The sequence below is a fragment of the Drosophila miranda genome, chromosome 3, assembly GCF_003369915.1.
Source record: "Drosophila miranda strain MSH22 chromosome 3, D.miranda_PacBio2.1, whole genome shotgun sequence".
Taxonomy (NCBI): Eukaryota; Metazoa; Arthropoda; class Insecta; order Diptera; family Drosophilidae; genus Drosophila; species Drosophila miranda.
The window spans coordinates 1626419-1770597 of NC_046676.1; the positions used below are offsets into that span (position 1 = coordinate 1626419).

The following is a 144179-nucleotide window of genomic DNA, read 5'->3' on the forward strand; positions in this document are numbered from 1 at the left end:
TGAGCGTGACGTCGGGCGCTGCGTAGCCACTGCAAATTGATTTGTTCCTATTGGCTATAAAAATGATCTGATCTGATCCAGATTCAGCAATCTGATAGATATGGTCATTATCTATGATTCTGCGTTTTTAGTTTTCTCGAATGTGCAATATTGTGGATGCAACAGATTTTCGTCCTTTGTGTGGGCGGAAGGGGGTGGGGCGAAATTTTGAGATACACGTTTTATAGTAAGATCTAACAGAAGTGCGGATACCAAATTTGGTTACTCTAGCCTTAATAGTCTCTGAGATTTTTGAATATCCCCAGATTTTCGTCCTTTGCGGGGGCGGAAGGGGGTGTGGCGAAATTTTGAAACAAACTCGTCTCGGTCCGATATATTAGGAGTGTGGATACCAAATTTGGTTGCTCTAGCTTTTATAGTCTCTGAGATCTAGGCGCTAATGTTTTACTCTATGCAAAGCCACCTATGCTACGTGTGTGTTAGAGAGAGACAGGGCGAGAAAAAATGTAATTGTTTTCTTGATGCTAGCTATAATAACAATACGATCCAATTCAGATTCCGCAGTCTTAAAGATATGGTCATTCTCTACAATTCTACGTTTTTGGTTTTCTCATATCTTTAAAATTGTGAATGCCACAGATTTTCGTCCTTTGTGGGGGCGGAAGTGGGCGGGGCGAAGTTTTGAAATATTTTTGTAGCAGTGACATATCACAGAAGTCTGGATCCAAAACATCGTTGCTCTAGCTCTTATAGTCTTTGAGCACTAGGCGCTGAAGGGGACGGACAGACGGACGGACGGACAGACGGACAGACGGACAGACAGACAGGGCCCAATCGACTCGGCTATTGATGCTGATCAAGAATATATATACTTTATGGGGTCGGAAACGATTCCTTCTGGACGTTACACACATCCACTTTTACCACAAATCTAATATACCCCAATACTCATTTTGAGTATCGGGTATAATAAATAAAAAATCTGTTCTTTAACGCGAGTGTATGCCTATTATTTGCATAAAAACTTAGGTTAGGTTAGGTTAGGTTGACCCGGACGGCCCTCAGATGGGCCCCACATAGGACAGTATGGCCCTTAGTTGTCCGGATAGGGGGGTATGAACCGTCGCGGCAGTGTTTAGGGGATTTTGAAGTCCTCGAGAATCGAGGTATTTTTCGCATAGGCCAGTAGTTGCTGTGGCGTCCTCTTGGAGGCAACTTCCAGTGATGCCAGCACTGGCGCGCCCAGGTACTTCTTCCTTGCCCTTAAGAGAGCAGGACAGTTGCAGATAAGATGTTCTAGGGTTTCGGTTGCCCCAGGTTCGTCACATTTCCTACAACTGTCTCTGTTTGTGATTCCTAGCTTTGTTGCATGCGCCGCAGCCAGGCAGTGGCCCGTTAATATTCCCACTAATAATCTGCAGTCCTTCCGTGGTAAGTGCAGCAGGTAGTGGCTGAGTTTGTCATTGCGGTCCTTGCACATGATTTTCGAGGCTCTGCAGGCGGTGGTACTCCTCCACCTACTTTCGGTTTGTGATCCGGCCTGCTTTTCTAGATCGCTTTGCAGCGTTCTAAGGGAGACAGGCACGTTCTCGGTTCTCGTATTCGCCAGCCCGACGCCTTCCTTAGCTAGTACGTCCGCCGTCTCGTTTCCTTCGATGCCCTGGTGGCTGGGAATACAGTAGATCCGCACTGACTTTGTCGTGCTTAGGGTATCTAGTGCCTCCCTGCTCGCCAAGACACTTCTGGAACTTGTAGAAATGGATGGAACTTTAAGGGGGACGTCGAGGGTGGCCTGTCGTAGAGGGAGAGAGTCGGGCTGCGGGCGAGCGTCGCTGACGGCGTATGGCGAGTGGCGTGCGTGGGTGGGTGAAGTGTGGTGTCAAGTGAACTAAAGCAGCGAAATTGTTTTTGGTGTTTAGAATCTGGGTTTATTGTAAGGAAATTTATAATTTAAACTTCTTGTATTTTCTAGGGGGGTGCTCGGATGGTAGGTTGATCTGTAGTATTATTGCACGTTGGGAGAGGCGTTGTAGCGAGCCTATTTAGGTTCGTTACAATGGTCATTCTCTATGATTGTGCGTTTTTAGTTTTCTCGAATCTGCAATATTGTGGATGACACAGATTTTCGTCTTTTGTTGAGACGGAAGGGCGTGGGGCGAAATTTGTAAATATACGTTATATAGGGAGATCTAACAGGAGCGTGAATACCAAATTATTTTTCTCTAGCCTCAATAGTCTCTGAGATCTGGGGATGTCACAGATTGTCGTCCTTTGCGGTGGCGGAAGGGGGTGTGGGGAAATTTTGAAATAAACTTGTCAAGGTTCGATATCACAGGAGTGTGGGTACCAAATTTGGTTGCTCTAGCTCTTGAAGTCTCTGAGATCCTTCAACTCACATTTTGCAATAGGCAAAGTGGATTTTGGATTTAATAATTATACGATCTGGTTCACTGGTTTTGCACTCTAGAAGATATAGTCATCCTCTACGATTCTGCGTTTTCTGTTTTCTCGTATCTTTGAAACAGATTTTCGCCCTTTGTGTGGGGCGGGGCGAAGTTTTGAAATATACTTGTAACAGTTACATATCACAGAAGTCCGGATATAAAATGTCGTTTCTCCAGCTCTTCTAGTCTTTGAGCACTAGGCGCTTATAGGGACGGACAGACGGACAGACGGACAGACAGACATAGCTCAATCGACTCGGCTATTGATGCTAATCAAGAATATATATACTTTATGAGGTCGGAAACGATTTCTTCTGGACGTTACACACATCCATTTTCACCACAAATCCAATACACCCTTATACTCATTTTGAGTATCGGGTATAAAAAGACCTCTTTCACTTATTTACTTAATGGCTTAAAAGCCAACTGCACTAAAATAAGGGAAAAAATAAAGAAATTTGTTAGGCAACAATAACGTAGACAATACTACCTACTATCTTATCTCCTAATATTCAACAATACACTTAAAATAAACAACAAAACACACATAAAAGAAAAGAATAAGATTCTGAAATACATATCGAATCATAAATATAGCGACTTTGATTTCGTTGACTATGTACAATCAAATGATAAAATACTTGCCTTTCAACATGTTAATATTCTACATCCATTAATAACATTAGGTAATACGGCCTTACCATTAACAACCTTATTTTTGATCATTTTTTGATCATTTTGAAATAAATTAAACAAATTTGTCCTCACCAAATCAATAATGCCACCAGTAGAAGAAATTGAGGAAAATAAAATTCAACAACTATCAGAAGAAATTAGAGTTCTATCATAGCTTCAAAATGTATCGGTGGAGTTAACGTACCCAATTCTATTGACCTCTTATACGAGCTGTAAACAATCTTTGGCTTTCTAAGACCAAAACAATTTCAATCTTGGGCCTCCACCTAATTGGTTTTTTTCAAGATATAAACAATCCCAATCTTGCGCTCCCGCCACAATCCCAAAATCTCACACCCGGCTTTCTGCAGATTCTGCACTTTCAGCATTTTACAGTTGTCAATCTTTGGATGACGAAATCCAATATTCGGGATGGCGAAATCAATCGGAATGTTTATAGAAAAAATAATTCCCGAAAGGGATTGACGATGCAGAGATCAAAAAGTCTTGATCCAGAAGCGAAACCGAAAAGTCGAGCTAAAAACTAAGATCGCGCAAACCCTTTGGCCGGAAACCCTCAACTCAAGTCTATATCTGTGAAATTAGAGTTAAATACAAAATTTTTTAAAACCAATCCGCTACCGCAGTTATTTAATTTGCACGCAGTCGACGGCACTGGTTTGAAAGGCAGATAAAACCGAATATAAGGCAACGAACGGTACTTGATCAATAGTTTTGAATATTGAATTATAATTTGTGATTTGCACTACCGAATTGTTTATTGCACAAATCAGGTGTTTTGTTATGTATAGTTTATTGGGTATGTATATTAGGTATAATGGCCAAAAACGGTAACCCGTATTTGTGTATTGCTATGTTTAGAATGCGATTCGTATGTCTGTAATTGCAAGACCGAATATGCATGTATGCATATGACAATAGAAACCCTGCAGTCCGGGACTCCGATGACTCAGCTGTTGACACATCGATGACCGCGTCACTACCTCCGATGACACAGTTGATGACGCGCCATACGATGAGCTGTTGACATTAACATGGAGAGGTCCTAGGGCATAGTCAATGACATTGTCATCGAGCATTGCCGAAAAATCATGTATAAAATGCATAACTGATAAAATAAAATAATAAAATGAATAGGAATAAAATTCCTAAAAAATTCTATTCGTTCGTTAATTCTAAGCGCAAGTCAAACGTTTTTCCTCCGTCCCTTCATTACCAGAACAAAACAGAAGCTTCTGCTGTTGGTATTGCAAATTTATTCGCTAACTTTTTCCAAACAACGTACTCGTCTCATATTTACAACGCCTCCACTCCGTATCCGTACCAGCTACCTCAAGCTAACAGCATTTTTCTGCCCTTTTTCGAGGAAAGCGTTGTTCTGGAAGGTTTGTCATCTATGGACATATCGTTTTCTGCGGGTCCAGATAAGGTACCAAGTTGCATCTTAAAACACTGTGCCCAGTCCCTTTGCAAGCCCTTGACCTTTCTCTTCAACCTCTCCTTGGAACAGTCTTGTCTCCCAGTAATTTTGAATGAGTCCTACATCATTCCGCTTCACAAAAAAGGTTCAAGATCAAACATTGAAAACTATCGTGGTATCGCAAAGCTTTCCGCCATCCCGAAGCTTCTTGAGTTCCTGGTCACCCGGCAACTGCAACATCTTTGTTGCAGCTTGATATCTCCGTCGCAACACGGTTTTTTCAGACATCGTTCAACATCGACTAACCTTCTTGAGTTTTCTAACCTAATCCACCGGGGTTTTCAAATTGGTTTGCAGACGGATGTAGTTTTTACGGACTTCAGCAAGGCATTCGATTCTGTGAACAATGCTCTGCTTATTCAAAAGCTCTCTTTATTAGGGTTCCCAACGAATCTTCTAGATTGGATTTTGTCCTATCTCTCTAACCGTACTCAACGTGTTTTGTTTTCTAACGTGTTGTCAAATACTGTTAATGTTACTTCAGGTGTGCCACAGGGAAGTCATCTGGGCCCGCTTCTGTTTATTTTATTTGTGAACGACCTTCCTCAAGTTATAACATACTCTACTACACTAATGTATGCTGATGATGTCAAAATCTGTCTTTCTTACTCTGATTGGTATTTGCACACACGCCTTCAACTTGATCTAAGTGAACTACTATTGTGGTGTTCAACTAATCTTCTTTTTCTGAACCTTTCCAAATGCAAACTTATGACATTTTACCGTCGCGCTCCTCATTTTGTCTCATATGTTCTAGGAAATCATGTCCTTGAGCGAATTTCGAGTTCAAATGACCTCGGAATCCTTTTTGATCATAAGATGTGTTTCAACACCCAACTGTACATCTCGTTAGTACGTCCTATATTGGAGTATTGTTCTTGTGTGTGGAGCCCGCAGTATAAAGAGCAGCAGGCTGTTATTGAATCCGTGCAAAAGCAATTTTTAATTTTTGCCCTTCGGAACTTTAGCTGGGACTCGGGTAGAATCTTGCCACCCTACCGGTCTAGGCTAAATCTTATTGACCTGCCGTCGTTGCACCATCGCAGAATATGCAATGGCGTAATGTTCGTGCACAAGCTCCTTCTTGTGACTGTTGACTCCCAAACTCTCTTGGGTCAGATTGACTTGGCCGTTCCATCCAGACCTACCCGTACTTTTAGGCCTATCCGTCTACCCATATGTAGGTCTAATTATGCTGATCATGAACCTTTTAGGGTTTTATGCCATAATTATAACTCCCTCTGTCAAACCCTATCCCCTGAACTGTCTCTTAAACTAATTGCATGCAATATTTATAATCATTTAAATTTAGCTAACTTTTAACTTATCTTTTTCCGCCTTTAGTAACTAAGTACCATTATTAACAGATAATTTGTTAATTTAATAAATAAACGAGGGGAACGTTGTGAGTTGCTGCGGACACCGCAACTCTACGGTTATACCCGATACTAAGTCAGTATGGCTCTCCTCCGGCAGACGCCGCTAATATTAAACGACACGACAAAGAGTGCGTGCGAGAGAGACAGAAAATCAGTCTGAGCGTGACGTCGGGCGCTGCGTAGCCACTGCAAATTGATTTGTTCCTATTGGCTATAAAAATGATCTGATCTGATCCAGATTCAGCAATCTGATAGATATGGTCATTATCTATGATTCTGCGTTTTTAGTTTTCTCGAATGTGCAATATTGTGGATGCAACAGATTTTCGTCCTTTGTGTGGGCGGAAGGGGGTGGGGCGAAATTTTGAGATACACGTTTTATAGTAAGATCTAACAGAAGTGCGGATACCAAATTTGGTTACTCTAGCCTTAATAGTCTCTGAGATTTTTGAATATCCCCAGATTTTCGTCCTTTGCGGGGGCGGAAGGGGGTGTGGCGAAATTTTGAAACAAACTCGTCTCGGTCCGATATATTAGGAGTGTGGATACCAAATTTGGTTGCTCTAGCTTTTATAGTCTCTGAGATCTAGGCGCTAATGTTTTACTCTATGCAAAGCCACCTATGCTACGTGTGTGTTAGAGAGAGACAGGGCGAGAAAAAATGTAATTGTTTTCTTGATGCTAGCTATAATAACAATACGATCCAATTCAGATTCCGCAGTCTTAAAGATATGGTCATTCTCTACAATTCTACGTTTTTGGTTTTCTCATATCTTTAAAATTGTGAATGCCACAGATTTTCGTCCTTTGTGGGGGCGGAAGTGGGCGGGGCGAAGTTTTGAAATATTTTTGTAGCAGTGACATATCACAGAAGTCTGGATCCAAAACATCGTTGCTCTAGCTCTTATAGTCTTTGAGCACTAGGCGCTGAAGGGGACGGACAGACGGACGGACGGACAGACGGACAGACGGACAGACAGACAGGGCCCAATCGACTCGGCTATTGATGCTGATCAAGAATATATATACTTTATGGGGTCGGAAACGATTCCTTCTGGACGTTACACACATCCACTTTTACCACAAATCTAATATACCCCAATACTCATTTTGAGTATCGGGTATAATAAATAAAAAATCTGTTCTTTAACGCGAGTGTATGCCTATTATTTGCATAAAAACTTAGGTTAGGTTAGGTTAGGTTGACCCGGACGGCCCTCAGATGGGCCCCACATAGGACAGTATGGCCCTTAGTTGTCCGGATAGGGGGGTATGAACCGTCGCGGCAGTGTTTAGGGGATTTTGAAGTCCTCGAGAATCGAGGTATTTTTCGCATAGGCCAGTAGTTGCTGTGGCGTCCTCTTGGAGGCAACTTCCAGTGATGCCAGCACTGGCGCGCCCAGGTACTTCTTCCTTGCCCTTAAGAGAGCAGGACAGTTGCAGATAAGATGTTCTAGGGTTTCGGTTGCCCCAGGTTCGTCACATTTCCTACAACTGTCTCTGTTTGTGATTCCTAGCTTTGTTGCATGCGCCGCAGCCAGGCAGTGGCCCGTTAATATTCCCACTAATAATCTGCAGTCCTTCCGTGGTAAGTGCAGCAGGTAGTGGCTGAGTTTGTCATTGCGGTCCTTGCACATGATTTTCGAGGCTCTGCAGGCGGTGGTACTCCTCCACCTACTTTCGGTTTGTGATCCGGCCTGCTTTTCTAGATCGCTTTGCAGCGTTCTAAGGGAGACAGGCACGTTCTCGGTTCTCGTATTCGCCAGCCCGACGCCTTCCTTAGCTAGTACGTCCGCCGTCTCGTTTCCTTCGATGCCCTGGTGGCTGGGAATACAGTAGATCCGCACTGACTTTGTCGTGCTTAGGGTATCTAGTGCCTCCCTGCTCGCCAAGACACTTCTGGAACTTGTAGAAATGGATGGAACTTTAAGGGGGACGTCGAGGGTGGCCTGTCGTAGAGGGAGAGAGTCGGGCTGCGGGCGAGCGTCGCTGACGGCGTATGGCGAGTGGCGTGCGTGGGTGGGTGAAGTGTGGTGTCAAGTGAACTAAAGCAGCGAAATTGTTTTTGGTGTTTAGAATCTGGGTTTATTGTAAGGAAATTTATAATTTAAACTTCTTGTATTTTCTAGGGGGTGCTCGGATGGTAGGTTGATCTGTAGTATTATTGCACGTTGGGAGAGGCGTTGTAGCGAGCCTATTTAGGTTCGTTACAATGGTCATTCTCTATGATTGTGCGTTTTTAGTTTTCTCGAATCTGCAATATTGTGGATGACACAGATTTTCGTCTTTTGTTGAGACGGAAGGGCGTGGGGCGAAATTTGTAAATATACGTTATATAGGGAGATCTAACAGGAGCGTGAATACCAAATTATTTTTCTCTAGCCTCAATAGTCTCTGAGATCTGGGGATGTCACAGATTGTCGTCCTTTGCGGTGGCGGAAGGGGGTGTGGGGAAATTTTGAAATAAACTTGTCAAGGTTCGATATCACAGGAGTGTGGGTACCAAATTTGGTTGCTCTAGCTCTTGAAGTCTCTGAGATCCTTCAACTCACATTTTGCAATAGGCAAAGTGGATTTTGGATTTAATAATTATACGATCTGGTTCACTGGTTTTGCACTCTAGAAGATATAGTCATCCTCTACGATTCTGCGTTTTCTGTTTTCTCGTATCTTTGAAACAGATTTTCGCCCTTTGTGTGGGGCGGGGCGAAGTTTTGAAATATACTTGTAACAGTTACATATCACAGAAGTCCGGATATAAAATGTCGTTTCTCCAGCTCTTCTAGTCTTTGAGCACTAGGCGCTTATAGGGACGGACAGACGGACAGACGGACAGACAGACATAGCTCAATCGACTCGGCTATTGATGCTAATCAAGAATATATATACTTTATGAGGTCGGAAACGATTTCTTCTGGACGTTACACACATCCATTTTCACCACAAATCCAATACACCCTTATACTCATTTTGAGTATCGGGTATAAAAAGACCTCTTTCACTTATTTACTTAATGGCTTAAAAGCCAACTGCACTAAAATAAGGGAAAAAATAAAGAAATTTGTTAGGCAACAATAACGTAGACAATACTACCTACTATCTTATCTCCTAATATTCAACAATACACTTAAAATAAACAACAAAACACACATAAAAGAAAAGAATAAGATTCTGAAATACATATCGAATCATAAATATAGCGACTTTGATTTCGTTGACTATGTACAATCAAATGATAAAATACTTGCCTTTCAACATGTTAATATTCTACATCCATTAATAACATTAGGTAATACGGCCTTACCATTAACAACCTTATTTTTGATCATTTTTTGATCATTTTGAAATAAATTAAACAAATTTGTCCTCACCAAATCAATAATGCCACCAGTAGAAGAAATTGAGGAAAATAAAATTCAACAACTATCAGAAGAAATTAGAGTTCTATCATAGCTTCAAAATGTATCGGTGGAGTTAACGTACCCAATTCTATTGACCTCTTATACGAGCTGTAAACAATCTTTGGCTTTCTAAGACCAAAACAATTTCAATCTTGGGCCTCCACCTAATTGGTTTTTTTCAAGATATAAACAATCCCAATCTTGCGCTCCCGCCACAATCCCAAAATCTCACACCCGGCTTTCTGCAGATTCTGCACTTTCAGCATTTTACAGTTGTCAATCTTTGGATGACGAAATCCAATATTCGGGATGGCGAAATCAATCGGAATGTTTATAGAAAAAATAATTCCCGAAAGGGATTGACGATGCAGAGATCAAAAAGTCTTGATCCAGAAGCGAAACCGAAAAGTCGAGCTAAAAACTAAGATCGCGCAAACCCTTTGGCCGGAAACCCTCAACTCAAGTCTATATCTGTGAAATTAGAGTTAAATACAAAATTTTTTAAAACCAATCCGCTACCGCAGTTATTTAATTTGCACGCAGTCGACGGCACTGGTTTGAAAGGCAGATAAAACCGAATATAAGGCAACGAACGGTACTTGATCAATAGTTTTGAATATTGAATTATAATTTGTGATTTGCACTACCGAATTGTTTATTGCACAAATCAGGTGTTTTGTTATGTATAGTTTATTGGGTATGTATATTAGGTATAATGGCCAAAAACGGTAACCCGTATTTGTGTATTGCTATGTTTAGAATGCGATTCGTATGTCTGTAATTGCAAGACCGAATATGCATGTATGCATATGACAATAGAAACCCTGCAGTCCGGGACTCCGATGACTCAGCTGTTGACACATCGATGACCGCGTCACTACCTCCGATGACACAGTTGATGACGCGCCATACGATGAGCTGTTGACATTAACATGGAGAGGTCCTAGGGCATAGTCAATGACATTGTCATCGAGCATTGCCGAAAAATCATGTATAAAATGCATAACTGATAAAATAAAATAATAAAATGAATAGGAATAAAATTCCTAAAAAATTCTATTCGTTCGTTAATTCTAAGCGCAAGTCAAACGTTTTTCCTCCGTCCCTTCATTACCAGAACAAAACAGAAGCTTCTGCTGTTGGTATTGCAAATTTATTCGCTAACTTTTTCCAAACAACGTACTCGTCTCATATTTACAACGCCTCCACTCCGTATCCGTACCAGCTACCTCAAGCTAACAGCATTTTTCTGCCCTTTTTCGAGGAAAGCGTTGTTCTGGAAGGTTTGTCATCTATGGACATATCGTTTTCTGCGGGTCCAGATAAGGTACCAAGTTGCATCTTAAAACACTGTGCCCAGTCCCTTTGCAAGCCCTTGACCTTTCTCTTCAACCTCTCCTTGGAACAGTCTTGTCTCCCAGTAATTTTGAATGAGTCCTACATCATTCCGCTTCACAAAAAAGGTTCAAGATCAAACATTGAAAACTATCGTGGTATCGCAAAGCTTTCCGCCATCCCGAAGCTTCTTGAGTTCCTGGTCACCCGGCAACTGCAACATCTTTGTTGCAGCTTGATATCTCCGTCGCAACACGGTTTTTTCAGACATCGTTCAACATCGACTAACCTTCTTGAGTTTTCTAACCTAATCCACCGGGGTTTTCAAATTGGTTTGCAGACGGATGTAGTTTTTACGGACTTCAGCAAGGCATTCGATTCTGTGAACAATGCTCTGCTTATTCAAAAGCTCTCTTTATTAGGGTTCCCAACGAATCTTCTAGATTGGATTTTGTCCTATCTCTCTAACCGTACTCAACGTGTTTTGTTTTCTAACGTGTTGTCAAATACTGTTAATGTTACTTCAGGTGTGCCACAGGGAAGTCATCTGGGCCCGCTTCTGTTTATTTTATTTGTGAACGACCTTCCTCAAGTTATAACATACTCTACTACACTAATGTATGCTGATGATGTCAAAATCTGTCTTTCTTACTCTGATTGGTATTTGCACACACGCCTTCAACTTGATCTAAGTGAACTACTATTGTGGTGTTCAACTAATCTTCTTTTTCTGAACCTTTCCAAATGCAAACTTATGACATTTTACCGTCGCGCTCCTCATTTTGTCTCATATGTTCTAGGAAATCATGTCCTTGAGCGAATTTCGAGTTCAAATGACCTCGGAATCCTTTTTGATCATAAGATGTGTTTCAACACCCAACTGTACATCTCGTTAGTACGTCCTATATTGGAGTATTGTTCTTGTGTGTGGAGCCCGCAGTATAAAGAGCAGCAGGCTGTTATTGAATCCGTGCAAAAGCAATTTTTAATTTTTGCCCTTCGGAACTTTAGCTGGGACTCGGGTAGAATCTTGCCACCCTACCGGTCTAGGCTAAATCTTATTGACCTGCCGTCGTTGCACCATCGCAGAATATGCAATGGCGTAATGTTCGTGCACAAGCTCCTTCTTGTGACTGTTGACTCCCAAACTCTCTTGGGTCAGATTGACTTGGCCGTTCCATCCAGACCTACCCGTACTTTTAGGCCTATCCGTCTACCCATATGTAGGTCTAATTATGCTGATCATGAACCTTTTAGGGTTTTATGCCATAATTATAACTCCCTCTGTCAAACCCTATCCCCTGAACTGTCTCTTAAACTAATTGCATGCAATATTTATAATCATTTAAATTTAGCTAACTTTTAACTTATCTTTTTCCGCCTTTAGTAACTAAGTACCATTATTAACAGATAATTTGTTAATTTAATAAATAAACGAGGGGGAACGTTGTGAGTTGCTGCGGACACCGCAACTCTACGGTTATACCCGATACTAAGTCAGTATGGCTCTCCTCCGGCAGACGCCGCTAATATTAAACGACACGACAAAGAGTGCGTGCGAGAGAGACAGAAAATCAGTCTGAGCGTGACGTCGGGCGCTGCGTAGCCACTGCAAATTGATTTGTTCCTATTGGCTATAAAAATGATCTGATCTGATCCAGATTCAGCAATCTGATAGATATGGTCATTATCTATGATTCTGCGTTTTTAGTTTTCTCGAATGTGCAATATTGTGGATGCAACAGATTTTCGTCCTTTGTGTGGGCGGAAGGGGGTGGGGCGAAATTTTGAGATACACGTTTTATAGTAAGATCTAACAGAAGTGCGGATACCAAATTTGGTTACTCTAGCCTTAATAGTCTCTGAGATTTTTGAATATCCCCAGATTTTCGTCCTTTGCGGGGGCGGAAGGGGGTGTGGCGAAATTTTGAAACAAACTCGTCTCGGTCCGATATATTAGGAGTGTGGATACCAAATTTGGTTGCTCTAGCTTTTATAGTCTCTGAGATCTAGGCGCTAATGTTTTACTCTATGCAAAGCCACCTATGCTACGTGTGTGTTAGAGAGAGACAGGGCGAGAAAAAATGTAATTGTTTTCTTGATGCTAGCTATAATAACAATACGATCCAATTCAGATTCCGCAGTCTTAAAGATATGGTCATTCTCTACAATTCTACGTTTTTGGTTTTCTCATATCTTTAAAATTGTGAATGCCACAGATTTTCGTCCTTTGTGGGGGCGGAAGTGGGCGGGGCGAAGTTTTGAAATATTTTTGTAGCAGTGACATATCACAGAAGTCTGGATCCAAAACATCGTTGCTCTAGCTCTTATAGTCTTTGAGCACTAGGCGCTGAAGGGGACGGACAGACGGACGGACGGACAGACGGACAGACGGACAGACAGACAGGGCCCAATCGACTCGGCTATTGATGCTGATCAAGAATATATATACTTTATGGGGTCGGAAACGATTCCTTCTGGACGTTACACACATCCACTTTTACCACAAATCTAATATACCCCAATACTCATTTTGAGTATCGGGTATAATAAATAAAAAATCTGTTCTTTAACGCGAGTGTATGCCTATTATTTGCATAAAAACTTAGGTTAGGTTAGGTTAGGTTGACCCGGACGGCCCTCAGATGGGCCCCACATAGGACAGTATGGCCCTTAGTTGTCCGGATAGGGGGGTATGAACCGTCGCGGCAGTGTTTAGGGGATTTTGAAGTCCTCGAGAATCGAGGTATTTTTCGCATAGGCCAGTAGTTGCTGTGGCGTCCTCTTGGAGGCAACTTCCAGTGATGCCAGCACTGGCGCGCCCAGGTACTTCTTCCTTGCCCTTAAGAGAGCAGGACAGTTGCAGATAAGATGTTCTAGGGTTTCGGTTGCCCCAGGTTCGTCACATTTCCTACAACTGTCTCTGTTTGTGATTCCTAGCTTTGTTGCATGCGCCGCAGCCAGGCAGTGGCCCGTTAATATTCCCACTAATAACCTGCAGTCCTTCCGTGGTAAGTGCAGCAGGTAGTGGCTGAGTTTGTCATTGCGGTCCTTGCACATGATTTTCGAGGTTCTGCAGGCGGTGGTACTCCTCCACCTACTTTCGGTTTGTGATCCAGCCTGCTTTTCTAGATCGCTTTGCAGCGTTCTAAGGGAGACAGGCACGTTCTCGGTTCTCGTATTCGCCAGCCCGACGCCTTCCTTAGCTAGTACGTCCGCCGTCTCGTTTCCTTCGATGCCCTGGTGGCTGGGAATCCAGTAGATCCGCACTGACTTTGTCGTGCTTAGGGTATCTAGTGCCTCCCTGCTCGCCAAGACACTTCTGGAACTTGTAGAAATGGATGGAACCTTAAGGGGGACGTCGAGGGTGGCCTGTCGTAGAGGGAGAGAGTCGGGCTGCGGGCGAGCTTCGCTGACGGCGTATGGCGAGTGGCGTGCGTGGGTGGGTGAAGTGTGGTGTCAAGTGAACTAAAGCAGCGAAATTGTTTTTGGTGTTTAGAATCTGGGTTTATTGTAAGGAAATTTATAATTTAAACTTCTTGTATTTTCTAGGGGGGTGCTCGGATGGTAGGTTGATCTGTAGTATTATTGCACGTTGGGAGAGGCGTTGTAGCGAGCCTATTTAGGTTCGTTACAATGGTCATTCTCTATGATTGTGCGTTTTTAGTTTTCTCGAATCTGCAATATTGTGGATGACACAGATTTTCGTCTTTTGTTGAGACGGAAGGGGGTGGGGCGAAATTTGTAAATATACGTTATATAGGGAGATCTAACAGGAGCGTGAATACCAAATTATTTTTCTCTAGCCTCAATAGTCTCTGAGATCTGGGGATGTCACAGATTGTCGTCCTTTGCGGGGCGGAAGGGGGTGTGGGGAAATTTTGAAATAAACTTGTCAAGGTTCGATATCACAGGAGTGTGGGTACCAAATTTGGTTGCTCTAGCTCTTGAAGTCTCTGAGATCCTTCAACTCACATTTTGCAATAGGCAAAGTGGATTTTGGATTTAATAATTATACGATCTGGTTCACTGGTTTTGCACTCTAGAAGATATAGTCATCCTCTACGATTCTGCGTTTTCTGTTTTCTCGTATCTTTGAAACAGATTTTCGCCCTTTGTGTGGGGCGGGGCGAAGTTTTGAAATATACTTGTAACAGTTACATATCACAGAAGTCCGGATATAAAATGTCGTTTCTCCAGCTCTTCTAGTCTTTGAGCACTAGGCGCTTATAGGGACGGACAGACGGACAGACAGACATAGCTCAATCGACTCGGCTATTGATGCTAATCAAGAATATATATACTTTATGAGGTCGGAAACGATTTCTTCTGGACGTTACACACATCCATTTTCACCACAAATCCAATACACCCTTATACTCATTTTGAGTATCGGGTATAAAAAGACCTCTTTCACTTATTTACTTAATGGCTTAAAAGCCAACTGCACTAAAATAAGGGAAAAAATAAAGAAATTTGTTAGGCAACAATAACGTAGACAATACTACCTACTATCTTATCTCCTAATATTCAACAATACACTTAAAATAAACAACAAAACACACATAAAAGAAAAGAATAAGATTCTGAAATACATATCGAATCATAAATATAGCGACTTTGATTTCGTTGACTATGTACAATCAAATGATAAAATACTTGCCTTTCAACATGTTAATATTCTACATCCATTAATAACATTAGGTAATACGGCCTTACCATTAACAACCTTATTTTTGATCATTTTTTGATCATTTTGAAATAAATTAAACAAATTTGTCCTCACCAAATCAATAATGCCACCAGTAGAAGAAATTGAGGAAAATAAAATTCAACAACTATCAGAAGAAATTAGAGTTCTATCATAGCTTCAAAATGTATCGGTGGAGTTAACGTACCCAATTCTATTGACCTCTTATACGAGCTGTAAACAATCTTTGGCTTTCTAAGACCAAAACAATTTCAATCTTGGGCCTCCACCTAATTGGTTTTTTTCAAGATATAAACAATCCCAATCTTGCGCTCCCGCCACAATCCCAAAATCTCACACTCGGCTTTCTGCAGATTCTGCACTTTCAGCATTTTACAGTTGTCAATCTTTGGATGACGAAATCCAATATTCGGGATGGCGAAATCAATCGGAATGTTTATAGAAAAAATAATTCCCGAAAGGGATTGACGATGCAGAGATCAAAAAGTCTTGATCCAGAAGCGAAACCGAAAAGTCGAGCTAAAAACTAAGATCGCGCAAACCCTTTGGCCGGAAACCCTCAACTCAAGTCTATATCTGTGAAATTAGAGTTAAATACAAAATTTTTTAAAACCAATCCGCTACCGCAGTTATTTAATTTGCACGCAGTCGACGGCACTGGTTTGAAAGGCAGATAAAACCGAATATAAGGCAACGAACGGTACTTGATCAATAGTTTTGAATATTGAATTATAATTTGTGATTTGCACTACCGAATTGTTTATTGCACAAATCAGGTGTTTTGTTATGTATAGTTTATTGGGTATGTATATTAGGTATAATGGCCAAAAACGGTAACCCGTATTTGTGTATTGCTATGTTTAGAATGCGATTCGTATGTCTGTAATTGCAAGACCGAATATGCATGTATGCATATGACAATAGAAACCCTGCAGTCCGGGACTCCGATGACTCAGCTGTTGACACATCGATGACCGCGTCACTACCTCCGATGACACAGTTGATGACGCGCCATACGATGAGCTGTTGACATTAACATGGAGAGGTCCTAGGGCATAGTCAATGACATTGTCATCGAGCATTGCCGAAAAATCATGTATAAAATGCATAACTGATAAAATAAAATAATAAAATGAATAGGAATAAAATTCCTAAAAAATTCTATTCGTTCGTTAATTCTAAGCGCAAGTCAAACGTTTTTCCTCCGTCCCTTCATTACCAGAACAAAACAGAAGCTTCTGCTGTTGGTATTGCAAATTTATTCGCTAACTTTTTCCAAACAACGTACTCGTCTCATATTTACAACGCCTCCACTCCGTATCCGTACCAGCTACCTCAAGCTAACAGCATTTTTCTGCCCTTTTTCGAGGAAAGCGTTGTTCTGGAAGGTTTGTCATCTATGGACATATCGTTTTCTGCGGGTCCAGATAAGGTACCAAGTTGCATCTTAAAACACTGTGCCCAGTCCCTTTGCAAGCCCTTGACCTTTCTCTTCAACCTCTCCTTGGAACAGTCTTGTCTCCCAGTAATTTTGAATGAGTCCTACATCATTCCGCTTCACAAAAAAGGTTCAAGATCAAACATTGAAAACTATCGTGGTATCGCAAAGCTTTCCGCCATCCCGAAGCTTCTTGAGTTCCTGGTCAACCGGCAACTGCAACATCTTTGTTGCAGCTTGATATCTCCGTCGCAACACGGTTTTTTCAGACATCGTTCAACATCGACTAACCTTCTTGAGTTTTCTAACCTAATCCACCGGGGTTTTCAAATTGGTTTGCAGACGGATGTAGTTTTTACGGACTTCAGCAAGGCATTCGATTCTGTGAACAATGCTCTGCTTATTCAAAAGCTCTCTTTATTAGGGTTCCCAAAGAATCTTCTAGATTGGATTTTGTCCTATCTCTCTAACCGTACTCAACGTGTTTTGTTTTCTAACGTGTTGTCAAATACTGTTAATGTTACTTCAGGTGTGCCACAGGGAAGTCATCTGGGCCCGCTTCTGTTTATTTTATTTGTGAACGACCTTCCTCAAGTTATAACATACTCTACTACACTAATGTATGCTGATGATGTCAAAATCTGTCTTTCTTACTCTGATTGGTATTTGCACACACGCCTTCAACTTGATCTAAGTGAACTACTATTGTGGTGTTCAACTAATCTTCTTTTTCTGAACCTTTCCAAATGCAAACTTATGACATTTTACCGTCGCGCTCCTCATTTTGTCTCATATGTTCTAGGAAATCATGTCCTTGAGCGAATTTCGAGTTCAAATGACCTCGGAATCCTTTTTGATCATAAGATGTGTTTCAACACCCAACTGTACATCTCGTTAGTACGTCCTATATTGGAGTATTGTTCTTGTGTGTGGAGCCCGCAGTATAAAGAGCAGCAGGCTGTTATTGAATCCGTGCAAAAGCAATTTTTAATTTTTGCCCTTCGGAACTTTAGCTGGGACTCGGGTAGAATCTTGCCACCCTACCGGTCTAGGCTAAATCTTATTGACCTGCCGTCGTTGCACCATCGCAGAATATGCAATGGCGTAATGTTCGTGCACAAGCTCCTTCTTGTGACTGTTGACTCCCAAACTCTCTTGGGTCAGATTGACTTGGCCGTTCCATCCAGACCTACCCGTACTTTTAGGCCTATCCGTCTACCCATATGTAGGTCTAATTATGCTGATCATGAACCTTTTAGGGTTTTATGCCATAATTATAACTCCCTCTGTCAAACCCTATCCCCTGAACTGTCTCTTAAACTAATTGCATGCAATATTTATAATCATTTAAATTTAGCTAACTTTTAACTTATCTTTTTCCGCCTTTAGTAACTAAGTACCATTATTAACAGATAATTTGTTAATTTAATAAATAAACGAGGGGGAACGTTGTGAGTTGCTGCGGACACCGCAACTCTACGGTTATACCCGATACTAAGTCAGTATGGCTCTCCTCCGGCAGACGCCGCTAATATTAAACGACACGACAAAGAGTGCGTGCGAGAGAGACAGAAAATCAGTCTGAGCGTGACGTCGGGCGCTGCGTAGCCACTGCAAATTGATTTGTTCCTATTGGCTATAAAAATGATCTGATCTGATCCAGATTCAGCAATCTGATAGATATGGTCATTATCTATGATTCTGCGTTTTTAGTTTTCTCGAATGTGCAATATTGTGGATGCAACAGATTTTCGTCCTTTGTGTGGGCGGAAGGGGGTGGGGCGAAATTTTGAGATACACGTTTTATAGTAAGATCTAACAGAAGTGCGGATACCAAATTTGGTTACTCTAGCCTTAATAGTCTCTGAGATTTTTGAATATCCCCAGATTTTCGTCCTTTGCGGGGGCGGAAGGGGGTGTGGCGAAATTTTGAAACAAACTCGTCTCGGTCCGATATATTAGGAGTGTGGGTACCAAATTTGGTTGCTCTAGCTTTTATAGTCTCTGAGATCTAGGCGCTAATGTTTTACTCTATGCAAAGCCACCTATGCTACGTGTGTGTTAGAGAGAGACAGGGCGAGAAAAAATGAAATTGTTTTCTTGATGCTAGCTATAATAACAATACGATCCAATTCAGATTCCGCAGTCTTAAAGATATGGTCATTCTCTACAATTCTACGTTTTTGGTTTTCTCATATCTTTAAAATTGTGAATGCCACAGATTTTCGTCCTTTGTGGGGGCGGAAGTGGGCGGGGCGAAGTTTTGAAATATTTTTGTAGCAGTGACATATCACAGAAGTCTGGATCCAAAACATCGTTGCTCTAGCTCTTATAGTCTTTGAGCACTAGGCGCTGAAGGGGACGGACAGACGGACGGACGGACAGACGGACAGACAGACAGGGCCCAATCGACTCGGCTATTGATGCTGATCAAGAATATATATACTTTATGGGGTCGGAAACGATTCCTTCTGGACGTTACACACATCCACTTTTACCACAAATCTAATATACCCCAATACTCATTTTGAGTATCGGGTATAATAAATAAAAAATCTGTTCTTTAACGCGAGTGTATGCCTATTATTTGCATAAAAACTTAGGTTAGGTTAGGTTAGGTTGACCCGGACGGCCCTCAGATGGGCCCCACATAAGACAGTATGGCCCTTAGTTGTCCGGATAGGGGGGTATGAACCGTCGCGGCAGTGTTTAGGGGATTTTGAAGTCCTCGAGAATCGAGGTATTTTTCGCATAGGCCAGTAGTTGCTGTGGCGTCCTCTTGGAGGCAACTTCCAGTGATGCCAGCACTGGCGCGCCCAGGTACTTCTTCCTTGCCCTTAAGAGAGCAGGACAGTTGCAGATAAGATGTTCTAGGGTTTCGGTTGCCCCAGGTTCGTCACATTTCCTACAACTGTCTCTGTTTGTGATTCCTAGCTTTGTTGCATGCGCCGCAGCCAGGCAGTGGCCCGTTAATATTCCCACTAATAACCTGCAGTCCTTCCGTGGTAAGTGCAGCAGGTAGTGGCTGAGTTTGTCATTGCGGTCCTTGCACATGATTTTCGAGGTTCTGCAGGCGGTGGTACTCCTCCACCTACTTTCGGTTTGTGATCCAGCCTGCTTTTCTAGATCGCTTTGCAGCGTTCTAAGGGAGACAGGCACGTTCTCGGTTCTCGTATTCGCCAGCCCGACGCCTTCCTTAGCTAGTACGTCCGCCGTCTCGTTTCCTTCGATGCCCTGGTGGCTGGGAATCCAGTAGATCCGCACTGACTTTGTCGTGCTTAGGGTATCTAGTGCCTCCCTGCTCGCCAAGACACTTCTGGAACTTGTAGAAATGGATGGAACTTTAAGGGGGACGTCGAGGGTGGCCTGTCGTAGAGGGAGAGAGTCGGGCTGCGGGCGAGCGTCGCTGACGGCGTATGGCGAGTGGCGTGCGTGGGTGGGTGAAGTGTGGTGTCAAGTGAACTAAAGCAGAGAAATTGTTTTTGGTGTTTAGAATCTGGGTTTATTGTAAGGAAATTTATAATTTAAACTTCTTGTATTTTCTAGGGGGTGCTCGGATGGTAGGTTGATCTGTAGTATTATTGCACGTTGGGAGAGGCGTTGTAGCGAGCCTATTTAGGTTCGTTACAATGGTCATTCTCTATGATTGTGCGTTTTTAGTTTTCTCGAATCTGCAATATTGTGGATGACACAGATTTTCGTCTTTTGTTGAGACGGAAGGGGGTGGGGCGAAATTTGTAAATATACGTTATATAGGGAGATCTAACAGGAGCGTGAATACCAAATTATTTTTCTCTAGCCTCAATAGTCTCTGAGATCTGGGGATGTCACAGATTGTCGTCCTTTGCGGGGGCGGAAGGGGTGTGGGGAAATTTTGAAATAAACTTGTCAAGGTTCGATATCACAGGAGTGTGGGTACCAAATTTGGTTGCTCTAGCTCTTGAAGTCTCTGAGATCCTTCAACTCACATTTTGCAATAGGCAAAGTGGATTTTGGATTTAATAATTATACGATCTGGTTCACTGGTTTTGCACTCTAGAAGATATAGTCATCCTCTACGATTCTGCGTTTTCTGTTTTCTCGTATCTTTGAAACAGATTTTCGCCCTTTGTGTGGGGCGGGGCGAAGTTTTGAAATATACTTGTAACAGTTACATATCACAGAAGTCCGGATATAAAATGTCGTTTCTCCAGCTCTTCTAGTCTTTGAGCACTAGGCGCTTATAGGGACGGACAGACGGACAGACGGACAGACAGACATAGCTCAATCGACTCGGCTATTGATGCTAATCAAGAATATATATACTTTATGAGGTCGGAAACGATTTCTTCTGGACGTTACACACATCCATTTTCACCACAAATCCAATACACCCTTATACTCATTTTGAGTATCGGGTATAAAAAGACCTCTTTCACTTATTTACTTAATGGCTTAAAAGCCAACTGCACTAAAATAAGGGAAAAAATAAAGAAATTTGTTAGGCAACAATAACGTAGACAATACTACCTACTATCTTATCTCCTAATATTCAACAATACACTTAAAATAAACAACAAAACACACATAAAAGAAAAGAATAAGATTCTGAAATACATATCGAATCATAAATATAGCGACTTTGATTTCGTTGACTATGTACAATCAAATGATAAAATACTTGCCTTTCAACATGTTAATATTCTACATCCATTAATAACATTAGGTACATTTTGAAATAAATTAAACAAATTTGTCCTCACCAAATCAATAATGCCACCAGTAGAAGAAATTGAGGAAAATAAAATTCAACAACTATCAGAAGAAATTAGAGTTCTATCATAGCTTCAAAATGTATCGGTGGAGTTAACGTACCCAATTCTATTGACCTCTTATACGAGCTGTAAACAATCTTTGGCTTTCTAAGACCAAAACAATTTCAATCTTGGGCCTCCACCTAATTGGTTTTTTTCAAGATATAAACAATCCCAATCTTGCGCTCCCGCCACAATCCCAAAATCTCACACCCGGCTTTCTGCAGATTCTGCACTTTCAGCATTTTACAGTTGTCAATCTTTGGATGACGAAATCCAATATTCGGGATGGCGAAATCAATCGGAATGTTTATAGAAAAAATAATTCCCGAAAGGGATTGACGATGCAGAGATCAAAAAGTCTTGATCCAGAAGCGAAACCGAAAAGTCGAGCTAAAAACTAAGATCGCGCAAACCCTTTGGCCAGAAACCCTCAACTCAAGTCTATATCTGTGAAATTAGAGTTAAATACAAAATTTTTTAAAACCAATCCGCTACCGCAGTTATTTAATTTGCACGCAGTCGACGGCACTGGTTTGAAAGGCAGATAAAACCGAATATAAGGCAACGAACGGTACTTGATCAATAGTTTTGAATATTGAATTATAATTTGTGATTTGCACTACCGAATTGTTTATTGCACAAATCAGGTGTTTTGTTATGTATAGTTTATTGGGTATGTATATTAGGTATAATGGCCAAAAACGGTAACCCGTATTTGTGTATTGCTATGTTTAGAATGCGATTCGTATGTCTGTAATTGCAAGACCGAATATGCATGTATGCATATGACAATAGAAACCCTGCAGTCCGGGACTCCGATGACTCAGCTGTTGACACATCGATGACCGCGTCACTACCTCCGATGACACAGTTGATGACGCGCCATACGATGAGCTGTTGACATTAACATGGAGAGGTCCTAGGGCATAGTCAATGACATTGTCATCGAGCATTGCCGAAAAATCATGTATAAAATGCATAATTGATAAAATAAAATAATAAAATGATGATCACAGCACTTCATTTCACTTTTTTTGCGCACAAACAGACGGAAAAGGGACGAAAAGAAAAAACGAAGTTCACTTCTACTTCGCACTTCGAAGAGAATTAAAAGGGTTCGATTTGGCTGGCGTCAACGCCTAGATAACATTGTAGATGACATTCGTCATCACTCACTGCTGGTACTGCAGGGAAGTAAGAATGATTGTGAAAACTGGAACGGCCGCTGCCGTGCGTAAGCATTTGCGGTGCAACAATGTTTCTGTACAGTAAGCAGTGGAAATAGAGAACAATTAGAGGGATTTACGTTAGGCTCCACCACAATAATTTGGCTATGATACTTAGTAACTAAATATAGGGCTAGGAAACCCGACAGCATCCTTCAAGGATATAAATATGTAGCAATAAAAATACTTGCAGGGTACATGGATATATCTTAGTGTATTTATTAAGTAATCAGATGTTTAATGAATATAATCCTTTACAATATGTATTGGCATATGCTGTTAAAACTTATATGTAAATGTAAAAGAAACGCTGTATTTTTTAAGAATAATTTAAGATTTAAATACTTCACGTGTATCTTATACTAATTAAATAATTAACGAACAAATATACATTCTATAATTGTTTTCTAACCATTTCCGAAAGCAAGGCTGATTCATTATTCGACATAACAGCTCCACTAGAGTCATTCCTATACGAAGAACTAGGTGCACGCTGAATTGTTCTGCCTTCATAGCGCATACGTCCCTGAGATGCCATTGGTCGGTTAAGGGTGTTATTGGCATTGTTTGGTGAACTTGGTGGAGTGCTGTGCGCAGTGAAATTTTTACTAATAAAATCATGCTCTTTCCAACCGTTTTTTTTGTAGACGTTTCGCAGTTCGTGATGTTGCCACATTGTATACAAAACTTGACTAGCAAACTTTATTACACAAGAACTATATTTTTCTTTTCGTCTCGATATATTTATAAGCCGGTCTATATCACCTGCATCTAAAAGTGAACGAGAAAATTCTGGATTCTCTTTTATGACCTCATTAATTGTAGCCAATACAGCTGTTATGGTATCATCCGATGTGTTTTGGTCATGCTGTACATTTCCAGATGGAAGTTTTTGACTAAATCGCGCATAGCGTACTTTCCAATTAGTTCTTTATTTCGCTGGTCCATAGCTAGATTGCGTAGGGCAGTAGCAACTGCACAGACTACGCGATCCACTTCCATCCGAAGGAGCTCTACTAGAATAGGTAGACCTTTTTCTTTACGCACTGTTGCACGAATATCAATGCTGGGGTGCCAATAGGTTAGGTTAGGTAAGGTTGACCCGGACGGCCCTCAGAGGGGCCCCACATTGGACAGTATGGCCCTTAGTTGTCCGGATAGGGGGGTATGAACCGTCGCGGCAGCGTTTAGGGGATTTTGAAGTCCTCGAGAATCAAGGTATTTTTCGCATAGGCCAGTAGTTGCTGTGGCGTCCTCTTGGAGGCATCTTCCAGTGATGCCAGCACTGGCGCGCCCAGGTACTTCTTCCTTGCCCTTAAGAGAGCAGGACAGTTGCAGATAAGATGTTCTAGGGTTTCGGTTGCCCCAGGCTCGTCACATTTCCTACAACTGTCTCTGTTTGTGATGCCTAGCTTTGTTGCATGCGCCGCAGCCAGACAATGGCCCGTTACCCCTTCCGTGGTAGGTGCAGCAGGTAGTGGCTGAGTTTATCATTGCGGTTCTTGCACATGATTTTCGAGGTTCTGCAGGCGGTGGTACTCCTCCACCTACTTTCGGTTTGTGATCCGGCCTGCTTTTCTAGATCGCTTTGCAGCGTTCTAAGGGAGACAGGCACGTTCTCGGTTATCGTATTCGCCAGCCCGACGCCTTCCTTAGCTAGTACGTCCGCCGTCTCGTTTCCTTCGATGCCCTGGTGGCTGGGAATCCAGTAGATCCGCACTGACTTTGTCGTGCTTAGGGTATCTAGTACCTCCCTGCTCGCCAAGACACTTCTGGAACTGACCGCGGACGACTGCATGGATCTTATCGCCGCTTGGCTGTCGACAAATAGGTTGACCGCATCGTGTGCTCTTTCAGTGAGAAGAGCGACCTCTGCTGCTTTCCTGATGGCAAAAACCTCTGCCTGGAATATGCTGCAATGGTCCGGTAGCTTATACGACAGCCTTATCTCAGGGTCTGTACAGTATAGGCCCGCTCCTACTCCTCCGTCCATCTTGGAGCCGTCCGTATATATATTGAGGTGCTCCGTTTGGTCTCTTCCGATTTTCCAGTCTTCAGGTCCCAAAGATGCGGTTGTTTTTACGTCGAGGCATGTTTGGGGGTCATGTAAACAGTTGATCTGGTCATTTCCCTTCCAATTGAACTATGCCCGTATCCTTGTGGCGACATATTTCCTGAAGCGATGAGGCGTTGTGCTGCCTTTCCTGCAGTCAGACGAGCGTGGATGTCTAGGGGTTCGATTCCAAGTAGGGTTTCGAGTGCTTTTGTTGGGGTTGACCTCAGCTCCCCTGTAATATAGAGCAGAGCCTGTCGCTGAGTCCTTTCCATAAGCTTATGATACGTTTTCTTTCCAGTAGCTTGCCACTACACTAAGACTCCATACAGCAGAGTTGGTCGCACCATCGAGATGTAAATCCAATGCATCAGAGCCGGAGACAGGCCCCATGTGCTGCTCAGCATCTTCTTGGATGCGTAAAGCGCAATGGTGGCCTTCTTCACCCTTTCCAATACATTGGGCTTCCATGCCAGTTTACTATCCAGTACTGTGCCCAGGTATTTGACTTATGTTTTTGGGGCTAGCCTAGTTTGATTGATCTTCGGGGGGGGCCCTTTCGGTACCTTGTACCTCTTGGTAAAGAGGATGAGGTCCGTCTTGTCCGCGTTGATACTGAGTCCTACTTCTTCCGCCCACTCGCGTATCTCCCTGAGTGTACGTTCCATTGGTGGGCTGAGGGTCGATGGGCAAACAACCGTAATAAGTATGCTTATGTCGTCCGCATAAGCTGTTATTTTTGGGGCCTTCCTTTCGTATCTCTTGATGAGGTCGTCGACCACCAGATTCCACAGGAGGGGCGACAGGACTCCACCCTGAGGTTTGCCTCTGTGTGCCTCTTTCACCATGGAAGCGGTGCCCCATTCTGATTGCACCCGTCTGCAACCTAGGAGGTTCCTTATCCACAGGTTGATTGCTGGGTGTGTATTGGTCGCTACCAGGCAATTTTTTATTGCTTTCGTACCCACGTTGTTAAATGCTCCGGAGATGTCCACGAATACTCCCAGTGCATACTTTTTATTGTGAAGGGCTTTCTCAATGGTAGCAACTACCGAGTGTAGTGCGGTCTCCACCGATTTCCCTTTAGTATAGGCATGCTGGTTGGTTGACATCTGTCCCCCTACCTCATTCCTGATGTGTAAGTCCAGCAGCTTTTCTAGTGTTTTTAATATAAAGGAGGTAAGGCTTATCGGTCTATAGTCCTTGGGACTCGCATGGCTGCACTTTCCTGCCTTTGGGAGGAAGACAACTCTCGAGGTTCTCCATTGGATAGGGATATAGCCAGTACTTATACAAGCTGTGAATATTGCGGAGAGCCATGGGGTAATCGCCTCTTTGGTCACCTGCATCATGGCTGGGAATACCCCGTCAAGTCCTGGTGCTTTTGTGCCCGCAAAGGAGCCTATTGCCCAGTGGATTCGCTTAGTGGTTAACAGATCTGTTGGGGGGTGTTGTTCCTCGGTTGCTATGTTCTGGTGCTCTTTGGCATCAGCGACCTCGGTGCAACCAGGGAAATGTTCCTCCATTAGTGCTGTTAGGGCTTTATCACTGCCCTCTCTCCACTGTCCGTCATCTAGCTTTAATTGGCTTTGTATGGTAGGCTGCTTAGAGAGCAGCTTCCGTAGCCGTGCGGTTTCTGGTACTTTCTCGATGTTGGATCAGAAAGTCCTCCACGAGTTCCGTTGTGCTTTGCGTATTTCCTTCTTGTAGCTCCTGAGTAGGAGTCTGTATTCCTCATAGACGATCTCTTCGTTCGCTTGTTTGGCGATCTTAAAGAATTCCTTGAGGTTGTCCCTTTGAAGAGAGAGATCCCGGCTCCACCAGAGTGGCTTGGACCTCTTCTTCGTCCTCGAGGGTTTGCACGATGTGTGGTAGGCGTCCAGTAACGCGTTGGATAGGGTTTTTAGAGACTTCTCTATGTCCTCCGCGGATTTCACTGTGCCCGGACTCGCGAGCTTTGAAGTAACTGTCTTTTTAAACTTTTTCCAGTTTGTATTCCGGGGGTTTCTATAGACTGTAACCTTCGAAGAATGTTTGAAGTCGCACTTAAACTGAATGTACTTGTGATCTGAGAAGGAGGGTCTTTCGAGGACCCTCCAGCTAGATACCGTAGTACTGTTTCCCGTTGCAAATGTTAGGTCTAGCACGTCGGATGTGGTCGGACCTACGAAGGAGTGCTCCTCCCCAACGTTTGCTATATATAGATTAGTTGCTGGTAGAAAGTCTAAGAGTGACTCACCTCTATCATTCATGTCGGTGCTTCCCCACACATTGTGGTGGGCATTGGCGTCCGTCCCGATGACGAGCTGATAGTTTTTGGTGCCGGCTTCTGTCACCAGGCTCCTGAGTTCGTCGAGTGGTGCGGGTCTGTCGTGAGCCATGTAGTTGGAAGCCACCAGAAGGCGCTTTTCCTCACTTTCCAGCATCACAACCGTCAGGTCATCCGTGCTGTAATGAGATATAAGGTAAGCATGGATTCCCTTTCGTACGAGTACGACGGTTCTGTTCCTGCTTACCGATGTTGAGTAGAACAGGTTGTGATTTGAGGACTTTAGTCCGGCCACTGAATTGCCTGTCGCAGTCCAGGGCTCCTGGACTAGAGCTATGTCGGCGAGCCCTTGCTCCATGGCGATGGGGAACTCCGCCGACGCTACCTTGCTTTTATGCAAGTTGAGCTGCAGCACACTCAGCATGTGTGGCTGGCTCACTTGCACCTGACGGGTTGACTACTAGCGTCAGGTCACCGCCTTCCTCGTCTTCGTCTTCAAGCGCAAGAACCTGGGCGGCCTCCACGATGGACTCGAGACCTAAGTCCTTTTCCACCTCGCCTGCCTGCAGGGTATGCGCGTCCTTGTCCTCAGGGTGGCGCTTTTTGAGGCGCAGGTAGACGCTACCCATGCCCCACGCCATCTTCCCGAACTTGGGATGCAGCAGATCCTCTGCCTCCTTGTTTATTTGGAGGATCACACATTGGCCCCCACTCGTTGGGTAGTGGGCTACCAATGTGTAGGATCCTCCAATCGGTAGTTGGCACGTCCGCGTTTTGCCGCTGAAGGAGCTTCAGCGCTCGGTCCCCCTGGATTGTGATGGGGAAGAGTACCTTCGCCTTAGGCTTGGACGGGATAAGCTCCCGGTCCACAACCTCCAGCTTGGCCCCCTCCCACATCGCCTCCAGTTGGCAGACCGTACGCGTCAGCCACCTTAGGGTTGGATCATCATTGCACTTCAGGATCTTAACCCCATTTAGCCACCCAGCACCATCGAACGTGGGCATTGGGGCCGCGGGGTCTTCCTCCATATGTGCAAACAGTGCGTCGACGAGACGCGCGTGCACCAGCTTCCACTGTGCCCTCAGCTGTGGCATCTGAGCATAATGTAGCCGCCCCTCCTCTACTCTCTGCTCGGCCCAGGCTAGCTTGACCTTCTCCTCCTGGGAGATGTCTGCTTTACCTTGCAGCCGGCTTTTGATGTTGAGGGCCGCTTTGTATTGCGCTTTGGCCTTCATCCCCTCCTTGGAACGCTTCGGCCCTTCCCTACGCAGGGAGCTGGTGCCTGGTTCCGGCGAGCGGAGAAGGATCTCTTCCTCCGTCCTGCTTAGAGAGAGTACGCTCTCCAGATCCGTGTCTGTGTCGACTACGGCATCTGCGCGGCTCAACTTGCAGGCTGCGGAATGAGTTGTTTTTGTTGTGGCAGTAGCTTTACAACTGACCTGGCCTGCTCCTGCCAAGTTTGAGGTGTGACCGCTGGCGACACGCAGAGAGGATTGCTTCTCCCCGTGCCCGCCGGTGGTAGCAGTCACGCTTCCCACCGACGTTTAGGTTGACATCCCAACCCGTGCTGTATCCATCTTCGCCTCCATATTTGGCCCGAGGGTCCATACTGGTTAATATTTTTCGGGGGGTCCACCCCCTAGCGTTTTAGGCCTGACCGCCAGGCACCTCTAGCCATGGCCCTGGTTCGGTTCCCCCGACTTTGAATCGGGAAGACGCCGGATCATAGCCTTAGCTAGACACTGCATTACCCCGGACAGAGCAAGCGACAGTGCATTACCCTTGTCCGGGGTCGACAACCTCGTGGAGGGTTCAGCTAGAGGATTTTCGCCAGCCTGGGGTGCCAATAACATGCAGATGAATTTTTAATTTGCTCCTGCCGCAGCTTCAAGTGTTTCTGGATTAGAACAACTTTGCAATAATGATAAGTAATATTGAACTACTTCCGGTTGCCATAATTGTTCGTAGCCCTTATTCATCACTTCAGTAGCAGACACTTCCTTCTTTTTTTTACTTGTTCCAAAGCATCCTAAATTTTCTCCTAGAAATAAAAATATAGACTTAACAATGGACATTTCATGTTTTGTTTTATTTTACCCTTTGACGAAGATGGGATAGCCCTATCTTGCGTTATGAAGGGATGCTTATCGTAGTTGGGATCTTCCACTTCCTGACATCTATACGAAAGATTACGAAGTATACACACGCAATTTTCTACAGTTTTGTTTCCAATATTGTTTTTCTCTATTGCAGCTCGAACTACGTAGAGAAGACATTCCACTAAATGCTCGCAATTGCGAAGACACCCTTTTGCATGTTCTCCAGCTGAACTGACATTTCGCAGCACTCCCGAAGCATTTCGAAATACTGTAGAAAAACAAGTGTCACCACAACAAACGGGATCCCATCCGGAATGAGGTTTTATAACGTTGCAGACTATTGCAGCTAGTGCTTCATCAATAATTGACCGCTTGATATCTTCACAAGAAGACATATTCCATAAAACTCCAGTTACCAATTCTTTTACTTCTGTCTCTTGAGAACGACAAAGAAGATGAACCAACGCTTCTATTCCGCCAGAATTTTTAATTCCACGCTTGTTTTCATCATTTTGTCTACCGTAAGATAAATTTCGAAGGGCTCCACAAGCATTTCTAAAAACAAAAACAAAATAACCTGTTAGAACTTTTTTAAGATATAATAGTTTAGGTGTTTATGGAAATTAATTATTGGGAGATGTTATTGCCTACATTACGATAGTTTTTGTATTTTCTGCCCTTAATACACATATGCATACATTTGATACATGTTTTATACTTTCATATATGTATGTAAGAACATAGATTGTGTTGGCAAGAATTATGTTTCAATAGGTGCAGTTGGTATAAATTACAAAGCATCTTTGGTGCCCAAGGGCTCTAAGCAGACTAAACAGCCGATATTTAAACAAAATAAACTTTTCAAGAACTCCCGAATTACACGGAAAATATTACAAATCTTTCCTTAATCGATAGTGCATAACTTTTAATAGTGCAAACGTCGATTTAAGTGTGTTTTTGTGTTATTGCTGTATTTATGAGCGCTTTCGCATTTCATTTATATTTCTTTTACCCGATACTCATAGAATACAGAGTGAATGAGCTGAATTACATATTTTTGGGATTTGATATGTCTGACATGAACAAATTTTGTGTTATTTTTCAACTTTAACTTAACTTAAATAAAAACCGAACTTAAATCGTTCTAAAAGCCTAACCGCACCGAGCTGCAGAATGAGCTTTAACGTTTCTACAGTTCGTATTTTAAATTGAGAAACGGAAACAGTATTAATACAACTTCATTGCCGGTGGTGCTAATTGGAAGATACTACCCGAAAAAGTATTCCAGATGTCCTCGTGCGTCGACAGTCGATTGGGTTGACGAGAGGGTGAGAATTACTTACTGCCGGTGAGAATAGTGATGTAACGTCTCTGGTAGTCTATTCCGATTCTCTCGGGCCTCAACCTCTAACTGGATCTCCGAAGACTTAACGTCGTTGATAAGTGCTTCTATCAGCTTCTCCTTAATTGTAACTATTCGTTGCAGTGATTTCACGTCTGATTTGATGCCGTCGCCCGTTTCACTACTCTTCTGCGTAAAAGAAGATTCTTATGCTTTCTCAACATGGAGGGCACCTTTTTTCATGAAAAGTCGAGGCAGCCGAACAGCCTGAATTTGGATGTAGTTTCGGTCTGAGCTGCAGCGTCGATCTTTATCTTTCCATTTCCTTGTGCGATGCGTAGCCATTGATACCGTTTTCACATTCCCATGCTCAGAAATGTATCCTTCAAGTCCTGCGTAAAACTATAACACAAAAAAAATTTACTCCTATTATGATATCGGCTACAATGAAATCCTGTCCTAGGTTCGTCTTCTAAGCTTCTTTGTAACTTTGCCCTTTCTCTACGCGTCTCCACCTGTAGCTGTTTGTAGTCCTATCTCATTCAGAGGCTCTACATTTATTTTAACTAAACTTCAAAATGTTGAATGAAAGTATGTTGGACTTAAAATTATAACAGCTCCAAGTTTTACATTAAGTATGTTTTTGTCAGTAATTATGCGCGTGTACGTCTGATGCGTGGCTGAACGGAGAACTGAGGGATCTCTCTCTCATGCTATCGGCTCTCTCAGAGCCGATTACTGCTCTATCTAGACGACACGACAAAAACACGACCGCTTCGTGTCTCTCTCTTTCCTTCGTTTCCTACATTCGGCTGTCCTGACGGACCATTCGCCTCGGATGGGTCTAGCCAAGGTTTCATATATTCTGAAACTGTAGAGGTCTTATAGGGACCCTCAGTATCCCCAATCTTCTCGACTTCGTACCTCCCATGATTCTTTACCTTAACTACCTTATACGGCCCTAGATATTTTCCTTTTAGCTTTAATCCGGTACCATACTGAGTACGCTTGATAGCTACTAGCTCATTAACCTCATACTGTCTATCTAGTTTCCTTTTTAAGTCAAAACTCTTCTTGTTTTCCTGCTGTAACCGTGCGATGTTTTCAACTACTTCCTTTCTAATTTTTTCGCGCTCTTTATTCAACTCTTCGATAAGTGATTCTTCCAATATTTCTTTTATTTTCGGATCCATTCCTATACTCATGTCTAGTCCAGTCAATATCTTGAAAGGTGTTACCTTGGTACTTCGCGGTTCAACACTATTGATCATTTGCTGTACTTTTCCTAGATGCTTATACCAACTACCGGAATTACCCTGACACCATTTCGACAACATAGGCACCACTATCTTGCGCATCCCTTCGACTTGACCATTCCCACGTGGAGCGCCTGTGGCAATCATTAAATGCTGAATTTTCTGCCTCTCACAATATTCACGAAACAAATTGGACATAAACGCTGCACCTCTATCCGTCACTATTCTATTCCGATCATTTCGGTCACCATAAAACAAGATACACGACTCAACGCGTCAACGTGCCTCATCTTCGTTCCTGAGCGATGCTCTATAACATAATTAAAATCTTGTAGGTACATGGCCCAACGTGCTACTCTCAAAGGAACGTCTTTCTTTTTGATCGTCATTGTAAATGCATTACAATCTGTGACAATTTTGAACTTTATACCCAAAACGTATACACGCCATTTCGCTAAAGCTTCGATAATTGCCAGAACCTCAAGGTCATAAGCAGGATATTTCTCTTCACATGGCTTAGTCCTACGGCTCATATATTGAACTGGATGGAATTGGCTGTCTTCCAAACTCTTTTGCAGTAACACGGCTCCATACCCCCATTTTGATGCATCAGTATGGATTTCTGTCTCCAACTTCGGGTTGTACATTTCTAAAACAGGTCTACTAATCAATGCTACCTTTAGTTGTTCAAACGCAACCGGATGTATCTCCTTAAATTCTAATTCAACATCCTTCCGCAGCAGATCTGTCAATGGTTTTGCAATAACAGCATAACCCTCAATAAACTTTCGGAAATAAGAAGTCAATCCTATGAAACGCTGCACTCCTTTTTATCAACTGGCACTGGGAACTTTTCGACTGCCCTCGTCTTCTCATCACTTGGTCTTATCGTATTCTTTTCTATTATATACCCCAGAAAATTAACCTTTTGTCGTAACAGCTGACACTTTCTCCAATTTATACGTAGCCCATTAATTTCCGCTATCTTCAGTACTTTTCTCAACTTTAACAAACCCTCTTCTATATCTTGACTACAAATAATAACGCCATCCATATAGACTGCTGCTTCGTTATTCTTTACCAAATCTCTCAACACAGCCATTATAAATCTGGTAAACACCGCTGGAGAATTTGAAAATTCGAATGGTACATATAAAAATTCGAACTGACCATTCTGAGTCACAAAAGACGTATATTTTTGGGACTCAACTTCTACAGGCACATGGAAAAAACCATTCGATAAATCCAACGTGGTAAAATACTTTGCACCCTGCAGTTTCTCCAACAATGTATCCATATGTGACATTGGAAAGTTATCGCGAACTATTTTCTCATTCAGCTTTCGGTAATCACGGTAATCGGTAATCAATGCATACTCCGATGTACTTGGCTTTATAATCTCCTGAGCCAGCCACTCTTCCACTTGCTTGTCCACGATTTCTTGTTCACACAACGCTAATCGTCTCGGATGCTGGAAAACTCAAGTTTCTTATCTTTATCCTCACCACAAACTCTACGAACAAATCTTATTCCTGTCTTAGAGACTTGCATGTCAACATGATCCAGAATAGTCCTTCCTAAAATGGCTTCAAAACCAATATCCTCGTCTGGAATGACATAAAATTCTTACTCCATTTCAATCTCATCAATTTTCACTGGTATCGAAAAGCTACCAAAAGTTACAACTTGACTATCTCCAATACCTGTTAAACATTTCTCATGGCCGATCAGTTCAAGATTTCCAAATTTCAAAAATACCCTCGAATTAAACACAAATCTGCTCCAGTATCAATCAAACCTTGGAATACCAAATTCGCGTACTTAACATCCTTTAATTCCAAACCTGATGGAGTGAAAATACCTGACGGCTTATCAACGACTTCCTTATCTCGAATAATGTTCTTATTCGATCTCTTTTCTTGTCCAGCTTCGACCTTACAGCTTGCAGCACGGTGCCCTGGTTGGCCACATTTGAGACAACAAAAATCATTTTTGGGACAATCTCTCCTCAAATGCGATTTGTCTCCACACTTAATACATTTCCTAAAATTCTCTTCCATCGACCCTTTCACCGGAATCTCACTTTTATTACTCAGCGGCCAATTCTTGCTCATCGGCTTGGATCCGCCTCTAGCTTTCTGGTAAACATCGATCTGAAATTGTATCTCCTTTAAGTTTCTAGCTTGGACAACATTGCTTTACTTGCCCTAGCGTCTGGTATCATTGGTTTGGCAGTTTAATTGGCTTGGCTATCTCCATTAACGCATACAAAAACTCATGCAACGACTCTCCTTTTTTCTACGGACGACAGTTTAACACTAAACTCATCCAACAGAGCTGCCTTCAACGAATTCCAGTTACGAATATCACGCAAACTACGAGCGAAAGATTTTGCTGCACCAACTAACAACTGCTTGGCATAAATGAATAATTGTAATTGACTCCATTGAACAGTAGCTGCGCATTCTTCTAATTCCTCTATCCATTGATTGATGTCGGGGTTATTGGAACCAGAAAATTGTGACACACTACCTTCCACGTCTTTTAGCGTAAACCAAGATTTATACTCTGCCTGTCGCGTACCTGGTTGAACTGCTACGGTATCATCGACTGTTGATACTACGGACGTAGTAACGACTTAAAGTCGTCTCTGTTAACGATCGCTTCTTTGTTAACGCTCACCTTACTATGGGTTTACCCTTGTTAACTCTCGCTTCTGCGCAGAACTTTCCAGACTCCAAATTTGACGCACACACACCACCACATTCAGATCTCGCTTGCCTGTCGATGTCGCTATTGCCGTCCTCTCTTTGTTGCCTTGCCTTGCTCTCGCTGTTCGCCGTTAACTCGTTGTCGCTTCCCGAATCGTCGCTGCTTCTGCTGTTACCAGATAATCGTCTCTTTGCCGCTTGCCTTTTCCTGTAGTTGTAGCCTCCGTCCGACGCAGTGCAACACAACAACAACGAAGGTTATGATTCTTGCTGTGTTTGCTGCCGTCTGACGTCGTTTTGTCGCTTCTGCTATCTTTGGAACGAACGCGCTCAGATTGTCGTCTCTGTCCCGCTTGTCTCCTTGTAGCTCTAGCCTCTCTCAGACGCAATGCACAACAACAACAACGAAGGTTATGATTCTTGCTGTGTTTGCTGCCGTCTGCCGACGTTTTGTCGCTTCTGCTCTCTTTGGAACGAACGCGCTCAGCTTGTCGTCTCTGTGCCGCTTGTCTCCTTGTAGCTCTAGCCATGTCTTGGGCTTATTTTCGGACGAGCCCCCAATTTGAAGTAGTTTAAGTTGCTTGATGGCAACGAGTAACATTTATTTGATAAGACTTAAAATTATAACAGCTCGAAGTTTTACATTAAGTATGTATTTGTGAGTAATTATGCGCGTGTACGTCTGATGCGTGGCTGAACGGAGAACTGAGTGATCTCTCTCTCTTGCTATCGGCTCTCTCAGAGCCGATTACTGCTCTATCCAGACGACACAACGAAAACACGACCGTTTCGTGTCTCTCTCTTTCCTTCGTTTCCTACATACATATGCTATAAGCGTCTATATAATAATAATAATAATTATTATTATTGAAAGCGATTATTAAATTCTTTGACTTTACATCTCATTTCGACCCACTACGCGTTTCAGCCGTGGTAGTAATTCTTAAAAAACCGGTTTTTAGACGCGACGATATTAGACCATAAGAAAAAATATTACAAATCCCTAGGAAAAACTGTCCAGCATTGAAATCTTTAACAAAGGCAGACATCCGATACAACAGTGAAATCCAGTTGAAGTAGATCGCACCCCCATCCGCCCTGCCTGCATCGATTGACAATTCTAACTACACTAGTAGGACAGGGAAAATTCTGCAAGTATGTGCACCGATTTAGCATGTGTAGTCTACGCAGCTTTGCAGGTCGTTAGGCTCCACCACAATAATTTGGCTATGATACTTAATAACTAAATATAGGGCTAGGAAACCCGACAGTACCCTTCAAGGATATAAATATGTAGCAATAAAAATACTTGCAGGGTACATGGATATATCTTAGTGTATTTATTAAGTAATCAGATTAGCGTACCAGATGTTTAATGAATATAATCCTTTACAATATGTATTGGCATATGCTGTAAAAACTTATATGTAAATGTAAAAGAAACGCTGTATTTTTTAAGAATAATTTAAGATTTAAATACTTCACGTGTATCTAATACTAATTAAATAATTAACGAACAAATATACATTCCATAATTGTTTTCTAACCATTTCCGAAAGCAAGGCTGATTCATTATTCGACATAACAGCTCCACTAGAGTCATTATTCCTATATGAAGAACTAGGTGCACGCTGAATTGTTCTGTCTTCATAGCGCGTACGTCCCTGAGATGCCATTGGTCGGTTAAGGGTGTTATTGGCATTGTTTGGTGAACTTGGTGGAGTGCTGTGCGCAGTGAAATTTTTACTAATGAAATCTTGCTCTTTCCAACCGTTTTTTTTGTAGACGTCTCGCAGTTCGTGATGTTGTCACATCGTATACAAAACTTGACTAGCAAACTTTATTACACAAGAAGTATATTTTTCTTTTCGTCTCGATATATTCATAAGCCGGTCTATACCACCTGCATCTAAAAGTGAACGAGAAAATTCTGGATTCTTTTTTATGACCTCATTAATTGTAGCCCATACAGCTGTTATGGTATCATCCGATGTGTTTTGGTCATGCTGTACATTTCCAGATGGAAGTTTTTGGACTAAATCGCGCATAGCGTACTTTCCAATTAGTTCTTTATTTCGCTGATCAATAGCTAGATTGCGTAGGGCAGTAGCAACTGCACAGACTACGCGATCCACTTCCATCCGAAGGAGCTCTACTAGAATAGGTAGACCTTTTTCTTTACGCACTGTTGCACGAATATCAATGCTGGGTTGCCAATAACATGCAGATAAATTTTGAATTGCTCCTGCCGCAGCTTCAAGTGTTTCTGGATTAGAACAACTTTGCAATAATGATAAGTAATATTGAACTACTTCCGGTTGCCATAATTTTTCGTAGCCCTTATTCATCTGGCTCTTAGTTACTGAACTTTTAGAATACTCTTCGGATATGCTATAGTCCTGAAGAGCTTCAGTAGCAGACACTTCTTTCTTTTTTTTACTTGTTCCAAAGCATCCTAAATTTTCTCCTAGAAATAAAAATATAGATTTAACAATGGACATTTCATGTTTTGTTTTATTTTACCTTTTGACGAAGATGGGATAGCCCTATCTTGCGTTATGAAGGGATGCTTATCGTAGTTGGGATCTTCCACTTCCTGACATCTATGCGAAAGATTACGAAGTATACACACGCAATTTTCTACAGTTTTGTTTCCAATATTGTTTTTCTCTATTGCAGCTCGAACTACGTAGAGAAGACATTCCACTAAATGCTCGCAATTGCGAAGACACCCTCTTGCATGTTCTCCAGCTGAACTGACGTTTCGCAGCACTCCCGAAGCATTTCGAAATACTGTAGAAAAACAAGTATCACCACAACAAACGGGATCCCATCCGGAATGAGGTTTTATAACGTTGCAGACTATTGCAGCTAGTGCTTCATCAATAATTGACCGCTTGATATCTTCACAAGAAGACATATTCCATAAAACTCCAGTTACCAATTCTTTTACTTCTGTCTCTTGAGAAGGACAAAGAAGATGAACCAACGCTTCTATTCCGCCAGAATTTTTAATTCCACGCTTGTTTTCATTATATTGTCTACCGTAAGATAAATTTCAAAGGGCTCCACAAGCATTTCTAAAAATAAAAACAAAATAGCCTGTTAGAACATTTTTAAGATATAATAGTTTAGTTAGATTAGGTTAAGGCGGAAGCCTGGAGGGGGGTGGGGGGTAAAAGCCTCCCGCCCCCAAGGTCACTTGGACCTATAGGAGGTCCATTCTGTTGCCGCATGGGCATGTGCCCCTTCTCGTTGCCTGAACCGTGAGAGCAGACTACTGCAGGTTAAGGGCAGTCCCATCAGGTGGCTTGGATGTATTTGGACAAGGTCCTTGGTTTGATTTCGGACAGGTCCGAAATGTCCGTGAGGAAAGCGGCCCCGAGAATACGAAGACGACGATTTCCAAGGGCTGGGCAGTGGCAGAAGAAGTGGGGGACCGATTCCTCCTCCTCCTCGTCGCGACAACTCCTGCAGAAGTCGTTATGAGGGATTGACAGTCTGGAGGCATGAGTGCCGATCTGCCAGTGTCCCGTAATGGCTCGAGTAACTGCAGAGCACTGTGCTCTGCTAAGTCTATACAGCTCTGCTGAGCGCTTCTTCGATCGCTATGGCCATATCAATCTTGAGACTTTACAGGAAACAGTTTGCTGCCATGTCCCTGTGGCCGGGGACCCATATAAGGAAGAGATCTAACTGCTCTGCGATCTCGTGCAGAGACCTGCGGCAGTCATTTACAGTCGCTGAGTTCGACGATATTGAGCCTAGAGCTTTGATAGCTGCTTGGCTGTCCGAGAAGACGCACACTAAGTGCGTATCTAGAAGTAGTTTGGAGACGATCGAAATGGCCTCCTTGATGGCTTCAACCTCCGCTTGGAACATACTACAGTGATCCGGGAGCCTGAAGCAATGACTGATGTTCAGCTCGCTGCAGTAGACTCCGCCTCCCACGCGGCCGTCTAGCTTTGAGCCATCAGTGTAGAAGTGGACCGCATTTGCAGGTCCTGGTTCGCCCACCTCCCAGTCCTCCCTAGATGGGATTGATACCTGGAAGGGCGTCGACAGGTGATCACTGGGGATACAGTAATCTGTCCTCTCTGGTAATTGCGGGAGTCTCATCAGGATTCCCGAGTGCCCAACCGCGGACGCCTTCCACAGTCTGGCTTCTCTCATTCTGAGGGCGGAAAGTGTTGCCTTCTTTCCCATATCTACAGGGAGGAGGTCCAGCACAGTATCCAGGGCTTCCCCTGGAGTAGTGCGTAGCCCGCCAGTTATGCATAGCTCTGCCATGCGTTGAACTCTGCTGAGTTTATTGAGGCATGTCCTTCTGTCTAAGGCTGGCCACCATACCACCACTCCATAGAGCATGATCGGTCGTATGATGGCGGTGTAGAGCCACCGGACTATATAGGGGGTCATTCCCCATTTGAGTCCGATGGCTTTCCTGCAAGTATAGAGGGCCACTGTGGCTTTCTTTACTCTATCCTCTATGCTCAATTTCCAGTCGAGCTCTCTATCGAGGATTAGGCCAAGATACTTGGTGTTGTTACTGAAAACCAGCGCTTCCCCACATAGTCTAGGGGGAATCAGTACCGGAACTTTGTACTTCCTAGTGAAAAGCACCAGTTCCGTTTTAGACGGGTTGACGCCTAACCCGCATTTGTCTGCCCATTTCGACATTTTCGTGAGAGTACTTGTCATGCACTCACACAACGTCTGCGGAAATTTTCCGGAGAGTGCTATAGCAACATCGTCCGCATACGCCACCACACGGCAGCCACCCCCCTCTATCTCCCGCAGCAGTGTGTTCACTGCCACGTTCCATAGGAGGGGCGAGAGGACTCCGCCCTGCGGTGTGCCTCTGCAGACAAATCTGGTGCATGTTGACGTCCCCAGTGATGCCTCAACCGTCCTGCATTGCAGCATCTGATCGATCAGGCTCACCGTCCTGGAGTCAACCCCCAGATCCGTCAGTGCGCCCGTGATGGCGGTCGGAAGGATGTTGTTAAAAGCGCCTTCTATGTCGAGGTAGGCTACTAGGGTGTACTCCTTAAAGTTAAGGGACGCTTCGATGATCGATGTGATCGAGTGTAGGGCCGTTTCGGTGGATCTTTCTTTCCGATAGGCATGCTGGGAGTCCGAGATCAGACTAGGCGGAATACACGCCGTGAGATGCAGCTCCAGGAGCCGTTCCATCGCCTTTAGAAGAAAAGACGATAGACTAATGGGCCTGAAGTCTTTTGGGGCAGTGTGCGAGGGCTTGCCTGCCTTGGGTATGAATACGACATTGGTCTGAAGCTAGGTGTCAGGAATGCACCCGTGGGAGAAAATTCCCTCGTAAATTATTTTGAGCCAGTTAATGGCTTTAAGTCCCGCGTGAATCAGTTGGGCAGGGAAAATGCCCTCTGGCCCCGCGGACTTGTAAGGTTTAAAACTTCTGATCGCCCAGGAAATGTTCTCCTGGCTTAGCAGGCTCAGGATGGCATTTGAGACGGCAGAAGGAGGCGCGAAGTAGTTGGGTCTGTTTTCATCGCAGCCAGGGAAGTGAGTATTTAGGAGAAGATTAAGCGACTCATCGCTGGACGTAGTCCACGACTGGTCGGTGTTCTTCAAGTAGCCCAGGGTGGGTGTTGTCTTCGAGAGAACTCTGCGCAAGCGCGAGGCCCCTGAGTTACTCTCGATTTCGCTGCAGAACTTACGCCAGGAGGCGCGTTTGCCTTTTCTAAGTTCATTGTTGTAGGTTGACAGACTGGCCTTGTATTCGGCCCAGTTTTGCTCAACGTTCTCAGCCTTAGCTTTATTGAAGAGTCTCCGGCAGGCTTTCCGGAGCTCACCCAGTTTCGGATTCCACCATTCAGGTTTCCTCCGACCTCTGTTCTTGCCAGAGGGGCATGCTTTGTCGAGCGCCTTATTGCAGGCGTCGGTAAAGATCTTAAGAAGACGAGTCGTGGCCTCCGTGGAGAACTCCTCCTCAGATGGGGGCTCAGGGAGAACACGACAGAGGTAATCAGAGTACCGAGTCCTGTTTGTCCGCCTGATGTTCCGGAAACGAACTGGCTTCGGTACTGAGAAGGAGAAAACAGTTTCCACGTACCTGTGGTCCGGGAAGTGCTCTTCCAGGACCCTCCAGGACACAATGTTACTCTGTATCTCATGAGAGGCAAGCGTGAGGTCCAGGACCTCCTTGCGGTTTTTAATAATAAAGGTGGGATCACTACGCCGGTTTAATAAGACCATCTGAGTGGTCAGTAAGTAACTGAAAAGGTACCCCTTTCGTTTGTGTCAGTGCTTCGCCACTGACAGTGATGTGCATTGCCGTCGCACCCCACAATTAGGCCGATGTCTTTGGCCGAACAGTGTGCGATTAGAGCCCGGGGAGGCTCGTGTGGAGGGGGGTCTGGTTAATCATGCCCCATGTATGCGAAGCAGATCCTCAGTGAGCGCTCCTGGCCTTCGAGGCTCACTGCGGTGTGGTCTTCATTGCTGAAATTTGGGAGCAAAAATAAGTGCAACTCTCTTTTTGCAAGGATGCAGGTACGAATTTTACCTGTGGTTTCAGCTACTTATAGCTTGAAGTCAGAAGTCCTCAGACCGGAGACTATGTTTCCGAGGATCCAGGGCTCCTGAATGAGGACTATGTCGGCTCCATCCATGGCCAGGTGGAGCAGTAGAGCAGCGCATGCTGCCTTACAATGGTGGAGGTTTATCTGCATTATCGTCAATGACATTCCTGAGTCTCACCTCCACCATTGTTGCTTCTAGATCGCTATCGGGGGAATCCGGCTCCTCCCAGACAACGATATGGCTGAGACCTCTGGCTAGGTCGCTCTCGTCGAACGCCGCATCCGACGCCGGGTTGTTTTCCTCGCACGAGGCCCCTCTTTCGGGATCTTCGGCAGCTCCGGGTCTGGCTCGACCTCCGCTTGCCTGCCCTTGCGATCCGACTTATAGGTGGTTATGGTGACCTTTTTGTACCCGTAGTCGACCACACCGTCCGTTTTGGCGAGGTGCTCTAGCGACTCCTCATTTAGGACGAGGATAATCTGGCGCCTCTGCCCCTGGATGTCCTCTACCTTCGCCACCTTCCAATCGGCTGTGGGAAGGTGGGGGTTGCAGACCTGCAGTAGCCTGAGGATTTTCTCAGGTTCTGCAGGTTTTGCCGAGACCCATGCTCTGGCTCTCGGACGGCTGGGAATATCCTCCCATCTCACGGCCTCCAGTTTCGCCCCTGGATAGACCTCTTTCAGAGCAGCCACCGCCTTCATGTAGAGGGCCGCAGAGCGAGCGTCTTGGCAGGCGATGGCTTTCACCTTGCCTTGATGCCACCCTGCGTCCTCACACTTTGGCGGTGGTCCGCCGTTCTCCTCCAGTTCCTGTAGGAACCGGTCCTGGAGCTCGTTCTCCACCAGGTGCCACTTATCGCGAGGGACATGGCCGTCCTCGGCGCCCCTGTCCAGGACACCGATCAGGGTCTTGCCCCTCGCCACCTCAGCGAACGACCGGTTCGTGAGGTGGGTCTTCACCCGCTTGGCTTGCTGGGCTTGGCCTGGCTGATTAGCGGGGTCCTCCGCTGAGCGTTGCCGCTTGTTGGGGGCCTTGGCTGCGCCCTTTCCGGCTTTGGCTGGCTGGAATAGTGGTAGGATTGAGGAGGCCCACAGCCTGTGCTCCTTTCCTTCTGCCGATGCCCTGAAGTTCGGGTCCTCGTTGGACAGGATGAAAGCCGCTCGCCTCCTCTCCTGGTACGACGGCTTTCCTCCCCGTGGTGCAGAGACGCTGCTCGCCGGGGCCCCCATGGGTTCCTCGGTCCCGGTGCACTTACCAGCCGCAATTACGCTCTGCTTGGCAGCCACCCCGGTATCCGATTCGCCCTTGAAGCCACCCGACTTGGAAGGACCCGATTGGCTTTTCGGGCCCCCCCTCGCTGCGGCCGCTGCCTGAAGACGGTGGACCGACTCAGTCTCCTTCCCCGTCTTCTTTGGACCTGGTTTCCCAGGCGCTGGTACAGAGGGATTAGCTTGTCCCTCCGGTACTTTAAGAGGAGTACCGAGCTCCTTTGCGGTGTTTTTGTTTTTTATATTTGATTTATTTGGCATTGTTGCTCCTACGAGTAGGCGGGAAGGGGTTGGTCACCCGAGGCATAGCCCGCTTGCCCCGGGAAGGCTAATTTAAACTGGAGGTCGACAGGTATCCAGAGTCCGCATATTAACGACCGGGCACCCCCCCGGCCATGCATCCCTCGGCATATAACAGTGTCACCTTGGATTGAGGTAATTTCACTGAGAGTTTTCTTCTCTCCGCCCGACTACCATTCGCCAGCATCCTGGCAGAGACATGACCGTGCCAGGACCTGTTTCCAGCCGCCCTCACGAGGAGAGTATAGTCGCACTTCCACCGGTGTGTTCAGTTACGGCGGGTGACGGTTCGCTCGCAACCCTCTGTGTCCTAGGGGGTGTGGGACGCAGGCCGCACCGGCTATTACTAACCGGAGCGGCTGCGCCTCAGTTCCGAGTTCACAGTTGTGCGAGCCAACCCGTCATCCGTTTGTCCCCCTGTAGCACCCGATGGCTGACGGCCTATCTTAGTATATTTATTAATTAATCAGATTAGCGTACCAGATGTTTAATGAATATAATCCTTAACAATATGTATTGGCATATGCTGTAAAAACTTATATGTAAGAATAACTTAAGATTTAAATACTTCACGTGTCTCTAATACTAATTAAATAATTAACGAACAAATATACATTCTATAATTGTTTTCTAACCATTTCCGAAAGCAAGGCTGATTCATTATTCGACATAACAGCTCCACTAGAGTCATTATTCCTATATGAAGAACGAGGTGCACGCTGAATTGTTCTGTCTTCATAGCGCGTACGTCCCTGAGATGCCATTGGTCGGTTAAGGGTGTTATTGGCATTGTTTGGTGAACTTGGTGGAGTGCTGTGCGCAGTGAAATTTTTACTAATAAAATCATGCTCTTTCCAACAGTTTTTTTTGTAGACGTCTCGTAGTTCGTGATGTTGCCACATCGTATACAAAACTTGACTAGCAAACTTTATTACACAATAAGTATATTTTTCTTTTCGTCTCGATATATTCATAAGCCGGTCTATACCACCTGCATCTAAAAGTGAACGAGAAAATTCTGGATTCTTTTTTATGACCTCATTAATTGTAGCCAATACAGCTGTTATGGTATCATCCGATGTGTTTTGGTCATGCTGTACATTTGCAGATGGAAGTTTTTGGACTAAATCGCGCATAGCGTACTTTCCAATTAGTTCTTTATTTCGCTGATCAATAGCTAGATTGCGTAGGGCAGTAGCAACTGCACAGACTACGCGATCCACTTCCATCCGAAGGAGCTCTACTAGAATAGGTAGACCTTTTTCTTTACGCACTGTTGCACGAATATCAATGCTGGGTTGCCAATAACATGCAGATAAATTTTGAATTGCTCCTGCCGCAGCTTCAAGTGTTTCTGGATTAGAACAACTTTGCAATAATGATAAGTAATATTGAACTACTTCCGGTTGCCATAATTGTTCGTAGCCCTTATTCATCTGGCTATTAGTTACTGAACTTTTAGAATACTCTGTGGATATGCTATAGTCCTGAAGAGCTTCAGTAGCAGACACTTCTTTCTTTTTTTTACTTGTTCCAAAGCATCCTAAATTTTCTCCTAGAAATAAAAATATAGATTTAACAATGGACATTTCATGTTTTGTTTTATTTTACCTTTTGACGAAGATGGGATAGCCCTATCTTGCGTTATGAAGGGATGCTTATCGTAGTTGGGATCTTCCACTTCCTGACATCTATACGAAAGATTACGAAGTATACACACGCAATTTTCTACAGTTTTGTTTCCAATATTGTTTTTCTCTATTGCAGCTCGAACTACGTAGAGAAGACATTCCACTAAATGCTCGCAATTGCGAAGACACCCTCTTGCATGTTCTCCAGCTGAACTGACATTTCGCAGCACTCCCGAAGCATTTCGAAATACTGTAGAAAAACAAGTGTCACCACAACAAACGGGATCCCATCCGGAATGAGGTTTTATAACGTTGCAGACTATTGCAGCTAGTGCTTCATCAATAATTGACCGCTTGATATCTTCACAAGAAGACATATTCCATAAAACTCCAGTTACCAATTCTTTTACTTCTGTCTCTTGAGAACGACAAAGAAGATGAACCAACGCTTCTATTCCGCCAGAATTTTTAATTCCACGCTTGTTTTCATCATTTTGTCTACCGTAAGATAAATTTCGAAGGGCTCCACAAGCATTTCTAAAAACAAAAACAAAATAACCTGTTAGAACTTTTTTAAGATATAATAGTTTAGGTGTTTATGGAAATTAATTATTGGGAGATGTTATTGCCTACATTACGATAGTTTTTGTATTTTCTGCCCTTAATACACATATGCATACATTTGATACATGTTTTATACTTTCATATATGTATGTAAGAACATAGATTGTGTTGGCAAGAATTATGTTTCAATAGGTGCAGTTGGTATAAATTACAAAGGATCTTTGGTGCCCAAGGGCTCTAAGCAGACTAAACAGCCGATATTTAAACAAAATAAACTTTTCAAGAACTCCCGAATTACACGGAAAATATTACAAATCTTTCCTTAATCGATAGTGCATAACTTTTAATAGTGCAAACGTCGATTTAAGTGTGTTTTTGTGTTATTGCTGTATTTATGAGCGCTTTCGCATTTCATTTATATTTCTTTTACCCGATACTCATAGAATACAGAGTGAATGCGCTGAATTACATATTTTTGGGATTTGATATGTCTGACATGAACAAATTTGGTGTTATTTTTCAACTTTAACTTAACTTAAATAAAAACCGAACTTAAATCGTTCTAAAAGCCTAACCGCACCGAGCTGCAGAATGAGCTTTAACGTTTCTACAGTTCGTATTTTAAATTGAGAAACGGAAACAGTATTAATACAACTTCATTGCCGGTGGTGCTAATTGGAAGATACTACCCGAAAAAGTATTCCAGATGTCCTCGTGCGTCGACCGTCGATTGGGTTGACGAGAGGGTGAGAATTACTTACTGCCGGTGAGAATAGTGATGTAACGTCTCTGGTAGTCTATTCCGATTCTCTCGGGCCTCAACCTCTAACTGGATCTCCGAAGACTTAACGTCGTTGATAAGTGCTTCTATCAGCTTCTCCTTAATTGTAACTATTCGTTGCAGTGATTTCACGTCTGATTTGATGCCGTCGCCCGTTTCACTACTCTTCTGCGTAAAAGAAGATTCTTATGCTTTCTCAACATGGAGGGCACCTTTTTTCATGAAAAGTCGAGGCAGCCGAACAGCCTGAATTTGGATGTAGTTTCGGTCTGAGCTGCAGCGTCGATCTTTATCTTTCCATTTCCTTGTGCGATGCGTAGCCATTGATACCGTTTTCACATTCCCATGCTCAGAAATGTATCCTTCAAGTCCTGCGTAAAACTAAAACACAAAAAAAATTTACTCCTATTATGATATCGGCTACAATGAAATCCTGTCCTAGGTTCGTCTTCTAAGCTTCTTTGTAACTTTGCCCTTTCTCTACGCGTCTCCACCTGTAGCTGTTTGTAGTCCTATCTCATTCAGAGGCTCCACATTTACCTTAACTAAACTTCTAAATATTGAATGAGAAGCACCTGTGTCCAAAGTCATTACACATTGTAACAATTCCACGATATATTTCTATCCGTGAGTAGGGGATGGATTGGAGGGGATGTCACGGTCATGTCGTGGTCACGGCCGGGGGGGATTCTTTGGTTCCGTGCTCATTCGGTAACTTGGGGGGGTTCGTTTGACCGCGTCTCGACTCCTACTACATAAACTTTAAATTTTTTAGAATCCCGTGACTCTACCGGGAGCGAACTCCGAAAACAACACTATGCCTATTCCGAGCATAACGGACATTAAATGGCACAATCATAGGGCGTACCCGAAAAGTACTAGTGGCTTTCGTCGGCGTGTTCCAAACTCTCGCGGGCGTGAGGTCTTGCGATGGAAGTCGACCCACACGATTCTATACCCACCCTTCCATGATTTCCAGTGGTGCGAAGGTTCTGGAAATCCCTAAAATTCTCACCCTACCCCATTACGTCACCCTGTCCCTTGGAAACGATAAGTCTACACCATGTTCATTGCTAATAACATTCAATATATTTCGTTGTACTTCATCATAGACATGTTGCTTCAATCAAAAACTAGCAAACCAAGTTTCACTTCCAAAAATAACACAAGTATTGAACTACAATCAGCAGGCAACTCAAAAAAAAATTTTAGTGGAATGAAAAAAAAATTTGGAGGCTTAATCCCTAAGGAGGAAAAAAAATTTATAGATATAGGTATATATAAACGGTGGAGTATAAATAGAAAAGATAGGAATATAATATAGGATATTCGAAATAAGTAAATTAGGTATGTATAAAGGAAAAAAAATAAAAATCAAAAAAATTTTCAAAAGCAGCGGGGGTCATACCAGCGATCAGCAATGGTGAGCCAAAACGAAATTTAATTAAACATTATAAATTTATTTATTTTTTTTTTTTCTGGGTTGAGGAGATTTTTTTTCTATGTTGGTTAGTGTATGGCTTGGCTACGTTTCTATGCATTAAAAGAATGCAGGGAATGCGAGCAAGGCAAGCTTAGCAGAATGGGCACCGAAAAGACCGAAAAGCTTCGAGCGTGTGGAACGCAAGCGTTGCGCTCTCTTATCAGCAGCGGCTGGCCGCTGCGCATGCGTTTTAGATTTTGACGAAGACAGGCGCAAAGGAGAAATTGAAATTGGGTCACTTACGGCTTTAATACAGTGGTCCCTCGCTGAAAGGCGCCTTTCGTTGTGGAGCTGTGGAAACCATGTTAATGTGTGCCCAGGTCGGAGGGGGATTGGTAAATAGGGGGTGTATGAAAAAGGTTTTTTTTTTTTTTTTGTTTTTTTTTTGTTTTTTGTAGTCTGTTACTTTATGATTAAGTTTTTCGGTCTCCAACCCGCAAAAATAAATTCCGTTTTGAGAACTTTCACATTCCCGCCTATCGAGGTAGGACTGTGACGCAGAGTTAAGGAAAGTTACATAGTCATATAAGTGCTCAGAAGGAACCAAAAAAAATTACAATTAAAACTACACTATGCTACGAAATCTGGGTCCGGATCCGTGGCGGCGTCTTCTGGGCCGTCGCAGACAGCGAGTTAGCGGCGCATAGGGGGGGGGTGATCTTTATGCCCTCTATGCCCTCTATGCGCGTACGTTAGATAAGGCGCAAGGGTGATGGCCGGTGGAGGTTATGTCGCCGGGCAGGTGGATGCTTCAACGACTCCAAAAGGAAAAAAAAAATCTCGGCCCCACACCAAGGTCGACTCCGAAGAGTACTCCCGTCAAGGGTGGGAGTTTGGTGTGGGTGGGGAAGAACTTTGGGAGAGCCGGGTGGCTACCGCTCGGGCCAGGGCCCTATGGGCGAAACAGAACCAAAACCACGAGGGCTAAGAAAAAAATCTAAATTTTCCCTACAGGGCACTTTAACATACCGGTTTTTCGGACTTTTCCACGGAGACACGAGCGTTGGGTTCTCCTGGCAGAGCTGCGGGACGCACGGGTTTGCAACAAGAACAACACTTGCTGGCGAGGCGAGGCAAATATGCACTTTTCGCCAGGGTAGTTTCTTGCCAGTTTTCTCGGCGCACGGTATTAATTTTCGCCCGATTTTTGCGGCGCGCCCACCGTGTGGGATTTTCCCCGTTCCGTTTTATTTCTTTTCGGTTTGTCTTTGTGCACTTATTTGGGTTACTTTTCTTTTCTTTTGGGCTTACACGTGGTCGATTTAGTTATATATTTGCTACCGACGCGGAGATAGCCACCGGCTGCACAGATTCAAATTTTCGAAAGAGAACGTTCTGGTGCTTTTGCACTGCTTAAATAAGAGCTTACCGATCTTAAAGCTCGGCTTCGAAAGCTCCGTTGCGATGCGCTGCACAGCACTTACGGCAGCTCAGCTCAGCTGTTCCCTACCTCGAGCTTGCTTGCACCATACTTGCACTATACTATGCCCTGCAGCGATAATTGGCCCAAGGTTATTGCATGCGATATCCGAGCACCATAGCGATAACCTATTTTGAATCGGTATTGTCCAACCGCAACCGTTACACCACCCGATAATATGCCACCGTTAGACGGAATATTAGCGGGAATCAGGATCGAATGTCTTTCGCATGAAAGGTTCCTATTTCTCGGCCCTGCAGATTTTCCAGGAGGTAGAAACAATTACCCAGTTTTTTCCGCACGCGACATTTCAGAAATTTAGGAGCCAATTTGGCATTAAAATTTTGCGTGAATTTGCTCAAGGAAAAATTTCGGTGAAATACTTCCTGACCTTCTCGGAACGACACAGGCTTGGCTCGTAAATTGTATTGAGCAACGTTGCGCTCATACGCTTTCCTAATATTGCCCTGTATATCTTTTCGAATTAGAGCTAAATTGTCTGACCTAGCTACCGGGACAACGGGTTCTTCCAGCAAGTCTAAATCCTTCAGAAGCTTATAATCCGTCCCATGGGTGAGCATATCTAAGCCAAACAGGGCTCGATATGGTGAACAACCTAAGGACTGATGTAGTGACGATCGCAGCGAACAAGATATACTTGAGAGATGCTGATCCCAGTATGTCTGATCCTGCGGAAGATATGCTCGCACGGCCGCTAACAATGAACGATTTACTCGTTCCGCCGCATTACTTTGGGGAGAGTATAGTGCCGTGTACATATGTTTAATTCCCAGCTGTGTCAAGAATGCGTTGAATTCTGTAGCTTTGAATTGTTTTCCATTGTCGCTAACAATAGTTTCAGGCACCCCATATGCATGAAAGATATGCTTTAGCAGAAATTCTTGGATTACCACGGAAGTAAATTTCTTCAGGGGGTGTAGCCAATGGTATTTACTGAAGTGATCTAAGACAATTAGCAAACCAACATGTCCATTTTTTCTGCGTGGATAAGGTCCAAGCAGATCTATGTATAATCGTTGAAATGGTCGACAAGTTGGTATGTGGTTTCCCATGGGTGGCCGCAGAGTATAATTAGGAGCTTTGCATGCTTTGCACACCTCACAACTACGAATATACTCTCGAACATCTTAAGCTAAGCCGGGCCAAAACAGACTTCTTCGAACTTTTTCTATGGTCTTTTGCATGCCGGCATGCGCTGAAGTAGGATTGTCATGAGCTTGTTTAAGAACGTCGGTCTTCAATCGCTCGGGAACCCATAACTTCCAAGTTCGACTGTCTTGCTCCGCCTTTCCATCTGCGTGTTCGGTTCGAATGTACAGAAATTGGTCGATAATCTTCAGATCGGGCAGTTGAGAGGAATTTTTCTGTTACTGTTCTTTTAACTGTTGGTAGCTCTCATCCTGAAAGGCATCGGATTCGAGATCTATCACAGGACTCATCACTACTGCGGATACTTCAGGTTCATGTAATCGGGAAAGAGCATCGGGGACAATGTGATCTTTTCCTTTTCGGTGCGATATCGAGAATTTAAATTGCTGCAATCTAAAAATCCATCGAGCTAACCTCCCCGACACGTTTTGCTGGCGCATTAGCCACAACAAACTGGAATGATCAGTAACCACTTCGAATTCCTGCAGTTCCAGATAGCAACGGAATTTTTCGATGTCCAGAATTACGGCCAAGCACTCGCGCTCCGTAACGCTATAGTTACGTTGCGCACGACTTAGTTTTTTCGACATAAACGCTATTGGCTTTTCCTGCAGATCCACCAATTGCACGAGCACGGCTCCTATACCAAAATCACTAGCATCACAGTGGAGGAAAAATTTCTGTTCGAAGTCTGGGTTTTCGAGCACTGGAGCAGAAGTCAACACGGTTTTTAAAGAGTCCATTGCGACTTGTGCTTCCGGGGTCCAAATAAATTTCTTTTTGTTGGAAAGAAGCTCGGTGATAGGACAGGATAGCTCAGAGAAATTCTGGATGAATCTCCGGTACCAGCCACAGACCCCAAGAAAGCCGCGAACCTGTTTTAGATTCCTTGGCGGTGGCCAGCTCACTATACAAGCTACTTTGGAGGGATCAGTGCAAATACCTCCATTACTGATGACGTATCCAAGATAATTTACGCTGGTGACACAGAACTGACTCTTCTTAATATTCAGAGTCAGGTTGGCTTTTCTGAACTGTTCAGCGAGTCGTACCAGCACGGCTAGATGGGAAGAGAAATCTGCTGATACGATGCAGAGATCGTCCAAGTATCCAAAGACGCAGTAACGCAAATCCGGGGAATGATCTCATCCATCAAACGACACATAGTGGATGGAGCGTTACACAGGCCAAAAGGCATAACCTTAAACTGATATAAAGGCCTTCCCGGGACCGTAAAAGCAGTTAGTGACTTGGAATCCTCAGAGAGTTCGATCTGCCAATATGCATCTTTTAGGTCCAGCTTGGTTATTATATTTGCCTTGGGCAACCGGGCAAAAATACCATCGATACTTGGTAATGGGTAGGCATCCTTACGGGTGACTTCATTCAGTCTTCGAGCATCGAGACACAGACGGACTTTGTTGGGCTTGAGAACCAGTCGCATTGGCGAACTCCAAGCACTGGATGACGGTTCGATAACGCCTAGTTGGAACATGCGATCTACCTCAGCATAAAGCAACTTTTCCACCGCTGGGCTAACCGGGTAAAAGCGTTGTTTTACGGGGGCGGCCTGACCTACATCGATATGATGCTTAAGCAAGGCCGTACGCCCTAGTCCCTCCGTCGCGTTGGGAAATAACTGTTTAACTACCTCGAGTTGTTGGTTTTGCTGTCTAGTTAAAGGATACCGTAAGGGATCTGGTTCGGCTGCCTCATCGTCTTTCGAGCTTATCTCGACAGCTGCAATGATGTCTGGGGCCAGCGAAAAGGATCTCCAAAAATCGTGACCTAGGATTAGATTTTGTGTCAGGGATGGAATTATATATAACTTCATGGGTTTCTCGATAGTTCGATAACGCATGATGACATTTAATACCCCAGTATCTGTTGACTTTGGCCATCTGCAGTTTTTGCAGTGGCTTTTATTAGTTTATATTCAGAAAAGGATGAAAAATCAGTCTGAGCTACTTCAGCACCTATACAGCTGATACTTGCGCCGGTGTCTAACAGCCCCTGTTCTGTTCGACCCAGAAGGGATACTTCGGCATAACTGCGCATATCCTTGGGACTATTAATAATAGCGGAAACTAACAGTCTACGGTTATTTTTGACATTATCATAATATTTTCTTAAACGCTGGATTCGTTTTGGGGCTTTATGTGGTTTTTCATTAAAAATTCTGTTTCGAACCTCTAAATATTTATGAATCCGTTCGGGATAGGGTAATAACCGACAACTTCTCTTTACGATCGTATTCGTTTCCTTTCTTTTCTCACAACAAGAAGCCAAACTCTTCTTGTCTCGCTCTAAGTCAACGGGCAAGATTAATGGTGGTTTTTTGGGGGCATCCGGCTGTTGTTGGATGCACCCTTCTGACGGTTTTCCGAAGCTCTACGAATGCATGTTTGGCACTGCCTCTTATAGACATTCGGAGCTCCACAGCCGTAACAAAATATCCGCCTATCTGCCATACAATTTTCCCACACATGTCCAAGCTCCTCACAATTCCAACAAGAACGCTTAGCCGTCGAACTTTGAATGGCCTCTACGCTGATATCCTCATACTCTTCTTGATCGCTTTCAGGGCGCGATTCCTCCAGACTATGTATCGAACGGCGGCCGACCGGTGGCCGAGACTTGTCAGATTTCTGTAACTCCTGCACTAGATTTTCATGCATCTGTACTAATCTTCTCAATTGACCAACTGAGCTAATGGACTGATATAAGATTTTGTGACGGGTTTCGGGAAGCAAATTTGCTTTTAATATTTCTATTAATTCCTCTTCCGCCATTTTAATGCCAAATTTATCTATAAGACCAGCCAAGGCGTCGTGAAAAGCGACGAAGAGTTCTCCGACGTGTTGCTTTCGAGCTCGAATCAATTCCTTGCTCATAAACTCAGAAGGATAGTCTTTATATTGTTGTCTAAGAGCTGCACAAAATTCTGTCCAAACGATGCGATCTACCTGCTTGTGGTATCTCCAATACCAATCGCGCGCTTTGCCAACCAGCAAGATGTGCAAATGTTTGCAAAGGCCGAGAAAATCGCTATCCAAGGTTTCATCGGTTAATGTTTTGACTCGGTAAATGAATTCTTCTACCCCTAAACCATCGGTAGAACCATCAAAAGGAACATTCCACTTTTGCATAATGTTGGCCGTCTTGGCCGTTCGCAGGCTAGTCATGCTGTTTATACATGAAACTGGTGTTGGGATATTTGGCCTCGCATACCCTTCCTGCGGACTCGCTGGCGGCTGAATCTGCAAAGTGGATATGGCTCTGGCCACAGTGCGCTCAATTATCTGTTGGAGGACATCCAAGTCCAACCCCTGGCTTAGAGGGGCTGTCCGTGCATTGGGTGCTTCCCAAGGGCTAGAGTGAGTGGCGACATTAGCTGACGGAGCTTCAGTCTGGTTGGAACTATGGCTAGCATCCAAACCCGACAAACACACTACTTCCGGACCGGAAGATCGACCTGGCGGGAACTTCGGGACCTGCTTTTTGGCTGGTGCTCGAGTTCTTTTGGAACGAGTTGGCCTAGTGGTTCGTTCTACCGGGACTAAACCTACAGTTGGAATTTGGCTCAATTGGGTATTCTCGCCATTTCCCTCGGATATCTTTCCCGTCTCTGGCTGAAAATGTCCATTTGCCGGGGTCTGTACGACCTCCAAAGCTTTGGCAAGACTTCGAGTAGTAATTCCCGAGGGACCGGGTAATTCTGTTGGTTCCGGCTGCGGCTTGTTTGGAGAACAATTGCCAACAACTAGTTTTGCTTGCGATAACGTACATACTCGGCTACAGTTCGGACAATCATCGTGATGAGGGAACCATTCTTCCAGACATGCTTTATGGAAAACGTGATTGCACGGAGTACAAAAACACGGCTGAGTATTGGACATTTCGGAGCAACAAATGCCGCAAACGTTTTCCGAGCTCAGCGGATTGTTTTGCTGAGGACTATGTCGCAGCGGCATTTTTATTAAGATTTTTTTTTTTTTTTTTGTTTTCTTTGCTATATTCTACCAAATTTTTCCTAGGGTGACATTTAGTGGGTGACATAATAAGATAGGGATAGGAGTTGCGAATCTTTGGAACAGCGACAAAAGAATTGATTTGGTTTGGGCTATGGTTTCTAATTTGCATTGTCTTAGTATCAGTGCACTGGTTTAAGTGTCCACATATGATTCGGCAAGGATACGCAAGCAGCATACGCGCTAGTTCTAGACAACCATATGCAGCCACCGCTGCCGCTGGAATAATACCCGCCAATGGTAAGGGTATGAGTGAAGACCAAATCTGGGACCGCCATCTCTGTGCTTCCATCACCCGTACAGGGACAATCAGTACTGATATCCGGCCGAAACCAAATATGCAATATTCTGCAATTGTATGCAACCGTATGCTATGCGCAAAGAGTAACAATACCAAATCCGAATCAACCTCACAATTCAATCTATTGAAACTAATATCCGCTGAATTAACTGTAGCTTGGAGGACGCGACCTAAACCAATCTCGCTTGTTCGGTATGAATACGCAAGCAGCATATATACACATTCCAGACAACAAGTTTGACTAGCCCGACAGGATGCGTCAACATGGGAACTACTTTCTCAATTCCGGATGATCACTTAAGCTTCCCTTCGTCGTAGACTCGACAACTTCCCCATAAAACTCAGAGGAACAACCAGTATTAGGATCCAAGCAGAATCCGCAATATTCTGAAATTGTATCGGAGCAATGACCAGATCGTTTAGAGAAAACTAAAGTCAGCATTAAGCATATGAATACAAACGAGCAATAGGTGGGACGAGCCAATAGCTGATTTTGTTGCTAAAGTTACCAATACTTTTTACTGTCACTATAACTTTGGCTAGGGACCCACGTTGGGCGCCAAAAATTTATGTAACAACGTTACACCCTCGCGTCCAACTGGGTATAGACAGTAGCTAGCATTGAAAAAAAACCTGCCACACGTTGGGCGCCAAAAATTTATGTAACAATTCCACGATATATTTCTATCCGTGAGTAGGGGATGGATTGGAGGGGATGTCGAGGTCACGGCCGGGGGGGATTCTTTGGTTCCGTGCTCATTCGGTAACTTGGAGGGGGTTCGTTTGACCGCGTCTCGACTCCTACTACATAAACTTTAAATTTTTTAGAATCCCGTGACTCTACCGGGAGCGAACTCCGAAAACAACACTATGCCTATTCCGAGCATAACGGACATTAAATGGCACAATCATAGGGCGTACCCGAAAAGTACTAGTGGCTTTCGTCGGCGTGTTCCAAACTCTCGCGGGCGTGAGGTCTTGCGATGGAAGTCGACCCACACGATTCTATACCCACCCTTCCATGATTTCCAGTGGTGCGAAGGTTCTGGAAATCCCTAAAATTCTCACCCTACCCCATTACGTCACCCTGTCCCTTGGAAACGATAAGTCTACACCATGTTCATTGCTAATAACATTCAATATATTTCGTTGTACTTCATCATAGACATGTTGCTTCAATCAAAAACTAGCAAACCAAGTTTCACTTCCAAAAATAACACAAGTATTGAACTACAATCAGCAGGCAACTCAAAAAAAAATTTTAGTGGAATGAAAAAAAAATTTGGAGGCTTAATCCCTAAGGAGGAAAAAAAATTTATAGATATAGGTATATATAAACGGTGGAGTATAAATAGAAAAGATAGGAATATAATATAGGATATTCGAAATAAGTAAATTAGGTATGTATAAAGGAAAAAAAATAAAAATCAAAAAAATTTTCAAAAGCAGCGGGGGTCATACCAGCGATCAGCAATGGTGAGCCAAAACGAAATTTAATTAAACATTATAAATTTATTTAATTTTTTTTTCTGGGTTGAGGAGATTTTTTTTTCTATGTTGGTTAGTGTATGGCTTGGCTACGTTTCCATACATTAAAAGAATGCAGGGAATGCGAGCAAGGCAAGCTTAGCAGAATGGGCACCGAAAAGACCGAAAAGCTTCGAGCGTGTGGAACGCAAGCGTTGCGCTCTCTTATCAGCAGCGGCTGGCCGCTGCGCATGCGTTTTAGATTTTGACGAAGACAGGCGCAAAGGAGAAAATTGAAATTGGGTCACTTACGGCTTTAATACAGTGGTCCCTCGCTGAAAGGCGCCTTTCGTTGTGGAGCTGTGGAAACCATGTTAATGTGTGCCCAGGTCGGAGGGGGATTGGTAAATAGGGGGTGTATGAAAAAGGTTTTTTTTTTTTTTTGTTTTTTTTTTGTTTTTTGTAGTCTGTTACTTTATGATTAAGTTTTTCGGTCTCCAACCCGCAAAAATAAATTCCGTTTTGAGAACTTTCACATTCCCGCCTATCGAGGTAGGACTGTGACGCAGAGTTAAGGAAAGTTACATAGTCATATAAGTGCTCAGAAGGAACCAAAAAAAATTACAATTAAAACTACACTATGCTACGAAATCTGGGTCCGGATCCGTGGCGGCGTCTTCTGGGCCGTCGCAGACAGCGAGTTAGCGGCGCATAGGGGGGGGTGATCTCTATGCCCTCTATGCCCTCTATGCGCGTACGTTAGATATGGCGCAAGGGTGATGGCCGGTGGAGGTTATGTCGCCGGGCAGGTGGATGCTTCAACGACTCCAAAAGGAAAAAAAAAATCTCGGCCCCACACCAAGGTCGACTCCGAAGAGTACTCCCGTCAAGGGTGGGAGTTTGGTGTGGGTGGGGCAGAACTTTGGGAGAGCCGGGTGGCTACCGCTCGGGGCCAGGGCCCTATGGGCGAAACAGAACCAAAACCACGAGGGCTAACATACCGGTTTTTCGGACTTTTCCACGGAGACACGAGCGTTGGGTTCTCCTGGCAGAGCTGCGGGACGCACGGGTTTGCAACAAGAACAACACTTGCTGGCGAGGCGAGGCAAATATGCACTTTTCGCCAGGGTAGTTTCTTGCCAGTTTTCTCGGCGCACGGTATTAATTTTCGCCCGATTTTTGCGGCGCGCCCACCGTGTGGGATTTTCCCCGTTCCGTTTTATTTCTTTTCGGTTTGTCTTTGTGGCACTTATTTGGGTTACTTTTCTTTTCTTTTGGGCTTACACGTGGTCGATTTAGTTATATATTTGCTACCGACGCGGAGATAGCCACCGGCTGCACAGATTCAAATTTTCGAAAGAGAACGTTCTGGTGCTTTTGCACTGCTTAAATAAGAGCTTACCGATCTTAAAGCTCGGCTTCGAAAGCTCCGTTGCAATGCGCTGCACAGCACTTACGGCAGCTCAGCTCAGCTGTTCCTTACCTCGAGCTTGCTTGCACCATCCCCAACTATACTATGCCCTGCAGCGATAATTGGCCCAAGGTTATTGCATGCGATATCCGAGCACCATAGCGATAACCTATTTTGAATCGGTATTGTCCAACCGCAACCGTTACAACATTCACACATACACATACATTACGCCTCTGATAGTGAGATTTCCAAATCTCAAGTCCAATGTGCCTGGTTTATTGTCAATCGTTTACCATCATTCACCTCACTTCGTAAAATATGCATGTGGCCACCTCCATATCGACGCTCCAGGGCACGTTTAACAGCCTCAGAACTCAATTTATCTAATTTGGGAATCGACTGTAGCACCTCATCTGCCAGACCATTCAAGGAAAGCACCAAAGCGGTCGCGCGGTTAGCTTCCGTCCAATTATTCTTCAATGCTGACATTTCGAATTGTATCATGAAAACGCCAAATGTTGTTGTGCCATCAAAACTAGGTGTAGCGAATTTCGGTTGAGATGTTGCCATGTTGTTGACCTGCTGATCTCGCCCATGTGGCGCCCTTCTCCTGAAAACACTGTCAACTTGAGGGTCGCTGGTGCGTGTATATTCGCGCCTGAGTCGTTTCTTGTGTAGAAGCAGTCCTTCAAAATCACTTAAAGTGCCGTCTCTATGACTTCCAGTCTGCGACGTTCGAATACCTCGAGGGCCGCAAGTGGCAGCAGCTGCAGAAGCGTCATAGGCTTTGGCCATAAGAGTGTCGATCGCAAAATCTACATCATGAGCGGTCCTTAAATATGTGTTTAAGTCTAGCGAGCTGCGTAGAATTTCCTTGAACATGGGAACGTTTGAGTTAGGCTTCAGCTGCTTCCTCATGGCTGGGATCGTCTGCAGAGTTGTCGATAATGTAGAAATGAGAGGCAGGTAGTCGAAGCTGAGGTCATGATCTTCAAGGATGTTGAGCTGGTTTCGATAGATCGATAAATAAAGAAATCTAAGCAGGAGGAGCATGGATCTCCGAATTGGTGCGTAGTAGGTGGGGCTTCCTGTCGCCAGTATTTGTGCAGAGCAAACGGTTAGGGCATCATGCAACGCCATCAACATGCAGTCTGCTCTGTGACTGCCCCAAAGCCTGTGCTTCGCATTAAAGTCTCCTCCAATGATAAATTTGTTACCCAGTTGTGCCACAAGATTGTCGAAATCTGTGCTTGACCAGGGAATCGATCGAGGCTGCGGCAATGAGGATCTCTCCGCGCAGTGTTAAAACCATGACCGCCGCAAGCTGAATCGGCCCCAACTGCACAGCGTGACGGAGGTAATGGGAAATATCCTTCCGAATTAGCACAGCTGCTCCTCCTCTGGCCCTGCTGCTTGGGTGGTCGGCTCTGTAACACTCGTATCAATGGAGCGTGTAGTTTTTTTTTTGGTTAGGTAGGTAGATTTCAGCCCTTAACATGATGTCTACGCTATGAAGCTGTAAAAATAGAGGCTGCTCATTAGTGTTATGAGCCATGTTACAGGCGTTCCAGAATCCGATCCAAAGCCCCGACAGCATTATGATCTTCTGAGGGTTTTTCGAGGGTAGGGTTGTACCTGCGTTACGTAGTTGGTCGAGAGATTTCAGGATACCTGCTACTGCCGTGGTGAGGCATGCTAGTTCGTATCCATCTGCAGTTCAGGAGAAGAACCTTGGACGTTGACTGCAAAGCCAATATGCCTGCCATATTTGGTTCTGTAATTTTTTACATTTTTATTTTTTTCGTTATTTTCGTTAAAACTTCTGGCTTTTTTTTATGAAAAAGAGATGTTTATCAACAGCTAATGAATGTATTTATGCAATAAAAATGTTTTCCGATTGATTTGTAAGATTTTAAATACGCGCTATCGGTTTAAAGTTAGTTAAAATGAGTGTCCACATTTCACTGCTCGCCACTGTATCTCATGAACTGAAATGAGTTTTTTCTTGATGTTTGGATTTTTGAAAGCGCTGCATTCTCTTTCTGAGACATACATATGCTATAAGCGTCTATATAATAATAATAATAATTATTATTATTGAAAGCGATTATTAAATTCTTTGACTTTACATCTCATTTCGACCCACTACGCGTTTCAGCCGTGGTAGTAACTCTTAAAAAACCGGTTTTTAGACGCGACGATATTATACCATAAGAAAAAATATTACAAATCCCTAGGAAAAACTGTCCAGCATTGAAATCCTTAACAAAGGCAGACATCCGATACAACAGTGAAATCCAGTTGAAGTAGATCGCACCACCATCCACTACACTTTAAAGTGACTTCTAAATACATGTAAGTGAGATCGATCTTCAATTTGATCTCATTTTCCTAAATATATTGTGATGGAAAAAAATTCTGGACAGGGAAAATTCTGCAAGTATGTGCACCGATTTAGCATGTGTAGTCTACGCAGCTTTGCAGGTCGTTAGGCTCCACCACAATAATTTGGCTATGATACTTAATAACTAAATATAGGGCTAGGAAACCCGACAGTACCCTTCAAGGATATAAATATGTAGCAATAAAAATACTTGCAGGGTACATGGATATATCTTAGTGTATTTATTAAGTAATCAGATTAGCGTACCAGATGTTTAATGAATATAATCCTTTACAATATGTATTGGCATATGCTGTAAAAACTTATATGTAAATGTAAAAGAAACGCTGTATTTTTTAAGAATAATTTAAGATTTAAATACTTCACGTGTATCTAATACTAATTAAATAATCAACGAACAAATATACATTCCATAATTGTTTTCTAACCATTTCCGAAAGCAAGGCTGATTCATTATTCGACATAACAGCTCCACTAGAGTCATTATTCCTATATGAAGAACTAGGTGCACGCTGAATTGTTCTGTCTTCATAGCGCGTACGTCCCTGAGATGCCATTGGTCGGTTAAGGGTGTTATTGGCATTGTTTGGTGAACTTGGTGGAGTGCTGTGCGCAGTGAAATTTTTACTAATGAAATCTTGCTCTTTCCAACCGTTTTTTTTGTAGACGTCTCGCAGTTCGTGATGTTGCCACATCGTATACAAAACTTGACTAGCAAACTTTATTACACAAGAAGTATATTTTTCTTTTCGTCTCGATATATTCATAAGCCGGTCTATACCACCTGCATCTAAAAGTGAACGAGAAAATTCTGGATTCTTTTTTATGACCTCATTAATTGTAGCCAATACAGCTGTTATGGTATCATCCGATGTGTTTTGGTCATGCTGTACATTTCCAGATGGAAGTTTTTGGACTAAATCGCGCATAGCGTACTTTCCAATTAGTTCTTTATTTCGCTGATCAATAGCTAGATTGCGTAGGGCAGTAGCAACTGCACAGACTACGCGATCCACTTCCATCCGAAGGAGCTCTACTAGAATAGGTAGACCTTTTTCTTTACGCACTGTTGCACGAATATCAATGCTGGGTTGCCAATAACATGCAGATAAATTTTGAATTGCTCCTGCCGCAGCTTCAAGTGTTTCTGGATTAGAACAACTTTGCAATAATGATAAGTAACATTGAATTACTTCCGGTTGCCATAACTGTTCGTAGCCCTTATTCATCTGGCTGTTAGTTACTGAACTTTTAGAATACTCTGTGGATATGCTATAGTCCTGAAGAGCTTCAGTAGCAGACACTTCTTTCTTTTTTTTACTTGTTCCAAAGCATCCTAAATTTTCTCCTAGAAATAAAAATATAGATTTAACAATGGACATTTCATGTTTTGTTTTATTTTACCTTTTGACGAAGATGGGATAGCCCTATCTTGCGTTATGAAGGGATGCTTATCGTAGTTGGGATCTTCCACTTCCTGACATCTATACGAAAGATTACGAAGTATACACACGCAATTTTCTACAGTTTTGTTTCCAATATTGTTTTTCTCTATTGCAGCTCGAACTACGTAGAGAAGACATTCCACTAAATATGCATGTTCTCCAGCTGAACTGACATTCGAAATACTGTAGAAAAACAAGTGTCACCACAACAAACGGGATCCCATCCGGAATGAGGTTTTATAACGTTGCAGACTATTGCAGCTAGTGCTTCATCAATAATTGACCGCTTGATATCTTCACAAGAAGACATATTCCATAAAACACCAGTTACCAATTCTTTTACTTCTGTCTCTTGAGAACGACAAAGAAGATGAACCAACGCTTCTCTTCCGCCAGAATTTTTAATTCCACGCTTCTTTTCATCATTTTGTCTACCGTAAGATAAATTTCGAAGAGCTCCACAAGCATTTCTAAAAACAACGAGGGGGAACGTTGTGAGTTGCTGCGTACACCGCAACTCTACAGTTACACCCGATACTAAGTCAGTATGGCTCTCCTGCGGCAGACGCCGCTAATATTGAACCACACGACAAAGAGTGCGTGCGATAGAGACAGAAAATCAGTCTGAGCGTGACGTCGGGCGCTGCGTGGCCACTGCAAATTGATTTCTTGCTTTTGGCTGCAAAAATGATCCGATCTGATCCAGATTCAGCAATCTGATAGATATAGTCATTATCTATGATTCTGCGTTTTTAGTTTTCTCGAATGTGCAATATTGTGGATGCAACAGATTTTCGTTCTTTGTGGGGGCGGAAGGGGGTGGGGCGAAATTCTGAGATATACGTTTTATAGTGAGATCTAACAGAAGTGCGGATACCAAATTTGGTTACTCTAGCCTTAATAGTCTCTGAGATTTGTGGATGCCCCAGATTTTCGTCCTTTGCGGGGGCGGAAGGGGGTGTGGCGAAATTTGGACACGATATCACAGGAGTGTGGATACCAAATTTGGTTGCTCTGGCTCTTATAGGTTCTGAGATCCTTGAACTCATATTTTGCAATTGGCAAAGCCGACCATGAAACCTGTGTGTTAGAGAGAGACAGAGCGAGAAAGAATGAAATTGTTTTCTTGATTCTGGCTATAATAATTATACGATCTGGTTGAGATTTTACTCTCTAGAACATATAGTTATCTTCTACGATTCTGCGTTTTTGGTTTTATCGTATCTTTAAAAATGTGGATGCCACAGATTTTCGTCCTTTGTGGGGGCGGAAGTGGGCGGGGCAAAGTTTTGAAATATTTTTGTAGCAGTGACATATCACAGATGTCTGGATACAAAACATCGTTGCTCTAGCTCTTATAGTCTTTGAGCACTAGGCGCTGAAGGGGACGGACGGACGGACGGACGGACGGACGGACGGACAGACGGACAGACAGACAGGGCTCAATCGACTCGGCTATTGATGCTGATCAAGAATATATATACTTTATGGGGTCGGAAACGATTCCTTCTGGACGTTACACACATCCACTTTTACCACAAATCTAATATACCCCAATACTCATTTTGAGTATCGCGTATAAAAACAAAATAACCTGTTAGAACATTTGTAAGATATAATAGTTTAGGTGTTTATGGAAATTAATTATTGGGAGATGTTATTGCCTACATTACGATAGCTTTTGTATTTTCTGCCCTTAATACACATATGCATACATTTGATACATGTTTTATACTTTCATATATGTATGTAAGAACATAGATTCTGTTGGCAAGAATTATGTTTCAATAGGTGCAGTTGGTATAAATTACAAAGGATCTTTGGTGCCCAAGGGCTCTAAGCAGACTAAACAGCCGGTATTTTACCAAAATAAACTTTTCAAGAACTCCCGAATTACACGGAAAATATTGCAAGTCTTTCCTTAATCGATAGTGCATAACTTTTAATAGTGCAAACGTCGATTTAAGTGTGTTTTTGTGTTATTGCTGTACTTATGAGCGCTTTCGCATTTCATTTATATTTCTTTTACCCGATACTCATAGAATACAGAGTGAATGAGCTGAATTACATATTTTTGGGATTTGATATGTCTGACATGAACAAATTTTGTGTTATTTTTCAACTTTAACTTAACTTAAATAAAAACCGAACTTAAATCGTTCTAAAAGCCTAACCGCACCGAGCTGCAGAATGAGCTTTAACGTTTCTACAGTTCGTATTTTAAATTGAGAAACGGAAACAGTATTAATACAACTTCATTGCCGGTGGTGCTAATTGGAAGATACTACCCGAAAAAGTATTCCAGATGTCCTCGTGCGTCGACAGTCGATTGGGTTGACGAGAGGGTGAGAATTACTTACTGCCGGTGAGAATAGTGATGTAACGTCTCTGGTAGTCTATTCCGATTCTCTCGGGCCTCAACCTCTAACTGGATCTCCGAAGACTTAACGTCGTTGATAAGTGCTTCTATCAGCTTCTCCTTAATTGTAACTATTCGTTGCAGTGATTTCACGTCTGATTTGATGACGTCGCCCGTTTCACTACTCTTCTGCGTAAAAGAAGATTCTTATGCTTTCTCAACATGGAGGGCACCTTTTTTCATGAAAAGTCGAGGCAGCCGAACAGCCTGAATTTGGATGTAGTTTCGGTCTGAGCTGCAGCGTCGATCTTTATCTTTCCATTTCCTTGTGCGATGCGTAGCCATTGATACCGTTTTCACATTCCCATGCTCAGAAATGTATCCTTCAAGTCCTGCGTAAAACTATAACACAAAAAAAATTTACTCCTATTATGATATCGGCTACAATGAAATCCTGTCCTAGGTTCGTCTTCTAAGCTTCTTTGTAACTTTGCCCTTTCTCTACGCGTCTCCACCTGTAGCTGTTTGTAGTCCTATCTCATTCAGAGGCTCCACATTTACCTTAACTAAACTTCTAAATATTGAATGAGAAGCACCTGTGTCCAAAGTCATTACACATTCACTTACATACATTACGCCTCTAATAGTGAGATTTGGAAATCTCAAGTCCAATGTGCCTGGTTTATTGTCAATCGTTTACCATCATTCACCTTACTTCGCCACCTCCATATCGACGCTCCAGGGCACATTTAACAGCCTCGTAGTTCAATTTATCTAAGTCGGGAATCGACTGTAGCACCTCATCTGCCAGACCATTCAAGGAAAGCACCAAAGCGGTCGCGCGGTTAGCTTAGTCCAATTATTCTTCAATGTATCATGAAAACGCCAAATGTTGTTGTGCCATCAAAACTAGGTGTAGCGAATTTCGGTTGAGATGTTGCCATGTTGTTGACCTGCTGATCTCGCCCATGTGGCGCCCTTCTCCTGAAAACACTGTCAACTTGAGGGTCGCTGGTGCGTGTATATTCGCGCCTGAGTCGTTTCTTGTGTAGAAGCAGTCCTTCAAAATCACTTAAAGTGCCGTCTCTATGACTTCCAGTCTGCGACGTTCGAATACCTCGAGGGCCGCAAGTGGCAGCAGCTGCAGAAGCGTCATAGGCTTTGGGCATAAGAGTGTCGATCGCAAAATCAACATCTTGAGCGGTCCTTAAATATGTGTGTAAGTCTAGAGAGCTGCGTATAATTTCCTTGAATATGGGAACGTTTGAGTTAGGCTTCAGCTGCTTCGTCATGGCTAGGATCGTCTGCAGAGTGGTCGATAATGTAGAAATGAGAGACAGGTAGTCGGAGCTGAGGTCATGATCTTCAAGGATGTTGAGCTGGTTTCGATAGATCGATAAATAACAACAGTATACAACTGTTGCGTCAAGTTCATAAAAATAGTGCGTCTTTTGACTTCGACCAACCCTTGACCTTTCTCTTCAACCTCTCTTAGGAACAGTCGTGTCTCCCAGTAATTAAAAATGAGTCCTACATCATTCCGATTCACAAAAAAGGTTCAAGATCAAATATTGAAAACTTTCGTGGTACCGCAAAGCTTTCCGCCATCCCGAGTCTTCTTGAGTTCCTGGTCACCCTGCAACTGCAACATCTTTGTTGCAGCTTGATATCTCCGACGCAACACGGTTTTTTCATGCAAACTTATGACATTTTACCGTACGTTCTAGGAAATCATGTCCTGGAGCGAATTTCGATTTCAAATGACCTCGGAGTCCTATTGGATTATAAGATGTGTTCCAACAGCCATTTAGCCGCAACAGTAAATAAAGCTAAGGGTGTTTTAGCGTTCATCAAGCTTTGGTTTAAGAAGTTAGACGACCCGTACGTGACGAAACAACTGTATATCTTGTTAGTACGTCCGATATTGGAGTATTGTTCCTTTGTGTGGAGCCCGGTATTGTTGACTCCCAAACTATCTTGGGTAAGATTGACTTCGCTGTTCCATCTAGACCTACCCGTACTTTTCGGCCAATCCGCTTACCCATATGTAGGTATAATTATGCCCAAATGAACCTTTTAGTGTTATATGTCACAACTATAGCTCCCTGTCATACCTCATACCCTGAACTATCCCTTAAGCTAATAGCATGTAATATTTATAATCACCTAAATTTAACAAATTTGTAACTTCTCTTCTTTCCTCCTTTTGTAACTAGATAAGTACCATTATTAGAAGATAATTGCTAATTAAATAAATAAATAAACTGGTAGATGATTGATTGTGCGTTTTTAGTTTTTTTCAAGAACTCCCGAATTACACGGAAAATATTACAAATCTTTCCTTAATCGATAGTGCATAACTTTTAATAGTGCAAACGTCGATTTAAGTGTGTTTTTGTGTTATTGCTGTATTTATGAGCGCTTTCGCATTTCATTTATATTTCTTTTACCCGATACTCATAGAATACAGAGTGAATGCGCTGAATTACATATTTTTGGGATTTGATATGTCTGACATGAACAAATTTTGTGTTATTTTTCAACTTTAACTTAACTTAAATAAAAACCGAACTTAAATCGTTCTAAAAGCCTAACCGCACCGAGCTGCAGAATGAGCTTTAACGTTTCTACAGTTCGTATTTTAAATTGAGAAACGGAAACAGTATTAATACAACTTCATTGCCGGTGGTGCTAATTGGAAGATACTACACGAAAAAGTATTCCAGATGTCCTCGTGCGTCGACCGTCGATTGGGTTGACGAGAGGGTGAGAATTACTTACTGCCGGTGAGAATACTGATGTAACGTCTCTGGTAGTCTGTTCCGATTCTCTCGGGCCTCAACCTCTAACTGGATCTCCGAAGACTTAACGACGTTGATAAGTGCTTCTATCAGCTTCTCCTTAATTGTAACTATTCGTTGCAGTGATTTCACGTCTGATTTGATGCCGTCGCCCGTTTCACTACTCTTCTGCGTAAAAGAAGATTCTTATGCTTTCTCAACATGGAGGGCACCTTTTTTCATGAAAAGTCGAGGCAGCCGAACAGCCTGAATTTGGATGTAGTTTCGGTCTGAGCTGCAGCGTCGATCTTTATCTTTCCATTTCCTTGTGCGATGCGTAGCCATTGATACCGTTTTCACATTCCCATGCTCAGAAATGTATCCTTCAAGTCCTGCGTAAAACTATAACACAAAAAAAATTTACTCCTATTATGATATCGGCTACAATGAAATCCTGTCCTAGGTTCGTCTTCTAAGCTTCTTTGTAACTTTGCCCTTTCTCTACGCGTCTCCACCTGTAGCTGTTTGTAGTCCTATCTCATTCAGAGGCTCCACATTTACCTTAACTAAACTTCTAAATATTGAATGAGAAGCACCTGTGTCCAAAGTCATTACACATTCACTTACATACATTACGCCTCTAATAGTGAGATTTGGAAATCTCAAGTCCAATGTGCCTGGTTTATTGTCAATCGTTTACCATCATTCACCTTACTTCGCCACCTCCATATCGACGCTCCAGGGCACATTTAACAGCCTCGTAGTTCAATTTATCTAAGTCGGGAATCGACTGTAGCACCTCATCTGCCAGACCATTCAAGGAAAGCACCAAAGCGGTCGCGCGGTTAGCTTAGTCCAATTATTCTTCAATGTATCATGAAAACGCCAAATGTTGTTGTGCCATCAAAACTAGGTGTAGCGAATTTCGGTTGAGATGTTGCCATGTTGTTGACCTGCTGATCTCGCCCATGTGGCGCCCTTCTCCTGAAAACACTGTCAACTTGAGGGTCGCTGGTGCGTGTATATTCGCGCCTGAGTCGTTTCTTGTGTAGAAGCAGTCCTTCAAAATCACTTAAAGTGCCGTCTCTATGACTTCCAGTCTGCGACGTTCGAATACCTCGAGGGCCGCAAGTGGCAGCAGCTGCAGAAGCGTCATAGGCTTTGGGCATAAGAGTGTCGATCGCAAAATCAACATCTTGAGCGGTCCTTAAATATGTGTGTAAGTCTAGAGAGCTGCGTATAATTTCCTTGAATATGGGAACGTTTGAGTTAGGCTTCAGCTGCTTCGTCATGGCTAGGATCGTCTGCAGAGTGGTCGATAATGTAGAAATGAGAGACAGGTAGTCGGAGCTGAGGTCATGATCTTCAAGGATGTTGAGCTGGTTTCGATAGATCGATAAATAACAACAGTATACAACTGTTGCGTCAAGTTCATAAAAATAGTGCGTCTTTTGACTTCGACCAACCCTTGACCTTTCTCTTCAACCTCTCTTAGGAACAGTCGTGTCTCCCAGTAATTAAAAATGAGTCCTACATCATTCCGATTCACAAAAAAGGTTCAAGATCAAATATTGAAAACTTTCGTGGTACCGCAAAGCTTTCCGCCATCCCGAGTCTTCTTGAGTTCCTGGTCACCCTGCAACTGCAACATCTTTGTTGCAGCTTGATATCTCCGACGCAACACGGTTTTTTCATGCAAACTTATGACATTTTACCGTACGTTCTAGGAAATCATGTCCTGGAGCGAATTTCGATTTCAAATGACCTCGGAGTCCTATTGGATTATAAGATGTGTTCTAACAGCCATTTAGCCGCAACAGTAAATAAAGCTAAGGGTGTTTTAGCGTTCATCAAGCTTTGGTTTAAGAAGTTAGACGACCCGTACGTGACGAAACAACTGTATATCTTGTTAGTACGTCTGATATTGGAGTATTGTTCCTTTGTGTGGAGCCCGCAGTATAAAGAGCAGCAGGTTGTTATTGGATCGGTGCATAAGCAATTTTTATCTTTTGCCCTGCGTAACTTAAACTGGGACTCGGGTAGAATCTTGACACCCTACCGATGTAGACAAAATCTTATTGACCTGCCGTCGTAATGGGGTAATGTTCGTGCACAAGCTCCTTCTCGGTATTGTTGACTCCCAAACTATCTTGGGTAAGATTGACTTCGCTGTTCCATCTAGACCTACCCGTACTTTTCGGCCAATCCGCTTACCCATATGTAGGTATAATTATGCCCAAATGAACCTTTTAGTGTTATATGTCACAACTATAGCTCCCTGTCATACCTCATACCCTGAACTATCCCTTAAGCTAATAGCATGTAATATTTATAATCACCTAAATTTAACAAATTTGTAACTTCTCTTCTTTCCTCCTTTTGTAACTAGATAAGTACCATTATTAGAAGATAATTGCTAATTAAATAAATAAATAAACTGGTAGATGATTGATTGTGCGTTTTTAGTTTTTTTCAAGAACTCCCGAATTACACGGAAAATATTACAAATCTTTCCTTAATCGATAGTGCATAACTTTTAATAGTGCAAACGTCGATTTAAGTGTGTTTTTGTGTTATTGCTGTATTTATGAGCGCTTTCGCATTTCATTTATATTTCTTTTACCCGATACTCATAGAATACAGAGTGAATGCGCTGAATTACATATTTTTGGGATTTGATATGTCTGACATGAACAAATTTTGTGTTATTTTTCAACTTTAACTTAACTTAAATAAAAACCGAACTTAAATCGTTCTAAAAGCCTAACCGCACCGAGCTGCAGAATGAGCTTTAACGTTTCTACAGTTCGTATTTTAAATTGAGAAACGGAAACAGTATTAATACAACTTCATTGCCGGTGGTGCTAATTGGAAGATACTACCCGAAAAAGTATTCCAGATGTCCTCGTGCGTCGACCGTCGATTGGGTTGACGAGAGGGTGAGAATTACTTACTGCCGGTGAGAATAGTGATGTAACGTCTCTGGTAGTCTATTCCGATTCTCTCGGGCCTCAACCTCTAACTGGATCTCCGAAGACTTAACGTCGTTGATAAGTGCTTCTATCAGCTTCTCCTTAATTGTAACTATTCGTTGCAGTGATTTCACGTCTGATTTGATGCCGTCGCCCGTTTCACTACTCTTCTGCGTAAAAGAAGATTCTTATGCTTTCTCAACATGGAGGGCACCTTTTTTCATGAAAAGTCGAGGCAGCCGAACAGCCTGAATTTGGATGTAGTTTCGGTCTGAGCTGCAGCGTCGATCTTTATCTTTCCATTTCCTTGTGCGATGCGTAGCCATTGATACCGTTTTCACATTCCCATGCTCAGAAATGTATCCTTCAAGTCCTGCGTAAAACTATAACACAAAAAAAATTTACTCCTATTATGATATCGGCTACAATGAAATCCTGTCCTAGGTTCGTCTTCTAAGCTTCTTTGTAACTTTGCCCTTTCTCTACGCGTCTCCACCTGTAGCTGTTTGTAGTCCTATCTCATTCAGAGGCTCCACATTTACCTTAACTAAACTTCTAAATATTGAATGAGAAGCACCTGTGTCCAAAGTCATTACACATTCACTTACATACATTACGCCTCTAATAGTGAGATTTGGAAATCTCAAGTCCAATGTGCCTGGTTTATTGTCAATCGTTTACCATCATTCACCTTACTTCGCCACCTCCATATCGACGCTCCAGGGCACATTTAACAGCCTCGTAGTTCAATTTATCTAAGTCGGGAATCGACTGTAGCACCTCATCTGCCAGACCATTCAAGGAAAGCACCAAAGCGGTCGCGCGGTTAGCTTAGTCCAATTATTCTTCAATGTATCATGAAAACGCCAAATGTTGTTGTGCCATCAAAACTAGGTGTAGCGAATTTCGGTTGAGATGTTGCCATGTTGTTGACCTGCTGATCTCGCCCATGTGGCGCCCTTCTCCTGAAAACACTGTCAACTTGAGGGTCGCTGGTGCGTGTATATTCGCGCCTGAGTCGTTTCTTGTGTAGAAGCAGTCCTTCAAAATCACTTAAAGTGCCGTCTCTATGACTTCCAGTCTGCGACGTTCGAATACCTCGAGGGCCGCAAGTGGCAGCAGCTGCAGAAGCGTCATAGGCTTTGGGCATAAGAGTGTCGATCGCAAAATCAACATCTTGAGCGGTCCTTAAATATGTGTGTAAGTCTAGAGAGCTGCGTATAATTTCCTTGAATATGGGAACGTTTGAGTTAGGCTTCAGCTGCTTCGTCATGGCTAGGATCGTCTGCAGAGTGGTCGATAATGTAGAAATGAGAGACAGGTAGTCGGAGCTGAGGTCATGATCTTCAAGGATGTTGAGCTGGTTTCGATAGATCGATAAATAACAACAGTATACAACTGTTGCGTCAAGTTCATAAAAATAGTGCGTCTTTTGACTTCGACCAACCCTTGACCTTTCTCTTCAACCTCTCTTAGGAACAGTCGTGTCTCCCAGTAATTAAAAATGAGTCCTACATCATTCCGATTCACAAAAAAGGTTCAAGATCAAATATTGAAAACTTTCGTGGTACCGCAAAGCTTTCCGCCATCCCGAGTCTTCTTGAGTTCCTGGTCACCCTGCAACTGCAACATCTTTGTTGCAGCTTGATATCTCCGACGCAACACGGTTTTTTCATGCAAACTTATGACATTTTACCGTACGTTCTAGGAAATCATGTCCTGGAGCGAATTTCGATTTCAAATGACCTCGGAGTCCTATTGGATTATAAGATGTGTTCTAACAGCCATTTAGCCGCAACAGTAAATAAAGCTAAGGGTGTTTTAGCGTTCATCAAGCTTTGGTTTAAGAAGTTAGACGACCCGTACGTGACGAAACAACTGTATATCTTGTTAGTACGTCCGATATTGGAGTATTGTTCCTTTGTGTGGAGCCCGCAGTATAAAGAGCAGCAGGTTGTTATTGGATCGGTGCATAAGCAATTTTTATCTTTTGCCCTGCGTAACTTAAACTGGGACTCGGGTAGAATCTTGACACCCTACCGATGTAGACAAAATCTTATTGACCTGCCGTCGTAATGGGGTAATGTTCGTGCACAAGCTCCTTCTCGGTATTGTTGACTCCCAAACTATCTTGGGTAAGATTGACTTCGCTGTTCCATCTAGACCTACCCGTACTTTTCGGCCAATCCGCTTACCCATATGTAGGTATAATTATGCCCAAATGAACCTTTTAGTGTTATATGTCACAACTATAGCTCCCTGTCATACCTCATACCCTGAACTATCCCTTAAGCTAATAGCATGTAATATTTATAATCACCTAAATTTAACAAATTTGTAACTTCTCTTCTTTCCTCCTTTTGTAACTAGATAAGTACCATTATTAGAAGATAATTGCTAATTAAATAAATAAATAAACTGGTAGATGATTGATTGTGCGTTTTTAGTTTTTTTCAAGAACTCCCGAATTACACGGAAAATATTACAAATCTTTCCTTAATCGATAGTGCATAACTTTTAATAGTGCAAACGTCGATTTAAGTGTGTTTTTGTGTTATTGCTGTATTTATGAGCGCTTTCGCATTTCATTTATATTTCTTTTACCCGATACTCATAGAATACAGAGTGAATGCGCTGAATTACATATTTTTGGGATTTGATATGTCTGACATGAACAAATTTTGTGTTATTTTTCAACTTTAACTTAACTTAAATAAAAACCGAACTTAAATCGTTCTAAAAGCCTAACCGCACCGAGCTGCAGAATGAGCTTTAACGTTTCTACAGTTCGTATTTTAAATTGAGAAACGGAAACAGTATTAATACAACTTCATTGCCGGTGGTGCTAATTGGAAGATACTACCCGAAAAAGTATTCCAGATGTCCTCGTGCGTCGACAGTCGATTGGGTTGACGAGAGGGTGAGAATTACTTACTGCCGGTGAGAATAGTGATGTAACGTCTCTGGTAGTCTATTCCGATTCTCTCGGGCCTCAACCTCTAACTGGATCTCCGAAGACTTAACGTCGTTGATAAGTGCTTCTATCAGCTTCTCCTTAATTGTAACTATTCGTTGCAGTGATTTCACGTCTGATTTGATGCCGTCGCCCGTTTCACTACTCTTCTGCGTAAAAGAAGATTCTTATGCTTTCTCAACATGGAGGGCACCTTTTTTCATGAAAAGTCGAGGCAGCCGAACAGCCTGAATTTGGATGTAGTTTCGGTCTGAGCTGCAGCGTCGATCTTTATCTTTCCATTTCCTTGTGCGATGCGTAGCCATTGATACCGTTTTCACATTCCCATGCTCAGAAATGTATCCTTCAAGTCCTGCGTAAAACTATAACACAAAAAAAATTTACTCCTATTATGATATCGGCTACAATGAAATCCTGTCCTAGGTTCGTCTTCTAAGCTTCTTTGTAACTTTGCCCTTTCTCTACGCGTCTCCACCTGTAGCTGTTTGTAGTCCTATCTCATTCAGAGGCTCCACATTTACCTTAACTAAACTTCTAAATATTGAATGAGAAGCACCTGTGTCCAAAGTCATTACACATTCACTTACATACATTACGCCTCTAATAGTGAGATTTGGAAATCTCAAGTCCAATGTGCCTGGTTTATTGTCAATCGTTTACCATCATTCACCTTACTTCGCCACCTCCATATCGACGCTCCAGGGCACATTTAACAGCCTCGTAGTTCAATTTATCTAAGTCGGGAATCGACTGTAGCACCTCATCTGCCAGACCATTCAAGGAAAGCACCAAAGCGGTCGCGCGGTTAGCTTAGTCCAATTATTCTTCAATGTATCATGAAAACGCCAAATGTTGTTGTGCCATCAAAACTAGGTGTAGCGAATTTCGGTTGAGATGTTGCCATGTTGTTGACCTGCTGATCTCGCCCATGTGGCGCCCTTCTCCTGAAAACACTGTCAACTTGAGGGTCGCTGGTGCGTGTATATTCGCGCCTGAGTCGTTTCTTGTGTAGAAGCAGTCCTTCAAAATCACTTAAAGTGCCGTCTCTATGACTTCCAGTCTGCGACGTTCGAATACCTCGAGGGCCGCAAGTGGCAGCAGCTGCAGAAGCGTCATAGGCTTTGGGCATAAGAGTGTCGATCGCAAAATCAACATCTTGAGCGGTCCTTAAATATGTGTGTAAGTCTAGAGAGCTGCGTATAATTTCCTTGAATATGGGAACGTTTGAGTTAGGCTTCAGCTGCTTCCTCATGGCTGGGATCGTCTGCAGAGTGGTCGATAATGTAGAAATGAGAGACAGGTAGTCGAAGCTGAGGTCATGATCTTCAAGGATGTTGAGCTGGTTTCGATAGATCGATAAATAAAGAAATCTAAGCAGGAGGAGCATGGATCTCCGAATTGGTGCGTAGTAGGTGGGGCTTCCTGTCGCCAGTATTTGTGCAGAGCAAACGGTTAGGGCATCATGCAACGCCATCAACATGCAGTCTGCTCTGTGACTGCCCCAAAGCCTGTGCTTCGCATTAAAGTCTCCTCCAATGATAAATTTGTTACCCAGTTGTGCCACAAGATTGTCGAAATCTGTGCTTGACCAGGGAATCGATCGAGGCTGCGGCAATGAGGATCTCTCCGCGCAGTGTTAAAACCATGACCGCCGCAAGCTGAATCGGCCCCAACTGCACAGCATGACGGAGGTAATGGGAAATATCCTTCCGAATTAGCACAGCTGCTCCTCCTCTGGCCCTGCTGCTTGGGTGGTCGGCTCTGTAACACTCGTATCAATGGAGCGTGTAGTTTTTTTTTTTGGTTAGGTAGGTAGATTTCAGCCCTTAACATGATGTCTACGCTATGAAGCTGTAAAAATAGAGGCTGCTCATTAGTGTTATGAGCCATGTTACAGGCGTTCCAGAATCCGATCCAAAGCCCCGACAGCATTATGATCTTCTGAGGGTTTTTCGAGGGTAGGGTTGTACCTGCGTTACGTAGTTGGTCGAGAGATTTCAGGATACCTGCTACTGCCGTGGTGAGGCATGCTAGTTCGTATCCATCTGCAGTTCAGGAGAAGAATCTTGGACGTTGACTGCAAAGCCAATATGCCTGCAATATTTGGTTCTGTAATTTTTTACATTTTTATTTTTTTCGTTATTTTCGTTAAAACTTCTGGCTTTTTTTTATGAAAAAGAGATGTTTATCAACAGCTAATGAATGTATTTATGCAATAAAAATGTTTTCCGATTGATTTGTAAGATTTTAAATACGCGCTATCGGTTTAAAGTTAGTTAAAATGAGTGTCCACATTTCACTGCTCGCCACTGTATCTCATGAACTGAAATGAGTTTTTTCTTGATGTTTGGATTTTTGAAAGCGCTGCATTCTCTTTCTGAGACATACATATGCTATAAGCGTCTATATAATAATAATAATAATTATTATTATTGAAAGCGATTATTAAATTCTTTGACTTTACATCTCATTTCGACCCACTACGCGTTTCAGCCGTGGTAGTAACTCTTAAAAAACCGGTTTTTAGACGCGACGATATTATACCATAAGAAAAAATATTACAAATCCCTAGGAAAAACTGTCCAGCATTGAAATCCTTAACAAAGGCAGACATCCGATACAACAGTGAAATCCAGTTGAAGTAGATCGCACCACCATCCACTACACTTTAAAGTGACTTCTAAATACATGTAAGTGAGATCGATCTTCAATTTGATCTCATTTTCCTAAATATATTGTGATGGAAAAAAATTCTGGACAGGGAAAATTCTGCAAGTATGTGCACCGATTTAGCATGTGTAGTCTACGCAGCTTTGCAGGTCGTTAGGCTCCACCACAATAATTTGGCTATGATACTTAATAACTAAATATAGGGCTAGGAAACCCGACAGTACCCTTCAAGGATATAAATATGTAGCAATAAAAATACTTGCAGGGTACATGGATATATCTTAGTGTATTTATTAAGTAATCAGATTAGCGTACCAGATGTTTAATGAATATAATCCTTTACAATATGTATTGGCATATGCTGTAAAAACTTATATGTAAATGTAAAAGAAACGCTGTATTTTTTAAGAATAATTTAAGATTTAAATACTTCACGTGTATCTAATACTAATTAAATAATCAACGAACAAATATACATTCCATAATTGTTTTCTAACCATTTCCGAAAGCAAGGCTGATTCATTATTCGACATAACAGCTCCACTAGAGTCATTATTCCTATATGAAGAACTAGGTGCACGCTGAATTGTTCTGTCTTCATAGCGCGTACGTCCCTGAGATGCCATTGGTCGGTTAAGGGTGTTATTGGCATTGTTTGGTGAACTTGGTGGAGTGCTGTGCGCAGTGAAATTTTTACTAATGAAATCTTGCTCTTTCCAACCGTTTTTTTTGTAGACGTCTCGCAGTTCGTGATGTTGCCACATCGTATACAAAACTTGACTAGCAAACTATATTACACAAGAAGTATATTTTTCTTTTCGTCTCGATATATTCATAAGCCGGTCTATACCACCTGCATCTAAAAGTGAACGAGAAAATTCTGGATTCTTTTTTATGACCTCATTAATTGTAGCCAATACAGCTGTTATGGTATCATCCGATGTGTTTTGGTCATGCTGTACATTTGCAGATGGAAGTTTTTGGACTAAATCGCGCATAGCGTACTTTCCAATTAGTTCTTTATTTCGCTGATCAATAGCTAGATTGCGTAGGGCAGTAGCAACTGCACAGACTACGCGATCCACTTCCATCCGAAGGAGCTCTACTAGAATAGGTAGACCTTTTTCTTTACGCACTGTTGCACGAATATCAATGCTGGGTTGCCAATAACATGCAGATAAATTTTGAATTGCTCCTGCCGCAGCTTCAAGTGTTTCTGGATTAGAACAACTTTGCAATAACGATAAGTAATATTGAACTACTTCCGGTTGCCATAATTGTTCGTAGCCCTTATTCATCTGGCTATTAGTTACTGAACTTTTAGAATACTCTGTGGATATGCTATAGTCCTGAAGAGCTTCAGTAGCAGACACTTCTTTCTTTTTTTTACTTGTTCCAAAGCATCCTAAATTTTCTCCTAGAAATAAAAATATAGATTTAACAATGGACATTTCATGTTTTGTTTTATTTTACCTTTTGACGAAGATGGGATAGCCCTATCTTGCGTTATGAAGGGATGCTTATCGTAGTTGGGATCTTCCACTTCCTGACATCTATACGAAAGATTACGAAGTATACACACGCAATTTTCTACAGTTTTGTTTCCAATATTGTTTTTCTCTATTGCAGCTCGAACTACGTAGAGAAGACATTCCACTAAATACTCGCAATTGCGAAGACACCCTCTTGCATGTTCTCCAGCTGAACTGACATTCGAAATACTGTAGAAAAACAAGTGTCACCACAACAAACGGGATCCCATCCGGAAGACTATTGCAGCTAGTGCTTCATCAATAATTGACCGCTTGATATCTTCACAAGAAGACATATTCCATAAAACTCCAGTTACCAATTCTTTTACTTCTGTCTCTTGAGAACGACAAAGAAGATGAACCAACGCTTCTATTCCGCCAGAATTTTTAATTCCACGCTTGTTTTCATCATTTTGTCTACCGTAAGATAAATTTCAAAGGGCTCCACAAGCATTTCTAAAAATAAAAACAAAATAGCCTGTTAGAACATTTTTAAGATATAATAGTTTAGTTAGATTAGGTTAAGGCGGTAGCCTGGAGGGGGGTGGGGGGTAAAAGCCTCCCGCCCCCAAGGTCACTTGGACCTATAGGAGGTCCATTCTGTTGCCGCATGGGCATGTGCCCCTTCTCGTTGCCTGAACCGTGAGAGCAGACTACTGCAGGTTAAGGGCAGTCCCATCAGGTGGCTTGGATGTATTTGGACAAGGTCCTTGGTTTGATTTCGGACAGGTCCGAAATGTCCGTGAGGAAAGCGGCCCCGAGAATACGAAGACGACGATTTCCAAGGGCTGTGCAGTGGCAGAAGAAGTGGGGGACCGATTCCTCCTCCTCCTCGTCGCGACAACTCCTGCAGAAGTCGTTATGAGGGATTGACAGTCTGGAGGCATGAGTGCCGATCTGCCAGTGTCCCGTAATGGCTCGAGTAACTGCAGAGCACTGTGCTCTGCTAAGTCTATACAGCTCTGCTGAGCGCTTCTTCGATCGCTATGGCCATATCAATCTTGAGACTTTACAGGAAACAGTTTGCTGCCATGTCCCTGTGGCCGGGGACCCATATAAGGAAGAGATCTAACTGCTCTGCGATCTCGTGCAGAGACCTGCGGCAGTCATTTACAGTCTGAGTTCGACGATATTGAGCCTAGAGCTTTGATAGCTGCTTGGCTGTCCGAGAAGACGCACACTAAGTGCGTATCTAGAAGTAGTTTGGAGACGATCGAAATGGCCTCCTTGATGGCTTCAACCTCCGCTTGGAACATACTACAGTGATCCGGGAGCCTGAAGCAATGACTGATGTTCAGCTCGCTGCAGTAGACTCCGCCTCCCACGCGGCCGTCTAGCTTTGAGCCATCAGTGTAGAAGTGGACCGCATTTGCAGGTCCTGGTTCGCCCATCTCCCAGTCCTCCCTAGATGGGATTGATACCTGGAAGGGCGTCGACAGGTGATCACTGGGGATACAGTAATCTGTCCTCTCTGGTAATTGCGGGAGTCTCATCAGGATTCCCGAGTGCCCAACCGCGGACGCCTTCCACAGTCTGGCTTCTCTCATTCTGAGGGCGGAAAGTGTTGCCTTCTTTCCCATATCTACAGGGAGGAGGTCCAGCACAGTATCCAGGGCTTCCCCTGGAGTAGTGCGTAGCCCGCCAGTTATGCATAGCTCTGCCATGCGTTGAACTCTGCTGAGTTTATTGAGGCATGTCCTTCTGTCTAAGGCTGGCCACCATACCACCACTCCATAGAGCATGATCGGTCGTATGATGGCGGTGTAGAGCCACCGGACTATATAGGGGGTCATTCCCCATTTGAGTCCGATGGCTTTCCTGCAAGTATAGAGGGCCACTGTGGCTTTCTTTACTCTATCCTCTATGCTCAATTTCCAGTCGAGCTCTCTATCGAGGATTAGGCCAAGATACTTGGCGTTGTTACTGAAAACTAGCGCTTCCCCACATAGTCTAGGGGGAATCAGTACCGGAACTTTGTACTTCCTAGTGAAAAGCACCAGTTCCGTTTTAGACGGGTTGACGCCTAACCCGCATTTGTCTGCCCATTTCGACATTTTCGTGAGAGTACTTGTCATGCACTCACACAACGTCTGCGGAAATTTTCCGGAGAGTGCTATAGCAACATCGTCCGCATACGCCACCACACGGCAGCCACCCCCTCTATCTCCCGCAGCAGTGTGTTCACTGCCACGTTCCATAGGAGGGGCGAGAGGACTCCGCCCTGCGGTGTGCCTCTGCAGAAAAATCTGGTGCATGTTGACGTCCCCTGTGATGCCTCAACCGTCCTGCATTGCAGCATCTGATCGATCAGGCTCACCGTCCTGGAGTCAACCCCCAGATCCGTCAGTGCGCCCGTGATGGCGGTCGGAAGGATGTTGTTAAAAGCGCCTTCTATGTCGAGGTAGGCTACTAGGGTGTACTCCTTAAAGTTAAGGGACGCTTCGATGATCGATGTGATCGAGTGTAGGGCCGTTTCGGTGGATCTTTCTTTCCGATAGGCATGCTGGGAGTCCGAGATCAGACTAGGCGGAATACACGCCGTGAGATGCAGCTCCAGGAGCCGTTCCATCGCCTTTAGAAGAAAAGACGATAGACTAATGGGCCTGAAGTCTTTTGGGGCAGTGTGCGAGGGCTTGCCTGCCTTGGGTATGAATACGACATTGGTCTGAAGCTAGGTGTCAGGAATGCACCCGTGGGAGAAAATTCCCTCGTAAATTATTTTGAGCCAGTTAATGGCTTTAAGTCCCGCGTGAATCAGTTGGGCAGGGAAAATGCCCTCTGGCCCGCGGACTTGTAAGGTTTAAAACTTCTGATCGCCCAGGAAATGTTCTCCTGGCTTAGCAGGCTCAGGATGGCATTTGAGACGGCAGAAGGAGGCGCGAAGTAGTTGGGTCTGTTTTCATCGCAGCCAGGGAAGTGAGTATTTAGGAGAAGATTAAGCGACTCATCGCTGGACGTAGTCCACGACTGGTCGGTGTTCTTCAAGTAGCCCAGGGTGGGTGTTGTCTTCGAGAGAACTCTGCGCAAGCGCGAGGCCCCTGAGTTACTCTCGATTTCGCTGCAGAACTTACGCCAGGAGGCGCGTTTGCCTTTTCTAAGTTCATTGTTGTAGGTTGACAGACTGGCCTTGTATTCGGCCCAGTTTTGCTCAACGTTCTCAGCCTTAGCTTTATTGAAGAGTCTCCGGCAGGCTTTCCGGAGCTCACCCAGTTTCGGATTCCACCATTCAGGTTTCCTCCGACCTCTGTTCTTGCCAGAGGGGCATGCTTTGTCGAGCGCCTTATTGCAGGCGTCGGTAAAGATCTTAAGAAGACGAGTCGTGGCCTCCGTGGAGAACTCCTCCTCAGATGGGGGCTCAGGGAGAACACGACAGAGGTAATCAGAGTACCGAGTCCTGTTTGTCCGCCTGATGTTCCGGAAACGAACTGGCTTCGGTACTGAGAAGGAGAAAACAGTTTCCACGTACCTGTGGTCCGGGAAGTGCTCTTCCAGGACCCTCCAGGACACAATGTTACTCTGTATCTCATGAGAGGCAAGCGTGAGGTCCAGGACCTCCTTGCGGTTTTTAATAATAAAGGTGGGATCACTACGCCGGTTTAATAAGACCATCTGAGTGGTCAGTAAGTAACTGAAAAGGTACCCCTTTCGTTTGTGTCAGTGCTTCGCCACTGACAGTGATGTGCATTGCCGTCGCACCCCACAATTAGGCCGATGTCTTTGGCCGAACAGTGTGCGATTAGAGCCCGGGGAGGCTCGTGTGGAGGGGGGTCTGGTTAATCATGCCCCATGTATGCGAAGCAGATCCTCAGTGAGCGCTCCTGGCCTTCGAGGCTCACTGCGGTGTGGTCTTCATTGCTGAAATTTGGGAGCAAAAATAAGTGCAACTCTCTTTTTGCAAGGATGCAGGTACGAATTTTACCTGTGGTTTCAGCTACTTATAGCTTGAAGTCAGAAGTCCTCAGACCGGAGACTATGTTTCCGAGGATCCAGGGCTCCTGAATGAGGACTATGTCGGCTCCATCCATGGCCAGGTGGAGCAGTAGAGCAGCGCATGCTGCCTTACAATGGTGGAGGTTTATCTGCATTATCGTCAATGACATTCCTGAGTCTCACCTCCACCATTGTTGCTTCTAGATCGCTATCGGGGGAATCCGGCTCCTCCCAGACAACGATATGGCTGAGACCTCTGGCTAGGTCGCTCTCGTCGAACGCCGCATCCGACGCCGGGTTGTTTTCCTCGCACGAGGCCCCCTCTTTCGGGATCTTCGGCAGCTCCGGGTCTGGCTCGACCTCCGCTTGCCTGCCCTTGCGATCCGACTTATAGGTGGTTATGGTGACCTTTTTGTACCCGTAGTCGACCACACCGTCCGTTTTGGCGAGGTGCTCTAGCGACTCCTCATTTAGGACGAGGATAATCTGGCGCCTCTGCCCCTGGATGTCCTCTACCTTCGCCACCTTCCAATCGGCTGTGGGAAGGTGGGGGTTGCAGACCTGCAGTAGCCTGAGGATTTTCTCAGGTTCTGCAGGTTTTGCCGAGACCCATGCTCTGGCTCTCGGACGGCTGGGAATATCCTCCCATCTCACGGCCTCCAGTTTCGCCCCTGGATAGATCTCTTTCAGAGCAGCCACCGCCTTCATGTAGAGGGCCGCAGAGCGAGCGTCTTGGCAGGCGATGGCTTTCACCTTGCCTTGATGCCACCCTGCGTCCTCACACTTTGGCGGTGGTCCGCCGTTCTCCTCCAGTTCCTGTAGGAACCGGTCCTGGAGCTCGTTCTCCACCAGGTGCCACTTATCGCGAGGGACATGGCCGTCCTCGGCGCCCCTGTCCAGGACACCGATCAGGGTCTTGCCCCTCGCCACCTCAGCGAACGACCGGTTCGTGAGGTGGGTCTTCACCCGCTTGGCTTGCTGGGCTTGGCCTGGCTGATTAGCGGGGTCCTCCGCTGAGCGTTGCCGCTTGTTGGGGGCCTTGGCTGCGCCCTTTCCGGCTTTGGCTGGCTGGAATAGTGGTAGGATTGAGGAGGCCCACAGCCTGTGCTCCTTTCCTTCTGCCGATGCCCTGAAGTTCGGGTCCTCGTTGGACAGGATGAAAGCCGCTCGCCTCCTCTCCTGGTACGACGGCTTTCCTCCCCGTGGTGCAGAGACGCTGCTCGCCGGGGCCCCCATGGGTTCCTCGGTCCCGGTGCACTTACCAGCCGCAATTACGCTCTGCTTGGCAGCCACCCCGGTATCCGATTCGCCCTTGAAGCCACCCGACTTGGAAGGACCCGATTGGCTTTTCGGGCCCCCCTCGCTGCGGCGGCCGCTGCCAGAAGACGGTGGACCGACTCAGTCTCCTTCCCCGTCTTCTTTGGACCTGGTTTCCCAGGCGCTGGTACAGAGGGATTAGCTTGTCCCTCCGGTACTTTAAGAGGAGTACCGAGCTCCTTTGCGGTGTTTTTGTTTTTTATATTTGATTTATTTGGCATTGTTGCTCCTACGAGTAGGCGGGAAGGGGTTGGTCACCCGAGGCATAGCCCGCTTGCCCCGGGAAGCCTAATTTAAACTGGAGGTCGACAGGTATCCAGAGTCCGCATATTAACGACCGGGCACCCCCCCCGGCCATGCATCCCTCGGCATATAACAGTGTCACCTTGGATTGAGGTAATTTCACTGAGAGTTTTCTTCTCTCCGCCCGACTACCATTCGCCAGCATCCTGGCAGAGACATGACCGTGCCAGGACCTGTTTCCAGCTGCCCTCACGAGGAGAGTATAGTCGCACTTCCACCGGTGTGTTCAGTTACGGCGGGTGACGGTTCGCTCGCAACCCTCTGTGTCCTAGGGGGTGTGGGACGCAGGCCGCACCGGCTATTACTAACCGGAGCGGCTGCGCCTCAGTTCCGAGTTCACAGTTGTGCGAGCCAACCCGTCATCCGTTTGTCCCCCTGTAGCACCCGATGGCTGACGGCCTATCTTAGTATATTTATTAATTAATCAGATTAGCGTACCAGATGTTTAATGAATATAATCCTTAACAATATGTATTGGCATATGCTGTAAAAACTTATATGTAAGAATAACTTAAGATTTAAATACTTCACGTGTCTCTAATACTAATTAAATAATTAACGAACAAATATACATTCTATAATTGTTTTCTAACCATTTCCGAAAGCAAGGCTGATTCATTATTCGACATAACAGCTCCACTAGAGTCATTATTCCTATATGAAGAACGAGGTGCACGCTGAATTGTTTTGTCTTCATAGCGCGTACGTCCCTGAGATGCCATTGGTCGGTTAAGGGTGTTATTGGCATTGTTTGGTGAACTTGGTGGAGTGCTGTGCGCAGTGAAATTTTTACTAATAAAATCATGCTCTTTCCAACAGTTTTTTTTGTAGACGTCTCGTAGTTCGTGATGTTGCCACATCGTATACAAAACTTGACTAGCAAACTTTATTACACAATAAGTATATTTTTCTTTTCGTCTCGATATATTCATAAGCCGGTCTATACCACCTGCATCTAAAAGTGAACGAGAAAATTCTGGATTCTTTTTTATGACCTCATTAATTGTAGCCAATACAGCTGTTATGGTATCATCCGATGTGTTTTGGTCATGCTGTACATTTGCAGATGGAAGTTTTTGGACTAAATCGCGCATAGCGTACTTTCCAATTAGTTCTTTATTTCGCTGATCAATAGCTAGATTGCGTAGGGCAGTAGCAACTGCACAGACTACGCGATCCACTTCCATCCGAAGGAGCTCTACTAGAATAGGTAGACCTTTTTCTTTACGCACTGTTGCACGAATATCAATGCTGGGTTGCCAATAACATGCAGATAAATTTTGAATTGCTCCTGCCGCAGCTTCAAGTGTTTCTGGATTAGAACAACTTTGCAATAACGATAAGTAATATTGAACTACTTCCGGTTGCCATAATTGTTCGTAGCCCTTATTCATCTGGCTATTAGTTACTGAACTTTTAGAATACTCTGTGGATATGCTATAGTCCTGAAGAGCTTCAGTAGCAGACACTTCTTTCTTTTTTTTACTTGTTCCAAAGCATCCTAAATTTTCTCCTAGAAATAAAAATATAGATTTAACAATGGACATTTCATGTTTTGTTTTATTTTACCTTTTGACGAAGATGGGATAGCCCTATCTTGCGTTATGAAGGGATGCTTATCGTAGTTGGGATCTTCCACTTCCTGACATCTATACGAAAGATTACGAAGTATACACACGCAATTTTCTACAGTTTTGTTTCCAATATTGTTTTTCTCTATTGCAGCTCGAACTACGTAGAGAAGACATTCCACTTAATGCTCGCAATTGCGAAGACACCCTCTTGCATGTTCTCCAGCTGAACTGACATTTCGCAGCACTCCCGAAGCATTTCGAAATACTGTAGAAAAACAAGTGTCACCACAACAAACGGGATCCCATCCGGAATGAGGTTTTATAACGTTGCAGACTATTGCAGCTAGTGCTTCATCAATAATTGACCGCTTGATATCTTCACAAGAAGACATATTCCATAAAACTCCAGTTACCAATTCTTTTACTTCTGTCTCTTGAGAACGACAAAGAAGATGAACCAACGCTTCTATTCCGCCAGAATTTTTAATTCCACGCTTGTTTTCATCATTTTGTCTACCGTAAGATAAATTTCGAAGGGCTCCACAAGCATTTCTAAAAACAAAAACAAAATAACCTGTTAGAACTTTTTTAAGATATAATAGTTTAGGTGTTTATGGAAATTAATTATTGGGAGATGTTATTGCCTACATTACGATAGTTTTTGTATTTTCTGCCCTTAATACACATATGCATACATTTGATACATGTTTTATACTTTCATATATGTATGTAAGAACATAGATTGTGTTGGCAAGAATTATGTTTCAATAGGTGCAGTTGGTATAAATTACAAAGCATCTTTGGTGCCCAAGGGCTCTAAGCAGACTAAACAGCCGATATTTAAACAAAATAAACTTTTCAAGAACTCCCGAATTACACGGAAAATATTACAAATCTTTCCTTAATCGATAGTGCATAACTTTTAATAGTGCAAACGTCGATTTAAGTGTGTTTTTGTGTTATTGCTGTATTTATGAGCGCTTTCGCATTTCATTTATATTTCTTTTACCCGATACTCATAGAATACAGAGTGAATGAGCTGAATTACATATTTTTGGGATTTGATATGTCTGACATGAACAAATTTTGTGTTATTTTTCAACTTTAACTTAACTTAAATAAAAACCGAACTTAAATCGTTCTAAAAGCCTAACCGCACCGAGCTGCAGAATGAGCTTTAACGTTTCTACAGTTCGTATTTTAAATTGAGAAACGGAAACAGTATTAATACAACTTCATTGCCGGTGGTGCTAATTGGAAGATACTACCCGAAAAAGTATTCCAGATGTCCTCGTGCGTCGACCGTCGATTGGGTTGACGAGAGGGTGAGAATTACTTACTGCCGGTGAGAATAGTGATGTAACGTCTCTGGTAGTCTATTCCGATTCTCTCGGGCCTCAACCTCTAACTGGATCTCCGAAGACTTAACGTCGTTGATAAGTGCTTCTATCAGCTTCTCCTTAATTGTAACTATTCGTTGCAGTGATTTCACGTCTGATTTGATGCCGTCGCCCGTTTCACTACTCTTCTGCGTAAAAGAAGATTCTTATGCTTTCTCAACATGGAGGGCACCTTTTTTCATGAAAAGTCGAGGCAGCCGAACAGCCTGAATTTGGATGTAGTTTCGGTCTGAGCTGCAGCGTCGATCTTTATCTTTCCATTTCCTTGTGCGATGCGTAGCCATTGATACCGTTTTCACATTCCCATGCTCAGAAATGTATCCTTCAAGTCCTGCGTAAAACTATAACACAAAAAAAATTTACTCCTATTATGATATCGGCTACAATGAAATCCTGTCCTAGGTTCGTCTTCTAAGCTTCTTTGTAACTTTGCCCTTTCTCTACGCGTCTCCACCTGTAGCTGTTTGTAGTCCTATCTCATTCAGAGGCTCCACATTTACCTTAACTAAACTTCTAAATATTGAATGAGAAGCACCTGTGTCCAAAGTCATTACACATTGTAACAATTCCACGATATATTTCTATCCGTGAGTAGGGGATGGATTGGAGGGGATGTCGAGGTCACGGCCGGGGGGGATTCTTTGGTTCCGTGCTCATTCGGTAACTTGGGGGGTTCGTTTGACCGCGTCTCGACTCCTACTACATAAACTTTAAATTTTTTAGAATCCCGTGACTCTACCGGGAGCGAACTCCGAAAACAACACTATGCCTATTCCGAGCATAACGGACATTAAATGGCACAATCATAGGGCGTACCCGAAAAGTACTAGTGGCTTTCGTCGGCGTGTTCCAAACTCTCGCGGGCGTGAGGTCTTGCGATGGAAGTCGACCCACACGATTCTATACCCACCCTTCCATGATTTCCAGTGGTGCGAAGGTTCTGGAAATCCCTAAAATTCTCACCCTACCCCATTACGTCACCCTGTCCCTTGGAAGCGATAAGTCTACACCATGTTCATTGCTAATAACATTCAATATATTTCGTTGTACTTCATCATAGACATGTTGCTTCAATCAAAAACTAGCAAACCAAGTTTCACTTCCAAAAATAACACAAGTATTGAACTACAATCAGCAGGCAACTCAAAAAAAAATTTTAGTGGAATGAAAAAAAAATTTGGAGGCTTAATCCCTAAGGAGGAAAAAAAATTTATAGATATAGGTATATATAAACGGTGGAGTATAAATAGAAAAGATAGGAATATAATATAGGATATTCGAAATAAGTAAATTAGGTATGTATAAAGGAAAAAAAATAAAAATCAAAAAAATTTTCAAAAGCAGCGGGGGTCATACCAGCGATCAGCAATGGTGAGCCAAAACGAAATTTAATTAAACATTATAAATTTATTTATTTTTTTTTTTTCTGGGTTGAGGAGATTTTTTTTCTATGTTGGTTAGTGTATGGCTTGGCTACGTTTCTATGCATTAAAAGAATGCAGGGAATGCGAGCAAGGCAAGCTTAGCAGAATGGGCACCGAAAAGACCGAAAAGCTTCGAGCGTGTGGAACGCAAGCGTTGCGCTCTCTTATCAGCAGCGGCTGGCCGCTGCGCATGCGTTTTAGATTTTGACGAAGACAGGCGCAAAGGAGAAAATTGAAATTGGGTCACTTACGGCTTTAATACAGTGGTCCCTCGCTGAAAGGCGCCTTTCGTTGTGGAGCTGTGGAAACCATGTTAATGTGTGCCCAGGTCGGAGGGGGATTGGTAAATAGGGGGTGTATGAAAAAGGTTTTTTTTTTTTTTTTGTTTTTTTTTTGTTTTTTGTAGTCTGTTACTTTATGATTAAGTTTTTCGGTCTCCAACCCGCAAAAATAAATTCCGTTTTGAGAACTTTCACATTCCCGCCTATCGAGGTAGGACTGTGACGCAGAGTTAAGGAAAGTTACATAGTCATATAAGTGCTCAGAAGGAACCAAAAAAAATTACAATTAAAACTACACTATGCTACGAAATCTGGGTCCGGATCCGTGGCGGCGTCTTCTGGGCCGTCGCAGACAGCGAGTTAGCGGCGCATAGGGGGGGGTGATCTCTATGCCCTCTATGCCCTCTATGCGCGTACGTTAGATATGGCGCAAGGGTGATGGCCGGTGGAGGTTATGTCGCCGGGCAGGTGGATGCTTCAACGACTCCAAAAGGAAAAAAAAAATCTCGGCCCCACACCAAGGTCGACTCCGAAGAGTACTCCCGTCAAGGGTGGGAGTTTGGTGTGGGTGGGGCAGAACTTTGGGAGAGCCGGGTGGCTACCGCTCGGGGCCAGGGCCCTATGGGCGAAACAGAACCAAAACCACGAGGGCTAAGAAAAAAATCTAAATTTTCCCTACAGGGCACTTTAACATACCGGTTTTTCGGACTTTTCCACGGAGACACGAGCGTTGGGTTCTCCTGGCAGAGCTGCGGGACGCACGGGTTTGCAACAAGAACAACACTTGCTGGCGAGGCGAGGCAAATATGCACTTTTCGCCAGGGTAGTTTCTTGCCAGTTTTCTCGGCGCACGGTATTAATTTTCGCCCGATTTTTGCGGCGCGCCCACCGTGTGGGATTTTCCCCGTTCCGTTTTATTTCTTTTCGGTTTGTCTTTGTGGCACTTATTTGGGTTACTTTTCTTTTCTTTTGGGCTTACACGTGGTCGATTTAGTTATATATTTGCTACCGACGCGGAGATAGCCACCGGCTGCACAGATTCAAATTTTCGAAAGAGAACGTTCTGGTGCTTTTGCACTGCTTAAATAAGAGCTTACCGATCTTAAAGCTCGGCTTCGAAAGCTCCGTTGCAATGCGCTGCACAGCACTTACGGCAGCTCAGCTCAGCTGTTCCTTACCTCGAGCTTGCTTGCACCATCCCCAACTATACTATGCCCTGCAGCGATAATTGGCCCAAGGTTATTGCATGCGATATCCGAGCACCATAGCGATAACCTATTTTGAATCGGTATTGTCCAACCGCAACCGTTACAACATTCACACATACACATACATTACGCCTCTGATAGTGAGATTTCCAAATCTCAAGTCCAATGTGCCTGGTTTATTGTCAATCGTTTACCATCATTCACCTCACTTCGTAAAATATGCATGTGGCCACCTCCATATCGACGCTCCAGGGCACGTTTAACAGCCTCAGAACTCAATTTATCTAATTTGGGAATCGACTGTAGCACCTCATCTGCCAGACCATTCAAGGAAAGCACCAAAGCGGTCGCGCGGTTAGCTTCCGTCCAATTATTCTTCAATGTATCATGAAAACGCCAAATGTTGTTGTGCCATCAAAACTAGGTGTAGCGAATTTCGGTTGAGATGTTGCCATGTTGTTGACCTGCTGATCTCGCCCATGTGGCGCCCTTCTCCTGAAAACACTGTCAACTTGAGGGTCGCTGGTGCGTGTATATTCGAGCCTGAGTCGTTTCTTGTGTAGAAGCAGTCCTTCAAAATCACTTAAAGTGCCGTCTCTATGACTTCCAGTCTGCGACGTTCGAATACCTCGAGGGCCGCAAGTGGCAGCAGCTGCAGAAGCGTCATAGGCTTTGGGCATAAGAGTGTCGATCGCAAAATCAACATCTTGAGCGGTCCTTAAATATGTGTGTAAGTCTAGAGAGCTGCGTATAATTTCCTTGAATATGGGAACGTTTGAGTTAGGCTTCAGCTGCTTCCTCATGGCTGGGATCGTCTGCAGAGTTGTCGATAATGTAGAAATGAGAGGCAGGTAGTCGAAGCTGAGGTCATGATCTTCAAGGATGTTGAGCTGGTTTCGATAGATCGATAAATAAAGAAATCTAAGCAGGAGGAGCATGGATCTCCGAATTGGTGCGTAGTAGGTGGGGCTTCCTGTCGCCAGTATTTGTGCAGAGCAAACGGTTAGGGCATCATGCAACGCCATCAACATGCAGTCTGCTCTGTGACTGCCCCAAAGCCTGTGCTTCGCATTAAAGTCTCCTCCAATGATAAATTTGTTACCCAGTTGTGCCACAAGATTGTCGAAATCTGTGCTTGACCAGGGAATCGATCGAGGCTGCGGCAATGAGGATCTCTCCGCGCAGTGTTAAAACCATGACCGCCGCAAGCTGAATCGGCCCCAACTGCACAGCGTGACGGAGGTAATGGGAAATATCCTTCCGAATTAGCACAGCTGCTCCTCCTCTGGCCCTGCTCCTTGGGTGGTCGGCTCTGTAACACTCGTATCAATGGAGCGTGTAGTTTTTTTTTTGGTTAGGTAGGTAGATTTCAGCCCTTAACATGATGTCTACGCTATGAAGCTGTAAAAATAGAGGCTGCTCATTAGTGTTATGAGCCATGTTACAGGCGTTCCAGAATCCGATCCAAAGCCCCGACAGCATTATGATCTTCTGAGGGTTTTTCGAGGGTAGGGTTGTACCTGCGTTACGTAGTAGGTCGAGAGATTTCAGGATACCTGCTACTGCCGTGGTGAGGCATGCTACTGACCTCTGCAGTTCCATAAGAAGCTGAGCTATGGAGTTCGTATCCATCTGCGGTTCAGGAGAAGAATCTTGGACGTTGACTGCAAAGCCAATATGCCTGCCATATTGGCTTCTGTAATTTTTTACATTTTTATTTTTTTCGTTATTTTCGTTAAAACTTCTGGCTTTTTTTATGAAAAAGAGATGTTTATCAACAGCTAATGAATGTATTTATGCAATAAAAATGTTTTCCGATTGATTTGTAAGATTTTAGATACGCGCTATCGGTTTAAAGTTAGTTAAAATGAGTGTCCACATTTCACTGCTCGCCACTGTATCTCATGAACTGAAATGAGTTTTTTCTTGATGTTTGGATTTTTGAAAGCGCTGCATTCTCTTTCTGAGACATACATATGCAATAAGCGTCTATATAATATAATAATAATAATTATTATTATTGAAAGCGATTATTAAATTCTTTGACTTTACATCTCATTTCGACCCACTACGCGTTTCAGCCGTGGTAGTAACTCTTAAAAAACCGGTTTTTAGACGCGACGATATTAGACCATAAGAAAAAATATTACAAATCCCTAGGAAAAACTGTCCAGCATTGAAATCCTTAACAAAGGCAGACATCCGATACAACAGTGAAATCCAGTTGAAGTAGATCGCACCCCCATCCGCCCTGTCTGCATCGATTGACAATTCTAACTACACTACACTTTAAAGTGACGTCTAAATACATGTAAGTGAGATCGATCTTCAATTTGATCTCATTTTCCTAAATATATTTTGATGGGAAAAAATTCTGGACAGGGAAAATTCTGCAAGTATGTGCACCGATTTAGCATGTGTAGTCTACGCAGCTTTGCAGGTCGTTAGGCTCCACCACAATAATTTGGCTATGATACTTAATAACTAAATATAGGGCTAGGAAACCCGACAGTACCCTTCAAGGATATAAATATGTAGCAATAAAAATACTTGCAGGGTACATGGATATATCTTAGTGTATTTATTAAGTAATCAGATTAGCGTACCAGATGTTTAATGAATATAATCCTTTACAATATGTATTGGCATATGCTGTAAAAACTTATATGTAAATGTAAAAGAAACGCTGTATTTTTTAAGAATAATTTAAGATTTAAATACTTCACGTGTATCTAATACTAATTAAATAATTAACGAACAAATATACATTCTATAATTGTTTTCTAACCATTTCCGAAAGCAAGGCTGATTCATTATTCGACATAACAGCTCCACTAGAGTCATTATTCCTATATGAAGAACTAGGTGCACGCTGAATTGTTCTGTCTTCATAGCGCGTACGTCCCTGAGATGCCATTGGTCGGTTAAGGGTGTTATTGGCATTGTTTGGTGAACTTGGTGGAGTGCTGTGCGCAGTGAAATTTTTACTAATGAAATCTTGCTCTTTCCAACCGTTTTTTTTGTAGACGTCTCGCAGTTCGTGATGTTGCCACATCGTATACAAAACTTGACTAGCAAACTTTATTACACAAGAAGTATATTTTTCTTTTCGTCTCGATATATTCATAAGCCGGTCTATACCACCTGCATCTAAAAGTGAACGAGAAAATTCTGGATTCTTTTTTATGACCTCATTAATTGTAGCCAATACAGCTGTTATGGTATCATCCGATGTGTTTTGGTCATGCTGTACATTTCCAGATGGAAGTTTTTGGACTAAATCGCGCATAGCGTACTTTCCAATTAGTTCTTTATTTCGCTGATCAATAGCTAGATTGCGTAGGGCAGTAGCAACTGCACAGACTACGCGATCCACTTCCATCCGAAGGAGCTCTACTAGAATAGGTAGACCTTTTTCTTTACGCACTGTTGCACGAATATCAATGCTGGGTTGCCAATAACATGCAGATAAATTTTGAATTGCTCCTGCCGCAGCTTCAAGTGTTTCTGGATTAGAACAACTTTGCAATAATGATAAGTAATATTGAACTACTTCCGGTTGCCATAATTGTTCGTAGCCCTTATTCATCTGGCTATTAGTTACTGAACTTTTAGAATACTCTGTGGATATGCTATAGTCCTGAAGAGCTTAAGTAGCAGACACTTCTTTCTTTTTTTTACTTGTTCCAAAGCATCCTAAATTTTCTCCTAGAAATAAAAATATAGATTTAACAATGGACATTTCATGTTTTGTTTTATTTTACCTTTTGACGAAGATGGGATAGCCCTATCTTGCGTTATGAAGGGATGCTTATCGTAGTTGGGATCTTCCACTTCCTGACATCTATACGAAAGATTACGAAGTATACACACGCAATTTTCTACAGTTTTGTTTCCAATATTGTTTTTCTCTATTGCAGCTCGAACTACGTAGAGAAGACATTCCACTAAATGCTCGCAATTGCGAAGACACCCTCTTGCATGTTCTCCAGCTGAACTGACATTTCGCAGCACTCCCGAAGCATTTCGAAATACTGTAGAAAAACAAGTGTCACCACAACAAACGGGATCCCATCCGGAATGAGGTTTTATAACGTTGCAGACTATTGCAGCTAGTGCTTCATCAATAATTGACCGCTTGATATCTTCACAAGAAGACATATTCCATAAAACTCCAGTTACCAATTCTTTTACTTCTGTCTCTTGAGAACGACAAAGAAGATGAACCAACGCTTCTATTCCGCCAGAATTTTTAATTCCACGCTTGTTTTCATCATTTTGTCTACCGTAAGATAAATTTCGAAGGGCTCCACAAGCATTTCTAAAAACAAAAACAAAATAACCTGTTAGAACTTTTTTAAGATATAATAGTTTAGGTGTTTATGGAAATTAATTATTGGGAGATGTTATTGCCTACATTACGATAGTTTTTGTATTTTCTGCCCTTAATACACATATGCATACATTTGATACATGTTTTATACTTTCATATATGTATGTAAGAACATAGATTGTGTTGGCAAGAATTATGTTTCAATAGGTGCAGTTGGTATAAATTACAAAGGATCTTTGGTGCCCAAGGGCTCTAAGCAGACTAAACAGCCGATATTTAAACAAAATAAACTTTTCAAGAACTCCCGAATTACACGGAAAATATTACAAATCTTTCCTTAATCGATAGTGCATAACTTTTAATAGTGCAAACGTCGATTTAAGTGTGTTTTTGTGTTATTGCTGTATTTATGAGCGCTTTCGCATTTCATTTATATTTCTTTTACCCGATACTCATAGAATACAGAGTGAATGCGCTGAATTACATATTTTTGGGATTTGATATGTCTGACATGAACAAATTTTGTGTTATTTTTCAACTTTAACTTAACTTAAATAAAAACCGAACTTAAATCGTTCTAAAAGCCTAACCGCACCGAGCTGCAGAATGAGCTTTAACGTTTCTACAGTTCGTATTTTAAATTGAGAAACGGAAACAGTATTAATACAACTTCATTGCCGGTGGTGCTAATTGGAAGATACTACCCGAAAAAGTATTCCAGATGTCCTCGTGCGTCGACCGTCGATTGGGTTGACGAGAGGGTGAGAATTACTTACTGCCGGTGAGAATAGTGATGTAACGTCTCTGGTAGTCTATTCCGATTCTCTCGGGCCTCAACCTCTAACTGGATCTCCGAAGACTTAACGTCGTTGATAAGTGCTTCTATCAGCTTCTCCTTAATTGTAACTATTCGTTGCAGTGATTTCACGTCTGATTTGATGCCGTCGCCCGTTTCACTACTCTTCTGCGTAAAAGAAGATTCTTATGCTTTCTCAACATGGAGGGCACCTTTTTTCATGAAAAGTCGAGGCAGCCGAACAGCCTGAATTTGGATGTAGTTTCGGTCTGAGCTGCAGCGTCGATCTTTATCTTTCCATTTCCTTGTGCGATGCGTAGCCATTGATACCGTTTTCACATTCCCATGCTCAGAAATGTATCCTTCAAGTCCTGCGTAAAACTATAACACAAAAAAAATTTACTCCTATTATGATATCGGCTACAATGAAATCCTGTCCTAGGTTCGTCTTCTAAGCTTCTTTGTAACTTTGCCCTTTCTCTACGCGTCTCCACCTGTAGCTGTTTGTAGTCCTATCTCATTCAGAGGCTCCACATTTACCTTAACTAAACTTCTAAATATTGAATGAGAAGCACCTGTGTCCAAAGTCATTACACATTCACTTACATACATTACGCCTCTAATAGTGAGATTTGGAAATCTCAAGTCCAATGTGCCTGGTTTATTGTCAATCGTTTACCATCATTCACCTTACTTCGGGCACATTTAACAGCCTCGTAGTTCAATTTATCTAAGTCGGGAATCGACTGTAGCACCTCATCTGCCAGACCATTCAAGGAAAGCACCAAAGCGGTCGCGCGGTTAGCTTAGTCCAATTATTCTTCAATGTATCATGAAAACGCCAAATGTTGTTGTGCCATCAAAACTAGGTGTAGCGAATTTCGGTTGAGATGTTGCCATGTTGTTGACCTGCTGATCTCGCCCATGTGGCGCCCTTCTCCTGAAAACACTGTCAACTTGAGGGTCGCTGGTGCGTGTATATTCGCGCCTGAGTCGTTTCTTGTGTAGAAGCAGTCCTTCAAAATCACTTAAAGTGCCGTCTCTATGACTTCCAGTCTGCGACGTTCGAATACCTCGAGGGCCGCAAGTGGCAGCAGCTGCAGAAGCGTCATAGGCTTTGGGCATAAGAGTGTCGATCGCAAAATCAACATCTTGAGCGGTCCTTAAATATGTGTGTAAGTCTAGAGAGCTGCGTATAATTTCCTTGAATATGGGAACGTTTGAGTTAGGCTTCAGCTGCTTCGTCATGGCTAGGATCGTCTGCAGAGTGGTCGATAATGTAGAAATGAGAGACAGGTAGTCGGAGCTGAGGTCATGATCTTCAAGGATGTTGAGCTGGTTTCGATAGATCGATAAATAACAACAGTATACAACTGTTGCGTCAAGTTCATAAAAATAGTGCGTCTTTTGACTTCGACCAACCCTTGACCTTTCTCTTCAACCTCTCTTAGGAACAGTCGTGTCTCCCAGTAATTAAAAATGAGTCCTACATCATTCCGATTCACAAAAAAGGTTCAAGATCAAATATTGAAAACTTTCGTGGTACCGCAAAGCTTTCCGCCATCCCGAATCTTCTTGAGTTCCTGGTCACCCTGCAACTGCAACATCTTTGTTGCAGCTTGATATCTCCGACGCAACACGGTTTTTTCATGCAAACTTATGACATTTTACCGTACGTTCTAGGAAATCATGTCCTGGAGCGAATTTCGATTTCAAATGACCTCGGAGTCCTATTGGATTATAAGATGTGTTCTAACAGCCATTTAGCCGCAACAGTAAATAAAGCTAAGGGTGTTTTAGCGTTCATCAAGCTTTGGTTTAAGAAGTTAGACGACCCGTACGTGACGAAACAACTGTATATCTTGTTAGTACGTCCGATATTGGAGTATTGTTCCTTTGTGTGGAGCCCGCAGTATAAAGAGCAGCAGGTTGTTATTGGATCGGTGCATAAGCAATTTTTATCTTTTGCCCTGCGTAACTTAAACTGGGACTCGGGTAGAATCTTGACACCCTACCGATGTAGACAAAATCTTATTGACCTGCCGTCGTAATGGGGTAATGTTCGTGCACAAGCTCCTTCTCGGTATTGTTGACTCCCAAACTATCTTGGGTAAGATTGACTTCGCTGTTCCATCTAGACCTACCCGTACTTTTCGGCCAATCCGCTTACCCATATGTAGGTATAATTATGCCCAAATGAACCTTTTAGTGTTATATGTCACAACTATAGCTCCCTGTCATACCTTATCCCCTGAACTATCCCTTAAGCTAATAGCATGTAATATTTATAATCACCTAAATTTAACAAATTTGTAACTTCTCTTCTTTCCTCCTTTTGTAACTAGATAAGTACCATTATTAGAAGATAATTGCTAATTAAATAAATAAATAAACTGGTAGATGATTGATTGTGCGTTTTTAGTTTTTTTCAAGAACTCCCGAATTACACGGAAAATATTACAAATCTTTCCTTAATCGATAGTGCATAACTTTTAATAGTGCAAACGTCGATTTAAGTGTGTTTTTGTGTTATTGCTGTATTTATGAGCGCTTTCGCATTTCATTTATATTTCTTTTACCCGATACTCATAGAATACAGAGTGAATGCGCTGAATTACATATTTTTGGGATTTGATATGTCTGACATGAACAAATTTTGTGTTATTTTTCAACTTTAACTTAACTTAAATAAAAACCGAACTTAAATCGTTCTAAAAGCCTAACCGCACCGAGCTGCAGAATGAGCTTTAACGTTTCTACAGTTCGTATTTTAAATTGAGAAACGGAAACAGTATTAATACAACTTCATTGCCGGTGGTGCTAATTGGAAGATACTACCCGAAAAAGTATTCCAGATGTCCTCGTGCGTCGACCGTCGATTGGGTTGACGAGAGGGTGAGAATTACTTACTGCCGGTGAGAATAGTGATGTAACGTCTCTGGTAGTCTATTCCGATTCTCTCGGGCCTCAACCTCTAACTGGATCTCCGAAGACTTAACGTCGTTGATAAGTGCTTCTATCAGCTTCTCCTTAATTGTAACTATTCGTTGCAGTGATTTCACGTCTGATTTGATGCCGTCGCCCGTTTCACTACTCTTCTGCGTAAAAGAAGATTCTTATGCTTTCTCAACATGGAGGGCACCTTTTTTCATGAAAAGTCGAGGCAGCCGAACAGCCTGAATTTGGATGTAGTTTCGGTCTGAGCTGCAGCGTCGATCTTTATCTTTCCATTTCCTTGTGCGATGCGTAGCCATTGATACCGTTTTCACATTCCCATGCTCAGAAATGTATCCTTCAAGTCCTGCGTAAAACTATAACACAAAAAAAATTTACTCCTATTATGATATCGGCTACAATGAAATCCTGTCCTAGGTTCGTCTTCTAAGCTTCTTTGTAACTTTGCCCTTTCTCTACGCGTCTCCACCTGTAGCTGTTTGTAGTCCTATCTCATTCAGAGGCTCCACATTTACCTTAACTAAACTTCTAAATATTGAATGAGAAGCACCTGTGTCCAAAGTCATTACACATTCACTTACATACATTACGCCTCTAATAGTGAGATTTGGAAATCTCAAGTCCAATGTGCCTGGTTTATTGTCAATCGTTTACCATCATTCACCTTACTTCGCCACCTCCATATCGACGCTCCAGGGCACATTTAACAGCCTCGTAGTTCAATTTATCTAAGTCGGGAATCGACTGTAGCACCTCATCTGCCAGACCATTCAAGGAAAGCACCAAAGCGGTCGCGCGGTTAGCTTCCGTCCAATTATTCTTCAATGTATCATAAAAACGCCAAATGTTGTTGTGCCATCAAAACTAGGTGTAGCGAATTTCGGTTGAGATGTTGCCATGTTGTTGACCTGCTGATCTCGCCCATGTGGCGCCCTTCTCGTGAAAACACTGTCAACTTGAGGGTCGCTGGTGCGTGTATATTCGCGCCTGAGTCGTTTCTTGTGTAGAAGCAGTCCTTCAAAATCACTTAAAGTGCCGTCTCTATGACTTCCAGTCTGCGACGTTCGAATACCTCGAGGGCCGCAAGTGGCAGCAGCTGCAGAAGCGTCATAGGCTTTGGGCATAAGAGTGTCGATCGCAAAATCAACATCTTGAGCGGTCCTTAAATATGTGTGTAAGTCTAGAGAGCTGCGTATAATTTCCTTGAATATGGGAACGTTTGAGTTAGGCTTCAGCTGCTTCCTCATGGCTGGGATCGTCTGCAGAGTTGTCGATAATGTAGAAATGAGAGGCAGGTAGTCGAAGCTGAGGTCATGATCTTCAAGGATGTTGAGCTGGTTTCGATAGATCGATAAATAAAGAAATCTAAGCAGGAGGAGCATGGATCTCCGAATTGGTGCGTAGTAGGTGGGGCTTCCTGTCGCCAGTATTTGTGCAGAGCAAACGGTTAGGGCATCATGCAACGCCATCAACATGCAGTCTGCTCTGTGACTGCCCCAAAGCCTGTGCTTCGCATTAAAGTCTCCTCCAATGATAAATTTGTTACCCAGTTGTGCCACAAGATTGTCGAAATCTGTGCTTGACCAGGGAATCGATCGAGGCTGCGGCAATGAGGATCTCTCCGCGCAGTGTTAAAACCATGACCGCCGCAAGCTGAATCGGCCCCAACTGCACAGCGTGACGGAGGTAATGGGAAATATCCTTCCGAATTAGCACAGCTGCTCCTCCTCTGGCCCTGCTCCTTGGGTGGTCGGCTCTGTAACACTCGTATCAATGGAGCGTGTAGTTTTTTTTTTGGTTAGGTAGGTAGATTTCAGCCCTTAACATGATGTCTACGCTATGAAGCTGTAAAAATAGAGGCTGCTCATTAGTGTTATGAGCCATGTTACAGGCGTTCCAGAATCCGATCCAAAGCCCCGACAGCATTATGATCTTCTGAGGGTTTTTCGAGGGTAGGGTTGTACCTGCGTTACGTAGTTGGTCGAGAGATTTCAGGATACCTGCTACTGCCGTGGTGAGGCATGCTAGTTCGTATCCATCTGCGGTTCAGGAGAAGAATCTTGGACGTTGACTGCAAAGCCAATATGCCTGCCATATTTGGTTCTGTAATTTTTTACATTTTTATTTTTTTCGTTATTTTCGTTAAAACTTCTGGCTTTTTTTATGAAAAAGAGATGTTTATCAACAGCTAATGAATGTATTTATGCAATAAAAATGTTTTCCGATTGATTTGTAAGATTTTAGATACGCGCTATCGGTTTAAAGTTAGTTAAAATGAGTGTCCACATTTCACTGCTCGCCACTGTATCTCATGAACTGAAATGAGTTTTTTCTTGATGTTTGGATTTTTGAAAGCGCTGCATTCTCTTTCTGAGACATACATATGCTATAAGCGTCTATATAATAATAATAATAATTATTATTATTGAAAGCGATTATTAAATTCTTTGACTTTACATCTCATTTCGACCCACTACGCGTTTCAGCCGTGGTAGTAACTCTTAAAAAACCGGTTTTTAGACGCGACGATATTAGACCATAAGAAAAAATATTACAAATCCCTAGGAAAAACTGTCCAGCATTGAAATCCTTAACAAAGGCAGACATCCGATACAACAGTGAAATCCAGTTGAAGTAGATCGCACCCCCATCCGCCCTGCCTGCATCGATTGACAATTCTAACTACACTACACTTTAAAGTGACGTCTAAATACATGTAAGTGAGATCCTAAATATATTGTGATGGAAAAAAATTCTGGACAGGGAAAATTCTGCAAGTATGTGCACCGATTTAGCATGTGTAGTCTACGCAGCTTTGCAGGTCGTTAGGCTCCACCACAATAATTTGGCTATGATACTTAATAACTAAATATAGGGCTAGGAAACCCGACAGTACCCTTCAAGGATATAAATATGTAGCAATAAAAATACTTGCAGGGTACATGGATATATCTTAGTGTATTTATTAAGTAATCAGATTAGCGTACCAGATGTTTAATGAATATAATCCTTTACAATATGTATTGGCATATGCTGTAAAAACTTATATGTAAATGTAAAAGAAACGCTGTATTTTTTAAGAATAATTTAAGATTTAAATACTTCACGTGTATCTAATACTAATTAAATAATTAACGAACAAATATACATTCTATAATTGTTTTCTAACCATTTCCGAAAGCAAGGCTGATTCATTATTCGACATAACAGCTCCACTAGAGTCATTATTCCTATATGAAGAACTAGGTGCACGCTGAATTGTTCTGTCTTCATAGCGCGTACGTCCCTGAGATGCCATTGGTCGGTTAAGGGTGTTATTGGCATTGTTTGGTGAACTTGGTGGAGTGCTGTGCGCAGTGAAATTTTTACTAATGAAATCTTGCTCTTTCCAACCGTTTTTTTTGTAGACGTCTCGCAGTTCGTGATGTTGCCACATCGTATACAAAACTTGACTAGCAAACTTTATTACACAAGAAGTATATTTTTCTTTTCGTCTCGATATATTCATAAGCCGGTCTATACCACCTGCATCTAAAAGTGAACGAGAAAATTCTGGATTCTTTTTTATGACCTCATTAATTGTAGCCAATACAGCTGTTATGGTATCATCCGATGTGTTTTGGTCATGCTGTACATTTCCAGATGGAAGTTTTTGGACTAAATCGCGCATAGCGTACTTTCCAATTAGTTCTTTATTTCGCTGATCAATAGCTAGATTGCGTAGGGCAGTAGCAACTGCACAGACTACGCGATCCACTTCCATCCGAAGGAGCTCTACTAGAATAGGTAGACCTTTTTCTTTACGCACTGTTGCACGAATATCAATGCTGGGTTGCCAATAACATGCAGATAAATTTTGAATTGCTCCTGCCGCAGCTTCAAGTGTTTCTGGATTAGAACAACTTTGCAATAATGATAAGTAATATTGAACTACTTCCGGTTGCCATAATTGTTCGTAGCCCTTATTCATCTGGCTATTAGTTACTGAACTTTTAGAATACTCTGTGGATATGCTATAGTCCTGAAGAGCTTCAGTAGCAGACACTTCTTTCTTTTTTTTACTTGTTCCAAAGCATCCTAAATTTTCTCCTAGAAATAAAAATATAGATTTAACAATGGACATTTCATGTTTTGTTTTATTTTACCTTTTGACGAAGATGGGATAGCCCTATCTTGCGTTATGAAGGGATGCTTATCGTAGTTGGGATCTTCCACTTCCTGACATCTATACGAAAGATTACGAAGTATACACACGCAATTTTCTACAGTTTTGTTTCCAATATTGTTTTTCTCTATTGCAGCTCGAACTACGTAGAGAAGACATTCCACTAAATGCTCGCAATTGCGAAGACACCCTCTTGCATGTTCTCCAGCTGAACTGACATTTCGCAGCACTCCCGAAGCATTTCGAAATACTGTAGAAAAACAAGTGTCACCACAACAAACGGGATCCCATCCGGAATGAGGTTTTATAACGTTGCAGACTATTGCAGCTAGTGCTTCATCAATAATTGACCGCTTGATATCTTCACAAGAAGACATATTCCATAAAACTCCAGTTACCAATTCTTTTACTTCTGTCTCTTGAGAACGACAAAGAAGATGAACCAACGCTTCTATTCCGCCAGAATTTTTAATTCCACGCTTGTTTTCATCATTTTGTCTACCGTAAGATAAATTTCGAAGGGCTCCACAAGCATTTCTAAAAACAAAAACAAAATAACCTGTTAGAACTTTTTTAAGATATAATAGTTTAGGTGTTTATGGAAATTAATTATTGGGAGATGTTATTGCCTACATTACGATAGTTTTTGTATTTTCTGCCCTTAATACACATATGCATACATTTGATACATGTTTTATACTTTCATATATGTATGTAAGAACATAGATTGTGTTGGCAAGAATTATGTTTCAATAGGTGCAGTTGGTATAAATTACAAAGCATCTTTGGTGCCCAAGGGCTCTAAGCAGACTAAACAGCCGATATTTAAACAAAATAAACTTTTCAAGAACTCCCGAATTACACGGAAAATATTACAAATCTTTCCTTAATCGATAGTGCATAACTTTTAATAGTGCAAACGTCGATTTAAGTGTGTTTTTGTGTTATTGCTGTATTTATGAGCGCTTTCGCATTTCATTTATATTTCTTTTACCCGATACTCATAGAATACAGAGTGAATGAGCTGAATTACATATTTTTGGGATTTGATATGTCTGACATGAACAAATTTTGTGTTATTTTTCAACTTTAACTTAACTTAAATAAAAACCGAACTTAAATCGTTCTAAAAGCCTAACCGCACCGAGCTGCAGAATGAGCTTTAACGTTTCTACAGTTCGTATTTTAAATTGAGAAACGGAAACAGTATTAATACAACTTCATTGCCGGTGGTGCTAATTGGAAGATACTACCCGAAAAAGTATTCCAGATGTCCTCGTGCGTCGACCGTCGATTGAGTTGACGAGAGGGTGAGAATTACTTACTGCCGGTGAGAATAGTGATGTAACGTCTCTGGTAGTCTATTCCGATTCTCTCGGGCCTCAACCTCTAACTGGATCTCCGAAGACTTAACGTCGTTGATAAGTGCTTCTATCAGCTTCTCCTTAATTGTAACTATTCGTTGCAGTGATTTCACGTCTGATTTGATGCCGTCGCCCGTTTCACTACTCTTCTGCGTAAAAGAAGATTCTTATGCTTTCTCAACATGGAGGGCACCTTTTTTCATGAAAAGTCGAGGCAGCCGAACAGCCTGAATTTGGATGTAGTTTCGGTCTGAGCTGCAGCGTCGATCTTTATCTTTCCATTTCCTTGTGCGATGCGTAGCCATTGATACCGTTTTCACATTCCCATGCTCAGAAATGTATCCTTCAAGTCCTGCGTAAAACTATAACACAAAAAAAATTTACTCCTATTATGATATCGGCTACAATGAAATCCTGTCCTAGGTTCGTCTTCTAAGCTTCTTTGTAACTTTGCCCTTTCTCTGCGCGTCTCCACCTGTAGCTGTTTGTAGTCCTATCTCATTCAGAGGCTCCACATTTACCTTAACTAAACTTCTAAATATTGAATGAGAAGCACCTGTGTCCAAAGTCATTACACATTCACTTACATACATTACGCCTCTAATAGTGAGATTTGGAAATCTCAAGTCCAATGTGCCTGGTTTATTGTCAATCGTTTACCATCATTCACCTTACTTCGCCACCTCCATATCGACGCTCCAGGGCACATTTAACAGCCTCGTAGTTCAATTTATCTAAGTCGGGAATCGACTGTAGCACCTCATCTGCCAGACCATTCAAGGAAAGCACCAAAGCGGTCGCGCGGTTAGCTTAGTCCAATTATTCTTCAATGTATCATGAAAACGCCAAATGTTGTTGTGCCATCAAAACTAGGTGTAGCGAATTTCGGTTGAGATGTTGCCATGTTGTTGACCTGCTGATCTCGCCCATGTGGCGCCCTTCTCCTGAAAACACTGTCAACTTGAGGGTCGCTGGTGCGTGTATATTCGCGCCTGAGTCGTTTCTTGTGTAGAAGCAGTCCTTCAAAATCACTTAAAGTGCCGTCTCTATGACTTCCAGTCTGCGACGTTCGAATACCTCGAGGGCCGCAAGTGGCAGCAGCTGCAGAAGCGTCATAGGCTTTGGGCATAAGAGTGTCGATCGCAAAATCAACATCTTGAGCGGTCCTTAAATATGTGTGTAAGTCTAGAGAGCTGCGTATAATTTCCTTGAATATGGGAACGTTTGAGTTAGGCTTCAGCTGCTTCGTCATGGCTAGGATCGTCTGCAGAGTGGTCGATAATGTAGAAATGAGAGACAGGTAGTCGGAGCTGAGGTCATGATCTTCAAGGATGTTGAGCTGGTTTCGATAGATCGATAAATAACAACAGTATACAACTGTTGCGTCAAGTTCATAAAAATAGTGCGTCTTTTGACTTCGACCAACCCTTGACCTTTCTCTTCAACCTCTCTTAGGAACAGTCGTGTCTCCCAGTAATTAAAAATGAGTCCTACATCATTCCGATTCACAAAAAAGGTTCAAGATCAAATATTGAAAACTTTCGTGGTACCGCAAAGCTTTCCGCCATCCCGAGTCTTCTTGAGTTCCTGGTCACCCTGCAACTGCAACATCTTTGTTGCAGCTTGATATCTCCGACGCAACACGGTTTTTTCATGCAAACTTATGACATTTTACCGTACGTTCTAGGAAATCATGTCCTGGAGCGAATTTCGATTTCAAATGACCTCGGAGTCCTATTGGATTATAAGATGTGTTCTAACAGCCATTTAGCCGCAACAGTAAATAAAGCTAAGGGTGTTTTAGCGTTCATCAAGCTTTGGTTTAAGAAGTTAGACGACCCGTACGTGACGAAACAACTGTATATCTTGTTAGTACGTCCGATATTGGAGTATTGTTCCTTTGTGTGGAGCCCGCAGTATAAAGAGCAGCAGGTTGTTATTGGATCGGTGCAAAAGCAATTTTTATCTTTTGCCCTGCGTAACTTAAACTGGGACTCGGGTAGAATCTTGACACCCTACCGATGTAGACAAAATCTTATTGACCTGCCGTCGTAATGGGGTAATGTTCGTGCACAAGCTCCTTCTCGGTATTGTTGACTCCCAAACTATCTTGGGTAAGATTGACTTCGCTGTTCCATCTAGACCTACCCGTACTTTTCGGCCAATCCGCTTACCCATATGTAGGTATAATTATGCCCAAATGAACCTTTTAGTGTTATATGTCACAACTATAGCTCCCTGTCATACCTTATCCCCTGAACTATCCCTTAAGCTAATAGCATGTAATATTTATAATCACCTAAATTTAACAAATTTGTAACTTCTCTTCTTTCCTCCTTTTGTAACTAGATAAGTACCATTATTAGAAGATAATTGCTAATTAAATAAATAAATAAACTGGTAGATGATTGATTGTGCGTTTTTAGTTTTTTTCAAGAACTCCCGAATTACACGGAAAATATTACAAATCTTTCCTTAATCGATAGTGCATAACTTTTAATAGTGCAAACGTCGATTTAAGTGTGTTTTTGTGTTATTGCTGTATTTATGAGCGCTTTCGCATTTCATTTATATTTCTTTTACCCGATACTCATAGAATACAGAGTGAATGAGCTGAATTACATATTTTTGGGATTTGATATGTCTGACATGAACAAATTTTGTGTTATTTTTCAACTTTAACTTAACTTAAATAAAAACCGAACTTAAATCGTTCTAAAAGCCTAACCGCACCGAGCTGCAGAATGAGCTTTAACGTTTCTACAGTTCGTATTTTAAATTGAGAAACGGAAACAGTATTAATACAACTTCATTGCCGGTGGTGCTAATTGGAAGATACTACCCGAAAAAGTATTCCAGATGTCCTCGTGCGTCGACCGTCGATTGGGTTGACGAGAGGGTGAGAATTACTTACTGCCGGTGAGAATAGTGATGTAACGTCTCTGGTAGTCTATTCCGATTCTCTCGGGCCTCAACCTCTAACTGGATCTCCGAAGACTTAACGTCGTTGATAAGTGCTTCTATCAGCTTCTCCTTAATTGTAACTATTCGTTGCAGTGATTTCACGTCTGATTTGATGCCGTCGCCCGTTTCACTACTCTTCTGCGTAAAAGAAGATTCTTATGCTTTCTCAACATGGAGGGCACCTTTTTTCATGAAAAGTCGAGGCAGCCGAACAGCCTGAATTTGGATGTAGTTTCGGTCTGAGCTGCAGCGTCGATCTTTATCTTTCCATTTCCTTGTGCGATGCGTAGCCATTGATACCGTTTTCACATTCCCATGCTCAGAAATGTATCCTTCAAGTCCTGCGTAAAACTATAACACAAAAAAAATTTACTCCTATTATGATATCGGCTACAATGAAATCCTGTCCTAGGTTCGTCTTCTAAGCTTCTTTGTAACTTTGCCCTTTCTCTGCGCGTCTCCACCTGTAGCTGTTTGTAGTCCTATCTCATTCAGAGGCTCCAAATTTACCTTAACTAAACTTCTAAATATTGAATGAGAAGCACCTGTGTCCAAAGTCATTACACATTCACTTACATACATTACGCCTCTAATAGTGAGATTTGGAAATCTCAAGTCCAATGTGCCTGGTTTATTGTCAATCGTTTACCATCATTCACCTTACTTCGCCACCTCCATATCGACGCTCCAGGGCACATTTAACAGCCTCGTAGTTCAATTTATCTAAGTCGGGAATCGACTGTAGCACCTCATCTGCCAGACCATTCAAGGAAAGCACCAAAGCGGTCGCGCAGTTAGCTTCCGTCCAATTATTCTTCAATGTATCATGAAAACGCCAAATGTTGTTGTGCCATCAAAACTAGGTGTAGCGAATTTCGGTTGAGATGTTGCCATGTTGTTGACCTGCTGATCTCGCCCATGTGGCGCCCTTCTCCTGAAAACACTGTCAACTTGAGGGTCGCTGGTGCGTGTATATTCGCGCCTGAGTCGTTTCTTGTGTAGAAGCAGTCCTTCAAAATCACTTAAAGTGCCGTCTCTATGACTTCCAGTCTGCGACGTTCGAATACCTCGAGGGCCGCAAGTGGCAGCAGCTGCAGAAGCGTCATAGGCTTTGGGCATAAGAGTGTCGATCGCAAAATCAACATCTTGAGCGGTCCTTAAATATGTGTGTAAGTCTAGAGAGCTGCGTATAATTTCCTTGAATATGGGAACGTTTGAGTTAGGCTTCAGCTGCTTCGTCATGGCTAGGATCGTCTGCAGAGTGGTCGATAATGTAGAAATGAGAGACAGGTAGTCGGAGCTGAGGTCATGATCTTCAAGGATGTTGAGCTGGTTTCGATAGATCGATAAATAACAACAGTATACAACTGTTGCGTCAAGTTCATAAAAATAGTGCGTCTTTTGACTTCGACCAACCCTTGACCTTTCTCTTCAACCTCTCTTAGGAACAGTCGTGTCTCCCAGTAATTAAAAATGAGTCCTACATCATTCCGATTCACAAAAAAGGTTCAAGATCAAATATTGAAAACTTTCGTGGTACCGCAAAGCTTTCCGCCATCCCGAGTCTTCTTGAGTTCCTGGTCACCCTGCAACTGCAACATCTTTGTTGCAGCTTGATATCTCCGACGCAACACGGTTTTTTCATGCAAACTTATGACATTTTACCGTACGTTCTAGGAAATCATGTCCTGGAGCGAATTTCGATTTCAAATGACCTCGGAGTCCTATTGGATTATAAGATGTGTTCTAACAGCCATTTAGCCGCAACAGTAAATAAAGCTAAGGGTGTTTTAGCGTTCATCAAGCTTTGGTTTAAGAAGTTAGACGACCCGTACGTGACGAAACAACTGTATATCTTGTTAGTACGTCCGATATTGGAGTATTGTTCCTTTGTGTGGAGCCCGCAGTATAAAGAGCAGCAGGTTGTTATTGGATCGGTGCAAAAGCAATTTTTATCTTTTGCCCTGCGTAACTTAAACTGGGACTCGGGTAGAATCTTGACACCCTACCGATGTAGACAAAATCTTATTGACCTGCCGTCGTAATGGGGTAATGTTCGTGCACAAGCTCCTTCTCGGTATTGTTGACTCCCAAACTATCTTGGGTAAGATTGACTTCGCTGTTCCATCTAGACCTACCCGTACTTTTCGGCCAATCCGCTTACCCATATGTAGGTATAATTATGCCCAAAAGAACCTTTTAGTGTTATATGTCACAACTATAGCTCCCTGTCATACCTTATCCCCTTAACTATCCCTTAAGCTAATAGCATGTAATATTTATAATCACCTAAATTTAACAAATTTGTAACTTCTCTTCTTTCCTCCTTTTGTAACTAGATAAGTACCATTATTAGAAGATAATTGCTAATTAAATAAATAAATAAACTGGTAGATGATTGATTGTGCGTTTTTAGTTTTTTTCAAGAACTCCCGAATTACACGGAAAATATTACAAATCTTTCCTTAATCGATAGTGCATAACTTTTAATAGTGCAAACGTCGATTTAAGTGTGTTTTTGTGTTATTGCTGTATTTATGAGCGCTTTCGCATTTCATTTATATTTCTTTTACCCGATACTCATAGAATACAGAGTGAATGCGCTGAATTACATATTTTTGGGATTTGATATGTCTGACATGAACAAATTTTGTGTTATTTTTCAACTTTAACTTAACTTAAATAAAAACCGAACTTAAATCGTTCTAAAAGCCTAACCGCACCGAGCTGCAGAATGAGCTTTAACGTTTCTACAGTTCGTATTTTAAATTGAGAAACGGAAACAGTATTAATACAACTTCATTGCCGGTGGTGCTAATTGGAAGATACTACCCGAAAAAGTATTCCAGATGTCCTCGTGCGTCGACCGTCGATTGGGTTGACGAGAGGGTGAGAATTACTTACTGCCGGTGAGAATAGTGATGTAACGTCTCTGGTAGTCTATTCCGATTCTCTCGGGCCTCAACCTCTAACTGGATCTCCGAAGACTTAACGTCGTTGATAAGTGCTTCTATCAGCTTCTCCTTAATTGTAACTATTCGTTGCAGTGATTTCACGTCTGATTTGATGCCGTCGCCCGTTTCACTACTCTTCTGCGTAAAAGAAGATTCTTATGCTTTCTCAACATGGAGGGCACCTTTTTTCATGAAAAGTCGAGGCAGCCGATCAGCCTGAATTTGGATGTAGTTTCGGTCTGAGCTGCAGCGTCGATCTTTATCTTTCCATTTCCTTGTGCGATGCGTAGCCATTGATACCGTTTTCACATTCCCATGCTCAGAAATGTATCCTTCAAGTCCTGCGTAAAACTATAACACAAAAAAAATTTACTCCTATTATGATATCGGCTACAATGAAATCCTGTCCTAGGTTCGTCTTCTAAGCTTCTTTGTAACTTTGCCCTTTCTCTACGCGTCTCCACCTGTAGCTGTTTGTAGTCCTATCTCATTCAGAGGCTCCACATTTACCTTAACTAAACTTCTAAATATTGAATGAGAAGCACCTCTGTCCAAAGTCATTACACATTCACTTACATACATTACGCCTCTAATAGTGAGATTTGGAAATCTCAAGTCCAATGTGCCTGGTTTATTGTCAATCGTTTACCATCATTCACCTTACTTCGCCACCTCCATATCGACGCTCCAGGGCACATTTACCAGCCTCGTAGTTCAATTTATCTAAGCCGGGAATCGACTGTAGCACCTCATCTGCCAGACCATTCAAGGAAAGCACCAAAGCGGTCGCGCGGTTAGCTTCCGTCCAATTATTCTTCAATGTATCATGAAAACGCCAAATGTTGTTGTGCCATCAAAACTAGGTGTAGCGAATTTCGGTTGAGATGTTGCCATGTTGTTGACCTGCTGATCTCGCCCATGTGGCGCCCTTCTCCTGAAAACACTGTCAACTTGAGGGTCGCTGGTGCGTGTATATTCGCGCCTGAGTCGTTTCTTGTGTAGAAGCAGTCCTTCAAAATCACTTAAAGTGCCGTCTCTATGACTTCCAGTCTGCGACGTTCGAATACCTCGAGGGCCGCAAGTGGCAGCAGCTGCAGAAGCGTCATAGGCTTTGGGCATAAAAGTGTCGATCGCAAAATCAACATCTTGAGCGGTCCTTAAATATGTGTGTAAGTCTAAAAAGCTGCGTATAATTTCCTTGAATATGGGAACGTTTGAGTTAGGCTTCAGCTGCTTCGTCATGGCTAGGATCGTCTGCAGAGTGGTCGATAATGTAGAAATGAGAGACAGGTAGTCGGAGCTGAGGTCATGATCTTCAAGGATGTTGAGCTGGTTTCGATAGATCGATAAATAACAACAGTATACAACTGTTGCGTCAAGTTCATAAAAATAGTGCGTCTTTTGACTTCGACCAACCCTTGACCTTTCTCTTCAACCTCTCTTAGGAACAGTCGTGTCTCCCAGTAATTAAAAATGAGTCCTACATCATTCCGATTCACAAAAAAGGTTCAAGATCAAATATTGAAAACTTTCGTGGTACCGCAAAGCTTTCCGCCATCCCGAATCTTCTTGAGTTCCTGGTCACCCCGCAACTGCAACATCTTTGTTGCAGCTTGATATCTCCGACGCAACACGGTTTTTTCATGCAAACTTATGACATTTTACCGTACGTTCTAGGAAATCATGTCCTGGAGCGAATTTCGATTTCAAATGACCTCGGAGTCCTATTGGATTATAAGATGTGTTCTAACAGCCATTTAGCCGCAACAGTAAATAAAGCTAAGGGTGTTTTAGCGTTCATCAAGCTTTGGTTTAAGAAGTTAGACGACCCGTACGTGACGAAACAACTGTATATCTTGTTAGTACGTCCGATATTGGAGTATTGTTCCTTTGTGTGGAGCCCGCAGTATAAAGAGCAGCCGGTTGTTATTGGATCGGTGCAAAAGCAATTTTTATCTTTTGCCCTGCGTAACTTAAACTGGGACTCGGGTAGAATCTTGACACCCTACCGATGTAGACAAAATCTTATTGACCTGCCGTCGTAATGGGGTAATGTTCGTGCACAAGCTCCTTCTCGGTATTGTTGACTCCCAAACTATCTTGGGTAAGATTGACTTCGCTGTTCCATCTAGACCTACCCGTACTTTTCGGCCAATCCGCTTACCCATATGTAGGTATAATTATGCCCAAATGAACCTTTTAGTGTTATATGTCACAACTATAGCTCCCTGTCATACCTTATCCCCTGAACTATCCCTTAAGCTAATAGCATGTAATATTTATAATCACCTAAATTTAACAAATTTGTAACTTCTCTTCTTTCCTCCTTTTGTAACTAGATAAGTACCATTATTAGAAGATAATTGCTAATTAAATAAATAAATAAACTGGTAGATGATTGATTGTGCGTTTTTAGTTTTTTTCAAGAACTCCCGAATTACACGGAAAATATTACAAATCTTTCCTTAATCGATAGTGCATAACTTTTAATAGTGCAAACGTCGATTTAAGTGTGTTTTTGTGTTATTGCTGTATTTATGAGCGCTTTCGCATTTCATTTATATTTCTTTTACCCGATACTCATAGAATACAGAGTGAATGAGCTGAATTACATATTTTTGGGATTTGATATGTCTGACATGAACAAATTTTGTGTTATTTTTCAACTTTAACTTAACTTAAATAAAAACCGAACTTAAATCGTTCTAAAAGCCTAACCGCACCGAGCTGCAGAATGAGCTTTAACGTTTCTACAGTTCGTATTTTAAATTGAGAAACGGAAACAGTATTAATACAACTTCATTGCCGGTGGTGCTAATTGGAAGATACTACCCGAAAAAGTATTCCAGATGTCCTCGTGCGTCGACCGTCGATTGGGTTGACGTCGGGCCTCAACCTCTAACTGGATCTCCGAAGACTTAACGTCGTTGATAAGTGCTTCTATCAGCTTCTCCTTAATTGTAACTATTCGTTGCAGTGATTTCACGTCTGATTTGATGCCGTCGCCCGTTTCACTACTCTTCTGCGTAAAAGAAGATTCTTATGCTTTCTCAACATGGAGGGCACCTTTTTTCATGAAAAGTCGAGGCAGCCGAACAGCCTGAATTTGGATGTAGTTTCGGTCTGAGCTGCAGCGTCGATCTTTATCTTTCCATTTCCTTGTGCGATGCGTAGCCATTGATACCGTTTTCACATTCCCATGCTCAGAAATGTATCCTTCAAGTCCTGCGTAAAACTATAACACAAAAAAAATTTACTCCTATTATGATATCGGCTACAATGAAATCCTGTCCTAGGTTCGTCTTCTAAGCTTCTTTGTAACTTTGCCCTTTATCTACGCGTCTCCACCTGTAGCTGTTTGTAGTCCTATCTCATTCAGAGGCTCCACATTTACCTTAACTAAACTTCTAAATATTGAATGAGAAGCACCTGTGTCCAAAGTCATTACACATTCACTTACATACATTACGCCTCTAATAGTGAGATTTGGAAATCTCAAGTCCAATGTGCCTGGTTTATTGTCAATCGTTTACCATCATTCACCTTACTTCGCCACCTCCATATCGACGCTCCAGGGCACATTTAACAGCCTCGTAGTTCAATTTATCTAAGTCGGGAATCGACTGTAGCACCTCATCTGCCAGACCATTCAAGGAAAGCACCAAAGCGGTCGCGCGGTTAGCTTCCGTCCAATTATTCTTCAATGTATCATGAAAACGCCAAATGTTGTTGTGCCATCAAAACTAGGTGTAGCGAATTTCGGTTGAGATGTTGCCATGTTGTTGACCTGCTGATCTCGCCCATGTGGCGCCCTTCTCCTGAAAACACTGTCAACTTGAGGGTCGCTGGTGCGTGTATATTCGCGCCTGAGTCGTTTCTTGTGTAGAAGCAGTCCTTCAAAATCACTTAAAGTGCCGTCTCTATGACTTCCAGTCTGCGACGTTCGAATACCTCGAGGGCCGCAAGTGGCAGCAGCTGCAGAAGCGTCATAGGCTTTGGGCATAAGAGTGTCGATCGCAAAATCAACATCTTGAGCGGTCCTTAAATATGTGTGTAAGTCTAGAGAGCTGCGTATAATTTCCTTGAATATGGGAACGTTTGAGTTAGGCTTCAGCTGCTTCGTCATGGCTAGGATCGTCTGCAGAGTGGTCGATAATGTAGAAATGAGAGACAGGTAGTCGGAGCTGAGGTCATGATCTTCAAGGATGTTGAGCTGGTTTCGATAGATCGATAAATAACAACAGTATACAACTGTTGCGTCAAGTTCATAAAAATAGTGCGTCTTTTGACTTCGACCAACCCTTGACCTTTCTCTTCAACCTCTCTTAGGAACAGTCGTGTCTCTCAGTAATTAAGAATGAGTCCTACATCATTCCGATTCACAAAAAAGGTTCAAGATCAAATATTGAAAACTATCGTGGTACCGCAAAGCTTTCCGCCATCCCGAATCTTCTTGAGTTCCTGGTCACCCTGCAACTGCAACATCTTTGTTGCAGCTTGATATCTCCGACGCAACACGGTTTTTTCATGCAAACTTATGACATTTTACCGTACGTTCTAGGAAATCATGTCCTGGAGCGAATTTCGATTTCAAATGACCTCGGAGTCCTATTGGATTATAAGATGTGTTCTAACAGCCATTTAGCCGCAACAGTAAATAAAGCTAAGGGTGTTTTAGCGTTCATCAAGCTTTGGTTTAAGAAGTTAGACGACCCGTACGTGACGAAACAACTGTATATCTTGTTAGTACGTCCGATATTGGAGTATTGTTCCTTTGTGTGGAGCCCGCAGTATAAAGAGCAGCAGGTTGTTATTGGATCGGTGCAAAAGCAATTTTTATCTTTTGCCCTGCGTAACTTAAACTGGGACTCGGGTAGAATCTTGACACCCTACCGATGTAGACAAAATCTTATTGACCTGCCGTCGTAATGGGGTAATGTTCGTGCACAAGCTCCTTCTCGGTATTGTTGACTCCCAAACTATCTTGGGTAAGATTGACTTCGCTGTTCCATCTAGACCTACCCGTACTTTTCGGCCAATCCGCTTACCCATATGTAGGTATAATTATGCCCAAATGAACCTTTTAGTGTTATATGTCACAACTATAGCTCCCTGTCATACCTTATCCCCTGAACTATCCCTTAAGCTAATAGCATGTAATATTTATAATCACCTAAATTTAACAAATTTGTAACTTCTCTTCTTTCCTCCTTTTTTAACTAGATAAGTACCATTATTAGAAGATAATTGCTAATTAAATAAATAAATAAACTGGTAGATGATTGATTGTGCGTTTTTAGTTTTCTCGTTTCTTCAAAATTGTTGAGGACACAGATTTTTGTCCTTGTGGGGGCGGAAGGGAGTGGGTCGAAATTTTGAAATACACTTGTAACAGTAACATATCACAGAAGGCTGGATACGAAATTTCACTGCTCTAGCTCGTATAGACTTTGAGCACTAGGCGCTCATAGGGACGGACAGATGAACAGACAGACATGGCGCAATCGACTCGTCTATTGAAAGTGATTATAATAGGTCCATTTTAACTTTTTTATGTACAATTTTTCTAGTCAACATTTAAAAATTCAAAAATGTCCCGTTAAAAATAATAGAAGTGCATAGAAGTGGCAACTTTGTGAGTGTCCTTCGAATTTTTATCCTCCTGGGCCCTCCAAAACAGATTTATGTCCTTCGACCTACATATTAGCCAATATCCCAACATATAAATGACGATCCATAATGTTTTTAGCACATATACCAGCTAAATTCCCTAGTAGGAAAAACTCGTCCAAGCCAATATTGAAGACCCGCCGTATATAACAGTTTTGCAAGTATATCTTGTCGAAAATTCATCTTGCTGTGGTTGTCTTATATACGGCACAGGTTCTACGGATCTAAAACAATTTTGGACTCGTCCGACTATTTCTTTACTTTTCCAATGGTCAATTTAAATTCCTTAAATCTTCAACCTTGTGATTTCATGTTTTTTTGCCAGTAACAATTTTGTTCTTTGTACTATTCAATTATAATCTCACAGGCTTCTTCCAATGCTTTCAACACTAGTTTCCAAATTAAAAACTTTTTAAGACTGCAACTGTCGTAGTATTTGATCTACTGATAATTTGGTACGGGTTCACGGGTTTTACTTTATGGTTTTTATTGATTAGCATTTCGGATCATAGTAGCAAGGCAACCAATGATATTTGCACCTCGACCAAAAATAAATTATACAAGCTTACGACTGTTAAATAAACCATTCAACTATTATTTAACACTATTTAGCACTTTTATTATTTCGACCGCATCGAAATAGTAATGCTTTGAAAAAAAGCTTAAAATAGGACGCAAACATAACTGTATTTTCAATTACATAAATTCTGCGATAGTTGCCGAGATAAAGAAATCAATTCGATTGTTGAAGCTATTTTGGAGAATATTAACAATATTTATAACCTATAGTAGTAGGCACTACAATTATTTTGACCGAAACTGTACATGCGACTGAAAAAACCTATTTTACATGATTTTAAATTTTATATTTAAGATTCATAATTCAGGCTGAAGTTCTTTACTTACTTATGTATTTCTGGAGAATCATACGACAACAATCGAATTAATGGTGGTATTCCTCCCAATGATCGTGTACGTTGCTTGTTTGGGTCGTCCATGTAACATAAATGTTGCAAATATGCTGCTGCATTTGCTTTTATAGCATTGTTCGGGTTGCTAAGAAAACTTATCACTTCTGAAAGATTTGGATCGCGCCACCTCATGGTTGAACAAAGGTCGTTGTCAGATCCGCCGATGTAATCTTCTTTCTCCCCTACTCCTCTGGGGGGGGCAGCATTTATTGAACTCATGGCGAACTGAGGTAATTTAAAATCAGCTGCACCGTCAAAAGGTCGACATTGAGACTCGCCAACAGTTTCAGACCCATTGAGGTTATCATCAAAAGGACTTGCAGTGAATTGTTTGAGATTAGAGCTTGTGCCTTGCATTCCATAACCAGGTTCTGTTGTGTAGCCGTAAGGTACCACGGATTCATCTGTATAGTGGGACTCTACACCACATGGTATACCTGAGATCCCATATTCTGGTGTCTCATCAAATTGGGCGGCTTGTATATATCTAACAGTTGGACCTAAAGAATGATTCTCCATACCTGCAAGGGCAACTTCTGGAGAACCTGTCTCGATCTTATTCTGAGGACCAAGTACTGAACAATGAGGCGTAATATGTGATATGGCACCAATTCCTGGCGGCTTTGTGATGTATATTGGTGAATTTGTATATCCAGCTGCCGAAAATTGTTCAAAATTTTGAAATGATGCATACTGGGTTTGCATACTGTTTGCCTCCTGCACCAACGATGGATCCATATTCAAACTATGTGCTGGATTCATGATTTAACTATATCAATTTAAAAACGATAATATTGAATGATACCATTTAAATACATATTTCGCTAATCCATACAAATTAAACAAAAAAAACACGTAAGAAATAAAAAAGCCTCTCCGACCCTGAGTCGATATATCCAAGTCTGTCTGTCTTTGTCGCCTAGTTTTTAAGAGACTATAATAACTAGATTAACCGTGCAGACTTTTATCACAGTTAATTTCAAGTGTAAATAAAGTTTACATTACATTTCTGTCACGCCTCTAAAATTTAGAAGTTGCATGGCAAACGGTCATATGAACTAGATTGCAGAAACTCGTCGCTATTGATCTTTAATGTAGCCGAAATGAACAAAGCAAGACAAGAAGTGATCTGTCGTTTCTATCATTAAACATAGTATGTATTTACATATATATAAACTGAATACCAAGTATCCGTTACGAAGGCTTTACTGTTTGTGGCGATTTCAAAAATTTCCGGTTGTGCTTTTCGTTGTTGTCAATTCATAATCATATAAGAAATTTTACATGTCTTAGGACATTTTCTTGTTTTAATATCAATAAAAACGTTAAATTTAAAAAACTAATGTGCTTTTTCTGGAAGCTTAACCATGGAACATCGTGTACAGTTTCCTGTGAAGAGTGTTATTAGGAGAATATCGTCGTTTTGAAACTGAAATTTGTCAGCTTTAAGTTTTCTAGCACATGTGGACAACATTGTACATTTCCAAAACTAACGCAGACCAAAACGCCGTTTCCTTTTCAAAATATCTCGATTTTTAAAGCATTTTCTGGAAATACATACATACATACATACATACACTTGCTCGCATATCTCTGCGTACACTTAGAAAACGAACTACATTTTCATGTTTAGTTGCGGATAACTTCTAATATAAGGCACTTTGGGCTACGATTTTTTTTTATAATATTCTTTGCTTATTTCTAAACCTATCTACATTTGTTTTTTATTCAATAAAACAAACTTAATAGGAAAAAAAATCATTAAAAAAAACATAAGACAAATTTGACACCTCAAAAGTCTGCGTACACTCTAACAATTCTGCGTACACGACTAAAATTCTAAGTTGTTAATATTTTGTGGGATCTTAATATCGTTTTAAAACATCTGCCAGACGTCTAGGCATTGAGTCAACCAGATTCCTGGTGTCCTCGGCAGTTATTTTGCCCCATTCCTTCATAAATCCTTCAGCAGAGTGCCCAAAAATTACAGCTTGAAGACGACTTTTGCTGCCAACAGGACAATGATCCGACGCATACTGCCCACAATGTTAAGCTCTGTTTGCTTTACAATGTACAAAATGAGCTTTGATCGCCTCCTTAGTCCCCAGACCTGAATCCCATAGAACATCTATGGGATTTACTCGATCGCAGGATTCGTAAGCACACCATAAGCTCTAAAAACATGTTGAAGGAAGTTATCCTGGAGGAATGGGGCAAAATAACTGCCGAGGACACCAGGAATCTGGTTGACTCAATGCCTAGACGTCTGGCAGATGTTTTAAAACGATATTAAGATCCCACAAAATATTAACAACTTAGAATTTTAGTCGTGTACGCAGAATTGTTAGAGTGTACGCAGACTTTTGAGGTGTCAAGTTTGTCTTATGTTTTTTTAATGATTTTTTTTTCCTATTAAGTTTGTTTTATTGAATAAAAAACAAATGTAGATAGGTTTAGAAATAAGCAAAGAATATTATTACAAAAAAATCGTTGCCCAAAGTGCCTTATATTAGAAGTTATCCGCAACTAAACATGAAAATGTAGTTCGTTTTCTAAGTGTACGCAGAGATATGCGAGCAAGTGTATGTACATATAAAAAACATTTTATTTCTCAAAAGCATACATGTATTTAAAAGTTTGTAGCAATAGGAATATTAAAAAAATAAAACAAAAAATGTTTTTCCTTTAAGCAAAAAAATAAAACAAAAAATGTTTTTCCTTTAAGCAAAAAAAAAAAACAACTTTAAAAACAATCAGTTATGCTTTTTTATATTTTTTTTCTCGATTGCATAAAAAAGTACCGAAAAAAGGATAATCTTACAAAACTAGGATAACGAAGGAGATATTAAAATATTCGTTTTCGATTACTTCTTTGAATCGCAATACGTATTTGTATGTAAATACATACGGTACATACATACATGCACACATAAGTCTTGTAAATACTATTCCTATTTTACTGTACACTGTAAAAAAACATATGTACAAATGTATGTACATATGTATAAGACGTCTAAGATGCCACGCCCCCTTATGTGTCTGCATATGTACATATTTATGTAGCTATGCGAAATATAAAATATGAAGGTAGTTACATGATACACGTTTGATTGTTATCAGCATCCATAAACATATTGAATACAGTTAATATCTCATCAGCTCAGCACCACATATGTATTAAAAGCGATGAATTGGGTAAAATTAATTATTGATTTTTCAAACTTCCTGTAAGGGTACCTACATATAAGATCTGAGAAACCTTCGTTATGGTCCTTTTTTTTACTGATATAAAGTAACATAGATATAATACAAGATAGACAATTTACATTTTTTTTTAAGACAAGTACGTGTGTACATACTATGTTTATGGAGTCGTATATGTAGTCTTCCATAAATTATCGAAATGCATACCACAATTGTATGTATACATTTTTGTGCTCACCAAGTATCTTTTAATTGAATATAGTTATTTACGTGAATTCACATTTTCGATACCACTAAATTATAAATTATGCATTTTCTGCGAAACTAACAAGTTATATATTTATCACTGAGCAGATGAAAAACTATTTTGCAATGTTATTCTTTTTTTTAATAACCAGGGATTCAATAGCTATTGCAAGTAGTCTGACCGAGTCATCATCAGCTAAAATATACCATTTTAATTTCAAAATTATACTAAAATATACCATTTCCGGCCTAAAATATACGGCTTTAAACATAGTATTCTGAAAAGATACATTTTTTACTATCGAAATAAACATATATTTCGCTGGTGGTAGAGTGTGCACTACGGATCAGTTCTACAGATTACGCTTTTTTCCCGTTATTTTTTAACGATATTTGCCAGTTTACCAGACAATATACAAATTCTACAACAGGTTGACCTTTTCCGACAACCAAATCTTGAGCGTTAAGAAAAATGGATGTTAAGCTATTAAGCGTTTTTAATAACTGTTGCAATTTTGAATTTAATGAAAGTCGAGAAGTTGTATATAATTCACAATTTATTTGCATATGTAAACCAACTTATCGCGTATGTACATATGGGGGTAATTGGGCGAACGATTGATGCGAGGATGTTAATCTAATAGCAGCGACGATTAGCTTAAGACTGAAAATGCAAGGGCTGACGAGACAAATGGCCGGGCCCTATGCAGCTAGCTTAGACGCGAGCGAGAGAGTAGGATAGCCCGAGATCGTTAGAGCTGCTCGGGGCCGCTGCTAAGCCGAGTACGAGAGATTGAGATATAAGGAGACGAAAGAATTCTGCTGCATTGCAATGGCGTCATGTACTCATTTTTGCGCTCTTTGCTTCTCTATCTTTTAGCTAAGTTCACTTTTCCTAAGAGACGAGTGCGGGCAGATGAAAAAATAAAATAAACAACTATATTAATCTATAAATTAACAAAGCCTTATTATTTGGAACATTAGTGTGCCTACTGCAATAATCTAATACCTGCCGTGGTCAAACGCGGAAATTGAGCGGGTTTTAAGCCAGTTAATCTGGTTAAGACAAAAGGAATTCCATGATACTAAGCAGAACCAATAGCATTCATGTGCATAAGGTAAAGTTTTATTTTACGTGAACAGATATTACTAGTTTTTATTTAAATATACAGGTATGGCTTGCGCTGACTTGGAAAAGGCTGTTTTGACTACGAAGTACCACGACCAGGTCGTACGAATGCGAATCAGAAGTAAGCCCCACAGAAATGGATAAGTTTACGAAAATTATATAAAATACATATTAAATATCACTTTGAATATCACAAACATTATTTACCCTTTTTTTTATTATTTTTTTTTCGATTACTTCAAGTTAGAAACAGTTTTTTTCTTTCAAGTTAAAATTTCAACTTTTTTATATGAAAGCAAATGGCGATTTTTTAAATACTCATTCGAAAAATCCATACCTGAGAAAAATGGGTTGAACATGTTTTTTATCTTAAGAAAATAATTCAATTTTAAATTGAAAATAATTGTCTTTCGCTTTGACCATTAAGAACTGAAAAATTTGACCGAGCTATTACAAAGCGAGTGAGAGACGAAAAATTAGAAGAGTTTTTCTAAATAAAAATCACCGAAAACTTAGGTTGGCTGTATATTTGGCGGGGCGAAAATGATTGCGCTCAATCTCTTTGAATATTAACGATAGACTCTATTTCCTTCACAATTCAATCTCGTATTTAAGCTAACCTGCGGTGGCAAAGCAGGGCGAATTCGCCAAGAGCGAGAGAGCGAGCTTTATTACGCCCCCTCTTTGCCCTAGCCTTACACTTACACTAGACTTCATAAACTTACACTAGACTTCATAATTACGATAAAATTAAGCAATTCAAATATTATGACGATTAGATGAAGGTCACGCAACACGGGGCCCGTTGAAGGCCTGCACGGCTGCAACACATTGGGAGCGGCATCAACTTGTGTATGGCCCGCCGAAAAACCGCTCCAGTACTAGTCCTTATTTCGACGACCCTGACCATGTCGTCCTCTCCTTCGTCCGTGGCGATGAACCTCCCCACGAGCCACTCCTGAGGTGGCAGATTGTCCTCGGCCACGAGGACGAGGTCTCCTTCCTCGAGGCTCAGTTGCCGCTGGTGCCATTTGCCCCGAATTTGCAACCCCAGGACATACTAACGGGACCATCGCTGCCAAAACGCTTGCCTGACTGATGAGACAAGTCGCCATCACCGAAAGCAACTGAGACTCTCCTGGTCCGGAGTCCGGATCTTCGCTGATGGCTTCCAGCGGCCTCGAGTTCATTATTGCCTCGATGCCGACGAGGACTGTGCCGAGCTCTTCGGCGGTTTGGAGCGCGCTGCCTACCGCCCGTAGGAGTAGGCTCTTGGCAGTTTTTACACCTGTCTCCCAAAGCCCTCCCATGTGAGGAGCCCGCGGCGGTCTGAACGCAAACTCGCAGCCGTTCCTTGACGCGAAGTCGCGAATTGCGTCCCCTTGCTACTTGAGCCTGATCCGCAGACCTCTGAGGTGGCGGCTCGCTCCGACGAAGTTCGTCCCGACTTGGGGATATCCTCGGCGGCCGATGAACCTTTGGAAAGCCAATAAAAAACCGTCAGTGGTTAGTTTGGAAACTATTTCTAGGTGAACCGCCTTGGACGTAAAACAAACAAAAAGCGCACTTCCGCGAATTTTCAATGTTGTGTGCACTGGTCCACAAAAATCAACGCCGCGAATTGAAAATGGGTGGAGAGCACTGAGTCGATCTATGGGTAAATTCCCCATGAGTTGCGTCAGCAATCGAGGCTTGCATTTTAAACAGCGCATTCACGGTCGAACTGTCTGACGGCAGACCTCCTGAGCGTCGAAGGATGCTCACAAGTGCTCGTGAGCTTCGCACGAATTGCGAGCGCTTAGTCAATAGCAGAGGAAACTTGGCATCGTATGATATAGGAGCAACTCACAACAACGAAAAGTTACACTGTGTCGTCATGGATGAATGGGTTCAACCGCTGAAGGACCAATTGTAGATCCTTTCCTAACCTTATCGATTTCTCTTTGAGACTCGTGATGCTGGACGATTTCGACAATTTTATAAAAGGTTTCATTATATTCGGTTGGTGAGACAGTTTTTTCGAAATTTAGAATTGGGTCTATACATTTTCTTATAAAGCGGAACACATACACGAACACTCTAAACAGTTTGAGGTGTGACGAAAATCGTTCGATGACATCTAACAGCTCCGAACTTGGCAGAAAGATTTCGTCGACGTGACAACCTCTTGAGACAATGGTGATGAGATGGATGAGACCGGATCCAATGAAGAGTAACCTCTGAATCCGACCAATAAACGACTCGTTCAATGGGCACATTTAATACGGGTTTTATTCTGTGACTGAGATCTGCGAGAAGGTGAGCGGCACATAACTCAAGCCTTGGGAGCGTTTTGGTCTTGAGCGGCGCTACTTTGGATTTAGAAGTCAACAATGATAATTTTTAACCTTCTGCAGTTCTGCTATTTGAACCGGTTACATCGCATCTTAATATACAAATCAAAATATGGATATGTCTTCCAATTGAGACAGTGTTCTTTTCAACCAATTCCATGCTGTTTCCAAATTCAGCGGAATCGACTCATCCCAATCTAGGTTGTTAAGCCAAAGCTCCTAAAATAGGATCTTGCCTTTTATGACGATAGGACTCAACAAACCAAGGGGAGTGAGTTTAAAAACCACTTAGTCAATTCAAAGCCTGCAGTCTGAAGAGCCTGAGACAATTCGGACTTAATTGCCCTTAGCTCCTATACGCATGCAACAAGTCATCGACGTAAAAGTCGGACCCAACAACGCTAGCAGCTTTAGGAAATGAGAGCTTCGCAGATTCACTCAACTTTTTCAAACACCGGATAGCTAAGAATGGTGTTGGTCCTATCCCAAAGGTTACAGTGTTGAGCTTGTATAATCTCAAGGATTCAGAAGGGTCTCTTCTCCTATGAGCTGAAACTGCCGATCCGATTCATTCACATATGACCTAAGGAGAGGTACTCTTCCATGAATTCCAAGTACATTTTCTTCAACTCAGTCCTGATAAAATCTTCTTTCAAGTGAAAAAACCGCCGTTTAGCAACCTCAAAGAAATTGTCTAAACAACTTGGATCTGATTTACACGGGAGCCTTATTTTGAACCGACCTGATGACAGTAGATGGCATTTCTTCCAATGACAAAATGTTTTTTAAAGCCCTATCGATGGAAACTATTTGTAATTTGAGGAGCAGAACTCTTGGAAACATACTTTCCCGAAACAACCCAGCCAAGAAGGGTTTTCTGAAGAGTTGGAAAGTCAGTACCTCGCTTAATTTGACGAACAGCTAAAAATTCAAAGAACGATTCTGCTCTTATCAGCATATCTATTCTTTGTGACTTGTAGAAATAAGGGTCTGCCAGTGGTAGGTTCTCTGCGATGAGCGAGGTCCTCGGTAATGAATTTAGTTTGTGATCCAGAGTCGAGCAGATGATGTTCAATGATGTCGGATGCAGAACATGTGACGTGGAAGTTTGATCCTGATTTGGCGGAGAAGAAGTACTCTCTTCGAATGGTGGCATCGCAAGAGTATTAGCAGTCACTGTGTATGGATGCAATTATATATGATGTGAATGGTTGCACACTCGACATTTATTGGTTTTGCAGTTTACAACAGCGTGGCCTTTTCGCAGACATAAGGATAAGGATGCATAAGGATGCCGACTTGGCGATCTGAAACCTTTGCATAGCCGAGAGACGCGAAAATGCAGGGCAAGTTGACCCTACATGGTCTCCTGAATTGCAATAGCTACAAGTTTGCTGAGTTCTGGACGTGGAAGAAAGCAAATGAACTGCGATTATGTTGCTTGCTTTGCATAACTTTGTCTTGCCTTGCCTTTGTCGATTCTTCAGCAGACAGATGCTGGTATCGGCGATTCAAGACTTTCTCAAAGTCGGACCAAAGCGGTAACTTCTCATAAGTTAGCTGTTCATCCCACTTTTGTTTCGTCATTGGGTCGACTCCGTTAAAAACGAGATGAATGAGCATTGCATTCGAAATTTTTTTATCGTCTCCGATCGACAGTAACGATCCGCAAATCGACGAAACAGTATCGAATAGATATCTTAGGGACGGTGCGGACTGATGCGAAACTGTGAAAATTAAATACTTGACAAATAATCCTTTTAGGCCGGCCATGGCCTTTTCATAATTTGCCCCGGTGACTTGGAACGCCTTTATTGTTCCTAATGCTTCATCAGAGAGGCACGACATTAAATGGTTACATTTTTTGATCTCTGGTATACTAGCGTCGTTATGAACTAACTAGTCTCGCGAAAAGGGTAATGAAGTTTTTTAACTGCGTATGTTTACCACTAAATTGGGTAATGCCAATTTTGGAAGTCTAGAACGAGTTGGGGCTGAAGAAGGCACTGGCTTCGTATCGCTTGCTGCATCAAAGGCGGTGATAAGCGACATTATCTTTCCCTTGGTTACAATCGTCAGCTCTTACAACTCGGCTGCATATGCATCATCACCTGTTATCTCCTCGATTTTCTCTTGCAAATGGTTCGGCTTTTTTTAATTGAAGCATTCAAACTATCTTATCTACATTGTAATTCCGGTAATTGTAACGGAATCGACCCTTGGTCTAATCGATCATCTAAGCGGCGAATGCTTTTTACTCGACCTTTGAGCTTAATCTTTAAGTCTTAAAGAAGGGATTTACTAATTTTTCTTCCATAATACTAATGTAGAATTTGCGCAACAAACCACTATATTTATTTATTTATTATTTTTATTATTTTTTTTTTTAATGTTTGAACGAGAACGATAATCGAAAACGAATTGTAATATTGAATGTCGAAGCTCAAGGTATCAAGGGAAAGAGTAGTTGCAAGTAACGTTCAAAGACAATATACCCTTAGAATGTAGGGTAGCGGTAGGTAGAATAGAGTAGATATAGAGTAGCGCGTCACTTGGCGCACCGTTAAGCTTAAGAGCGGCAACGAAAATTCTCCCAACGAATACAACGCAAGCGGCGGTGGAGAAGCAAAAACGCAAACGGGCGACACTGATTGCAGTAAACGATAGATGTATGTACATGTAACTGTTGCGTCCAAATAGCGGTTCACATATGTCTGTATGTGTCGATATGTATGCATTTATGTGTATATAGTTATATTTATATGCAATTATTAATAAAATGCATGCAATCAAGCTCTACTATGTATCGTACGTCTGTGCCTAAAATTGAAAGCAATGTGTAATATTTTCAGCACAAGACACTTCACAGAAAGATCTGAATGTCTTTAGCTCTGCCTTTAATTTTTTGCACAAATACTTCTGATTCCTCTTTTAGATCATTGAATCCATCTGATACTTTCCTGAAATTTTGCACAAAAATTGTTATTGGCGCGACCGACGCGATGATATTATGTAAAATACATAGGTGGTTGGACACACACAGAACACGACGCGGGCAACGATGTTTGCATATGCTGCAATATCTTGTGTCACTGTCACTTGTTGTTGTTGCCTATAATCAAATTTACAGTCCGCCCGGGGGCGCCATGAAAAATAAGAGGAGTTTTTCTAAACAAAAATCAAAGAAAACTTTGGGTGACTGTGATTCAATTATCTTTGGCGGGGCGAAAATTATTGCGCTCGATCCCTTTCAATATTAACGATAGACTATGTTTCCTTCACAATTCAATCTCTTATTCTAGCTAACCTGCGGTGGCAAAGCAGGGCGAATTCGCCAAGAGCGAGAGAGCGAGCTTTTATTGCGCTCCCCCTTTGCCCTAGCCTAACTTACACTAGACTTCATTACAGTAAAAATAAGAAATTCAAATATTATGACGATTAGATGAAGGTCACGCAACAAGAGAAGTAGAAAAACCAACTTCTTGAAAGTTTGTATAAAGTTTTGATTTAACTTCCTTCAAAAGTAGGATGGTAGGCGTCTTCAGGTATAGTGAGCGGAAGGGCTCGGGTTAACAACTTTATGGTCGGATAAAATACAAAGCACTGTTCAAGCAATCGACCCAAGGAATTTTTCACATGGTTGACTTGAGACAACCGTTAACAAAGTCATGTGGCATGTTTATTAGGTTGGTAGACTCGTTTATCGAACACCAAACAGTACCTGGCAAAGTTGAAGTCACCAAGAACTATCATATGATCTTTATATGATAGCAAAGAAAAAAAGTGTTCAAAGTTGCACATATTTTGAGATATCCGAAGCAGGTGGAATAAACGAGCACGTAATGAAGATAGCGAAGGTGGAAAGAATCAGCTTCACACAGGAACTCCACTTCATTTTGAGCCTGGACTCTGAAATATTTTGCGGTAAAGTTTGAGAAAACCACCTGCACGTCGAGACGAACGGTCCTTTCTAAAAGTTGTGTACCGACCTGACAAAACGCGAATCTAAGAATGTCCGGTTTTAACCAGGTCTCGGTAAACACAATAACATGGGATGCAAATGTGGCACTATCCCGAAAAGAGTGCTGAGCTTACTGCGTAAGCCTCTAACATTCTGATAGATTACTACAGCAGAAGAAGATAGTTTTTTACACTGGCGGAAGTATGGAAGATGAAGATGGCACGTTGTGCTGATTTTGACTAGGGAGAGCTATAGAGGCAATGAGTTGGGGAGTTGCTTTGTTGAAGAGATTCCTCGATTCCTTCCTGATTTCGCTTAGCCGCTGTTCAAGGTCAGGGTTATGTTTATATGTTTTTGCAAAAGTGGGTTAGTTTCCACAACAATATTTGTGGACAGGATGTTCCCAAACAGTAACTTTACCCAGATTCCCCAGAGGAAGTGATGGGCGTTCGCATCGCAAACCAGAACTATGTCGCGCATTCCTTGCTTGACGAACAAGGGCCCTGATTTCCTCCAAGGATGGGTCCTCTACCTCGTATTGCAAATATGTGGTGGCCAGGTATATGTTTTCCCGTCCTTCCTCTCGCATAGTGCCACTGTCAGCTCCGGACTGCTGCATCTAAAGGAAAACAGAGGAAAAAAGTTCGTTCCTAACCACGATACAGGTTTTTGGCTTACCTGCGGGTTGTGAGAAGACGGTAGCCGCGGCCACTCAAACACCGAACTCTTTCTCATACGATCAAAAGAACTTGGATGAGGTCCAAATCTACCGTCTTTCCGTCATATTCCGAAGCACGTCCGCCGATGTTACACTTAAGTGATGCATATTAATTGCAGCACTTTAATGCTATTCAGTGCCCATACCAAAGGATATTCGTCAGTTCACTGCAAGGAGCTTGGCGATTGTTCCCTGACCAATGCGCTCCACTGACCAACGCGGAGTTCCATACCGCTCGCATTGTCTCTCGCTATCGTTATCGCTCTCGTGAAAGTCCTGTCAACTGTGTTCAGGGTCTGGTTCTGAGCCCTCATCATAATCGTTTTAGTTGAAGCTATATCCGTGGGGACTACGCAGATTTCCGCTTCTGGCAAAAGATCACCAACGTCTCCAGAGTCTCCACGGTACCAAAGGCCACTGCCTTGGTTCCCTTGTACCACTTAATGCATGATTGCGGGTTGTGTGCGCGAACCATGGCGCTCAGGATTTTCAGGTCAGAATGTCCTCTGGTTTTAAACTCGAAAGCTTTTGTGGATTTATCCGCTATCTGCCGCTTAAGCTTTGGCTCCCGGTCAGTGAGTTCTACCTCTACCTTCTGAGGCCTTAGAGGTCTCCGAATTCCTCGTCTGAGGTTTGGTCTTCTGATGGTCCACCTTCGCCTTTCGAGCCAGATTTCGTTCGTTCTCTTTCGTAGTGATCAGACGCGATTTTGTTTTGCGCTCCGCATTTTTTCCTTTTGTTTTGAATCTCCGAGGTGCAAAAAGGCCACTCCGCGGGATCTGCAAGTGCCAATAGTCGCTCAGCCGCTCGTTGCCGAAAATCGGACTCCGACCACTCAAAGTGTACAGCAGCTGATTTCGTTTGCCACCCCAAGGGCAATGACAGCTGCTGGCGATGCAGATTCGGTAGCCGAATTCATCGCTTCGGAGAATGTGCAGCCAATTACGTCTGCAGCGTCCGTGTCCGTAGTGTCCGCAAGCTCACTAGTTGTCCCGTCCATCCCGATCCCACCAGTAAATAGACGTTCCGGACCTCCGGATATTGCCGCCACAGGTACTAGGCCTGTGGTGCCCAAACCACTGGTGGGAATCCCACCAAAACGACAAGTTTTTGTCTCACGGCTGGCCCCTCACCTCACATCGAATGATGTAATTGCTTTTATTCAAAGCAGAATAAAAGCCGTGGGTTTAAAGGTGGAGAAGTTTAATTTCTCTTATGCCAGGGAGATATCTTCGTTCAAGATAAGTGTCTCCCCAACTCACTTTGACACCATTTGCTCTGCCAAATTTTGGCCAGAGCAGTTGGTGGTGAAGGAGTTCGAGGCTAAGAAGAAAAATAGGCCCCCCATAACACTTACAAATCATCCCAATGCGCCATCCTCATCTTCCCGTCCTGCTTCCACCCTTCCAAAAAACTAACTTCTCTTAGTAACCTCTTAGTAACCTATCAGAATGTAAGAGGCTTGCGTAGTAAGCTCAGCATTCTTTTCCGGGATAGTGTTGCATTTGCTTCCCACGTTATTGTGTTTACTGAAACCTGGTTAAAGCCGGACATTCTTAGTTCCGAGGTTTTGGCAGGTCGGTACACAACTTTTAGAAAGGACCGTTCGTCTCGACGTGCAGGGGGGGGGGCTCTAATTGCAGTGGATCTTACTTCACGTCGGAACACTTCACAGTCCAAGTTCAACAGGAACTGGAATTCCTGTGTGTAAAACTGATTCTTCCCGCTTTCCTATATGCGTTACTTGCTCGTATATCCTACCTTCTTCGGATATTTCAATTTATGAGCAGCACTTGTCCGCTTTAACCGCTGTTTCTTCCTCGCTATCTGATAAAGATCGTATGATAGTTCTTGGTGACTTCAACTTGCCAGGAACTGTTTGGTCTTCGGTAAACGAGTCTAGTATCCTAGTGCCCATGTCACGACATGACTTTGTTGACGGCTTGCTTGACCTATCCCTGTCTCAAGTCAACCATGTGAAAAATTCCTTGGGTCGATTGCTTGATCTGTGCTTTGTATCGGATCCGACCATAGTGTTGTTAGCCCGAGCCCTTCCGCTCACTATACCTGAAGACGCCTACCACCCTACTTTCGAGATGTCGCTAGATATAGGACCAAGTGTATTGGATTGGACGAGTAGGCTGTCCGAACGTGTCCGCTGCTTTCGTAAAGCCGAGTTTGCGAAGCTTAATAACCTCATTAGGGATTTTGATTGGTCCGCTTTGTACTTGTGCACTGATGTCATAAAAGGCAAAAAAATTTTATACAATGCTCTTGGCACATTTTTCGATTCTTGTGTCCCGCTTTCTTGTCCGACTAGATCTGGAAAACCCCCTTGGTTTACCAAAGAGTTATCCAGTCTAAAAAACTTAAAATCAAGACTTTATAAAAATTTCAAGAAGTGGGTTCTCCTACTTCTCACTATCGCTATGTAATAGCTCGGTCAAACTTTTCAGTTCTTAATGCTCAATGCTATAAGAACTACCTATCTCGATGCAGGATACGTTTTTCTCAGGGCCCTAAACAGTTTTACTGCTTCGTAAACAGTAAGCGTAGAACGTCCGCACACCCATCCTCGCTATCATTTTGTAATACGTCGGCAAATAATGATCAGGCAATTGCCGATCTTTTTGCCCAATTTTTCCAAACCACCTATTCTGAGGAAAGCTACTCTGGTCATCCGTACCCATACGGTTTACCGAGGTCGAACGGCATTTTCAGTCCCTTGTTAAACACTTTCACCGGGTCCAGACGGGGTTCCAGGTTGTGTACTCAGGTGCTGCGCCGAGGCAATGTGTGGACCCTTGCTTAAAATATTCACCCTGTTCATTGATTCTTCTTGCTTCCCCCCGATCTGGAAGGAATCGTTTATAATTCCTCTCCATAAAAAAGGTAGCAAGTCTGATGAAAAAAATTATAGAGGTATAGCAAAGTTATCCGCTATTCCTAAAATGTTTGAGAAGGTTTTAACTCCGCACTTGCAACATCTCTGCAAGTCACTTATAACTCCAACTCAGCATGGATTTATAAGGCGGCGATCAACCACCACGGACTTGTTAGAGTTTACCTCTTTCATTATTAAAGGCTTTCAAGGTAACTTACAGACGGATTTTATTTGCACCGACTTCAGTAAAGCATTCGACTCTGTGAACCATTCCCTTCTAGCACATAAACTTGACCTTTTAGGGTTTCCGCCCAATCTCCTGAGATGGATTTCTAGCTATCTTTGTTCCAGGTCTCAAAGAGTCCTCTTCAAAAACTCCCTCTCTTCACCAGTAAAGGGAGTACCACAGGGCAGCCATCTTCACACCTTACTCTTCACACTCTTTATTAATGTCTTGCCTTCGGTATTAACATACTCTCCAGTATGTATGCGGATGATGTTAAACTCTGTGTCCAGTATAAGGATATTTCATTTCATTCTCGCTTGCAATCCGATCTCAATAAATTTGAGTCATGGTGTTGAGCTAACTTGTTACACCTTAATGCCTCGAAATGCAAAGTTATGACATTTCATCGTTCTAGCCCTTTGTTGGCTCCCTATACCCTATTTGGTGGTTCTCTTGAGAGAATTACCCTGGTGGGTGATCTGGGTGTTATGTTAGACCCCAAGTTAAGGTTTTCCGAACACATTTCTACCATGGTAAATAAGGCCATGGGCGTGCTTTGGTTTATAAAGAGGTGGTCAAAGGAATTGGACGACCCCTATATAACAAAGACTCTCTATACCTCGCTTGTTCGTCTGATCTTTGAATACGGTTCCTGTGTATGGTGCCCTCAGTACAAAGTACACCAGGACCGTATAGAATCAGTACAGAAAAACTTTTTACTCTTTGCTCTGCGGGGCCTTAACTGGGATGCGGGTGTAAGACTCCCATCTTACTCTAGTAGACTACTATTAGTAAACCTCCCATCCTTAGTTAACCGTAGAAAAATGCTTGGTGTGATATTTATGCACAACTTGATCAGGGGTGACATAGACAGCCCTGATCTGTTGAGCCGCATAAACTTCACGATTCCTATTTGACTGACTAGAAATTTTATACCGTTGTTCCTTCCACTTTGTAGATCTAATTATTCCTTGCATGAACCGTTTAGGGTCTTATGCTCGGATTATAATTCCCTCTACCATATTATATCCACCACTAATTCTCTTCCTCTTATTAAATTACTAATCCTTACACACCTTTCTAGTAATTAGTAATTGTAGTGGTATTTGTATTTTGATTGCATGCTTAGTTTCTTAGTAAGTTTAGTGCTAATTTTCGTCGAATGTTAGTCTAATAGCTATCTTTCTTGCATGTTCGCGTTCGGTTCGGCTACGCACCGTGCGTCATGCGGCAGCGCCCCTCGGTAGGTTGGGCGGGAGGAGGGCTGCGTTTTGCCTGGGTTCCGCGCGTAACAGCCTTCTGCGACTTGACGGTGCAGTAACTGCATCGCCTCTTGAAAGATGCAGTCATTGCATGTCAACGTCCAACGTCTGGTGGCGGTGAAGTAGAAGTTTGATCCTTCTCTATCTTCGCTAAGAGACATTTCTCATAACAAAACGCGTTTTAACCGCAGTATTGTGAACTATTCTTGTTGCTCCGAGCGATGTCATTTGGAAGCATGAATTGAATTTTCGAATGGACTTCAGGAAGAGGTTTTAATCTACATCAGTGCCGATGAGCAAGCCGTTCAATGGTTCCTGTGGGGTCTCAATTTTAGGTGACTTATATTTGGTTTTGAGCGCCTGACAATAATATTCAATATTCTAGACGAATAAACGAAGCTCGGTGTACTTTTTGGGGTTGTCTTCTATATTCTCTTTAAGTGCCAATTACGTAACGCGTCCGTCCCTGTTTCTTCCTCGCTATCTGATAAAGATCGTATGATAGTTCTTGGTGACTTCAACTTGCCAGGAACTGTTTGGTCTTCGGTAAACGAGTCTAGTATCCTAGTGCCCATGTCACGACATGACTTTGTTGACGGCTTGCTTGACCTATCCCTGTCTCAAGTCAACCATGTGAAAAATTCCTTGGGTCGATTGCTTGATCTGTGCTTTGTATCGGATCCGACCATAGTGTTGTTAGCCCGAGCCCTTCCGCTCACTATACCTGAAGACGCCTACCACCCTACTTTCGAGATGTCGCTAGATATAGGACCAAGTGTATTGGATTGGACGAGTAGGCTGTCCGAACGTGTCCGCTGCTTTCGTAAAGCCGAGTTTGCGAAGCTTAATAACCTCATTAGGGATTTTGATTGGTCCGCTTTGTACTTGTGCACTGATGTCATAAAAGGCAAAAAAATTTTATACAATGCTCTTGGCACATTTTTCGATTCTTGTGTCCCGCTTTCTTGTCCGACTAGATCTGGAAAACCCCCTTGGTTTACCAAAGAGTTATCCAGTCTAAAAAACTTAAAATCAAGACTTTATAAAAATTTCAAGAAGTGGGTTCTCCTACTTCTCACTATCGCTATGTAATAGCTCGGTCAAACTTTTCAGTTCTTAATGCTCAATGCTATAAGAACTACCTATCTCGATGCAGGATACGTTTTTCTCAGGGCCCTAAACAGTTTTACTGCTTCGTAAACAGTAAGCGTAGAACGTCCGCACACCCATCCTCGCTATCATTTTGTAATACGTCGGCAAATAATGATCAGGCAATTGCCGATCTTTTTGCCCAATTTTTCCAAACCACCTATTCTGAGGAAAGCTACTCTGGTCATCCGTACCCATACGGTTTACCGAGGTCGAACGGCATTTTCAGTCCCTTGTTAAACACTTTCACCGGGTCCAGACGGGGTTCCAGGTTGTGTACTCAGGTGCTGCGCCGAGGCAATGTGTGGACCCTTGCTTAAAATATTCACCCTGTTCATTGATTCTTCTTGCTTCCCCCGATCTGGAAGGAATCGTTTATAATTCCTCTCCATAAAAAAGGTAGCAAGTCTGATGAAAAAAATTATAGAGGTATAGCAAAGTTATCCGCTATTCCTAAAATGTTTGAGAAGGTTTTAACTCCGCACTTGCAACATCTCTGCAAGTCACTTATAACTCCAACTCAGCATGGATTTATAAGGCGGCGATCAACCACCACGGACTTGTTAGAGTTTACCTCTTTCATTATTAAAGGCTTTCAAGGTAACTTACAGACGGATTTTATTTGCACCGACTTCAGTAAAGCATTCGACTCTGTGAACCATTCCCTTCTAGCACATAAACTTGACCTTTTAGGGTTTCCGCCCAATCTCCTGAGATGGATTTCTAGCTATCTTTGTTCCAGGTCTCAAAGAGTCCTCTTCAAAAACTCCCTCTCTTCACCAGTAAAGGGAGTACCACAGGGCAGCCATCTTCACACCTTACTCTTCACACTCTTTATTAATGTCTTGCCTTCGGTATTAACATACTCTCCAGTATGTATGCGGATGATGTTAAACTCTGTGTCCAGTATAAGGATATTTCATTTCATTCTCGCTTGCAATCCGATCTCAATAAATTTGAGTCATGGTGTTGAGCTAACTTGTTACACCTTAATGCCTCGAAATGCAAAGTTATGACATTTCATCGTTCTAGCCCTTTGTTGGCTCCCTATACCCTATTTGGTGGTTCTCTTGAGAGAATTACCCTGGTGGGTGATCTGGGTGTTATGTTAGACCCCAAGTTAAGGTTTTCCGAACACATTTCTACCATGGTAAATAAGGCCATGGGCGTGCTTTGGTTTATAAAGAGGTGGTCAAAGGAATTGGACGACCCCTATATAACAAAGACTCTCTATACCTCGCTTGTTCGTCTGATCTTTGAATACGGTTCCTGTGTATGGTGCCCTCAGTACAAAGTACACCAGGACCGTATAGAATCAGTACAGAAAAACTTTTTACTCTTTGCTCTGCGGGGCCTTAACTGGGATGCGGGTGTAAGACTCCCATCTTACTCTAGTAGACTACTATTAGTAAACCTCCCATCCTTAGTTAACCGTAGAAAAATGCTTGGTGTGATATTTATGCACAACTTGATCAGGGGTGACATAGACAGCCCTGATCTGTTGAGCCGCATAAACTTCACGATTCCTATTTGACTGACTAGAAATTTTATACCGTTGTTCCTTCCACTTTGTAGATCTAATTATTCCTTGCATGAACCGTTTAGGGTCTTATGCTCGGATTATAATTCCCTCTACCATATTATATCCACCACTAATTCTCTTCCTCTTATTAAATTACTAATCCTTACACACCTTTCTAGTAATTAGTAATTGTAGTGGTATTTGTATTTTGATTGCATGCTTAGTTTCTTAGTAAGTTTAGTGCTAATTTTCGTCGAATGTTAGTCTAATAGCTATCTTTCTTGCATGTTCGCGTTCGGTTCGGCTACGCACCGTGCGTCATGCGGCAGCGCCCCTCGGTAGGTTGGGCGGGAGGAGGGCTGCGTTTTGCCTGGGTTCCGCGCGTAACAGCCTTCTGCGACTTGACGGTGCAGTAACTGCATCGCCTCTTGAAAGATGCAGTCATTGCATGTCAACGTCCAACGTCTGGTGGCGGTGAAGTAGAAGTTTGATCCTTCTCTATCTTCGCTAAGAGACATTTCTCATAACAAAACGCGTTTTAACCGCAGTATTGTGAACTATTCTTGTTGCTCCGAGCGATGTCATTTGGAAGCATGAATTGAATTTTCGAATGGACTTCAGGAAGAGGTTTTAATCTACATCAGTGCCGATGAGCAAGCCGTTCAATGGTTCCTGTGGGGTCTCAATTTTAGGTGACTTATATTTGGTTTTGAGCGCCTGACAATAATATTCAATATTCTAGACGAATAAACGAAGCTCGGTGTACTTTTTGGGGTTGTCTTCTATATTCTCTTTAAGTGCCAATTACGTAACGCGTCCGTCCCTGTTTCTTCCTCGCTATCTGATAAAGATCGTATGATAGTTCTTGGTGACTTCAACTTGCCAGGAACTGTTTGGTCTTCGGTAAACGAGTCTAGTATCCTAGTGCCCATGTCACGACATGACTTTGTTGACGGCTTGCTTGACCTATCCCTGTCTCAAGTCAACCATGTGAAAAATTCCTTGGGTCGTTGCTTGATCTGTGCTTTGTATCGGATCCGACCATAGTGTTGTTAGCCCGAGCCCTTCCGCTCACTATACCTGAAGACGCCTACCACCCTACTTTCGAGATGTCGCTAGATATAGGACCAAGTGTATTGGATTGGACGAGTAGGCTGTCCGAACGTGTCCGCTGCTTTCGTAAAGCCGAGTTTGCGAAGCTTAATAACCTCATTAGGGATTTTGATTGGTCCGCTTTGTACTTGTGCACTGATGTCATAAAAGGCAAAAAAATTTTATACAATGCTCTTGGCACATTTTTCGATTCTTGTGTCCCGCTTTCTTGTCCGACTAGATCTGGAAAACCCCCTTGGTTTACCAAAGAGTTATCCAGTCTAAAAAACTTAAAATCAAGACTTTATAAAAATTTCAAGAAGTGGGTTCTCCTACTTCTCACTATCGCTATGTAATAGCTCGGTCAAACTTTTCAGTTCTTAATGCTCAATGCTATAAGAACTACCTATCTCGATGCAGGATACGTTTTTCTCAGGGCCCTAAACAGTTTTACTGCTTCGTAAACAGTAAGCGTAGAACGTCCGCACACCCATCCTCGCTATCATTTTGTAATACGTCGGCAAATAATGATCAGGCAATTGCCGATCTTTTTGCCCAATTTTTCCAAACCACCTATTCTGAGGAAAGCTACTCTGGTCATCCGTACCCATACGGTTTACCGAGGTCGAACGGCATTTTCATTCCCTTGTTAAACACTTTCACCGGGTCCAGACGGGGTTCCAGGTTGTGTACTCAGGTGCTGCGCCGAGGCAATGTGTGGACCCTTGCTTAAAATATTCACCCTGTCCATTGATTCTTCTTGCTTCCCCCCGATCTGAAAGGAATCGTTTATAATTCCTCTCCATAAAAAAGGTAGCAAGTCTGATGAAAAAAATTATAGAGGTATAGCAAAGTTATCCGCTACTCCTAAAATGTTTGAGAAGGTTTTAACTCCGCACTTGCAACATCTCTGCAAGTCACTTATAACCCCAACTCAGCATGGATTTATAAGGCGGCGATCAACCACCACAGACTTGTTAGAGTTTACCTCTTTCATTATTAAAGGCTTTCAAGGTAACTTACAGACGGATTTTATTTGCACCGACTTCAGTAAAGCATTCGACTCTGTGAACCATTCCCTTCTAGCACATAAACTTGACCTTTTAGGGTTTCCGCCCAATCTCCTGAGATGGATTTCTAGCTATCTTTGTTCCAGGTCTCAAAGAGTCCTCTTCAAAAACTCCCTCTCTTCACCAGTAAAGGGAGTACCACAGGGCAGCCATCTAATCCCCTTACTCTTCACACTCTTTATTAATGTCTTGCCTTCGGTATTAACATACTCTCCAGTACTTATGTATGCGGATGATGTTAAACTCTGTGTCCAGTATAAGGATATTTCATTTCATTCTCGCTTGCAATCCGATCTCAATAAATTTGAGTCATGGTGTTGAGCTAACTTGTTACACCTTAATGCCTCGAAATGCAAAGTTATGACATTTCATCGTTCTAGCCCTTTGTTGACTCCCTATACCCTATTTGGTGGTTCTCTTGAGAGAATTACCCTGGTGGATGATCTGGGTGTTATGTTAGACCCCAAGTTAAGGTTTTCCGAACACATTTCTACCATGGTAAATAAGGCCATGGGCGTGCTTTGGTTTATAAAGAGGTGGTCAAAGGAATTGGACGACCCCTATATAACAAAGACTCTCTATACCTCGCTTGTTCGTCTGATCTTTGAATACGGCTCCTGTGTATGGTGCCCTCAGTACAAAGTACACCAGGACCGTATAGAATCAGTACAGAAAAACTTTTTACTCTTTGCTCTGCGGGGCCTTAACTGGGATGCGGGTGTAAGACTCCCATCTTACTCTAGTAGACTACTATTAGTAAACCTCCCATCCTTAGTTAACCGTAGAAAAATGCTTGGTGTGATATTTATGCACAACTTGATCAGGGGTGACATAGACAGCCCTGATCTGTTGAGCCGCATAAACTTCACGATTCCTATTTGACTGACTAGAAATTTTATACCGTTGTTCCTTCCACTTTGTAGATCTAATTATTCCTTGCATGAACCGTTTAGGGTCTTATGCTCGGATTATAATTCCCTCTACCATATTATATCCACCACTAATTCTCTTCCTCTTATTAAATTACTAATCCTTACACACCTTTCTAGTAATTAGTAATTGTAGTGGTATTTGTATTTTGATTGCATGCTTAGTTTCTTAGTAAGTTTAGTGCTAATTTTCGTCGAATGTTAGTCTAATAGCTATCTTTCTTGCATGTTCGCGTTCGGTTCGGCTACGCACCGTGCGTCATGCGGCAGCGCCCCTCGGTAGGTTGGGCGGGAGGAGGGCTGCGTTTTGCCTGGGTTCCGCGCGTAACAGCCTTCTGCGACTTGACGGTGCAGTAACTGCATCGCCTCTTGAAAGATGCAGTCATTGCATGTCAACGTCCAACGTCTGGTGGCGGTGAAGTAGAAGTTTGATCCTTCTCTATCTTCGCTAAGAGACATTTCTCATAACAAAACGCGTTTTAACCGCAGTATTGTGAACTATTCTTGTTGCTCCGAGCGATGTCATTTGGAAGCATGAATTGAATTTTCGAATGGACTTCAGGAAGAGGTTTTAATCTACATCAGTGCCGATGAGCAAGCCGTTCAATGGTTCCTGTGGGGTCTCAATTTTAGGTGACTTATATTTGGTTTTGAGCTCCTGACAATAATATTTAATATTTTAGACGAATAAACGAAGCTCGGTGTACTTTTTGGGGTTGTCTTCTATATTCTCTTTAAGTGCCAATTACGTAACGCGTCCGTCCCAATTGTCGTTGATATCGTTCATCTCGTGCCTTTCATGATTGAGTTTCACGCAATTGCACTATGTCCCAACATGCTCACACTCACATTTTGGTTATCCTCTTGGATTCATTCATCTGTTCTTTCTACTCTACTATGTCGCATGTTTCTTGCTTTAACACACACAAAAATTTAACAAATTGATATTCTTACTGCTGAAAATCGGTATGCCAACCTCGTAACACATTTGTGTTAATGCGTGTGTAGGAGGTTCTGAAGACACGGCAAAAGCCTCTGATGATTGCAATGGAAGATGAGTGACAGGCAGTTGTGGTACTGTTTCTGAAACTGACTGTATTGAAAAAATGGATTCTTATTTATAGGTAACCAAAGGTACAAAATGGGTGACTCTGTAAAAATATATTTTTATGTATTATGGATAAGTTTACGGTCTGGTGGGCAATTGCGTCGTTTTGATGGTCAGCAATTGCACCGACGTCTTCGCCCTCTGCGGAGAGAGTGCATTGTCAGCAGAACTCGCTGCAGTGGCTAGTGTTTTATCGTGAGATATTGTATTAAATGTTAAATTGGGAATTGTGTCACGAGTATTACGACATATTATATGCATATATATGCATATTTCGGAACAACTGAACAATTTCGTATGGGGTATTTCTATACCGTTCATGCAAAAAGCGTAAGTGTAAATTTTTTACTCATCTTTCTATTACCTATCCAAATAATTTTCTGTACCATTTTATTCATTGCACCAAGCTAATGTGACGTAAGCGTAGCTTTGCCTTTGCGCGCTCATTACCATACTCTCATTTCATTATCTATTCTTTATCTATGTTCGTTCTTTTTACCTTTTTTTCTGCCGTCGCTATGCCGTCAGCAGCTGCGCCTGCTCTAGTCAGTTACCACTTGAAATAGCTGGAGAACAGACATTTTTTGTCCCGAATCTATTACTTTGGCTCGAGATCAGCTCGCTTGCCTCATCCAAGTGTATCACTCTTTCATACTCTGGCTCTGGCATCTTCGGGCACCTTCAACACACAAATTACCAATTACCGAGCCTCGGACCTACAATGGTGGACGGCGGACCAGTCCCACGAGGGGGATGACAGAGGGGAGGGGCGTGTGGGGCCCTGAAGGGCGCCCTAAATGGACTGGAGGGGATAACCAGGTAGCCTTTTTGAGGGTAGGGGGGCGGCCAACTCCAGGGCCTGGGGGAACCTAACGGGGTGTACAGACGAATCTCGCCGAGAGCATTTAGGTAATGCGCCGGACCTCGTTTTCGGGGTCCTACCACGGCTTCGAACTACCACGGAGGCCTTTACCAAGCGAGGATGCCAACAAGTATCGCCGAGAGTGCCTAGGCTAACGCCGGATGGCACTAACGGGACCCTGTCGGACTAAGAACTACTACGAAGGTCTTTACTATGTGGAGATACCGACAGATATCGCCGAGAGTACCTAGGCTATCGCCGGACAGTACTAACGGGACCCTGTCGGACTAAGAATTACTACAAAGGTCTTTGCTATGCGGAGATACCGACAGGTATCGCCGAGAGTACCTATGCCATCGCCGCATAGTACTTACGGGACCCTGTCTGATTTAAAATTACTACGAAGGTCTTTTCTATGCGGTGATACCGACAGATATCGCCGAAAGTACCTATGCTATCGCCGGATAGTACTTACGGGACCCTGTCGTACTACAAATTAATACAAAAGTCTTTGCTATGCGGAGATACCGACAGCTATCGCCGAGACTACCTAGGCTATCGCCGGATAGTACTTACGGGACCCTGTCGGACTAAGAATTACTATGAAGGTTGTGAGGAAATGTATTCCCATACGCAGGGGGCGGTACAGGGTTAAGGACTAACGGCCGTTATCTGGGGATATCCGGACACGGCGAATTCCCTAGGGGCGCTCTCCCGGAGATCCCAGATGAGAGGAGAGGACCCCCGAGGAGAGAGCCGCGGGACGACGGGATCGGGCCGTCAGTGGTCCAGCGCATGACCAAATATGAAGGAAACACCGATTGAAAAGTACGGGCACCGCAAGGCGGAAAGTGCCGTTAGCGCCAGGTGGCGTCGGCGGCGCCAACGCAGAAGCAAGCCTATAAGAGGAAGGCCGCGCCCTTGAAAAGAGACAGTCAGCCAGTGGATCTATCAAGTGCCTAGAGTGAAAAGTGAGCAACAAGGGTGAGACCCAACAAGAGACGAAGAACTTTGGAAAGCAAACACGTTGTGTGAAGGTCCCAATCCCTAGAACCAACGGTGCAACGCTCGGAGTACATCTCACAGTGGGCGAGACACTTTCGGGCCGAAAAGCCAAGTGAGTCGAGTGAGAGCGAACGCGTCAGGCACCGACTGAGAGGCGGATTTGGGCTTCATGAAAAGAATCGTGGCCCCAGTCGTTAGAGCCGGCTGAGCCACGCTTGGAGACGCCTTGGGGGGTCCAAAGTGGAGCGCACCCACTAAGAACGAGGAGGCGAACCGAAAGCCGAACCAGGACCGGAGGCAGAGTAGAGTAAGATAGCCCTAAGATATCAATAAAGTATAATTACATATCAGTAACAAAACCTAACCCGTGCATTCTTACTTGTCTTCGGGGCAAGTCTTTAAATTTGTTGCGGAGTGCCCACCGACCGCTGAGACAGCCTAGCTGAATCAGACGGAACAAAAACGGTTCGTTACAAAGTCTTTGCTATGCGGAGATACCGACAGATATCACCGAGAGTACATAGGCTATCGCCCTATAGTACTTACGGGGTCCTGTCGGACTACTGGGATCACGTGGGGGCGCCAACAGGTGTCACCGAGAGTGCCTAGGCAATCGCCGGACAGCGGCCTCGGGATCCTGCTGGGCCTCAAACTACTGGAGGGGATCATGCGGGGGCGCCAACAGGTGTTACTGAGAGCGCCTAGGCAATCGCCGGACAGCGGCCTCGGGATCCTACTGTGCTACAAACTACTGGAGGGGATCATGCGGGGGCGCCAACAAGTATCACCTAGAGCGCCTAAGCAATCGCCGGACAGCGGCCTCGGGATCCTACTGGACTACAAACTACTGGAGGGGATCATGCGGGGGCGCCAAGAGGTGTCACCGAGAGCGCCTAGGCAATCGCCGGACAGCAGCCTCGGAATCCTACTGGGCTACAAACTACTGGAGGGAATCATGTGGGGGGCGCCAACAGGTGTCACCGAGAGCGCCTAGGCAATCGCCGGACAGCGGCCTCGGAATTCTACTGTACTACAAACTACTGGAGGGGATCATGCGGGGGCGCCAACAGGTGTCACCGAAAGCGCCTAGGCAATCGCTGGACAGCGGCCACGGGATCCTACTGGGCTACAAACTACTGGAGGGAATCATGCGGGGGCGCCAACAAGTATCACCGAGAGCGCCTAGGCAATCGTCGAACGGCGGCCTCGGGATCCTATTGGGCTACAAGCTACTGGAGGTAATCTTGCGGGGGCGCCAACAGGTGTCACCAAGAGCACCTAGGCAATCGCCGGACAGCGGCCTCTGGATCCTACTGGGCTACAAATTACTGGAGGGGATCATGCGGGGGCGCCAACAAGTATCACCTAGAGCGCCTAGGCAATCGCCGGACAGCGGCCTCGGGATCCTACTGGGCTACAAACTACTGGAGGGGATCATGCGGGGGCGCCAAGAGGTTTTACCGAGAGCGTCTAGGCAAACGCCGGACAGCGGCCTCGGGATCCTACTGGGCTACAAACTACTGTAGGGGATTATTCCGGGACCGACAAAAGGTGTCACCGAGAGCGCCTAGGCAATCGCCGGACAGCGGCCTCGGAATTCTACTGTACTACAAACTACTGGAGGGAATCATACGGGGGTGCCAACAAGTATCACCTAGAGCGCTTAGGCAATCGCCGGACAGCAGCCTCGGGATCCTACTGGGCTACAAACTACTGGAGGGGATGATGCAGGGGCGACAAAAGGTGTCACCGAGAGCGCCTAGGCAATCGCCGGACAGCGGCCTCGGAATTCTACTGTACTACAAACTACTGGAGGGAATCATGCGGGGGGCGCCAACAGGTGTCACCGAGAGCGCCTAGGCAATCGCCGGACAGCGTCCTCGGGATCCTACTTGGCTACGACTACTGGAGGGGATCATGCGGGGGCGCCAACAGGTGTCACCGAGATCGCCTAGGCAATCACTGCATAGCGGCCCTAGAATCCTGTTGGGTTACGAACTAATGGAGGGAATCATGCAGGGTACCGACGAGCATTTGTATGGAAAGAGAAGGAGGGACCCCGGACATCCAGTTTCCCCAGTGAATTGATGCGGACTGTTGGTGGCCAGGCTATGTTTTCATTATATCTTTTTTCTTCTCTTTATTCTTTTATTTCCCTGCCTATCGCACCGCTCAGCAGCCCGTATGCACGACCAGAGACTCGCTTACCCCTGAATTCCCCCGCTTATAGTTGCCGACAGCTTCTTCTCCTCCGTAGGCACGGCGTCGGCGCAGCATCCTTTTTTTTGTTCCACTAATTGTGATTTTCCCGTTCCACTCGCGATTTTTCTGCAGCCACTCGGTCTTGATTTTTTTTCACGGCGAACGCGTCCACTCCGCTCGTCACTCTGGTGACCCTTTTCCAGCTCAAAACGGGCGTTCTGCTGGCTCTGCCGACCGTTGTTGTTCTTGCTGCAGCAGAGGCCTGTTATCCTTATTACTTACTATTCTCGGCGTTTCGCCGTTTCTCTTCTGCCGCTGCTGCGTCGATGCTGTTGACTTGGCGTTCTCGTCGTTTCTTTCTTTTGATTGCTGTTGTTTCGTTGCTTGTTGACTTACGGTTCTCAGCGTTTTCGTCGTCTCTCTTCTGCCACTGCTGCGTCGTTGTTGTTGGGTTTCGGCTCTTGGCGTTTTCGTCGTCTCTATTCTGCCGCTGCTGCGTCGTTGTTGTTGGGATAACCAACCCTGAAAAGCCAGTGGCGTCTGCGTGATCATGACTTTCCCCCCCTTTTATAAAGATAATGGGCTACGTGGGGCTTGGAGACCTCTCGGGCCGTATAATATAAAAAATTAATAATGTTGAGATCTCGTGGCCTTTCCCCCCACCACCTTAACCTAAAACTGAAAGTCAACGCTTAAATATTAGAAATTAGACAATTTCACTCGCTTAATTCTAATAAGGAAATGTAACATAATTCTAACGGTGTTGTAATCGGAAACTTAGGGCCCCTCCAGTGGAAAAGGAAATGAGAGCGAAATGGTGGGCGGAAAAAATTTGGGTGTAGCGTTCGCTCCCTCACAATTCTGAAATTATTGAGCAATTGTAGTCAGCAAAAAAGCTCATTGTCTCAACATTTGGTGACCCCGACGTGATCGTTAATGACAATTTGGAAATAAACAACTAAAATCTGTTAAAATTATCCGCAAAACATAACACAAGCGGTTAGTTCTAGGTGCATTAGCGGTTTTGGGTTCGCTGCTCTTGCGCTTGCATATGAAAAATTCAAACGGTTGGTTCTTCGATTGTTCTTTGTGCTTTGCTTACTGCTGCCAGTTGAAAATGGATGAGACCAATGACTTGCCGGAAAACAGGGTGTCTTTTAACAAACAAAAGGCACTCTCAATAGATGAAAACAACCCAATCAATGAAGCTGCGCTAAGTGTAAATTTGAAATTCTTGGAAAAAATATCCGACTCATTTAATGTTACTCATTGTAATTAAGAAGAGCTTGGTGTGAACGAAATTGGCAGCGACCTAAGCAACAATTTTGGTGATTCGGATATGGAAATCGAAGTTCGTATTCGCTCATCACTCCGCAGGATTACCCAGAACATGCCACATAGCTCAACGATACGACCCGAGCTCAACATTACCCCCTCCCCAAATGTACGGTCACGATATCATATTCCTGACATTAAACTTCCTACTTTCTGTGGAGGTTATACAGAGTGGGCAGACTTTCTCTCGATGTTTAGCACATTAATAGATCAGGAGCCCGTTCTATCAAAGATTGAGAAGTTCCAGCGCTCATGTTTGGATGGACCTGGCCTGGAGGCTGTTCGCTCTTTGGAAGTATCGGAGGGCAATTATGATATTGCATTGGACATCTTAAACAATCGTTTCAATAATAAACGTTTCATTTTTAAGGCACACTTCGCTGAGGTTCTGAGGCATGAGAAGGTTGAAGATAGGTCAACTACAAAGCTACGTACATTATCAGACGCCCCCTAATGTTATACCAACATGGAACCATTTTTCGGTTTTTTCGGAGAGAAGATGTCAAGCCATGAAGACCATGAATCACCCTTTGTTAATTCAAACCCATAGCAGTCAGGTTGGAAAACATGAACGAATCACTCATTCAAAACACAGTCTTGTTGCTACAAATAGCAAAGGGCATAGCATTTACAGCTGCACTCACTTTGGAAACCTTTCACCATCTTTGCGTCTTAGAGTTAGTTATCACGCAACCTACGATCGCTACTACGTCGCCTATTCATACAGACTCATGCTCGGGACCCAATCTTCCAAGTTATTTTGTTGCCGCTTCATCACCATGCTCGCCTCCTACTTAGAATCTTAGCTCAGACGTACTGCTTCTAGCCACGACAGTCATTACGATAAAGAGTCGACTTAGTGATCTTCTTCCTTGCCGGGCTGTTCTGAATTCAGGCTCTCAGATTAATTTAATAACCTCTCGTTTTGCTCAGAAGCTGAAACGAGCCAAAGGGTCGGTATCAGTATCCAGTATCGGTGCTGATTCTGCATATCACACGGAAGGTTCAATTAATTTGGTCATTCGATCCAGGACTTCCGATTACTCCACAAGTCTCACAGCTCTCGTTGCTACACGTATTACAGAAAACCAGCCTGCTTATTCATTTGATGTATCAAAATGGGAAAGGCCATTTAATATCAGCCTTGCTGACCCACACTTCAACAAACTCAGCGCATCGATGTACTTATTGGAGCCAGCTTATTTACATTTTATGCGTTGGAAAGATCAAATTGGAAAAGGGACTTCCTATAAAACAAAAAACCCGTATCGGCTGGGTTTTCACATGTGGAGTTAATTAGTCCCACAGCTAAGTGCTCCTAGGGCCTCTAGTTCGACGGAATTGAGTCAAACGCCTACCGTTGGCTTGGATGACCTAGTGCGTAGGCTCTGGGAAGTGGAAAACTGCCACGGTCCCGCTACAGAAGCATCATAGGAGGAATTACTAAACATTTTAAAAAACATTGTGGTCGGCTTTCAAGCGGCGAGTACTGTGTTCAATTGGCTTTAAAGCTGAGTGACAGTCGCTTTGGAAATTCATATCAACAGGCCTGTTCGGGGCAGAACCCAGCCGATTAGCTGCTTGCCAAATAGCACCTAATTCTTGGCCCTCAGCCGCTTATTTTGTTTATCACTCATGTCTATGTCACTCGAATTTTGTAAAAGCTTTGCGCTTGCTTGCCCTGTTAATTCGAAATAATTAGTTGGCCGATCGGAGATTAAAAACATTATCTCCACATAAAATTTGGTGACCCCGGTGCTAGGCAGTGTCCATCGCGCGTCAACTAAAGGCCATGGATAAGAGCTTGCCGAGTTGGATGAGGCAGAGCTTCAAGCTCGCTTAGAACAGATCGAGCGAATGAATGCGGATTTCGATGCCGCTGAAACGAGCCTCGAAAGGCTGGATTTTCTGCAGTTAGCCAATGATGCCCAACTGGATTTTTCAAATGTTTACGTGAAGGTCAGGTCCAGGCTGTCGTGGGAGTTGATGGCTGCTCGCACGGTGAATTCCGTTCATTCAACGGCTCGCCATACTCTCGAGGAGAACTCGTCTTTGTTCGCATATGATATTAGAGGCCGTTCTCGAATGCCCAAGCTGCAGCTTCCTCGATTTGGGGGAGCTACATGGATTGGCCAGAATTCCACTCGATTTTCTCGACGATGG

At 42.9% G+C, this 144179-nt stretch overlaps 6 protein-coding genes and 3 pseudogenes across 9 annotated transcripts; all 9 read right to left on the reverse strand.

The window, feature by feature from the left end:
* Positions 1 to 23289: 23289 nt before the first annotated feature.
* On the reverse strand, positions 23290 to 24004 carry LOC117187740 (annotated as a pseudogene).
* Positions 24005 to 29236: 5232 nt separating this feature from the next.
* On the reverse strand, positions 29237 to 35962 carry LOC117187741 (catenin delta-2-like). The gene is made up of 3 exons (XM_033390541.1): positions 35950 to 35962; positions 30675 to 30879; positions 29237 to 29886 (listed from the first exon to the last, which is right to left on the reverse strand). Exons 1-3 carry the CDS (start codon positions 35960 to 35962, stop codon positions 29274 to 29276), a joined length of 831 nt encoding a protein of 276 aa, XP_033246432.1. The 3' UTR covers positions 29237 to 29273.
* Positions 35958 to 43388, reverse strand: LOC117187742 (annotated as a pseudogene).
* LOC117187744 (catenin delta-2-like) lies at positions 43376 to 46339 on the reverse strand. The gene is made up of 4 exons (XM_033390546.1): positions 46324 to 46339; positions 45729 to 45933; positions 44384 to 44940; positions 43376 to 44327 (listed from the first exon to the last, which is right to left on the reverse strand). The coding sequence occupies exons 1-4, from the start codon at positions 46337 to 46339 to the stop codon at positions 43390 to 43392; spliced, it is 1716 nt and encodes a 571-aa protein (XP_033246437.1). The 3' UTR covers positions 43376 to 43389.
* A 13297-nt stretch (positions 46340 to 59636) lies between these two features.
* On the reverse strand, positions 59637 to 84838 carry LOC117187834 (catenin delta-2-like). The gene is made up of 4 exons (XM_033390706.1): positions 84635 to 84838; positions 83479 to 83846; positions 60843 to 61031; positions 59637 to 60786 (listed from the first exon to the last, which is right to left on the reverse strand). Exons 2-4 carry the CDS (start codon positions 83684 to 83686, stop codon positions 59801 to 59803), a joined length of 1383 nt encoding a protein of 460 aa, XP_033246597.1. The 5' UTR covers positions 83687 to 83846; positions 84635 to 84838; the 3' UTR covers positions 59637 to 59800.
* Positions 74906 to 76358, reverse strand: LOC117187835 (annotated as a pseudogene).
* On the reverse strand, positions 82282 to 83482 carry LOC117187836 (catenin delta-2-like). Its single transcript, XM_033390707.1, has 2 exons — positions 83290 to 83482; positions 82282 to 83233 (listed from the first exon to the last, which is right to left on the reverse strand). The coding sequence occupies exon 2, from the start codon at positions 83112 to 83114 to the stop codon at positions 82296 to 82298; it is 819 nt and encodes a 272-aa protein (XP_033246598.1). The 5' UTR covers positions 83115 to 83233; positions 83290 to 83482; the 3' UTR covers positions 82282 to 82295.
* A 5327-nt stretch (positions 84839 to 90165) lies between the features above and the next one.
* On the reverse strand, positions 90166 to 91928 carry LOC117187837 (catenin delta-2-like). Its single transcript, XM_033390708.1, has 2 exons — positions 91372 to 91928; positions 90166 to 91315 (listed from the first exon to the last, which is right to left on the reverse strand). Exon 2 carries the CDS (start codon positions 91194 to 91196, stop codon positions 90378 to 90380), a length of 819 nt encoding a protein of 272 aa, XP_033246599.1. The 5' UTR covers positions 91197 to 91315; positions 91372 to 91928; the 3' UTR covers positions 90166 to 90377.
* Positions 91929 to 98630: 6702 nt separating this feature from the next.
* On the reverse strand, positions 98631 to 117408 carry LOC117187833 (catenin delta-2-like). Of its 4 annotated transcripts, none has more exons than XM_033390702.1 (4): positions 117222 to 117408; positions 113715 to 114548; positions 99837 to 100393; positions 98631 to 99780 (listed from the first exon to the last, which is right to left on the reverse strand). In XM_033390702.1, exons 2-4 carry the CDS (start codon positions 114539 to 114541, stop codon positions 98843 to 98845), a joined length of 2322 nt encoding a protein of 773 aa, XP_033246593.1. In that variant the 5' UTR covers positions 114542 to 114548; positions 117222 to 117408; the 3' UTR covers positions 98631 to 98842. The 4 variants fall into 4 exon arrangements, with proteins under 4 accessions (XP_033246593.1, XP_033246594.1, XP_033246595.1 ...); XM_033390703.1 differs by having other exon boundaries at positions 117139 to 117225; XM_033390704.1 differs by lacking the exon at positions 117222 to 117408 and adding an exon at positions 117021 to 117083.
* Positions 117409 to 144179: the final 26771 nt, after the last annotated feature.

Coding starts and splice junctions, on each gene's coding strand:
- LOC117187744 (XM_033390546.1), bottom strand. Junction 44,941..45,728: donor CATCACTATTCTCACCGGCA/GTAAGTAATTCT, acceptor TTTTGTTTTTAG/AAATGCTTGTGGAGCCCTTC. Junction 44,328..44,383: donor TATCCCATCTTCGTCAAAAG/GTAAAATAAAAC, acceptor TTTTATTTCTAG/GAGAAAATTTAGGATGCTTT.
- LOC117187741 (XM_033390541.1), bottom strand. Junction 29,887..30,674: donor CATCACTATTCTCACCGGCA/GTAAGTAATTCT, acceptor TTTTGTTTTTAG/AAATGCTTGTGGAGCCCTTC.
- LOC117187834 (XM_033390706.1), bottom strand. CDS start 83,686: ATGTCTTCTTGTGAAGATATCAAGCGGTCAATTATTGATGAAGCACTA. Junction 61,032..83,478: donor GTGTCTTCGCAATTGCGAGC/ATTAAGTGGAAT, acceptor GAGAACATGCAT/ATTTAGTGGAATGTCTTCTC. Junction 60,787..60,842: donor TATCCCATCTTCGTCAAAAG/GTAAAATAAAAC, acceptor TTTTATTTCTAG/GAGAAAATTTAGGATGCTTT.
- LOC117187837 (XM_033390708.1), bottom strand. CDS start 91,196: ATGAATAAGGGCTACGAACAATTATGGCAACCGGAAGTAGTTCAATAT.
- LOC117187836 (XM_033390707.1), bottom strand. CDS start 83,114: ATGAATAAGGGCTACGAACAATTATGGCAACCGGAAGTAGTTCAATAT.
- LOC117187833 (XM_033390702.1), bottom strand. CDS start 114,541: ATGAATCCAGCACATAGTTTGAATATGGATCCATCGTTGGTGCAGGAG. Junction 100,394..113,714: donor GATTCTCCAGAAATACATAA/GTAAGTAAAGAA, acceptor TTTTGTTTTTAG/AAATGCTTGTGGAGCCCTTC. Junction 99,781..99,836: donor TATCCCATCTTCGTCAAAAG/GTAAAATAAAAC, acceptor TTTTATTTCTAG/GAGAAAATTTAGGATGCTTT.